A 144,179-nucleotide genomic window follows, 5' to 3' on the forward strand; every position below is an offset into this window, starting at 1 on the left:
TGATTTCATGGCTGACCATTTGGTGTTGGATAACTAAGTCGTGTGTTCTTCCCAGGGTTGTTGTGACACTGTGTATAAGACATCAATAGGTTTTCAGACACACTGCCTCTACTTTCAATCTTGCTGCAGAAGTTCTGGGATTAGGAGCACACACTGCTGTGTCCTCTCAGTGCTTTGACCCTGTCTGACTTGAACCTGTTCAAGAGCTGTGCATGCTGCCAAAGAATTTATGAGTTCTTATAAGGATTGAGTCTGCTCTGCCTGGAATACATTCTTTCCTTGATGTCATTCACTTCCAACAGCTTTTCAAATATTTCTCTTTCTTCTTCCACATGTTTTCTTGAGCTCTTACTGTGACAGTTTTGGATCGAATGCTTTAAGATCTCCCATGCATACTGTAGAGTTGAGTCTCTGTTAAGTTCCATGCTCTGCAAGAAGTTTCTCTGATGATGGCTCAGTAAGGCACTTATCCGTGGATATAGTAGAATGCTATTGTATTGCTATATTCCTTTAGTAGAACAGTAAATAGTACTTGGTTTTCACCTAGATTCATGATCCATCAGGTTTTGGGGCACCTTATCACTGTCAAGCATGGGTCAAATCTCATAATGTAGGTCTTAAATCCAGTCAAACAATTATTGGCTACCCCCACAACACTGTGTGTAGTTGAATATGTGGGAGGAGGGACTTATCTGCAACTGTAAGGTAGGAAAACAAGATGACAATATATTGCATAAAAATATTTTCATATTTGTTTAAAAAACAAAGAATGAAAAGAAACAAGAAACACCCCAGACAACCCAGCTTTGAATGGGTTCTCGGGGTTCAAACTCTGTCTTCATTCTGGCACAGCAATTCCATTTGTTCACTGAATCCTCTTCCAAGCCTGTCTTGAGGATTGTAAGCCTAGAATCCCCCCATAATTTTTCTCAGGGACAAAACTATTTTTGTCTATTATTATAATGGTTTTCACCTAAGTAGCATATTACAGACCTTCTTCTTCTGTGACCAGATGACGGGTCAGCACATGACACACATTTTCAAAAGAGTAGGTATGAGCAACAGAATCACTCATGCATGAAATAATCTTCCCAGAATGAAGCAGGGCTTTCTCTTTCTCCTTGTCTCCTCCATCTGTTTTTGCTATAAGTGAAACATAGCCCTTCACAAAGAGATCACTTTAATAACAAGGAAATCTATATGCATCATGTGAAACAGGAAAAGGAAACATCACAATTAATTCACACCTAGAATATTTGCATTTTATCTATGTAAAATTTCTTATAAGCCTAGGAATCTTTCAGCACGTAGATAGACTTTATACGCTACCAATAACTCTTGCTAAATTTTTAAATATTTCCAACTCAGAACAAAATTAATGATCAATTTACTGACTACCCTTTTCCTCGTATATATTAATAACTTGCACTATTTTATGTTCTACATTTTAAATTTAATATATTCTCAGGTTAAAAAGGGAATTTACTACATTGAAATGGAAGACCTGCACAATTTGAATAAAAAATGAATTCTGGGCATTCTATTTATGCCTTCAAAGAGGTATCAATCACATCATAAACTGCATAAAGATAGAAAAACATCAAAACACTGTTCTTCTGTCTTTGATAATGTCTCTGTGATGACAAATATATATTATGAGGTAATTAATATAAAAAAGTAGGATAGAGATGTCTAATTGAATGCTTATTTAGTCTTTAAGTTCATGTAAAGCTTCCAAATATTTCATTAATACAATTAGATAGTATTAATCCTTTCTTTGAAACATCATCAAAGATTTACTGGTTACACTAATAATACACTCAGTGTTTTGAAAATATTGACAATATAGAACACAAAATGTGAATGAGATTATGATGATTTATTTTTCTTAAAAAGGCATATAAGTATATATAGAAGTATATATATATATATATATATGTATACTTCTTACTGATATTAAGACATGATAAAAGTGAAAGGAAGAAAGAACATACAAAGCTCCAAGTTATTTGGAAAGATATGCGTGTAAAAAGATTTCAGCTATCAATGTCAATTCTTACTTGGCTATAAGGAACTAACACACACAACTCTTTATAATGGAAACTTTAAGGAGCTTAATTACTTGCACACAGCGTCATCATGTCAGTTGTTCTGTGAAAATTGGGTAAAGAACTCATTACATTTTCATAATTTACTCAAGTTGAAATGCTTAGACATGCTTTCATCATTTAGCAATACTCTTTGAATAAGTCAAGAGGTTAAAAATTAGCATATTTCTTCAATGAAGTCTAATTTAGTTATTATTTTACATAATTTACTTAGCATAAGACACTTTCTCAAATACTTACTTTTGCAAACTTAAATGAAAATCTAATTTTTTAAATGATAATACTGCACACTCTGCAACATGACAAATCTGACAAACTATTTAATGCTTATTTTTTTATTTTTTAATCTCATTTATGAGGAGATATTTCTGAAGAAATTTCCTACATCTATGAAATAATTTCACATATTTTGAAGTACTACTTTTCTCAGATTGGTTATATTCCCAAGAGTAAAATAATAATAAATAAATTATGAACTTTTTTATTTAGAATATATTTTTATAAAATGTATATGATCAGGTTTTACCCTCTCCCAACTCCTCCCTGATTTTCCTCCACAGCTCTAACAATTCATTTTCATTCTTTCTATCCTTCCTTTTCATTCTCTCAAACAAGAAAAAAACAACAAAAAAAAGAAATTAAAAGCCTATAAGACAAAAATATGCCAAAACAAAACAAAATGAAGCAAAAAAAACCTACAACAATCAAATTTGTTTTGTCTTGAGCAACTAATCCTGTTTATGGTGCCTGCCCTGGAGTATGGTTGATATTCTCAGGGATACCCTATTTGAAAAATAAAAATTTACCTTTACAAACAGGTACCGAAGGGACATATCTTCTTGGTTTAGAATTGGACTCCATATCCACTTACTGTTCACACTGCAATCTTGTCTGCCTTGGCCTCTGAAGGCCTTGAGTATGCTGCCACAGTCTCTATGAGTTCCCATGTACACCAGTTCTGTTGTATCTGCATGCCACTGTTCCCTTGGAATCATACATCAACTCTGGCTATTACAATTTTTTGGCTCCCATTCCACATAGATCTCTTAGGCTGTGGTGGAGGGGAAGATTATGAAGACATCCTATTGAAAACAAACTGCTTCCTATCTTCCTTCTCTGATCATTGTGTAGTTGTGAGTATCTGTTAATTCTCATTATCATGTAATGGAAAACTTCTGTGATGAACTATTTTAAAATAGCTTGAGTTTATTTAGTTCTTACATGCTTCTCAATCATTGCCTAGTCTAGTAATTTAGGTTGAAATGAGCAGTCCCAGAATTTGAATCTAGTTACCATAACCTGTGCTTGTGATCAGAACCTAATTCATTGGGATTATGATCAAGCCAAAATTAGGTCGATTTAAAAGACACTCCATCCCAGAGCAATATAAGAACCTAATGCCTATTGTAAGAAACCATAGTATTCTGGATGATAGAAAGCTTTTAGAAAATAAAACAAAAATTTAAGGAGAAACCATAAATCAAAATTGATAAAGATTATATTTGGAAACTCCTCAAAGTTAGGGTTAGGGCAGGGTTTTTTTTTTTGTTTTTTTTTTTTTTGCCTTTTAGGAGAATGAAGAATAAGGAATCTGAGGAACACTGGACAAATGAGACATCTGAAGAAAAAGGACAAATCATCTAGAAAAAAATGTCCCCCCCCACACAAAAAAATTTCTGCAGTGAACCATGACCATGCTTAACAGCAACTTTGAAGTCTCCAAAAAGATAATGGAATCTCATAACAACAATTCCATCAGGACAATGATAACACCATTAAGCTAACAAATACAACCTAAAGAACAGCTTAGGACTACAAACTGTTCAGGACAATATTGAGATGTCTGAGATGATACAGCCTCCCAGACCACTCCAATCAGGACTTAACTATAATCCTGAATTTTCTTTGTGTCCCCATAAGACTACCAGTGCCCCCAATCAGCAGGAAGTAGCCTAGAAAACTATGCCCACATATCCAAAATATGGATTATGGATGTTTGCCTTTGTTTAGGGGTTAGTTAAAAACTGTTATTGATTATAGTCAATCTCTTTCTAAAAGAAGAAAAGGGGATATAATTTAGAAATACATTGTATAGAAATGATAAGATATAAGGGTAGATTATTGAATGTACTCTGAAAAAAAAGATATAGAAATGATAGAATAAAAGGATAGATTACTGAATCTACTCTGAAAAGAAAAAAGAGAGAATATGGATAAAATAAAAAGATAGATTAATTAATCTACTTTTAAAAAGCAACTTCTAGTTTTATCTATTTTATGTTAACTTGGATTTTTGTGTATTGTATACAAATTTTGTATATTGATACAAATTTGAAATTAATTTTGATAGAACATATTGTACATCCATTTTTAATCTTGTTCAAGGTATTGTACCTATACATCTCATTTAACAATGTAATACAAATTTCTAGTCCTTGAAAGTTATTATGACAAATTAATTAGGATATAAAGAAATGCAAGTTGGTATTTACTCATTATAATCAAACTTATGGTCATGTTAGATATGTTTTCAAGGTGAAACAGATATATTTTAGATAGACAGGTCATCTTCAAATACTTCAGAGATCTACAGAATTTGGCATTTAAGATGTTTCAGTAATATAGATTCTTTTTTTCTTTTTTTTTTCTTATGACAATGAGATATGTTTACTTTTGGCAGCACCAATCTACTTCAGAGAAGATGATGGTCATAAAAGAAACTTCCTTTAGGGTTTACATTCTCTGTGGCAAAAGTTAGCCACTGGGCAACAAAGTGCCCTTGCCTTGACTCCTGACACTATGCAAGCAGGACACAAAACAAAGGACTGCCAGTCCTTGCCAAGACAAGGTAGGAAAGCCCTTCAGAAAATCCTGCCTCACAGATGAGTCTGTCATATATACTAGACCTGTAGGACAAAGATGGATGCCCCACTTGATTGTCCCATTCCAGTTCTCCTCTCCTCCATCCATACCTATCTATTCTATTCCCCTTTCCTGACAGTAGAATATCTTTCTATATGCTGTGAATATGTGTTGCTCTGATTGGTTGATAAATAAAGCCATTTGGCCTCTGGCAAGGCAGCTTAGAGGCAGGCAGGAAATTCAAAGAGAGAGACAGGAAGAAGGTGAGGGGAGATGCCAGTGAGCTGCCCAAGAAGCAACATGTAATGAGACACAGATAAAGGAACAGGAACGTGTGGTGATACACAGATTAACAGTAATGGACTAATTTAAGATATAAGAGCTAGCTAGTCAAAAGCTTAAACCATGGCCATGCAGTTATAATTAATGTAAGCCTCTGTCTGTTTACTTGGGGGATGCGAGTAGGAGAGATTTGTCCTCAGCATTGGAAGGCTGGGACACAGGAAACCTTTTGACTACACTTTCCAAATCTATTTTCAATGTTTTACAATTAAAAACCTGAATGGTTGTGTTCTGGTTTTAATGAGAATGACTGATTTTAAAATTGAGAAGAAAAAGAAAGAATGAAAGAAAAAAAGAGAAATGATTAGAAGATCCCAACATAAATTTCTAGTCTCCACATACACATGCTCATATACACATGTTTATATGCATACACATACACATGTGGACATAGCACATTTATGCACAAATAGGTAAACTGGCAAATATTTTGTTGGAATAACAGGAGATAAAACAGGAGACTTAATAAAATCCCACTCATGGTTTGTGTCATATGCCAAGGATAATAAATACCTAGTAGCACATAATACCTTTCTCTGTACCATAACTTCTCCACCAATACACTGTATTTAATCATGTAAAAAAATGTAAACACATTCATCTCTGTCCCTTTGTATTCTCATCAAGAGCTGTCTTATCAGTTAATGATATATTTTTTAACCTTTCCATCATTAGTGATATGGACTGTTCTTAGATTACACTGAAGAATTATAGGAACACAGTAACAATTTCTCTTAAACAGACAAATTTCTTTCACCACATCTTTTACAGAACTCAAATTCAATAAAACTTTACATGATGTTCAAAAACAAAAACAAAAGCAAAGCAAAACTCCAAGAACAATTAGAGTTAAACAGATGAGTTCACAACACATGGAAACCCTTGTATTTTCATTCATTGTTGGTGATGATATAAAATGTTTTGCCTTCTGTTGAAAATAGTGCATTTGCTTCAAATGGTCAAACATGCTATACTTTGTGACTCTGTAATTCTGCTTCAATGTTTATAACGAAAGTTTAGAAGTAGATACTAGCTGAGGAGCTGTAGGTGACGGATAGCTGCTTGGAAAGGGAGAGTCGATTTTCTTTAAGGGTGTGACTCCTGGGATGTCTATCACTCTCCAGTGAATGACCACATTACTAAACACATCAGTACTATATGGGTTAAAATAAAATGAACAAGGACATGAAGTTGAGTGAGTCATGGAATGGGGAAAGGGGGAATCTTGGAAGGTATGGGGGAGAGGGATAAATATAGTAAAAATACAATATAAGCAATTCTTAAAGAATTAAAATTTTTTTTCTTGTTTTTTGAGACAGGGTTTCTCTGTATACTTTTGCACCTTTCCTGGAACTTACTCTGTAGCCCAGGCAGGCCTCGAACTCACAGAGATCCGCCTGCCTCTGCCTCCTGAGTGTTGGGAATAAAGGTGTGTGCCACCACACCTCATGAATTAATTTTAACAAACATAAAACATGTACTCAAGTTAGTCCATATACATGTAGGTTGATCTCTATGTTATTTATAGTAGTCAAAATTGTGAACAGGCTAAATGTTTGTAACTTATTAAATCAATGAACAAGTTATAATATATTTAAATAATAAAATATTAGCTAACCATTGTAAGGGCTACAGTGTTGGTATGTGTTGCACTATGAATCAAACACCAGATCTCATTATTAAAGACAAAAATTGAAGATACAAATGTCTTTCAGGTTCTATAATTCAATTTATTTGGCAGATTATGCACAGATTAATTTATAAAAAAAATAAATAAGTGTACTTTCAAGTCCTGAAAGGTCCGTCACTAGTTGCTTAATTTGCTTAATGGGTATGGGACATTCTTTTTTATATTAATGAAAACATTTTATATTTGAGTACAGCTTGTCAAAAATATTGTTAATGACCTAAATGCAGCTGAATTATACATTAGTGATTTTATGATCTATGTATAACTATGTACATGTAGTTAATTTTATGGTCATTTTCTTTCACCTATGTAAGAAAAAGGGAAATAAAAATTCCTTTTTTAAAATGTGTAATTAAAAAATTCTTGTTTATTTAAAATTTAAATATGAATAAGCATCCACATTTTGCCTAGAGAAATTGAATGTTTGCATAATGTATTAGAATCTTAAATAATACTAGTCATTAATTATATTTGTAAATCCATTCCTTAATATTTTTAGTCAGTTTACTATTCCTTTGCATGATACAAATACAGTAATTTGCTGCATGACATATTTGTATATGCTTGATCATGTATACTTGTGATCACATAGAGTCATATGATTCTAATAGAGCTAAAATTTATTGCTAACTGATTTCACAGTTATTACTTCATCATAATACAGTCACTGAAATGTGTTCAGGAATGCTGGTGTTACCAAACCTAATGTACTGAAACATGCTCATATAAAAGTAGGGTGCAGTCCAGTATGGTTCCAGATCCTTAAAGATTTTTTTTTAAGTTTCCACATAAATTGAAGGGAATACTATAGGAAAGATTTGATCAAGGTCAAGTAGTTCTCAGGAATATTATCCTATATTACATGTTTTTGGACCTAAGAATGGATTAGCTGGTAAAGAGTCTGAGTAGTTACCTTTAAAAATATATATTATTTATTTATTTATTTTACAATAGATCGCAGTTACCACTCCCTACTTTCCTCTCTGTCTCTCTCCCCACCTCCCCTCTCCCCTCCTTGTCCTCTCCCCCTCCATTTCTATTCTAAAAAGATCAGGCATTCCATGAACATCAACAAAATGTGGCATACCAAGTTACAGTAAAACTAAGTACCTCCTCTTATTTTAGGGCTAGGCAAGGCAACACTGTAGGAGGAATAGAGCCCAAAAGTCAGCAAATGAGTCATAAACAGCCCCTGCTCCAAAAGTTAGGAGTCCTACAGGAAGACCAATCCGCACAATTTTAACATACATTCAGAGGGACTGAGCAGGCCTATGAAGGCTACCTAATTTTTGCTTCAGTCTCTGTGAGTTCCTTGAGCCTTGTTTAGTTCATCCTGTGGATTTTCTTGTGATAGACTTGACCCCTCTGTCTCCGAAAATCCTTCCTCCCTCTCTTCAGCAGGATTTCCCAAACTCTGACTAATGTTTGGCTTTGGGTCTCTATGTCCATTTTCATCAGTTGCTGGAAGAATCCTCTCTGAGAACAATTGGACTAGTCTCCAATTGATGAGAATAGCAGAATAATATTAGGCCACAATACATTGACTTTTTTCCCCATATATGTTTGGTTCTATCCTAGTTTTCTATGCCATCCAGCCTCTGTGTCATGGTGCTTCAGGCAATGTCAGGGATGAGCTTTCTCTTGTGGCACGGGTCTCAGGCTGGACAAGTCATTAGTTGACCATTCTCATAATCTCTGCACTACCCTTACCCCAGCATACCTCGTGGGCATGACAGACTGTATGTCAAAATTATGTGGCTGGAAGTCTTGCCTGATCACAGGAGATGGCCAGTTTAGGCTATGTATCCATTACTGTTAGGATTCTTATCTAGGGTCATTTTTCCAGATCCTTGATAGTTTCCCTTTGACAAGGTTTCTACCTGACCATCAAATGCACCCCCCTTGCAGTTGTTTCTTTCAGTACACACCCCTCCAAACTCTAACCTGTTCCTTCATGTTCCCACCTCCACCAACCTGCAGGCCATCCACCAAATCTCTTTTATTTCCCCTTACCAGGAAGATACAAATGCCCCCTTTGAACACTCCTTGTTACCTAGCCTCTCTGAGTTTGAGTTTTATAGCATGGTTATCCTTTATCATTAATGTTCACTTATAAGTGAGTATATGCCATGTTTGTCTTTCTGGGTCTGGGTTACCTCACTCAGGATGATTTTTTTTTCTAGTTCCATCCATTTGCCTGCAAATTTCACTTTATCATTATTGTTAACAGCTGAGTAATTATCTATTGTATAAATCTACCACATTTTCTTATTCCATTTTTTGGTTGAGGGACTTTATCAAGAATTGCTAAATGGTCTTATTAATAAAAAAATCCCTGGAGCCAGATATTGGGGTGAAACCTGAAAGATCAGAGAAGCAGAACAAGCCATAGCCTGCCTCACCTCACCAACTCTTCAGCCAATCCTGTTTCCACAAATTCTCAGACTGAAAGCCTCTGAGTTCTCACCCCGAGGGTCTCAGTTGAACTGCTGTTTAGTTCATGTCTTCTCATGCCTTATATACTGTTCTCCACCCAGCCAAGTCACTTCCTCAGATTAAAAATGTGTGTGCTTTCTAAGCAAAGGCATGAGATCTCAAGTTCTGGATTTAAAGGTGTGTGCCACCATTGCCTGATTCTGATCCCAGTGTGGCCTTGAACTCAAAGAGATCCAGACAAATCTCTGCCTCCCAGATGATAGGATTAAGGGTGTGTGCCACCACTGTCTGGCCTCTATGTCTAATCTAGTGGCTGGCTCTGTCTTCTAATTCTCAAATAAGTTTATTATGGTACACAATATATCACCACAAGGAACATCTACCCTATTTCCAGGTTGTGGCCATTATGAATAAAGCTGCTATAAACATAGTTGTGCAAGTGTCCTTGTGGTATGATAGGGCATCCTTTAGATATATGCACAAGAGTAGTATAGCTGGGTCTTGAGATAGAGTGATTCCCAATTTTCTGAGAAACTCTCATATTGATTTCCAAAGTGGTTGTGCAGTTTTGTATTTCCAGCAGCAATGGAGGAGTGTTCACCTTACTCCACCTCCTCTCCAATGTGAGTTGTCGCTTGTGTGCTTGATCTTAGCCATTGTGACAGGTGTAAGACGGAATCTCAGAGTTGTTTTGATTTGCAATTCTTTGATGGCTCAGAATGATGAAATTTAAGTATATCAGCCATTTGAGATTCTTCAGGAATACTTTAGATTTAATATTTTCTTTGAACAATGTACCTATTTTTTCAATTGGGTCTTTAATACCTAAGATTTCCCATTCCATCTGTTGTATTCTATTAGTGGGGCTTGCATCTTTAGTTCCTGTTTGCTTTACCTAGATTTTCCATTATTAGAATTCTCTCTGTTTTTGTTTTCTTTATTGCTTTTATTTCAATTTTTAGGTCTTGCACAGTTTTATTTATTTCTGCCAACTGCTTGTTTGTTTTTTTTTTTTTCTCTCTTGGTTTTCTTGATGTGCTTTAAGTGATTTGATTTATTGATTTCTGCCAATTTTTAATATCTCTCCTTTGATTTTTTAAATAGATTTATTCATTCTATAGTGATTTTATTGATTATTTGCCTAAGAACACTTTTCTCGAGAGACATTTCTGTCACTGAGTGGTGCACGTCTACAATCCACATTTTACATGTCTGCATCCATATAATGACCATTTGTGCTGTGCTGAGGCACACGGACAACTGTGTACAAAATAGTTTATGTTTCTTCATATTTATCCAAAGGTGATTATTAAAAATACTGCTTACAATTCACTGTCTTCATTTTGCTTTTTGTAATTTTAACAAATCATTACTGTAACTATATCCCCACTTTATTCTTTGTGGTTAAACAGAAATGAAAACACATAAACCCAAAGATGAAAAGAAATAAAACATCATTTGATAGTAAATTTGTTCTCTGTCTGAAATACACACACACACTAAAGTTACATATTCTTTGAAATAATCAGATTATAAAAAATAAACCAAAAGTACAAAGTTATTCTTACAATTCCAAAAGCATATTCTTGAGCATTTTAATCTAATTTTATAATTAATAAATGTAAATTAGGAAAATTGTTTTTGAGTCAAATTATACTGTGAATTTCATCTGCAAAATATAGCAAACAGAAGTTCAAAATTGTTTTAATTAATATATAAATATAACATTTTATTAAGAAAAAATATGTTATGGAAATGCAAAGTTCACCACATTTTCCTATAAAGAAGTAATATTCAGCCATGTTCACTCATTCATAGGAAAACCAGAAAGTAATAGAAGACAATTAAAGCCATGCTCAAAGAGTATTATTGCATGGCAGAGTAAAATGTGACTTTCAGTTTCAGGACTTACTGAATGTAAGACAGTATAAAGATGAAGGAGTGGTGTGTTATTCTATTGTACATTGAATGATAAGTTTTTGGTATTTTATCTTCTTCAGGCTATACAAGATAGATTAGTGATCATCTGAGTAGACCCTGAACTGTCAGGGGAAACTTAGTGTACGAAGTGCTTTCTTCTATTTTTTTAAACATTCAAAGGCACACAAATCTTTCAGTAAGGAGTATTATGTGACAATCAAATACAGAAAGAATCCTCAAGGAAACCAATTTATAAAACAAGTTCATAAAAGTCATCTAAAGTATGGTGAAATTTAAACTCTGACAATAAATTACAGTTACATATTGTTGTGCCATAAGTCAAGTGATATCAGGTAGATATCACATAACACTTAATTATTTACTTTCCTAGAAGCATTGATGTTTAACTTTAGAGAGAGAAGCAAACATTATTTAACTTCCATCTGGGATAATCACTGGTCAATCTATTCAGAATATGAGTGTTAATCTATCATCCATTTTCAGTAAATACATTCACTGTAGAACATATTTTGTATCTAATATTATTTACATAACAAATAAAGATTTACAGCATCATGTAGCTGGAGTTTTCCTGCCTGGCCCACAGTCAGGATAAATCTCTCTCACCTGCCAGTCCCACAGCCTCAGACCCAACCAAGTAAACACAGAGACTTATGTTGCTTTCAAACTGTATGGCCGTGGCAGGCTTCTTGCTAATTGTTCTTATAGCTTAAATTAATCCATTTCCATTAATCTATTCCTTGCCATATGACTCCTGGCTTACCAGCATCTTCACATGCTGTTTCTCATCCTGGCGGCTGGCAGTGTCTCTCTGACTCAGCCTTCCACTTCCCAGCTTTATTCTCCTCCTTGTCCCACCTACACTTCCTGCCTAGCCAATGGCCAATCAGTGTTTTATTTATTGACTAATTAGCAACACATTTGACATACAGAATATCCCACAGCATTTCCCCCCTTTTTTTTTTTCAAAAAGGAAGGTTTTAACCTTAACAAAGTAAAATTACATATAATTTGGGAATTTGGGCGTAGCTTCTCTTACTACTTCCTGCTGGAGGGGGGGCGCTGTATCTTATGGGGATACAAAGAAAATTTTAGAATTATGGAATAGTCCATGAGGCTGTATCGTCTGAGTCAGATGCCTTCAAACCGTTCTGGATGTTGGATCATCTGGGCCATGGTATCATTGGAGACCTTTCAGGGGCTCTTGCCTGGTCAAACCTGATGTATCTTAATCTTGAACAAATCCATAGCCTCTGGCTTTCTGTGGAAACAAAAGCAGAGTCTCTTTTCCAAAGTAACATATCCTTACATTCAAATTTTGAAGTCAAGGTATCTTTAAAATATACATTTTGTCATAACTCAACAGCTTTTACAATCAAATGTTTTTCTGCAGTTAAAAATCCCAAAGACAACACAATCCAGATTCTCTGTGTAATGTCCATTTTTACGTGGCTTATTTTTTATACTACCTTTACTGTCTCTTTAAAGACTTTATTTTTTAAAACTATGTATTTGTTTCTATAACTGTATATATCACCTTTTTTGTCTCTTTCAATCCTACGTATATTTTACACACATTGTAAACTATTACATCTGAATTTGTCTTATTGTGAATCTATTGCTTTAACCTGCAGCAGCTGTGGCTGCTGGCTCCGCCCACCTCAGCTTCCCAACATGGCTACGTTTACCACCAGCTCTGGGAGCTATCGTGGGTCTATGCTTTTATCCAAGCAGCACGTAGTCCAGAAACCTCTTTTTTTTGTTTTGTACTGTCAAAGTCTAAATCCACCATGCAGCTTAATATGCCACTTGCAGAGGCCTCATTCCCGCCAGTAGCTCAAACTGGCAGCTGCCGCTCATTTGAGAGAGACAATTAGGAAGCTGGTTTTAGCTCCGTTTTAGAATCTTTTTTCTCAGTTTTTAGGTGGAAACTCTTGCCACCACGTTGGACACCATTTGTAGCTGGAGTTTTCCTGCATGGCCCACAGTCAGGATAAATCTCTCTCACCTGCCAGTCCCACAGCCTCAGACCCAACCAAGTAAACACAGAGACTTATGTCGCTTTCAAACTGTATGGCCGTGGCAGGCTTCTTGCTAACTGTTCTTATAGCTTAAATTAATCCATTTCCATTAATCTATTCCTTGCCATATGGCTCCTGGCTTTCCAGCATCTTCACATGCTGTTTCTCATCCTGGCGGCTGGCAGTGTCTCTCTGACTCAGCCTTCCACTTCCCAGCTTTATTCTCCTCCTTGTCCTGCCTACACTCCTGCCTAGCCAATGGCCAATCAGTGTTTTATTTATTGACTAATTAGCAACACATTTGACATACAGAACATCCCACAGCAGCATCAGGCTAAACTTTTAATTTCAAAAGACACAATTACAGTTATTACAATGGAATAATAGCCAGTATATTTTCAGAGCACATGCAATATTAATAAAAAAAATCATATTTTTAGGCAAAGATACTTATTTCATAAATAGAAAATTGGTTCTTGATGGGAAAGAGGAGGGAAAAGGGAAATGAGGAATGTGTACAGGAAGGGACAGCTAAAATTAAAGGCCATTTGAGGGCTCACAAGAAAACCTTAACCAGTAGAAGCTTCTTAAACATATTCTGTGCTGGATAGTTTTAAGTCCACTTGACACAAGCTCATGATCTCTGAGAGGAAGAAACATCAATTAAAAAATGCCCCCATAAGATCAGGCTGTAGGGAAGCCTGTAGTATGTTTTCTAAGTTAGTGATTAATGGTTCCAAGCCCAGCTCCTTGTGGATGGTGTCCTCCCTGGTCTGGTGGTCCTGACTTCTATAAGAAAACTGGCTAACCAATCCCTAGAAGCAAGATACTAAGCAGCATACCTCCATGGCCTTTGTATCAGCTCCTGCCACCAGGTACTTTCAATGTTTGAGTTCCTGTCTTGATTTCTTTCAATGATGGACTACAGTGTAGAACTATAAGCTAAATAAACCATTTCCTCCTTAAGTTGATTTTTGGTCATGGTGTTCAATTGAGGCGCTAAAAATCCTAAGACATACGTCTAGATTGGAGATTGTAAATGTGAAGAAACAAAGCCCCAATTAGACATCTCTCACCACCAAATGAAACCTCCAGTACTAGAAATCTATTTCATATAATCAAGGTGTTGGAAAAGGGGCCCCATTGAAATTCATAGCTAGGATGACTAGTTTCATTGACATAACCATTGGATAAGGGCTAGATTATCACAGAGTGTACGGGACCTTGTGAAAAGTGCAGGGCAGGGAAGCGACAGGCTGAACGTGGGTTCACAGAACTTGCTTTCCACTCCTCCTCTTCCCTCATGCTCGTCACTGCTTCTTCCTCTTCTCTAATTTGAGTCACTTTCCATATGAGGAAAAGTATGGGCTTGCTGAGGTTCTCTGTGGCCAAGGACAACAATATATTCTATGTCTTCTTAATTTATATTTTAAAATATTCTTTGCCTGAATATCCATCTATTTCTTTTAGAAATATTAATATACTTCACCCCTCTTTAGGTCTACAATATTCTAATAATAGATTTGATCTAATACATTTGAAATTGCAATCATTTATAGAATTAACACTGCTTCCCACATAGACAGTGGGAATGAAAACTTTGTTTTCAATATTTCTCTGGTTATTTTTGTTCATTTCTTAAAAATTGTATATTTAATAGCACATTTTAAAACATGCATAAAGGGACATATTGACAATGCAATGATTATTATCAGTATTGTAACCAGCGCATAATATCTAATATGCATATTTCAAAATCTATCTGTTGATTCAAAACCCAACAAAATTAATGCAGCTCCTATGTATTGTGTCAAGTAAAATAACTCTGTTTTAATCATTCTAAACTTGACTTAGGATATTAAGCTACTATTTTATTTATAATTTTTGTGATTTATTGAAAAATTTAAAAATTTTATTTATTCATTTACCTTTTGTGTATTAGTATTTTGTCTGCATGGATGTCTATACCTCATGAGTGCTTACTTAGTGCATTCATTGACCAGAACACAGCACTGGATGTCCTGGTTCTGGAGTACAGATGATGCTCAGCTACCATATGGGTGCAGAGAATGAACCAGCATTGCTCTGGAAAAGGATCCAGTGCTCTTTCCATCTCAGTCATGGCTCCAGCACCAGTGTGCAATAAGAGACAGTAAAGTGGTATTTATATAAAACGGCTTCAGTATTATAGGATCAGGGTGTGATACCTGGATAGTTGTTGTACATGATCTGGAAATATTTTAAAAATATGAATATAAACTTTAAGTATAGCATCTAAATCTGAAACTTGTAATTTTTTTCTCTTTATCTCCCCAAAACTCCATAATAAATAAAAATTGCAAATCAAGCAATTTTCATTAAGAACAGTCCAGAAAGTATAAATATAATGACTTATATCCATTGGAAAAATATTCAAGGAAATATATAATAGTGATTTAAATTGAAAAAACATCTAGAATCATGTATTCATAAAATCTTTTTGCTGTACAATAAGCCATTAGTTTTAATTCCTTAATAAATTTAGATGACTTAATGAGTTGAAAAGGAAATACAGTGATAAGTACTTACATAAGTAAACTATTTTTGTTAATGTCTAATGACTATGTCATTTTCCTATATTTTCTAAATGGTGAAACAAACAAATTTAATAGATAGATATTATGCTCATAAAATTTTTCTTAAAACAGAATATAAATTGTATTTTATATGCTATAATTATTCTATTATGTGTTGCTGACATCTTGCTTATAGAGATGTTAAGTTTCATTAATAATCATTTTCAAGCTTAAGCTATGCATGCATGAGGTAATGGCAATATTCTTCAAAGTTCTGTCAGATGATGCACACAATGATAATGATTATAATGTTCCTTTGACAAGGAAATGTCATACCATAAATGTGTCATTTAAAATTCAACATTGAGTCAGGTCATCATGGAGGGGGCAGTTTTGTTTCCATTTTTAGAAAATGACCTCAAAAATGTCTTCAAGTTTCTATGTTCTGACATAAATGACACTTCTTTTTGAAACATGAACTTTTAGTAGGTCATGCATGCATAGTCTTACACTCTCAGGACTATAGACAGCACAACCGTAGAGGCCACTGCCATCCCATGGGAAAACAATTGTAACAAGGGAAAAATATCTTTCAAGAAAGGCCAACAGAGTGTCATATATCATAAAACTGACTATTATTCTAAAACTACTTATAGAGTCCTATTCTGTTCAAAACAACCTTTATACAGAAAACTCATATTTTAAACCAATCCAAAAAAATAAGACTATTTGTAAGGAGAAAATGAAATGCAAGAAAAGAGATGTGTTTTGTTTCCACAGTGATCACTGTAGAAGAAATGTGGTAAAGTTGTCAGGGAAACCATCCATTGGAAATCGTGAATTTAAGTTCTGATTAATGGTCATAAAATTCTGACACTAGGGCTGAGGAATGAAGTAATATCACAGGTAAAAATCATGAAAAACAACAAAAGAGGAAGAGGAAGATTTGTGGGAACAAGAGGGTCTAAGACACCAGGATAGCTGAGCCTAGATGGGTCTGTGCTAGGTTCTCTTTAAACATGTGATGATTGTTGTCTCGGTGTCTAGAGGGGAATCCTGAGAGTGGGAATGAAGGGTGTTTCTGTGCCTTTTGTCTGCTGTTAGGACTCTTTCCCTCCTATTGAGTTGCCACTCAACCTTGATGTGAGCGTTTATGCCTGGTCTTATTGTATCTTCCTGTGACCTATTCAGCTGATGTACCTAGGAGGCCTGCTTTCTTCTGGGGTATGCAGGAATGGGGATGAGCCTGGGGTAATGTAGAGACTGGGAGAGTGAAGAGAGGGGAAACTGCATTTAGGATGTATTATATGAGAGAATAAATAAAAAATTTAAAAAGTAATGAAAACAAATTACAGATTACAGAGGTCTTAGACTTCCAAGAAACTCTAGATTTAAATTCATATCACAACCTATTAGACATTCCCTACTTTGAGGATTCCCTATGAATCATTTTGAAAATAATTTATCAATAGTGTGTAAATTTGACAGAGCAACACTTAAATTCTGCTTATCTGAGTATTACCTATAAAAATACTTAAGATTATTTTAATGCATTTCTTAAGATCACCCACGTTTTGCATGGTTACATATAAATAATTATCTTGTAACAAAATAAATTAATATTTGGGGAAGGCTGTGGAAATAGGTAATAAAAAGTTTTCAAGGTCAATATTTAGACAGTGTAGATGTGGGATTTCAACAGCCTTGTCCCTATATTAATAGCTATTGGAAATCAATAATTATCAGGAAAGGAAGAATCCATTTTCTTCAGTTTCAAGCCCCCTAATAAGTTATCTAATCCCAAAGCTTAAACCCTAAACACATATACAAAGGAGCAACACAAAAATATAGCCAGTAGGCATACATGTATACATATATACATGAACACACATATTTATATATAGATAGACATATTAAACAAATTATTATTATTACAGAAGAAGTAATAGTGAATTAGATACATTATATGGACATGGACTCATGTATAAAAGCTTTGAAAATACATTTAAACACAGTTCTGTATTTATTTAAGCAATAAACTTGTTCTTAATTTATTTTATGTCTATTAAGATAATTAGAAGGTGGCTGCTAAAGAGCAGAAAAACATGCTCTCAACAACAGTGAAAATGGTTATGCTAACCATACTTAGAATTGAAAATTTTATTGGTTTGTTTTGTGGTCAATGTCCAGCCTTCTTTTAGCATATGGTGCTGGGAGATAAATTAAGTAGGAAGAAAAGAAGCTCACAATGTAGTCTCAGAAAAATATTATGGGCTAGAATTCTAGATGATTGGTTTGTAAAGTATGAGACATGCATAGAAAATTCCCAAATAGGAACTATCTCAGTGTGACTCATCTGCAGGCCTTCTAAAATGAACTCAAAATTTGCAGGTGAAAGGATGGAAATAGAAAAAAATCCTGACTGGGGTATCTCTGAATCAGAAAAACAATTATGGTGTATGAATTCACTTATATGTGAATATTACCTTTTAAGTCAATAATAACCAATATAATTCAGAGAAATAGAGTTAGTTATAGAGTTAGAGACTAGAAGAATAGACATGTCTTTTTAATAAAGGGAAATAGAATAGATAGTTATGGATGGATGGATGGATGGATGGATGGATGGATGGATGGATGGGGTAGTAGGAAGGAAGGGTCAAGTGGGGAGCAGAAAGAGAGATAGGATGAAGGAGGGACTATTGGAAGAGACAGCTAAATAAGGGGCCATGTGTTTGGTAATATTGAAACCAAATATAGCAAAAGCTTCCTAAGAGATATAATTATATGAAAGCAATCTAAGTGGAACTGCCAAATGATGGGGCAAAGAGCCCCAACTGGTTAACTCTTACCACCAATTGAAGTTTCTAGTCATGGGACTGGGTTACATCTCATTGATTTGTTAGTCAAAAACATCTTGCTGGGATATTCAGGTGACCCAAAATGTTGTTAAGTCTGTAGGATGCTCGCCACAAGCTGGTGGCAGGGACTCATTTCTGGAGAAAACACTTAAACTAGTCAATGAATATCTCAAAGTTGAGCTGATGTCTACATAGATCCTTCACCACTATATTCTATTATCTTTGGTACAGGAAGGTACTCTGAACACTACCAAAAGAGAAATATAGCCAACAACCCAGCCACAACCACTAATCTACAAAAGTGTCCAGCCTTCAAGGTATCCTAGGACAATGTTGGCACTAATCTTGTGTGAGTAACCAACCAATATCTGATTTAACTTAAGGCACACTCTATGATATGTTTCCCATATGACTTAGGTGACCAAAAACCTGAAGCTAGAAAGCCCAGAGTCCTAGAATACAACCAAGTACTATTGTTATAATAAATAAATAAATTAATTAATTAATTAATTAATGTAGCTACAATATGTTTCCTAATGAAATTATGCTATATTCATAGATCAATGCCTTGATCATCCACCATCAGTGAAACTTCCTCCTTTAGCAGATGGAAATAAACACCGATATTCACAGCAGACATTGTGCAGAGAGTCTAAGACCTTGGAAGGCTCAGCCCTAACAGGGATATCTCCTTCAAATCCTTCACATCATGGCTCAGAAAAGCCTGTGGAAGAGGAGGTGGAAATACTGAAAAGCTAGAGAGGATGGAGGACTCAAGAAAACCAGGCAGAGTAAGTCAACAAGATCGACGCCCATATGATATCACAGAGTTTGAGGCAGTATTCACTGGGGCTACATGGGTTCCACTAAGTCCTTTGCATACATATTTATAGCTTCCAATTGATGTTTTTATGATTGTGTGAAGGCATGTTGAATGCAACTCTGAATATATCTGTTTCATGTATCTTTTCTTTGGCTCTTTTCAGTTGTTAGTTTATTTGTTTTCTATTCAGATGTTTGAGTTTTTGTTTTATCTTTTTGTATTTTTTTCATTATAATATATTTTATTATTACCCCTAGAAGCCTGTTTGTTTTCTAAAGAGACAGAAAGTGAGTAAATCTGCATGAATCCTTGGAATGAACTGGTAGGTATCTATAATATAAGTTATAATAACTATAACTATAATGTAGAGATGGAGAGAGAGAGAGAGAGAGAGAGAGAGAGAGAGAGAGAGAGAGAGAGAAGTCTATTCTCAAAAAAAGGAAAAAGAAAACAATCCCCAAAAACATACACATTAACATAGAAAAAATTATACAACAGAAAATTTATTTGGTTTATCCACATCAAAAGTAAAATCGTGTTCATAGTTAGGTTGTTAGTGTATGGGTGCTTATTCAGAAAGTCATGTGACTTCCTGTGGCTATGGCTGACTTAGCACTCATCACAGGAACAAAAATAAATGCAGTTTGATCAATGTCCCAGGAAAAGGTTAAATTTCAAAACTTAAAGCCTTTTTTCTATTGAATGTCTATATATGCATAGACATGGCATTGTGAAATGTAAATCTCTTAATGAAACTGACACAAACATAACTATTTGTGGAGCTAGGCATTACTGAAGTACATAAATTTGTGTTCAATTTTCCTGCCAATCCTTTCTTTCTCCTTCCCTAATTTCAGCCACTCTAAGAATAAGCATAACTCTAAATACAGTCTAGATTCCCTGTATCTATGAAAACTAAAGATCATACACATCAGCCATATATGTAGAGTAAATTCAAAAAGTGTCAGACTGTAGCAAAAACCTACATTACATTGTATGTGAACACTCAAATCAGAATCATGAAAAGAAGAGATAGCTAACAAGCTCAAATACTTTGTGAAGACTTCAGGACATGTTTTGAATTTCAAGAACCTTTGAGATACAGACACTGGGTCAATTCTGTGACCCAATTTTAGCTATCAGCTTCTTAATATATAGTAGTATTTAAACTGAGAACTTCCCAATGTTGTTTTATAAAAATTAAATATCTTAATTTGTAAAGACACATGTAGACAAGTGCTAATAAATCATGATTGTACTCCAATTGTCTTCCTGTCCTCATTCGGGTGGTTCCATAAAAGTATCATAGAAACGATGAAGCATAAAGAATCCAGAGCTATATCTAAGATTTTAGCACAAGGAACTTCATAGAGAATTCTATCTGGTTATAAAGGCTACTAGAACCATGGGTCTCAGAAATTATCTCCTGTTTAAACAATGTGTTTTCTGTTCCTGATCACCAGAGCAAGCATAAGAGGAAAAGAGTTACACTGGCTGAAGGAACTTCCATTTTAGATACATTTTTTGGTCAAATGAGTTCAAACAGAAGATGAAGAAAATTTTGTATTTACCTGACAAAACTTATAACTTTAGCATCTATTAGTATCTGGTTTAGAGTTTGCCATAAGTGACTCTCAAAGCAATGTTGAACTGTCTTTAAATCAATATTTGTCTTCACATTTGAGAAAGGAGATTAATATGGAGTGTAAAGGAGATTCTCTTAGGTAATTGAATAGATTTTTTTTCTAGCACTTATGGTACTGAAATGTGATTTTATTTGTATGTTAATAAATAAAGTTGCCTGGGGGTCAGAGCTAACAGCAAGCCATCACAGAAGATGGGCGGTGGTGGTGCACGCCTTTAGTCCCAGCACTTGATAGGCAGAGCTAGGTAGATCTCTGTGTGTTCAAGGATACATCCAGCATTGGAGACACACGCCTTTAATCTTAATACCAACCATAGCAGACCTGGAGGTCTGTATAGACAGGCAGTGACGAGGTGATCATGTGATTGAATTTACAACCAATGAGAAGGCAGAACAGAAAGTCTTTACAAAGACAGAAACACAGGAAGTAGGTCTCTTTCAGAGAGGTAGGATGACTGAGATAGTGAAGAGTGAGGTTTTTAGCTCTTAGCTATTGCTCTGACCTCTTGGCTTTTATCTCTGTATTGGCTCTGTGTTTCTTATTTAATAAGACAATTGGTTACTTCTACAGGCTCTTCTACTCTGATTGTGTCCCAGAAGTGGCATTGTTCTCAAATCCACACTTATTCATACTTTGTGCCTGGAGATGGATCAAAAGGAAGAAGTCTTGGTATTATATCAAATATTGCACCATTATATTATTCTGCCCTTTATTTTTCCTTAAAATAATTAGCCTCAAAGTGTTGTCTTTGATCTAAGTTATTTATCTTACTTTTCTCATATTTTAGAAGGAAAAAGAAAATTAGATGTCCATAAAAAAACTCATTTATCACCCAGAGAGGAGACAGTGATATTGATAGCTTAATTTTTACATACCTTGAAATTAATTCCATTTGTTAACTTAGAGTTATAAAAAACAAATCTCAACGTACCTATCCAACCTAGTTGTCAGTTTCTCTGAAATATTTTTAAACACTAAGTTTATAATAGCAATAAAATTTATTTTCAAAGCATTTTTTCACCTCATATCTCCTTTTATCTGAGGATCTAAGATCTTTTCACAAATTGTCATGACTTCCCAGAGGCTAGATGAGTTGAAAGCTGTACTCACATCTATGACACAAGCTGCCCTTTCTCTAATGAATATATACAGCTTTAATACTATGGAGCAAAACTCTTGACCTGTTATTCTAAACACAAATAATTAACTTGGAGGAGTTACTGTATAACATATTTTTCCATCCCAGCTGGTTAGGAACATATGAAAAGGTGAAAAAAAGTAATTACCTATAAACCATAATTTCCTAAACCTTCCAACAATCACACACAGTTAAGTATAATCCTGTGATTAGATGATGCCATTTTAATAGACTACTTCTATTATATTCTAATGACCTTTTCTCATTATCATTATCATTTAAGTATATATCATATGCTCATCAAAAGACTTTAGTCATTTGGTTGCATTTTTTCCTGAGATATTAACAAGACTTTTTCATAGTTTCTTCATAAAAATGTTATGCACCTTGAAAGAAAAAATAATTTCTAATAAGTCTTTCTCTGAATTTCTCTGACACTAAGTCCTTGGCAGCCATTATGTGTGATTGTAGATGATATGATAAAGGGATGGCATACTGTAGAATATACATACATGAAGATTCACTCTATAATCAAAACATTTGATAGTGTGAGGTAGAAAGAAAATGAGTTTGCATTCTCCATTGACATATACAATTATTATATCCAAGAAAAAGTTTGGTGCTTTAGAAGAGTAACAAAAATAATATCTGCCATGGTGGTGAATACATAACAATAGCCATAAACATTTTATGTTTCAGGAACCAGGCCAATACTTATCATTTATTTGCTTACTCATTCTGTCTTTGATTAACTAATTTAAGTAGAATTTAGAACACTATATTCCTTTCATTTAATTACTTGAAAACTTGCAAAACATAGAAATATCCTAGTTGAAAACTGCTAATTATGTAAGATCAGATTTGATATTTCCTACTTTAAAAAAGTTGTATGGTGTTTCTTAGAAATGGAGTATATATATAATATATACCAAATGATTCACTAATAAGCTATGAATCATTATTTTAGAAATATGAAGAAAGATGTAACCAAAGGATAGATTACATATGAACATATTAATAACCTGGGCAATACAATGAAAAGTTTATGAAAATTGAAGTCTAATACATGCTCGTGCTAAATTCTACATAGAAAAACTGAAAGACCCCGCTTATAGCAGGCTTTTACTTAGCATAAGAAACACCATTCTGCGAGGCAAGTACCAGAAAAACAGGGCGTCCTTGGCCTAACTGCAAAATGTACGTTTAGATAAACCACTTGGCATAAACCGTAATCAGCCAGCTGCAAAAGCCTGGGACCAAGGAAACACCCACCCTGAACACCCGCCCTGGGAGAGAAACCGTTGAGTCAAAATAAGATATCTATGGTTGGCCACTTGGCCTTGGGGAATAAACAGTTGGGCTGGGAAAGCACCCCCAAGGCCAAGTCAGCCACACACATCAAATTTCCGAGAATTAAAAATATATCCCCAAGTTCACCCTGGCCTTCTTTGAATCAACCAATGGGAACCCTGTAACTATGCTTCTTGCTTCTGTAACCATGCCTCTGCCCCTGGGATCCTATAAAAAGTCCCCTTTACCCAAGGAGGGCGCGCAAGTCCTCCGAGAGACTTTGTCGCCCCGGGTACCTGTGTATCTGAATAAACCCTCTTGCTGTTTGCATCTGATCCGTGGTTTCGGTGTGTTCCTTGGACTTGGGGTCTCTCCTAAGGGAAGATCTCCTCCGGGGGTCTTTCATAACTATTCTTACTATGGTCACATGATGAAACAGACAAGAGAAAGGCCTGAGCAGAACAGAGTCTTTCTTGAGAACTGTGAGTAAAAACAAGAGCTACAACTAAGATAGCTAAAAATGTGAGATATACATAGGTCCAGACACACATAGCTGACAGTCCAGGTTCTCTAAGAAAGCTGTCCAGAAGCAAATGCGTACTTGGGAAAGTAGCAGGTATTAGGCAGGGATCAACTGTGACCAACCAATTGTCATGAAAAATTGTTAATTAGGGTATATGTTGGATAATAGGAAAATGATAGTTAAGTTTAAAATACTTAGGTTCCTTTTTAAAATAATGTATAAGAAATATGTGTGTATGTCTGTACAAAGGCTCATCTCTTCTGTTTCTTTTTTTTAAATTTTATTTTCTTCTTCTTTTTTATTGTTAAGAAATTTTCTATTCATTTTACATACCAACCACAGATCCCCCTCTTCTCCCACCTCCTGCTCCCAGCCTTTTCCCCAATACCCCATTCCCAACTCCTCCAAGGCAAGGCCTCCCATGGGGAGTCAGAATAGCCTGGTACATTCATTTGAGGCAGGTCCAAACCCCTCCCCCTGCACCAAGGCTGTGTAACGTGTCCCATCACAGTCACCGGACTCCAAAAAGTCTGATAATACACCAAGGATCCTGATCCCATTGCCAGGAGGCTCCTTAAACAGTTCAAGCTAAACAACTGTTTTGGCTATGCAGAGGGCCTAGTCCAGTACCGTTGGGGTTCCACAGCTATTGGTCCATAGTTCATGAGTTCCCACTAGTTTGATTTGGTTGTCTCTGTATGTTTCCCCATCATAATCTTGATGTCCCTTGCTCACAGGATCCCTCTTCTCTCTCAGAGAATGGACTCCTGGAGCTTGGCCTGGTGCATGGCTGTGGATCTCTGCATCTGCTTCCATCAGTTACTGGAGGAAGGCTTCCAAGTTTTCTCATGGAAATCTCATCTATTTTTCCTTCTCATGATGATCCATGCATCCCACGTAGAGTCCTCATTGTTAGCTAGCTTCTCTGGAGCTGTGGGTTGTAGTCTGGTTATCCTTTGCTTTATATCTAATTTCCACTTATGAGTGAGGACATGCCATGTTTGTCCTTCTGAGTCTGGGTTACCTCACTTTGGATAATTTCTAGTTCCATCCATTTGGCTGAAAATCTCATGATGTCATTGTTTTTTAATGTTAATCAATACTCAATTGTGTATATGGGCCCCATTTTCTTTATCTATTCTTCCATTGAGGGGCATTTAGGTTGTTTCCAGGTTCTGGCTACTACAAATAATGTTGCTATGAACATAGCTGAGCATGTGTCCTTGTGGTATGATTGAGTATTCCTTGGGTATATGCCCAAGAATGGTATAGCTGGGTCTTGAGGTAGATTGATTCTCAATTTTCTGAGAAACTACCATACTGATTTCCACAGTGGTTGTACAACTTTGCACTCCCACCAACAGTGGAGGAGTTTTCTACTTGCTCCATATCTTCTCCAACATAAGCTGTAATCAGTGTTTTTGATCTTAGCCATTCTGACTGGTGTAAGATGGTATCTTAGAGTTGTTTTGATTTGCATTTCCCTGATGACTAAGGATATTGAGCAATTCCTTAAATGTCTTTCAGCCATTTCTGTTTCTTCCATTGAGATATCTTTTTAGCTCTATAACCCAATTTTTAATTGGATTGTTCATTATTTTAATGTCTAGTTTCTTGAGTTCTTTATATATTGATTTTGGAGATCAACCCTCTGTCAGATGTGGGGTTGGTGAAGATCTCTTCCTGTTCTGTAGACTGCCCTTTTCTCTTCTTTCTCATGTGCTTTGCCTTACAGAACCTTCTCAGTTTCAGGAGGTCTCATTTGTTAATTTTTGCGCTCAGTGTCTGTGCTACTGGTGTTATATTTAGGAAGTGGTCTCCTGTGACAATGCATTCAAGACTACTTCCTATTTTCTCCTCTTTCATGTTCAGTATTACTGGATTTATGTTGAGGCCTTTGATCCGCTTGGACTTGAGTTTTGTGCATGGTGACAGATATGGGTCTATTTGTAATCTTCTGCATGTTGACATCTAATTATGCAAGCACAATTTTTTTATTTTTTTTATTTTTTCCATGGTACAGGTTTGGCTTCTTTGTTGAAAATCATATGTTCATATGTGTGTGGATTAATGTCAGGGTCTTCAAATCGATTCCATTGGTCCACATGTCAGTTTTTATGCCGGTACCAATCTCTTTTTATTACTAAAGCTCTATAGTAGAGCTTGAAGTCAGGGATCATGATGCCTCCAGAGGTTGCTTTATTATAAGGATTCTTTTAGCTATCCTAGGTTTTTTTTCCATATAAAGTTAAGTATTGTTCTTTCCAAGTCTGTGAAGAATTGTGCTGGGATTTTGATGGGGATTGCAATGAATCTGTAGATTGCTTTTGGTAAGATTGCCATTTTTAATATGTTAATCCTACCTATCCATGAGCATGTGAGGTCTTTCCATTTTCTGATATCTTCTTCAATTTCTTTCTTCAGAGACTTAAAGTTCTTGTCATACGGGTCTTTCACTTGCTTAGTTAGAGTTACCCCAAGGTATTTTATAGTATTTGTGACTGTTATAATGGGTGATGTTTCTCTGATTTCTTTGTCAGCCCATTTATCATTTGTATGTAGGAGGGCTACTGATTTTTTTTAGTTAATCTTGTATTGTGTGATATTACTGAAGGAGTTTGCCAGCTGTAGGAGTTCCCTGGTAGAATTTTTCAGATCACTTATGTATACTATCATATCATCTACAAATTGTGAAAGTTTGACTTCTCCCTTTCTAATCTGCATCCCCTTGATCTCCTTTTGTTGTCTTATTGCTCTATCTAGAACTTCAAGTACTATATTGAATAAATATGGGGAGAGTGGACAGCCTTGTCTTGTTCCTGATTTTTTTAGTGGAATCACATTGAGTTTCTCTCCATTTAATTTGATGTTGGCTGTCGGCTTGCTGTAAGTTGCTTTATTATGTTTAGGTATGTTCCTTGTACCTGATATCTCCAGGACCTTTACCATGAAGGAGTGTTGGATTTTGTCAAAGGCTTTTTCAGCATCTAATGAGATGATCATGTATTTTTTCTTTCTTTCAGCTTGTTTATATGGTGTATTACATTGACAGATTTTCATATGTTGAACAATCCTTGCATCCCTGGAATGAAGCCTACTTGGTCATGATTGGTAATTTTTTTATGTGTTCTTAGTTTCAGTTTGCCAATATTTTATTGAGTATTTTTGCATCAATGTTCATGAGGGAGATTGCTCCATAAGTCTCTTTGTTGGATCTCTGTGTGGTTTGGGTATCAGGGTAACTGTAGCCTCAGAAAAAGAGTTTAGTGATGTTCCTTCAATTTCTATTGTGTAGAACAATTTGAAGAATATTGGCATTAGCTCTTCTTTGAAAATTTGGTAGAATTCTGCACTGAATCTGTCTGGTCCTGGGTTTTTTTTTTTTTTTTTTTGGTTGGGAGACTTTTAATGACTGTTTCTATTTTCTTAAGGGTTATAGGTTTATTTAAATTGTTTACCTGGTCTTGGTTTGAATTTGGTATGTGGTACCTATCCAGAAAATTATCCATTTCTTTTTAGATTTTCCAGTTTTGTGGAGTACAGGTTTTTGAAGTATGGCCTAATGATTCTCTGGATTTCCTTGTTGTCTGTTCTTATGTCTCCTTTTTCAGTTCTGATTTTGTTAATTTTCATGCTCTGTCTGCCTTCTGGTTAGTTTGGATAAGGGCTTGTCTATCTTGTTGATTTTCTCAAAGAACCAACTCGTTGTTTCATTGATTCTTTTGTATTGTTCTCTTTATCAGCCCTCAATATGATTATTTCTCATGTCTAATCCTCCTGGGTGAGTTTGCTTCTTTTTGTTCTAGCACTTTCAGGTGTGCTGTTAAGTCACTAATGTGAGATTTCTCCATCTTCTTTACATGGGCATTAGTGCTATGAATTTTCTTCTTTGCACAGCTTTCATAGTATCCCATAAGTTTGGTTATGCTGTACATTTATTTTCATTGAATTATAGGAAATCTTTAATTTATTTCTTTATTTCTTCCTTGACCCATTAGTGATTCAGTTAGGCCTTGTTCAGTTTCCATGAAATTGTAGGCTTTCTGTAATTTGAGTTGTTGTTGAAATATGACTTTAAGCCATTGTGGTCTGATAAAATAAGAGAGGTTATTCCATTTTTTTGTATCTGTTGAGATTTGCTTTGTGACCAAGCATGTGGTCAATTTTAGAGAAGGTTCCATGGGGCACTGAGAAGAAGGTATATTCTTTTGTTTTAGGGTGGAATGTTCTATAGATATCTATTAAGTCCATTTGAGTCATAGTATTTGTTACTTCCCTTATTTCTCCATTATGTTTCTGTCTGGCAGATCTGTCCATTGGTGAGAGTGGTGTGTTGAATCTCCCACTACTAGAGTGTGGGTTTTGATGTACAATTTAAGCTTTAGTAATGTTTCTTTTACAAATATGGTTGCCCTTGTATTTGGGGCATAAATGTTCAGAATTGAGACTTCATCTTGGTGGACTTTTCCTGTGATAAATATGTAATGTCATTCCCAATCTCTTTCAGTTGATTTTAGTTTTAAGTCTATTTTATTAGAAATTAAGATAGCTACACCAGCTTGCTTCTTAAGTCCATTTGATTGGACAGACTTTTCCCAGCCTTTTACTCTGAGGTAGTGTCTGTCTTTGAAGTTGAAGTTTGTTTCTTATATGTAGCAGAAGGATGGATCCTGTTTTTGTATTCATTCTGTTAGCCTGTGTCTTTTTATAGGTGAATTGTGTCCATTGATGTTAAGGAATATTAATGACCAGTAATTGTTATTTCCTGTTGGTAGTGTTGAATGTTTCCTTTCTTTGGTATTTGTTGGTTTTGGATTGTGTTTTCTTTCCTTTTTTTGAGACAGGGTTTCACTGTGTAGTTTTGGTGTCCTGGATCTTGCTCTGTAGACTCACAGAGATCTGCCTGGGTCTGCCTCCTGATTTCCGGGGTTAAAGGTGTGCACTACCATTGTCCAGCTTTTACCTGTGTTTTTATGAGTGTATCTAACTTGATTTTTCCTTCTAGTGTTTTCTGTAGGGCTGGATTTGTGGATATGTATTGTTTAAATTTGGGTTTATCATGGAATATTTTTTTTCCTCTGTCTATGGCAATTGAGAGTTTTGGTGGATATAACAGCATGACCACAACTCATATAAAATAAAATATTTAATTAGGGCTAGATTACAGTTCAGAGGTTTAGTCCATATCATCATGGTGGGTGACATATAGTTAGACATGGTGTGGAAGAAAGAGCTGAGAGTTCTACATCTTGACCTCAGGCAACAATAGGTGAACTGTCTTCCACACTGGGCATAGCTTTTGGGCTGATGATCAGAAAGAAGAAAACAAACAAAATATAAAAGGTTATGAAAACATAAAAGAAAATATAGTACAGGAAAACAAATTAAACATTTAATGGAGTACAAACAAATAAATACACTGTCCAATTAATATATCACACCTAATTAAATTTTGGAATATTGTTTTGATGAAAATGGAATACTGTGTTGGCAATCTGAACTCATAATAAGTAAATGCTACATCTTTGCTTTACTAATTATTCTCATTTAAAATTAAGTATTATAAAAATAGATATGATAGTCTATTTTTAATGTAGCATATAGCCTGAATAAAGTAACCAAACAAATTCTAAAACAGAAAACTATGAAGTAATACATTTTGATTAATAACATTGCAAATGATGAAATTTTCTTGCCATTTCTACTATGAGAAGATATCACACACACTTTTCCATTTTTTGTAGCAAATTTTAATGTATCTGTGTGACCTAACAGGATTAATTTAATCTCGTAGAGTATTTTCTTCCAAAAGGATTCATGTATGTTAAGATAACACAATCAAACTTGTTTTATGGCTTCCTTGTATATAGCTTGGATGCCTCCTTGAAACATCATTTCTCTGTAAAATATTTGGTCTTGCTGTTCTACATCTTATTGTGAAACCTAATATAGTTCCTTCCTTCCTCTCTCTTCATGCCACTGATTGCTTCTTTTTTAAAAACAGCCATATCCATCCAAACAATCTTTAAGTATGAATTTCAGTAACTTGAAAGTAGAATTTTTACAAAGTTAGTGTTTAAACAACTTTAAACTTTGAATATTCCCATAGAATTTCTATCAGGATGATAACAATAATAAATAGAAATAGAGAAAGATAGGGGTAAAAGAATAAAAACCCAGAGAAATACAAATACTTGCTTTTTCTTGTTTTGCTATTTTTTCTTTGAGCAAAAGACGATCTAGGAAAGATATACAGTAAATGTGGCATGGCAACATGAGGTTTTAAATCTCTATGTTATCTTGTTTCAAGTTATTCTGAAAATGAGACATTTAAAATGTAAAAGAAAAAGAATAACTTATAACACGATTCCCCAATTACATTCTTTTCATTAGTTCTTTTATAATATCATATATTTTAAACTTATTCACTACCTGCCCCTACACCATTTTAGATCAAACGCTGCTTTCAGAAACACTCAAGTTTTGTATCTTTTATGTTTTTTTTAAAAATACATGAAGCAAAATTGGTGCTACCCATGTATGCTTGGATATATGGGCTTCCTCTGGAGCATGGTTATCTTAACCTGAGCTACATTCTTAGAGATATCTGCCTTTCTGTCTCCCGAGAGGTAACAATTACCAACAGCCACATTGTTGGGGAAGGAACTGCTTGCCAACATCGACTTCCCATGCTGTGACTTCATCTGGATTGGTCTTGTGTACATGTTTTGTGTAAGCTGTCACAATTCCTGTGATAATTGTCTTTGTGTTACTTGCCATCTACTGTAAAAAGATGCTTCTCTAATGAGGCTTGAGATATACACTAAGCTATGGTGTATGAACAATTCAATAATATCCACATTTAACTAAGAAATAGTATTGAGTCCTCCCTGTACTCTATGACCTGTGTAGTCATGGGTTCTTGGCCCAGACAATGGTGGGAGTATATAATGCTGCTGATATTACAGAAATTCATGTGAGTATTATTGAGAAGGCTATAAATGCATATACACCATTATCCAGCTATTATATATATATATATATATATATATATATATATATATATATACATATATACATATATACACACACACACACATATATATGTGTGTGTGTGTGTGTGTGTGTGTGTGTGTGTGTGTGTGTGTATCCCAATGACTCAGTATCCTACCATAGAAATATCTGTTCATCCATGTTTATTTGTGGTCTCCCATCAAACTCCAAGAAATGGATACAACCTAGGTTATCATTAGAGAATGAATTGATAATGAAAATAGTGTTCATTAATGCAATGGAGAATCATTTGTATACTAAGAACAATAAAATTATGAATATTACATGGGAATGGTGAATCTTTCTAAGCTAGATAACTCAGACGCATAAAGACAAGCATTGAATGTTTTGTTTTTTGTAATTTTTCAATGTAAATTCTCAGACATATGTTTCCTTTAATATATAGATAGAGTACAATAAGTTAGTAAGGGGCTGTCAGAAAATTTTCAAGAGAGAGGAGATAGAACACAGTGGTATAATGAATTATGTATGAATGATGAAATGTGAAATTTTAAATGGGGTAGATGAGAAGTAGAGTGTAGGAGAGAATATAGATAGAAATAAGTAATACTAAAGAAACTTTAAGAAAGTCACATGTAGACTTAATATTGTAGAAAATTCCTAAGACCAATACATATATACATATTAAAAGAGTGAAAACTCATTTAGTGATATTTCACAGGATGATAGCATAGATCTCTAAACATTAAGGTTTATGTCAATGTTCTTTGTTCTTACCCAAAATTTGACAAGACTTTATTCCTGAAGACAACACATATTTGAGTCATCAAACATAGAGAGAACAAACTGGTACTTACTTGGTAGCTTCATTTATACCACCAAGTTTCATACTGAAATAAAGTACTATTTCAGCTACAGAGGAGAAATGAAATCATCAGTCTTACTCCGTTGTGAAGGCATAAATTATAATAATGACTGGGTTGATAAGATATGCCCTCCAGTGTGATAGTAGCATGAACAATATCAAAGTAACTAATCACTCTCTGATTGGATATACAACCTAATTCAAATCTTTAAAGTCATTCCTGTAAAACTGGATTTTGCCAGATAGTCATGGTTTGTTTAGTCTCACTGGGAAGTAGATCTGTGAACAGTCAGTCTCTTTCATTGATGCAAAAAGAAATATAAAGCAACAACAATAAGAAAAATAAAGCTTTATTTGCAATGTCTTTAAGACAGCCTTGTATTTTAATTGGTATAATATTAGAAAAATATTCATATTATGCTATAAAATGAAACAAAATACCATTTTAATAGAACCAACAATATTTATATAAGATTATATTTAATAAATTTACTACTATGTCAATTATACTTAATAATCACAATCACTTAATATCTAAGAAAACAAAGTGAGGTTTATTTTTTCCTGAGATATTATAGGCTTCAGTCTATCATAATGAGGGTTTGAGAGTAAATTGTCATATACATGTGTTTTCACAAATTAGTTGACATCAATATTCTAGTGCCCTATCACCTGAGAGTCTAAGAAACAACAAGATGTAAGAGGTCAACAAAAAATGAAAGTAGGTAGTAACAAAATCTTATCCCTTTATAATAATCATCAATTATTAGGAAAATTAAAAGAAAAATAACTACATTAGGTCATGTGATTTAATATCACTTTTAATTAAATTAAATGCATAAATTTCCAAAAGTCAGACATGGAAGAATTCTTCATGAAACCCCTACCCTCAAAGTTCAGGGATCTATGGGGAAGAGGTGATAAAAGCCACAGATGATGGATGACTCTAAGGAGGCAGTGTCTTCCAGACACAATAGGATTGGTGAACATATCAACTCACAGAGACCATGGCAGCAAATACAAGGCCAGCATTTATTCAAGTCAGACTTGTCCTAGAACTAAGAGAAAGAAGAAGACAGATGTAGATGCAACCAACCTTCTTATTAAATAAGAAACACAGAACCAATGCAAAGAAGAAAGCCAAGAGGTCAGAGCTAAGAGCTAAAACCTTACCCTTCCTCCTGTGGTGGTCCTACCTCTCTGAACCAGAGCTACTTTCTGTGTTAAAGTCTTTATATAGAGTTTCTGTTCTGCCTTCTCATTGGTTGTAAACCCAACCACATGACCGCCTCCAGGTTTTCTATGATTGGTATTGAGATTAAAGGCATGTGTATCCGATACAGGCTGTATCCCTGAACACACAGAGACTTACCTAGCTCTGCCTACCAAGTGCTGGGATTACAAGCGTATGCCACCTCTGCCCTGCTTTCCTATGGCTTGCTAATAGCTCTGACCCTGGGCAACTTTATTTATTAACATGCAAATAACATTTTAATACAAATAAAATATCACCACAGACAGGTCTCACCTCTAACCATCAAACTATTTTACATTAATACTTACTGGAAAGGGGAAAATCAATTTTCCCAGTAGCATATCACTGGGCATATCTACCACATTCCAGAGTAGGGCAAATGCCTAAAATAATTGAGCAATATAAGATGATCTTAAATGTGGAGAGTGTAGTGAGAAGGTCATTGTTCCCACAGATCTCCAGACACACCAGGAATGTTAAGTATATAGGATTGTCTTTCCACTGGGAAAGTTGAAAAACCTGTCCTTCCATCCAGAAAGCTGAGAATTGGAAGAGATTAACAGCCTGGCTATCTTCATTATCCATTGGGCCAGAACATATCAAGCTCCTACAACCTGGAAAAGAGGTAGCTAGTAACTTAAATCAACATAATAGAGACTCCTCTAAGCTCCCACAACCAGTACCAGACTTAGCTAATAGCCTAACTGACCTCTACCCTATCTGTTTGACTGAGACCAGGCCAGACACTTACATCCTTAAACTGGCACAGGTAAACTGTCTCTAGAGTCCGTCTTCTTGGAAGGAATGGCTTGCACCTTGAGTTGAGTTACAATGTCACTATACTTCCTTGTGCAATGGTAATTGTATTACACCAGGAAACTTTTTTTTAAAATTGTACTAGACTTAAATACATTGGAAAAAAATCACCTGTTATTGGAATCCCTTCAGTCTGATTCAGGTTGATTAAGTCAATCTGCGACTGGTTTTCATTCTTATCTCTTGACAAAGGCTCACTCCCCTGTATCACATTTTCAGGGACCCCCTCACTTAATGGTATTTTTGTGCACTTTTTGTTACATTTTGTTTTATTTTGGTATATTTTATATTATTGGGCTTATACTTATTTGTTTTGATTTTTATTTTTGTGTTTTTATTGTTTTGTCTGTATTTCTCCTTTGCTTTGTTGTTTCTTTGTTTCTTCCTCTTTTTCTCTGTCTTTTAAAGGTAGGGAAAGAGAGAAAAAATAAAGATGTTAGGTAGGGTGGTGAGGAGGATTTGGGAGGAGCCGTGGTAGTAGAAACTTCCGTCAAATTACGTTGTATAAAAATTAGTAAAGCAAAATCAAAATTCTAAAATACTGGAATATATCCCAAAGTATGCAATAATAGCCATCATATCATGGATACTAAATTTCACCTTGTGCTATATTTAAATAGTTACATTTTTCTTTATTTCAGGTAATTGTGTTTTGGGTTAAACAAACAAAATTTTACATCATTAAAATCAACACTCATTGCATATGTGAACAGGAATATCAAGAATGGAAAACAAAAGAGCTTGCCAAAACAGACTCACATTTTCTGAGTAATTCAGAAGATATCTTTAAAATGTTCTTAATAAGTTTATGAAGTAAAATTTATTCTAGCTATTTCCTTCATATTATGTAGAGTGCACCTGTTGGAGTACAGGCCTCAAAACCCTCACATTATATTTATTGTTAATAAAATATGGTTCTGTTGTCATAAGCTGAGTGATATGAGTGAAACAATTATTACGACAGAATTTGTGCTGCACAACTAGACATGGAAGGTCTAATACAGGCAAATTCCTACTTCAACACAATTCTTTACTTTAGAACGTCTTTAATCTTCAATATAACATCTATTTAAATTCAGTTTTGTCTCAAAACTGGAATACTTATGCAGAAGGATTAAAATGTTGAAGAGAGAAGCCAGTCACAATGTATTATTCTTGAAGAAGAATTGGAAAATTGGTTTTTAGCCAAACTCTTTATTGCTCTATTTCTATTCAAGAACAACAAATATATCATACAGAAAATTGTAAGAAATTTTGAAAATATAGAACATTTGAGGTTCAGGCAACAGAATGTGACAAGGAGAATAAATTGTTTTCATGTCTGGGATTCAATGTCTCATGTATTGTCAAAGATTTACACAGAATAAAAAAACACTATGCAACCAAATTGATATCTATAAATATTTCAAAGGATAGAAACTCTTTTAACACAGACTATATCTCAATTCTCAATTCCAACAGAGTAAAAGTTTTGTTTCTCTTGGAATATGTAGTAAATTAGATAGTGTTCAATTTTGAAATTTACATTTATCTTTTCCAAGTTCAAATATAACAATAAAGGCAACTGAGCATGGTGAAAACAGACTAGAGAAAGAGAAACCATTCCAGGTTCAGTTTATAGATTTTTTTTTAACTTTCACAAAAATATATTTTTAACATTTCATTAAAGTTGGTACAAACTTACATTTCAAAACAAAGTAAATATGCAATAATATTTGAGGGTTTTTGACATTGGGTTTAAAAATTTGGCTCATTGTGGTTTTATTAATAGATGGTCATGTATTTTATTTCAGTTGTAGGTAAATAATAATATATTCAAACTTGTAAAGGAGTCTTCAACTCAATAATGTAAGGCTCATTATAAAATTATCAGAAAAATTGAAATAAATTTGTTTTACATTCCTGCTTTTATACTTTAATAGCTTATTATTTTAAACATATGCATATCCTTGTTATGTTAAATAAAAAAAACAAGATCAATTTATATGACATGCAAAACACAAAGTATCCTAGTTTACTCTTTTTTTTTTTTTTTTTTTTTTTTTTTTTTTTTTTTTTTTTTTTGCTGTGATAAAACACTGACCAAAACCAGCCTGTGCTTGAAAGAGTTTATTTAATTTCCAGGTTACAGCCCATCCGAACTGAAGTTATCCCAAGGTAAGTAAACCAAAGTAAGCCATGAGAGAAGGAGCTGAAGAAGAGAGAAGGAGGAATTCTGCTGAATGTACTGCTTCCCCATGCTTCCTCAGCTTCTGTCATTCAGTGAGGGCCACCTGAACAGGTGTGACACGGACCAGGGTGTATGTGTTGCTTCCAATATTAATCACTATTCAACAGATGCTTCACAGACGTGACCACAGACTACATTGATGAGGTTGAAGTTTCCTCTTCCTAGATGATTGTAAGTAGTGTAGAGTTAAAAACCACCAACACATCTGTGCAGACGAATAGGAGGACTCTTTTAACATGTGTATTTATATTGTAGAGAATTTTCAAGGTATTGTGGGAGAAGAGTAATAAGAAAGAGTGTTTAGCATCTCTCTGTGAATCTCTCTCTCCCTCTCCCCCTCTGTCCTTCTCTCTCTTCTTATATACTCTCTGTAGAAGTATATACAAAGAAGAAAAATATTTGCATTAATTGTTTGGAAGTTCAGATATGGTTCCTATGTGAGCTCACTTTACTATTAGAAAATACAAGAAAGTTAAGAAATCATAGAATATTAAATAAAACTAGTATTAAGGAATTACATAATTCATTAAAACCAGTATTTTCCCAATCAAACAGAGGTGTATCAAGGATAATACATTTCTTTAATGGAAACTATGAAGAAATGAATGCTAAAAGACAGTAAAATCATACCAGATAGATTCTGATTCACATATTTTATTTTAAAAGAAAAACAAAAAAAAAGCCTTGATATTTTATCTATAACAACAAATTTGCTTGTGTTTTTTTTGAAATTCAAATATTTAGTTGATAATTTCCCCTAAATTATTTTTTGAAAAATATATCATATTGTATTTTTGTCAATGCAATGAACTTACAGGAATTAAATGTTTGTGAAAGATAGGAAGGTTCATGTACACTTTATTTGAAATTACAAAGGAAAATTAATGTCATGACTCTATTGAGATTACTTGTATTAGCTGCAAAGGTTACATCAACATAAGGTTAAGGGTAAAAAAAAAATCAGTAGTAAGTTAAGGAAATAATAAGGGTGATAATGCCAAAGAATTGTAAAACTAGGTAATTGGAAAATGTGTACTTCCATAAACTCTTTTAATAGCATGTATTGATTATACAAAATACTGAGTATTGCATTATCATGTCTATCTATATATGTTAATATATATTTTCATAATAAGCCCTCGCTTTTGATACCTTTCTATAGCTGTGACAGCACAGCACAACCTCAGAAACTTACATCATTGAGCTATGGTATTAGAGGCTGAGAGGCCATGGAGGCAGAGAAAACCATGGCAACAGTAACATCTGACAGCTCACATCTTGATCCACTTGCAGGAGGCAGGGAAAACACTGGGAATGCCCTGAATCCTGAACTACCAAAGCCTACCCTCAGTAACAAACCTTCTCCAACAAGGTCAGATCTCTTAACCCTTTCCAAAGAGTTACACCAATTGTGCACAATTGCATGCATAAGAGTCTATGAGGCCATTCTCATTCAATTGAGTTCTACATTAATCTCTCCTATCCCCCTACCCTCTTATGCTGATTTCTTTCTTTTCTAATCTCTTCCACATGTTATTCACTTATTGTTTCACTCATTCATTTTGATGAACAAATGAATTTCATTATAAATGCTTACCGCAACATGCATATGCATTTTTTCAGAAGCAAAGATTCATTACCTACCCTGATAAAAAAATACTTCTTTTCTCCCTAGGCAGCTATTAAGTGCCTATGTGTATCCAGGAAGGTATGAGATTATGTGTTCCCCTCCCCTGGCTATGATCTGTGCACATGTCCTCCTGTGAGGTGCGGCTCAAAGATTCTTTCACACTGACCTATGATAGGATATTGACAGTCCCTATACTGGGTAAATTGTGTGCCTGTAATCTCTATTGGTGACCCTGAAATCCAGAAGGACATAAAAATCTCTATTATTGATCATGTTTGGTCAATTAGTTTTTCAAACTTAGGAGAGTAACAGCAACATACTGTTCTCCAAACAAACAAATCCACTTCTAGATAAGCTATAAACTCAAAGATGAAAAATAAAACACTTGCATGTCTGTGTTATGGCTGGAGAGATGATCCACAGCTGAGAACACTTTCTGTTCTTGAGTAGGACCTGAGTTTGCATGTCAGAATCAATACCAGGTGTTTCAACATCCTCTGTAACTACTGAGATCTGACAACCTCTCCTGACCACGTTAGGGAGCTTAACTCCTGTTACACAAATACAGGAAAATCAAATAAGATTTAAAAAAATCACCATTATTTCAACACTTCTATTTCATAAATAGATAATTTTACAAAGCAATGATTTTAAACTATAAACAAACTTCCTGCTCATAAACAGAAAGGAACATATAACGTGTAATGTGGTTAAAGATATTTCCAATATGTGTAGATGGATGTTTAGAGTAAAGGGAGAAAAAAAAGTTACTATAAAATTATCAAGCAGAAAGGAATGAAGCACTGAAAAAAATATATGTTCACAATTTATGTCTTTAATGACATAAAATTAGGTATGTCCCTGATCTCTCCAAGATTTCATCATGAAGAGTTATTGTATTTTTTCAAGGCTTCTTCAGCATGTAAGGAGATGATCATGTGGTTATTTTGTTTTTCTTTCAGTTTGTTTTAATCATGCTAGAGAGAATGTGGAGGAAGGGAAACACTCCTTCACTCCTGATGGGAGTGCAAACTTGTGCAGCCACCTTGGAAGTCAGTGTGGTGGTTTCTCAAAAAACTGAAATATCCCTTTGAGCATATACCCAGTGGATGCTCAATCACACTACAAGGACATTTGCTCAACTATGCTCATAGCAGCTTTATTTAAGTAATAGCCAGAACCTAGAAAAAAACTGCATATTCCTCAACTAAGAAATGGATACAGACAATATGGTACATTTACACAATGGAATATTACTCAGCTGTTAAAAATAGGAACACCAGGAAAATTTTAAGGAAAATGGATGGAACTAGAAAAAAAAGCATCCTGTGAGGTAACCCAGACTGAGAAAATCAAACATGGTATGTACTCATTCATAAGTAGATATTAGTTGAAAAATAAAAGATAACAATCCACAGACTCAGAGAGACTAGGAAACAGAAAGGGTTCATAGAGGAGTACCCATATCTCACAGAAGAGAATTTCACCTTGGAAGGCCAGGATGGGAACATGAAGGATCAAGTTGGTGGTGGTGGAGGATGGTGTGTGGGGGTGGGGGGGTATAGGTGGGGTTGGGGGGTGGGAGGGTGGGGGAGTGGGGGATGCAGGGGTGTAATGAAGGAGACTACTGGAAAGGGAGGGCATTTGGGGTCAAGTAAAAATCTGGTATAAGGGAATCTCCCAGGAATCTACAAGGATGACCACAGCTAAGACTCCTAGCAATAGTGGATACATAATCTGAACTCCAACTCTTGTTGCCAGATTGGTGCCTAAACCAATTGTCATGGGAGAGAATTCATCCAGTAAATGATGGAAACATATGCAGACCCATAACTGAACATTAGGCAGAGTTCTGTTGGAAATCAGGGAATCCTTGAGAAGAGAATGAGAAAGAATTGTAGGAGCCAAAAGGGTCAAGGACATCACAAGAAAACTCACAAAATCAACTGACTTGGGCTCATAGGAGCTCACAGAGACTGAACCAACAACCAGGGAACCTGCGTGAGACTGACCTAGGCACTCTGCATGTATGTTACAGTTGTGTAGCTTGGTCCTTTTGTGGGACTCCTAACTTCCCTTTTGTGGAAACAGGGCTTGTCTCTAACTCTTCTACTAGCTTTTGTGATCCTACTTCTCATACTGGGTCACATTGTCCAGCCTTAATTCAAGAGAAGGTGCTTTTGTCTTACTATAATTTGACATGCCATGTTTTATTGATATTCACTGGAGACCTGCCCTTTCCTAGACAGAAACAGAGGAGTGTTGTAGAATATTATTGTAAGACATGTAAATTTGTTTATGCTGTGGAACATTTGTTTAATGATGCAAAGACATGTTGCATTCTTTTATGTTGCACATGTTTAACTCTGTTACTTTGCTTATCTAAAATACCTGATGGTCTAATAAAGAGCTGAACGGCCAATAGCAAGGCAGGAGAAAGGATAGGTGGGCCTGGCAGGCAAAGAGAATCTACAGAAGGAGAAATCTGGGTGGAGGAGGGAAAGGAGCAAGAACAAGGAGGAGGATGACAGAGTCAGCCTCCCAGCCACAGAGCCAGCCATAGAGTATGAGTGAAAGTAAGATATAGAGAAGAGAAAAGTAAAAGCCAAGAGGCAAAATGTAGCTGTTAAAAAATTAAAGTTAATAGCTGGGCAGAGGTGGCACACGCCTTTAATCCCAGCACTTGGGAGGCAGAGGCAGGAGGATCTCTGTGAGTACGAGGCCAGCCTGGGCTACAGAGTGAGTTCCAGGAAAGGTGCAAAGCTACACAGAGAAACCCTGTCTCTAAAAACCAAAAAAAAAGAAAAGAAAAAAGAATTAAAGTTAAGAAAATCTGGCCGGGCGGTGGTGGCGCACGCCTTTAATCCCAGCACTTGGGAGGCAGAGGCAGGCAGATCTCTGTGAGTTCAAGGCCATTTTGGTCTCCAAAGTGAGTTCCAGGAAAGGCGCAAAGCTACACAGAGAAACCCTGTCTTGAAAAACAAAAACAAAAAAAAATCTGGCTAGCAACAAGCCAAGCTAAGGCTGGGCTTTCATAATTAAGAGTAAGTCTCCATGTGTGATTTATTTGACAGATTGTGGCCTGGGACCCCAAGAGAGCAAAAAAACAACAACAGAGGAAGACTGGATTTGGGGATGGGAAGAGAGTGGGATGGGGAGAGGGACTGGGAGGTGGGGAGGAAAGGGAAACTGTGGCCTGGATGTAAAATAAATATCTTTGGTTTTAAAAGATATAAAATTTAATTTAATTGAAAAATATTGGTGTTTATAATGATTAATATTTTGAATACATTTACCTGGGTTATGGAGCCTAGTCTTTTGGTCAAACATAATTAAATTAGAACTCAGTTTATTTGGGTTGAATTCAGAATAATGGTGAAGTAAGCTGATATTGAAGGAGAACAATAGGGGCCTCGGGATGTTCATTTTATTTCTGAATAACTTTCAGGTATGGGGCTACCGTAAACATCACTGAGACTTTATATTTGAATTTTGAGAACTATTGTGTTTATGTGTGAAACACTGATGTGAAAAGGGTTATAGGGCAGTCATTTTTGATGAATGAATAGGCAATCACAGAAAATTCATGCTGAGTATACAAGTAACTTTCAATGGAGTTGTATAAAGGTGTGTGTTAATTAATGTGCAGGAATTTTACATTGTATGACATTATGAATTCTTCAAGAGTATACCATACTGTTAGATTACAGAGGTATAACTATGAATAAATTTCTGGAACTCAAACTTGTCATGTCAATAAAGCATATTGCCTTTTCACAAAGATGCATAAACGTAACAATGAGGTTCAAAATCACATTACTTTATTGTGACAGATGTTGCTTTGCTCAATTAATCATATTTAGAAGGTATTTTTTATTGATAAATTTTAATGGCAAATTATCACACTAAAAATGTAATTTGACTTCATACATTTTTAAAATAATTTTACTTGATAACAACTGCTGTCAATTTTTTGATAATAATGACAAGATTTTGTAATTATGAAATTAAGACAATTCACCTTAATTTATGTGAACATAATCCATACTGTTTCCAAATATGAATTCTATATTACTGTAAAATTTTTTCACTCATTATCATTTGAAATATTATAAATATAAAAGAAATGAATAATAGATCTAAACTTGAATTTATTTGCCATTTAAAAACTTAACTCTTTGTTTTTTGTTTTTACCAAACTAAACCAAAAGGGAATTTGAACATGAGATTCACATGCAAACTCAGACAATTTAATAGGTTCTTTAATGGCAGCACCATCTTTGATAATTCTAAGCTGTATTTGCCAGCACAAGAAGAAGCCTGTCATCATTTCAGCTTGGAGAGCAGAGGAGCGCACAATGCCCAACACTTAGTTACGGTTATATGAGCGTGGACTGCTACTTGGCGCCAAAACCCAATTTTCTTCGGCAGTGTGGCCTAGGTTAATTTGACCATTTTCCCATGAATAGTGCCCAGCAATCACATGCACAAGGGAAGCACTAATTTGACTAAAGGTGGAAAACAGCATAAATTTGAAAGGAGGATCCAGGAGTAGTAGGGAATGGAGAATGGGGTTCATATGCCCCAGACATGTATTCATGCATACAATTAATAAACAAATTGGAAATAGTAATAATAATAATAATAATAATAATAATAATAATAATAATAATAATCTAAAACAATGAATTTAAAAATTCTGATTAAATAGTCTGTTCTATTAGGTAAGGTATCCCACCCTATCTGTCTTTGTCTTTAAAGACTCTTCCCAATGACTACACTCTTACACTTTCATAGGGTTTGTTTTTGTCTTATATGGAAAGTTGTATTGCTTTGAGAATAACAAAAATCCACTTTAAATGATTATAATTAAATGTAAATGTGTAATAATTGTGTATAAATATGCAATCACAGTTGTGCTATGATGTACATATATTAGTCTCCCAGTGTTGACCATTAAGAGCTAATTTAGTAATTTGTTATGAATTTTCCTTAACAATTCTCTTCTGAAATTAATAATTTTAACATAATTTTTGTTTCTTAGTTTTCTTTGCACACTATTTTTTTCTTTCTTTTTCTTTTTTTCTCTTTTTTATTGAGTCAGGGATGTGCTGAGGAGGAGGGAGGAAGGAAAGGAGGGAAGAGGAGGGGGAAGAGCGAGAGGAGAGAGATGAGGGAGAGGACCACTATTTTTATTATAGACTTTATTGAAACTTAGAATATGTAATTTCTAAGCAAACTATTAAAAGTATTTTTGGTTGTCTCGATACATTTCCCCATCATGATCTTGATGCCCCTTGCTCATAGAATTCCTCTTCCCTCAATTCGACTGGACTCCTGGAACTCAGCCTGGTGTTTGGCTGTGTATTTCTGCATCTGCTTCCATCAGTTACTGGATGAAGGCAGGGGAGGGGTTTGGTATGGTTCAACTGAATGAACCAACCAGGCTTTCCAGACTCCCCTTAGGAGGCCTTACCTTTTTGGAGGAGAGAATGGGGGGTAGACTGAGGGGGAAGGCTGGGGGGAGTAAGAGGAGGGATGAGAGGATTATCTGTGGTTGGTATGTAAAAAGAATAAAAAAAAATTCTTAATAAAGAAAGAAAAGAATTAAGAAAAAGTACTAGCATCATAACGTAACATTGAGTGCTGAGTCATTGTGTCTCCATGCTGGCTGAATCCTTGAACACACAGCGATCTGCCTGTCATGTAATCAGATTAAGGGTGTGTGCTACCACTGCCAGATTTCTGCTAAATGGCTTGCTATTAGCTCTGACCCCCAGGCAACTTTAGTTATTAACATACAAATAAAATCACACTTCAGTATAAATAAAATGTCACCATAGTATGTGATCCTGTAAAAATTTCTCCTTCCATGTTAATTGTAGACAAATTTCTATATGGTCTTATTAAATAAAAAACATGGAACCAAATATAGGGGTGAAAGCCTTAAAGAAAAATCAGGGAAATAGGGAAAACCACAGCTAACCTTACCTCACCAATTTGGCAGTCTCTAAATGTGAGTAACTTCCTGTCTACCCACGCCTTTATTGCCTTGCTATTCTGCCCTCTCATTGGCTCCCTTAGCCCAGCTACCTCACTTCCTCTTCCTACACAACTCTGTCTCTTTCTGTCTGTCTGTACAGACCTCCAAGCTTCTATGGTTGGTACTGGGATTAAAGGCGTGTGTCACCATGTTTGGCTCTGTTCCCTACTGTGGTCTTGAACACACAGAGATCCTGCCTGCTAAATTATAGGATTAAGGGTGTGTGCTACTGCTGCCTAACTTCTTTGTTTACTTAAAATGGCTTGTTATTTCCTCTGAGATCCAGGCAAACTTTATTAAAGCACAAATAAAATATCACCACAGGTTAAAAAAAAGTATTTTTTGAGCAAAATACTTTGTTAAAGACAAAATTATGATGAATATTTTGAATATGATGAGTATCCTTAAAATTTATAACTAAGAAAGAGGATGTCTGCTTCCAACATAGGCCTTCTATATGTGACAGGGAAATAGCACATACAAATATGTAACAGTATGGTTGTCTGTATAATACCTGAAAAATGACAATACTAGAGGACCTGGCAACATGGGTGGGAAAATCTCACAAGTCCCCATCACTAGGTGAGGAGCTACAGGTCAGTAATGATTGCCAAGAGGTTGAGAATCAGACTTCCTCAGAATGAGACCTCTGATTGATTATCCAATAACAACTTTTCAGCCCTGAAATTTTATATATATATATAAAGTTTGGAATATATAATATTTGCATATATATATATAATTTGAAAAAATAATGCAAACACACACATACATATATGCAAACAACTTTAGACAGAAGGTTATCTATAGCTACATAATAATAACAAAAAAGAGGCTTTTACAATGAGGGAGAGTATTGGTGGCCAACAGTTGTTAGAGAGAGAAAAGAAAAGGGTAAATGATGTAAACACAGCATATCTACAAGAAGTTAAAAATATATTTAAAAATTTAAAAAGAAAAAACCTTCAGATATGAAACAAACTAATATAAATGTATTTATGAAAAAGATGGCAAGGAAGAGAAATCAAAACATAAGACTTCTATCGAGAACATGTGGTGGTTTCAATAAACTGGTTATAAATTCTGCCTGTGTATTATCAGTTCCCACACAAATGCAAATCTGAACCACAGGGAAACACTGTCTGAGCCCTTCCAGTAACTACTATTGAGAAAGCAAAAGTAACAAATGCTGGAGATGATGACTTGAAAGCAGAACTCTTATATAACACTACCGGGAATACAAATTTAAATCAATAAATCCATTTCAGAGAAGATGAGATTACTTAAGTTAAAATATAACTCCTGTATGCCTCCGTGTGGTGGTCTGAATAAGAATATCTGCCATAGGCTCATATATTTAAATGCTTAGAAAGTAGTAACATTTGAAAGAGTTAGGGAGGTGTGGCCTTGTTGAAGGATGTGTGTCACTGGGGGTGGGCCTTGTGGTTTCAAACGCTCAAGACAGGCACAGTGGCTGTCCTTCTTTCTGCCACACTGATCCAGATGTAGAACTCTCAGCTCCTTCTCCAGGACTGTGCTGCCATGCTTCCCACTGTGCTAATAAGATACTAACATCTAAAACTTCCAGCAAGCCCCAATCAAATGCTTTTTATTCTAAGAGTTTCCATGGTCATGGTGTCTCTTTGCATCAATACAAAACTGACTAAGACACTCAGCTCTCCAAATTCTGGGTATATGTGTATATCAAAGAAAAGGAAATCAGCATGTCAAAAAGATGCCTCTACTCTCTTCTTTATTGTGTTACTAATCACAATAGTCAAGCCAGAGGGTAACCTAGGTGTTCATTTTTAGATGCATGCCTGAAGAAATGTGGTAGAAATATATAGGGGAATTTTTTTCCAGCCATATAAAGGCAAAAGATCTAGACATGTTCAGTGAAATAAGGGAAACATTGAATCTTCTCTTTTGTAAGTGGACACTGAATGCACAGTTCTCAGAACAGAAAACAAAATAATGACAATTTATTTTTGCTAGAAAAAAATTGAAAGTAAAAAAAAAGAGGCTAAATGAAGGACAAAAGAACAACGAGGGTCAATTTGCAGTGTTCTGCAGAATTCAAGGTGATGGTAGATCATGGTGAACTATTATTTATTTTATGGATGACTATAAATGAACAACAGAAGCTTAAACATAAACAATAAAGAGATTGAAAATTGTGTTTGGAGACCCTACTAATGTAGTTACTAAATGTTTCTACTTTTACTAGAACAAAACAGAAAGTTGGAAAACAAAGGACATATTCATATGTTAGATGTTGAGATGAACAGTCTAAAATGTGAGCTCCTGTCTCATTGTGTCTGGTTTTTACACTGATGTTTTGATTCACATTTACCTGTAAATCTTTGTTGTTTGTTTTTTTCAGACAGGGTTTCCCCGTGTAGTTTTGGTGCCTGTCCTGAATCTCGCTCTGTAGACCTGGCTGACCTTGAACTCATAGAGATCTGCCTTGTTCTGCCTCCCAAGTGCTGGAATTAAAGGCATGTGCCACCACCCTGCCCAGCTTACTAGTAAATCTTATAGATACTCATTAAAGAGAGAGAAGGGCAACATTTGGGAAGTTATACAGTGGAAAACTTCCCTAGATGTGTCTGAATCCTGAAAATCAGAATTGAATAAGATAAACTGGGCTGTGTGGAGAGAAGGACTAAATTGAGCCTAACTGTGGTTGGTGTCTCTGTCATTTACCATATTTTGTACTCCATTTCAGGATACCTCATTTCTGCCTTGAAAAATATGTACTACTAAAAATTCTGTGAGATGGAGAGCCTCCTCAGTCAGATATTTCTCAACTACAGTGAAAAATACTTTATGTTTGCATCTTGTGGACACCTTATGAAAGAGGGATAGAGTCATGGGCCCTTCAGAACAGCATTTCTGTAGGGTAACAGTCACATATATGGAACAGTATCCTGAACTTTACGGATATCACATGATATGCGTAGTAATGTCAGTGAGGAGCACTGGCTCCACTTATTATTGTCCACGTGTTCTCCATCTTCAAGTTAGTTTATAATTTATGTTGAGTATTTTAAACAATTTTGATCCAGAAAATTGTGTGCTCTTATTTCCTACATTTACTCACATTGTGGCCCTACCTTACATCACCTTATTGGGTGTTGTTTCCTATTTTATCCAAAGCAATTCAAGGCATCTTTGGGGATTGCTACACACAAAGTGCAGATTTCAATAAAAATAGATAGAGTTTGGGGTCAAGGAGGATCACTTTAAAGTTAATAAAGAGAATGTTTAAGAGACTTCTACAGAAGATGTCAAGAACAATGATTGGCAGTACCTTTGATAACTCATAGGTCCACTACAGATCAGATCAGCTGATACGACATTCCAAGCAAATATCTTTCCATATTGGAGCTAGTTCAGAGAAAGGCCATTGCAGCAGAGTGCTGTCAATTTCCTACTAAAAAGCAGTTCAATCTGCATTTGTATGTATGAAATCTAACATTGAATCACAAACGTACATCCTTTAATCAAAACATTTCAAAATGACAAGACAATAGTATAATTGAAACCCTGCCTTAATTAACATAAAATATTTAGAACACATTTAGAAACTGATTTTTTATCTCTACTAATATTGGTAGTTATGATTTTTCTTATACAATATTATTCATTTTTCAGTATTCACATAAACTCATTATATATAACATCAAATCCAAAATAAATCAGCATTTGTGAAACAATTCACTATTATATTTCAAAAAAATATTTTTCAGACATTTAGTTCTTTATTATTGACAATCATGTGTCTCATAAAGGCTACTGGTAATAATATAGATAGAATGAGTTCTATAATTTTAGTACAAAATGATTTAGAATTATGGTGGTGAGAATTGCTTTTAATCATTTCTCGCTACTGATGTTTATAGAGTTTTTATCTCTCTTATTGGCCTTTCCAGATAATAGAAGCCATATACTGAATTATTTTCCAAGTGGCTTATCCAGATTGCTAGCACTGTACAATAATTTACAGTGCTATTATAATGTAACACGTACCGGACACTTTATAAAATACAAAAGCATACTGATTTTCTTCCTTTCCAAACAGCCAGTGTAATGATCTGGTTTTCTATTCAGAATAAACTTCTGAAATATACAAAATTATCTATAACAAACATTTACTTAATGGTATTTTATGAAAATATAGTTTTCTTTGTCATTCGGATTTTTTGTTTGTTTACTTCTTGATCCTTAACTTACTATTATAGATGCATATTACTTGTAAAGATAGAATATCCCCTGCTAGAGAAATAGTTGACAGTGTCAGTATGAGTAATAACCTCTAAGACAAAAATACAAATTATTTTGTGCCATTACTCACTAAGATATAAGAACCCACAGTCGTTTATATATATATAAACAACTGAATTACATTAAGGGGTGTCATAGGGAAATAGACTCACTAATGCAAAGCAAGGTAGATGTGCTGCGGATCCGGTGTTGAACCACCTGCTGTTCTTCTCAAGGCCAATGAGGACCAACTGCAAGTTTCTTTCTGCCCCTGAACTGGTCTCTTCACCCCAAAAGGAAGCCTGACCCCTCCAACCACCCACTTATGCAGATAAAAAGCTATGCCCCAAAGCTTGTACTCCGAAGCTATTGGTGGAATGAATTCCCACATCATTCTATCATTTGTTTCCCATTATTCTATCAAGAATGGTGATCAAATAAAAGGACAATACACAAAACTACCTTGTTTTTCTCAACTTACACTGTAATAGATAGATGATAAATAGATAGATAGATAGATAGATAGATAGATAGATAGATAGATAGATAAAATATAACCATAGCAATCTAGGCAACTTTAAAGAATATTAATCATTCAATGGTAGTAAAACTGCTGAAACACAGGCTGAAATTTAATGGTGCCGATTACATTTAGGGTAGGTTTTCAACCTTAGTTAACCCAATCTACTAAATGACTAACATATTCCTAGCGGTTACTTTTCAAGGTTATTCTAAGTCCCATAAAGTCGACAATATTGAGCACAATATATGTTTTATATATTTATAAGATCACAATCTGTTTTCTAGATTAACACCAGCAACCTAGTAAAGGTTCAATAAGTATCAGTTTAATTGAACAGAGCTTTAGTTCAAATTGGAAATACAAGTGAACCCTATATTGTAATAGAAAACCATGTTTTCTAATTTTTTGTTCCCTCTTAATTTAGCTAAGATGGTTATAATGACCATTTGTATCACATTTTTTTTATTATGAAGATGATATTTTATGATATAATCTACGTACATCTCAGCAATTTTATAAATATTAACAATTTTGAAGTATTTTAAAACTATCTTAGGGAAATTTGTCATTTTTGAACTTATTTAACACACAATTTTCATATGCTTTGTTCTCAACAACCCATCTATATAATAAAACAAAAAAATTAAAATATAAACTTTCATTATGTTTGTTCTTTGACAATTTCGTACATGTATAGCCTGTTTTCTTATTGTTGTGTTTTCCCATCTAACTTCCCCCGACCTGTTTCTCTACACTACAGATACTTTTCCAAAATGTGTGAATTGTTGCTGTTGTCTGACACCCAATGATTTAACCGGAGACCATCTGTGGATAATGACTTTTCCATGTCCACTGGATCCCAGTGGGACACCTGACGAACACACACAACTCAAAACTATGACTGCCTCCAGTCCCAAGATATCAGTAGTCAATAGTTCAGCAAGGAAGGTTTATCGGGAAAGAAGTATAAAGTGATATAATTTTGATATTCACATTAATCATGCTTATTATAGAAAATATAATCAATTACATATTTATTAGCTTGAATTAGCAGCACAATCCCAAAAATATTTGAATAAATGCTAGAATAGATATATTTATATCAGCAAATTTTTAATTTATGTACTGATAATTGATTTCTATTTTATTTTACCTCTAGAAATTATTTTTTCAATTTTAACTTACTCAGACATAAGAAACATTGAATAACATAAGCCAATGTAATGGTTTAACAGTAGCAAATATTTAGTCATTTGAATTATTTTTTGCTACAAATCAAAAACTTATTCCATGATTGATGACCACAGGAAAAACATTAGGGCAGAATATCTTTTTTATAAATATTGCTCATATATATATATATATATGTATATATGTACATATATATAAAGTCTAAACATAAATTTTTCTATAACTTCCTTTTGGAAATTAATACTATCAGTATGTATGTATTCAAAGAAATTTATTTTTATATTGTAGTTTTGGGTATATAATTTGTTCCTTAAAAATTATTTGTGATAATTTTAATAAATGTTATTTTTCCATTATTGACATTAGTAGCTGATTATGATAGTGACAATATATTTTTGACGCATATTAATTTCTAATTTCTTCTCAGCTTTCTGGGCGAACACTCTTAGAGTTTGAGATCAAAATTATAAATGAAGATGGTAATAACAAAAAAGATAAAACTCTTGACTATATTACTTATGTTCTCATGTCACACAAAATAATTGCTCAGAATAAACAGAGAATTTTTTCTAACAGTTAGATAAAAAAAGTTTTATAAAATATCACTTTTTTTCTGAAAACTAAGAAAGTTATCATTTTGTGACTTTCTGTTCAGATCAAATTAATTCATTTCTAATCTAAATAAAATAGAACTCTTACAAAATATTATTAGGTAAGCATTATAAATGGTGGTTAATCCAGAAACTCACAACTGATCCAAGTTTAGATGACAAGTGTCCTTACTAACTTGACCTTATCAGATAAAATAAAGTATGATAAGTAAAACCCATCAAGTAAATATAGACACCTAAACAGGCAAGAAAATCATAGAAGAAATATAATGCTTTAGTGTAAAGGAAGTTGAACTTAAGGTTGCATGAGGATGAAATTTTACTGGGAGTTGGTATGTCAGTAGTGTCCAAGCAAGCTGAAAACATGTGCTATTTAAGTATCAGATACCATGCCCTAGGCACAGGGACCAAATAGCAAAGACACTGAGACATGTGACATAACCTGACATAGATAAGAGGTCAAATCCTACGTATGAAAAGAGCTGGGTGTTGTCTAAAGAAGGGAAGAGATATTAGTTCATAACAGGACTTTCAGTAAAATGCAAAAAATCAAGCTGTGATTGAACGGACTGAGAAGCCAATGAAAGACGTAGAGCACAGGTATGTTGTACATGTAGTTCTAGTATCCTTCTGATAATTTTGTCAAGAATGAATAGATAGCCAGGCAGTAATGGCGCATGCCTTTAATCTCAGCACTCGGGAGGCAGAGCCAGGTGGCTCTCTGTGGGTTTGAGGCCAGCCTGGTCTACAGAGCAAGATCAAAACTACAAAGAAACACCCTGTCTCAAAAAAAAATGAATAGATAGAACAAGGTAGATAAAAGCAAACAGTCATAATGCTATAAAATAAATAATTAAAGAATAATGTGAAATTTGAAGAAAAATTCAGTAAAGTCTGCATTTGTTAAGTAATATTTTTCTCAAGAATAATAATTTTCTTTTAGGATATATCTTTGTGCTGATCATGTCTTATGTCTTAGACATTCTTGTCCTTACTTTGAAACTCAAGGATAGAGTCTCCCTCCTTATCTTCTTTACTGTCCTTCACTCCCTCCCCCCACTTCATTCACTGGTGCAGTCTAATTCTAGTGTATAGAATGAGTACTATTCAATGATAATTTATTATATGTAAGAGATTTGCAAGAAAGAAAGTTTCACATGTTTTTAATATGACACACAAATGCACAGTTTCAAAAACATGTCTGTTAGATTATCAGTTCATTAATTTGTTTAACTCTAGCAATATATAAATATTATACATCTGTGTACCTTAATTATTTGAAATAAAATAAACTATGTGTCTGTAGCAATGTTTCCATTTTTTTCCATTCACACTGTAAAGAGGGTCAATTGAAACTGTCCATTACATTTCATGGACTGTTGAAAATATTAGGGCTAGTGTAGGCAGTCATATGTGTACTCTGCATACAGATTTGAATAAAAATTATTTTTAATTAGTTTTGTCATATAAATTTGTATGTATTTCTGTATTACATTTGGTTTCATTGCTGTGAATTGAACCTCAGGCCTTTAATATGTGTTGGAGCACCTGGTCTAACACTGAGCTACACCCAAATCCTATAATCATATATTTCTGAAAAATTTGACTAAATTATATACACTTTAAAACAGCTATTTTGCCTTTCATATACATTTAATTTGGAAAATTATATACACGGCTCTGAGCTATGGCTTTTGTATGAAGTATGCTACTGAGAAGTTCATGTGTTGAAATATTGATATGGAACTGTAGATTCTGCTATAGGAGGTTTGGGACAGTTCAGTAGGAAGACTATTTTAACTGAAGTGAATCGCAGGGTATGAGTCCTTGAGGGCAATATCTTGCACTAGTTAAATATTAATGAAAAAGTTGAATAATTTGCAGAATAGTATCTGATATCCTTAGAAAAATTTAGTGTTTCATACACTGTCAGGTACCAATTGCTCATCAATTCTTTTCAATTTCTCACAGTCCAATGATTAAGATTTTTTTTTAACTTTTACTTTATTTATTCCCAAGTTCTTATTAGTTTCACAGATCCTATTAAGAGTAAAAATATTTGTCAACTAAGGCAATTATCGTAGTATATTTTTCTTACATGAAATAGTTGTGGGGTATACCTAATATGCAGTCATCTATGCATATTGAATATTAATAAAAACATTGCAAGACCAATTTTCATTTTTTCCATTCACCTGTAAAATTCCAGATTAAAAACAGTCTAGCAGAAACAGAACCCTCTGCCCTACTGCAAGTACTTCAGTTCCAAGTGATTTTATTTTTTACCACTTTTAACACTGAAGATTTCTAACTGAGAAAACTATGATTAACTCTTATATATACTACAAAATAAAAAAGCTTTTATTAGTAGATTTAATTTGTTAGCAGTTTAATCTATATTTGCATATCATTATTGAAAATATTGTGATTTCTAAAACCATCAAAAACTTCCTAAGAAATGATATAATGATCATTGAGTATCAGCTACAGATTACCTCTGTGCATTGAATAAAAAATGAAAATATTTTTATAGAAGAAAAATCACACAATGTAAAGATGTTTAACTTATTGTTAAAGCCACAAAAAATCTTTGAAATGCCTGTTTTTTATACTGTACACATGGTTTTTACAGGAGTTTTTACAATGATTTTAAACCTTTTCTTCTCAAACTCATGAAAACAAATAATGAGACCCACATAATAATTATACATGAAGTTTGAAGGGATTCACACAAGTTTGCTGTCTGTTTTTAAATTTGACTCTAATGTATAATTAAGTGTTTTGAAAAAATACTTTGGTGAAAATTTTAAAGAGCATTGATTGATTAATAGTGAAGCATCCTTGTTCCACATCTAGTATCCTGTTATGAGTGAGTACATACCATGTTTGTCTTTCTGAGTCTGGGATACCTCACTCAGGATGATTTTTTCTAGATCCAACTCACATCACCAGGCAGGCTACCTGGAAAACAGGACCCCAAGAAAGACACAGGGATTGCCCAACGACAGAGAAATGGAATGAGATCTACATGAACAGCCTGGACAGGAGTGGGGGTAGTGAAGGGCGAGGGTCGAGGGAAAGAGAGCTTGGGTGAGTGGGAGATCCCAGCTGGATCAAAAACAGAGAGGGAGAACAAGGAATAGGAGACCATGGTAAATGAAGACCACATGAGAATAGGAAGAAACAAAGTGCTAGAGAGGCCCACAGAAATCCACAAAGATACCCCCACAACAGACTGCTGGCAATGGTCGAGAGACAATCCGAACTGACCTACTCTGGTGATGGGATGGCCAAACACCCTAATTGTCGTGCTAGAAACCTCATCCAACTACTGATGGATCTGGAGGCAGAGATCCATGACTAGGCCCCAGGTGGATCTCTGGGAGTCCAATTAGCGAGAATGAGGAGGGTTTATATGAGAGAGAACTGTTGAGACCAAGGTCGGATAAAGCACAGAGACAAATAGCCAAACAAACGGAAACACATGAAATATGAACCAATGGCTGAGGGGTCACCAACTGGATCAGGCCCTCTGAGTGGGTGAGACAGTTGATTGGCCTCATCTGTTTGGGAGGCATCCAGGCAGTGGGACTGGGTCCTGTGCTCATTGCATGAGTTGGCTGTTTGAAACCTGGGGCCTATGCAGGGTCCCTTGGCTCAGCATGGGAGGAGGGGACTGGACCTACCTGGACTGAGTCCACCAGGTTGATCTCAGTCTGTGGGGAAGGCTTTGCCCTGGAGGAGATTGGAATGGGGGGCGGGCTGGGGGGAAGGTGAGGGGGGCGGGAGGGGGGAGAACAAGGGAATCTGTGGCTGATATGTAGAACTGAATTGTATTGCAAAATAAAAATTAAAAAAAAAACGAAAAAAAAAAAACACTGAAGACAGCTTATGCTGGAGAGGATGTGGAGCTAGGGGAACTCTCCTCCACTGCTGGTGGGAATGCAAGCTTGTACAGCCACTTTGGAAATCAATATGGTGCTTTCTTAGAAAATTGGGAATCAATCTCTCTCAAGACCCAGCTGTGCCATATACTCAAGGAATGCTCAATCATACCACAAGGGCACTTGCTCAGCTATGTTCATATCAGCATTGTTTGTAATAGCCAGAACCTGGAAACAACCCAGATGCCCTTCAACTGAAGAATAGATAAATAAAATGTGGTACATAAAAAAAAAAAAAAATAGTGAAGCATGACAGGATTTACACTATCAGAACTTTGGTTCCTCATTCAAAGTCATCAGAAGGAATCTTGAAAGTGATTTTGAAGAACAGTTACTATACTCATAGAATTAAAAATTTCTTATTTAATTATTCTTATTAATTACTATATTTTATATGTATTAATAATTATTATGATATTTTTAGAGATAAGTCTGCTTTGTGTAGCCCTGGTGGTCCTGGAAATCTCTCTATAGACCATTCTGGCTTGAAATCAGAGATCTGCCTGCCACTACCTTCTTAGTACTGGGATTAAAGCCATGTACAACCACCACCTCGCAATTTTTAATTCTTATTAACAATTTTATATTCAGACCCGTGAAGGGGAGGTGGAGACGGAAAAACAGGAAAGTGGGAGGCAGAGGGAACAGTGGTTGGTATGTAAAATGAAAAAAAATAAATAAAAAGAAGTAGAAAATTTACACTACAGGGACTGGAGAGATGACCCAGTGGTTAAGAGAACTTAAGACTCGTAAAAGATTCAGGTTTGTTTCCTAGAGCTCACACCAAATGGCCCATAACCTTCTATTACTCCAGTTCTAGGGAATTTGACACCCCCCTTTCATCTCCATAGGCACCTGTACATACATATATGGTACACATAGAGATGAACACATATCCACACTCACTCATGCGTACGCACGTGTACAGGTGTATACACACACACACACACACACACACACACACACACACACACACACACTTGTTTGTAAAGTTCATATAGTAAAGGCACTGGAACTATAATGAAAAGTTGTACACAAAAACTGTCCTTAGAGAAAGTTTGAGTGTATGAATGATCAGTGGCATTCCGGTATTCTGACAGCAGGATGCAAAGATAACCATTTGGGAAATAAAAATTATCCCAAATACATTATTTTAAGCCACCAAAAATTCATCATTAAGTAATGAGCAGTATACATAAAAAGGGAAGCCCAAGGAGAAAGAAAGTATTTGCACAAAGAAAACTCTACTCATAATAAATAATTAACTCAGTGCCTGTGGTTCTCACCACAAAACCCACCTAGCTGAATTACAGTATTTATTTAAGATCAAAATTTGTAAAAACTGCATAATTTTTGTGCTGTTTATAATTTGTAATCTAACTCCAGAGATATCATTTTAGAATATACTAAATATCCGGTGTGGGTTTTTTAAAAATGAGGTTTTTTTTGATGAAATAGTGTCATATTGAATGGATTTTGTCAATTTAGTTAAGCAATGCATTCAGGTGAGTAAGGTTAAATACAATGGAGAGTATTTGTTACTGAATTTCATTTGTTGTATCTGTTCATTTTATGTACTTAGCATTCTAATAATATACAATATCATTTTTCCTATATTCTTTTCTGCTTGGGGAAGTAAATACCATTTTTATAGAAAGCCTTGGTAGTAGGTTTCAACCTCCTTCTTTTACAGGACAGTGAAAAAACACAAAGAAGAAATAATAAGTAATGCTATAAGGATATAATTGCTGTGTAGAAAAATGAAGCAGAAAAAGTAGATGAATTCTGTGGAGGCTTCAACAATTATTTTAGACAATATGGTTAGAGAAATCTCTGCCTGTTAAAGTAACTTTGGAGAGGAAGCCTTAATAAGGTGTGGGCGTGTACAGGAAGATCTCTGGTTTCCAGGGCAATAGTCACCTCAGCATCAGGAGTGCCAGTAGAAAGGCTCTAGGGCGTGGTTTCAGCATGTGAGGGTTTCCAAGACTGAAAGGAAAAACAATTTGAATGCAAAGCTCATTAAACTGCTATTCCTACTTGAGAAAAACTTGCCATCACTCAGAGTGGTTTTTTGTTTTTGTTTTTATTTTTTTTTTAGCTTGCTTATTTGTTTTCATCCCTATCTTTTGATTTTATCATGAAATCTGTCTTAACTCAAGACTTCTATGTAACAGTCTGAGTTAATATTATTGTTTGGCTGACGGTTGGGTGTTGTCCTCTGGCTTCCTAAACAGTTTTCTGGCTTCAAAGTATTCAAATACATCTTTAGATAATTATTAACATATATTGAGTGTTCAGGATATTTGATGATAAACTGCAAATATGTTTAACTATATATATATATATATATATATATATACATACATACATATGGCATATAATATACACTTTTATAGTATTTTTCTTATCATTGTACTGAAATACTGAGAAGTACCTTAAAAGAGAAAAGGATAACTGTGGCTCTCCATTTGAGAAAGGTATACTATTTTCCTTTCCTCAAATAGAATAAATTTTGCAGAGAGTTTTCAGATCACTAAGAATTACAATACTGTGTAATATTGAAGTGCACTAAATACTAAGTGGTGGTTTCATTTTAAAATTAGCCACACAGAGGCCAAATTATCATCTAAGTCACTGTGGGTAGAGTTACTGACTGAGAAGATGTGTAGTAGATGAGTGAAGTCATTGTTGCCATATACCTTCTTGGTTTATGGCATGTGGATTTTTATGTAGATCCATTTTAAACATTCATTTATTTATTTTATGTCCCTACTGCAGTGACCCCCTCCGTAGTCTCCTCTCAGTCCTTCTCCCAGCCCCCCTCTGTTCTCACCCCCCAGTCCACTCCTCTTCTATTTCTGTTTAGGAAAGGAAGGCCTCCTATGGATATCAACAAAACATGGCATATCAAGTTGCAATAAGCCCAAGAACCTCCCTTATTAAGATTGGGCAAGGCAACCCAGTATGAGGAATAGGTTCCCAAGTGCCAGCAAAAGAGTTAAAGACAGCCCCTGTTCCCACTACTAGGAGTTCCACAAGAAGACCAAGTTATACAACTGTCACATATATGCAGAGGGCTTATGAAAGTTCCATGCAGTTTCCCTAGTTGTTGATTCCATCTCTGTGAGCTCCACTAAGCACAGATTAGGTGAGCTTGGCATTTTCTTGTAATGTGCTTGATGCCTCTGGCTCATACAGTCCTTCCTCCCACTCTTTAGCAGGTTTTCCAGAGCTCAGCCCAATGTTTGACTGTCAATCTCTGCATCTCTTTCACTCAATTGCTGAATGAAGACTCTCTTATGACAATTGGGCTAGGCACCAATCTATGAGTATAGCATAGATGATAAGCACCTTGAGTGAAGTGGATGGATATACGATTAACTAAAAAAAAAAAAAAAAATCAGTAGCTCTCCTATATACAAATAATAAAGGGGCCATGAAAAAAATCAGAGAGCCAATACCCTTCACAATAGCAGCAAATAATATAAAACATTTTGGTATAACTCTCCCCAAGCAAGTGAAATGGCCATTTTACCAAAAGCAATAAACAGATTCAACACAATCCCCATCAAAATTCCAACAGCATTCTATACAGAACTTGAAAGAATAACACTCAACTTCATACAGAAATACAAAAACCTCAAGATAGTTGCAACAACCCTACACAATAAAAGAACTACTATAGGTATCACCATCCTTAATCTCAAGCGCTAATACAGAGCTATGGTAATTAAAAACTTCATAGTATTGACACAAATACAGACTGGAGGAATTGAACTGAAGATCCTGATGTAAATTCTCTTACTAATGGACACCTGGTTTTTGACAAAGCAGCCAAAATTATACAATGGACAAAGAAAGCATCTTCAATAAATTGTACTGACATAACTGCATGTCAGCATGTAGAAGAATGCAGATAGTTTTATATCTATCACCCCAACAAAACTCAAGTCCAAGTGAATCAAAGTCCTCAGCATAAGTCCAGATGCACTGAACCTGACAGAAGTAAAAGTAGGAAATAGCCTGGAAGACATTGACACAGGAGACAACTTTCTGAATTGAACACCAATAGTGCAGATTCTAAGATGGACAATTAATAAATGGGGACTCATGAAACTGAAAATTTCTGTTAGGCAAAAGAAACTGTCCATGGGACAAAACGACAGCATATAAAAAGAAAATACCTTCACCAACCCACATCTGACAGAGGGTTGATTTCCAAAGTATAGAAAGAACTCAAGAAACTAGACATCAAAAAAGCAAATAATCTAATTAAAAATGGGGTACAGATCTAAACAGAATTCTAAAGAGAAGAACCTCTGTTGACCAAGAAACACTTAATGAAATTCAATATCCTTAGCCATCAAGGGAATGCAAATCAAAGCAAATCTGAGATTCCATCACCTGTCAGAAGGGCTAAAAACAGAAAGAGAAGTGACAGCTCATGCTGGAGAGGCTATGGAGCAAGGGGAACATTCCTCCATTACTGGTGAGAGTGCAAACTTGTATAGCCACTTTGGAAATCAACATCTAGTTACATTTTAATTATAGTATTAAAACCACATAAACTGTAGTAATATCTAATTAGTTTTTAAATGCTCTTAGGGGTTTTGTGAGGTGGATCAGTGGGTAAAACTTCTGGCTGCACAAGGGGGAGGATCATTTTCATCCCTGAAACCCACAGAGGAATCCTATTCCCTTCTACATAAGCAAGAAAAAAAGAATGGAAGGAAAAGGGGAAGGGGAGGACAAGAACAGGAAGGAATAGAAAGTGAAAGAAAAGAAGAAAAAGGATGAAGAAGATGTAATAAAGATTAAGAAATCTTACATTCCCTTTAAATAATCTTTCATCATATTGTTACTTTTATCATCTTACTAAGCTGTGTTTTATGGCAGAATTTTTCCTAAGGTGATAGGACACACACATTTCTAGTTACCCTGGAAAGGAGCAGATGACAAAACAAAGTAATGATTTCACCAAATTTCATATTGGTGAGTAAATGAGATTTTTTGATGTCACTTGCAGGAATATGCATGAAAGATTAATTACAGGAAGGGTGAGTCAAAAACACCCACATCACAGAAAAGACTACCCCAGTTGCAACGCTAGATTTCTGGGCATAATTTCCAGATATCTCCACATGTCCATAAGGTCTCTTCTTTCAGCATGTGGCTGCTCACAATCTCCTCCTTCAGCATGTTCTATTGTTTCTATAAAGCTGGAGAGGGGGATTTTGATCGTCTTCCAAATTCTTACTCTCCCACATGTATGATGCTTTGCTTCCTTAGGGAGTCTTACAAGTCTCACCCTTCTTTTTTGATGGAATGTGTGGTTGTTTGAGTGAAAATGTCCCCCATAGACTCATAGGGAGTGGCACTATTGGGAAGTGTATTGTTGTTTTAGGTGTGGCCTTATTGGAGAAAATGGGCCACTGGGAGTACGCTTTGGTATTTCAGAAGCTCAAGCCAGGCCCACTGGCACTCTGTCTTCCTGCTGTCTGCCTATCTGGATGGAGAACTCTCGACTATCTCTCCAACACCATGTCTGTCTGCATGCCCTCTTGCTTCCATGTTTCCTACTATGACATTAACAGACTAAACCTCTGAACTGTAAGCCAGTCCCAATTAAATGTTTTCACTTAAAAGAGTTTCTGTGTTCTTGATGTCTCTTCACACCAATAGAACTCTAAGGCAGCATGTATAGGTTTTGGAGAAGCTACTGCACAAACTGGGACTTAAAATTTGATTTACCTGACAGCTTTCCTTTCATTACATTTATTCAAAAATTACTTTCCAGCCAGTCTTTATGGCCATTAAGTGGATCTAGGAATCAGAAAAAAAAAAAAAAAAAACATTTGGAATCCACTTTAAGAAGATTATTTTCAGCAGTTGGATATCTACATGATGTTTACACACACTGATCTCTCTACTCTTGTCTTTTACTCCATCCTTTGTTTTTCCTTCACTTAACTCCATTGACATATAGCAAGACCTAATCTTATTTATATGGGGAAGGAAAGGAAAGTACATGTGGTCAGAAGAGACAGAGGAATCCATTGGTATAGAAATAGAAGTAAGATGAAGTGGCCCCCTTACTCCATGTTGAGTTGAAAATAAAAATTCCAAAACCCTAAAATCTCAGTAGTAAACGTAGAGTCAGAGTTTTTATAGAAATATGAATCACTCAGAAGGTTTAGTGCATGCATAATATAATATACACATGTAATAATACAGATTATTTTCATAATATAAAATTGATTCTTGGGCATATTGTTTGTAGAAAAATATTGAGTTTTCCTCAACAATGATTTTATACCCCTTATGTCCCTATATTTCTTTAAAATTTCTAGAACATTCATAGGAAATCACTGTAGAATGTTATACTTACACATTTTTAAAATCCAAATAATTTTCTTCAGTACACTATAATTTTGAATTTGTTATTATTGTGTATACATATAGTGAGTCATGATGTGTGTGCATGTGTGCATGGGCGTTTGGAGGCCAGAATTAGACACAGGATGTTAACAGAGGAAGCTCTCCTGTTCTCTGACTTAGTCCCTTGAGGCAATCTCTTATGGAAAACAAAGCTCTTTGTTTCAGCTATAACAGCTGACCACCCAGCTTCTGGGATTTGCCTATCTCTTTCAGTCAATGGAGATATTAGGACAACACAAAATCCTCAGTAGGTTTTTGTGTTGCCACTGTGAATTTGAACTCAGGCCCCCTTTTCTTACAGCTAATCTTAGCCATGGAGCTATTCCTCCAACATCTACATTGTATTTGTGAACACCAGATACATTGTATGTGATATTTAAATCATAATGTATGATATTTATTTTCAAGGTGTTTATATCCTTGTTTTACTGAAGAATTAATATGTTGAGAGTAGAATGTTATCATTTGAAATATAAATTTTAAGAATAACATTGTCAAATTTATCTGTGTGTGTGTTTGTTCACATTTTAAAATCCAAGAAATTTGCTATTATTACATATTTGCTTTTGAACAACTTAGGCTTTTCTTTCTAATATCTTTTTGTCTGTATTTATAAACCCAAGAAAGGGCCTTTATTCTTCCTTTATTTGTTACGTGTGTTCATGTATATGTGTGGATGAGCACAGTGAAAGTGAGCATGTGAGTGTGAGTACACATACTCACCAAACACATGAAGAGGCCAGAGTAGGAGAGAATGCATCCGACTTCATTGATCTTGTCATTACAACATTGAGTAGCTCACATATTGAACTTGAAGCAAAGTTGGAGGCCAGTAACCACAGTGATCCTTCTGTCTCTGAACCACACAGGTTCCAGGTGTACACATAGACAAACTTGGTCTTTTATGCATACTAGATGCCAGAAAGTCATGCTTGTAAAGAAAATAACCTTACCTATGTAGATATCTCCCCAAGTACAACTTTTTCTATTTAATAGAAGATAATGATATAAATTTTCTTTAAATCACTGCAATTAAACTCTCAAAATTTCTTTGTTAGACTCTATAGTGATCTTTTATGTTAGTATGCTATAAGGGTGTTTGATACCTTATAAAATAATGAATATTATTTTTGTGGATGTTGGAATTGTCTTCACTAGTGTCCTAGAGAATTAACTACATACACAGTATTGAAAATGATTCCTAAGCAACTTATAACATCTTCTCCTAAACTTGTTCTCCTTTTTAAAACCAATGTTTATACAATTACCAATGACACCTACAATATGTATTTAAGAAAGTTTACAGTTCTAACAGGAGAATGGAGCAGAATTAAACTTGGAAAAAGGTAGGAAAATCAAGACATGTGCACAGAGACCATTGTAACTGGCATGAAAATTAATACCTATTGATGTACTGGAGAACAGTGACAGAATTGCTGAACTAGATATTAGACACTTCCAGATCCTTTTGAGAGAATCTTGATCGAGTATACATAAGTTTGACATATGGAATATGTTCCTTTTATCCAACATATTTGAAGCTATCCAAACTTCACTAGTTACTTGTCTTCCTTCTTGTTAGGAAATAGTCATTGCCTGTTAAGTCTTCAATAAGTAGGCTACAATCCAAATAATGACATATGGTAGGTATAGGGAAAGGGGATTAGGAAATGGAGGGATATTCCTAGAAAGCAAAAATAGAAAAATAGTCATGGAAGGACAAGATGTGGAGCAGAACAGGGAAATCAAAAAGGAAAAGGAAAGGAAGAGGTGGTAAGGAAAGAATACTGATAGGGTCAGATAAAACTAAGGTTCATTTGAGGAGTTGTATCAAAATCTAATACACTGGATGCTTCTTAGAATATACACATATACGAAAGATATCTAAATTGGAATCACCAAATAACAGGGGAGACTAAGGCCAAACTAAACGTTTCTCACCACCAAATGAAAATTCCAGCTCCAGGAATGAGTTGCATCTAATTAGTTGTTGATCAAAGGGGACCAATGGAAATTTCCAAACAACTAAGCCTACTGCCAAGGCTTTTGATTGCTCTCCACAAACTGATGGTAAGGCCCTATGCTGAAGACATCTGCACAAGGCAATGGATAAAGAGAAGCCATGCTTGTTCCCACCTAGATCATTCATCCCTACGGATTAGTGTTTATGATACCGGAATGTACTCATTATACTACCAGAGGAGAAAAGTAAACACCAACAGTTGCAAACTCTGTGATCTACAATGGTAGCTTGACATAAGTTATGCTGCTACAATAGTGGCATATAAGTTGTTTGAATAACCAGTCACTGTCTTATTGTAATTAAAATCCAGTCGATGAGATGGAACCTCTGCCCCAAATTGTCCAGTGGGCCAAGAACCTGAGACTGGATAGACTATGAACCTAAGGGGAAAACAAATATTATTGTTCTGCTAAATGAAATTAGAAATAAAGTGATTCCTAATGACATTCTGCTATGCCCATAGATCAGTTTCCTGCTCAGCCATCATCATAGAAGCTTCCTCTTATACTAAATGGAAACAAATACAGACACCACAGCTGGACCCTATGCGCAGAGTGGATAGAAACATTTAGGAATATGCAAAGATGCATGTTGCCAGAAGGAGGATATTTTATATCTCTCCTCTGTCCTCTCTCCTCTCTCCTCTCTCCTCTCTCCTCTCTCCACTCTCCTCTCTCCTCTCTCCTCTCTCCACTCTCCTCTCTCCTCTCCCCTCTCCCCTCTCCCCTCTCCCCTCTCCCCTCTCCCCTCTCCCCTCTCCCCTCTCCCTCTCCCCTCTCCCCTCTCCCCTCTCCCCTCTCCCCTCTCCCCTCTCCCCTCTCCCCTTTCTGAGTGCTGCCAGCTGTCCTCTGACCTCCGCAGGAGTGCTGCAGTACCCCAGCCCTCCAGATGAAAGTAATTTAGAAAAATTAAAGTGTTTCTCTTCCCACATTCTGGCTCCACAGCCTGGAGTTGTGCTCAGGGAGGCCATATCTTCAGCTAGCTGTCCATGCCTAAGGCTGGGGTTATCTAAATCATACTTTGAGAAAACCTGAAATAAAGAAATGACTCATGAAGTGATTTTTTTTTTTAATTTGGAGACCTTGAACTAGCTCTACAGCTGAGAATGACCTTGAACTTCCAATCCTCTTGACTCTTGTGAATGCTAGGATTATAAGCTTTTGCCACCATGCCTAGAAAATGCAGTGCTGGGGGTAGAACCCAGGGCCTCATTCATGTTGGACAAGTATTCTGCCAACTGAACTACATGCCCAGTTCAACAATGTTTCTCTCTCTCTCTCTCTCTCTCTCTCTCTCTCTTTTTGGTTTTTCGAGACAAGGTTTCTCTGTGTAGCTTTGGTGCCTATCCTGGATCTTACTCTGTAGACCAGGCTGGCCTTGAACTCATAGAGATCCGCCTGCCTCTGCTTCCCAAGTGCTGTGATTAAAAGTGGGTGCCACCCGGCTCAACAACGTTTCTTAACATGGTTAATAAATATAATAATAAACCACGTCTGGTGGCCCAAGCCTTTAATCTCATCATTTGGGAAGCAGAGGTGGGTAGATGTCTGTATGTTTAAGGCCAGCCTGGTCTACATAGCAAATTCCAAGTTGGTAAGACCCTGGAAAAAAAATCACAATATATATACAATTTATATTTATAATAAAGTAATATATTACATATAGTAGATAATAGACTGATAGGTGTTAATAAATATAAATGTACATCAGACTTATGGCAGATATTAAAATGTCAGTGTAGATATTTTTTGGAATGCTTAAGATATTCTACTTCCAATTTATGTTCTAGCTAATGCCTACTCTCCCCTTTCCAGGAGGCAGAACCTGGGGTTGATTTCAGGGCCTCAGCATTGTGAACTTAGCTAAACTGCATCCAGAGTGGACCCAAAAGAGCAAGCTCTTTACTGGTCCTTGGTACCACACACTCAGGCATTCTGGACAAAAGTTTACTGTTTCCGAGAGTAATTGGGGCCTCTGACACCCACCCTGAAGGTCTTCCATTTCCAAACCAGGATGAATCTGCACAGCTTTGAAACTGCACAATGCTTGCTCTGTACACTCTCCACACCCAGGAGGCTGGTGGGAATGTACAGGACCCACTGAAGGCCCAAACCCTAAGCCAAGTGAAACCAGATTGCCAGCCTTTGAACTGGAGCACCAGCCACTGGGCTGAGTCCTCCATGTAGGGCCCAGGCCTGGAGCAATTAGTGCAAAGTTCAAATCTGTGGCTACTCACAAGTGAATTTGGCAACCATTGCATGGCCCCTGACCTCCCCAGCCCTTTAACCTGTGACCCCAGGCCACCCTTCCTGCCAGTGAGACACACACACACACACACACACACACACACACACACACACAAACACACACACACTCACATCCCCTGTCCTCCAAGAGAAATGAAAAACAAAACACTGCAGTTATGTATTAGGATTTAACAAGCAGGATCATTGAAAGAAAATGTCTCAAAATTATCCTCAGATGAGCTATATTAGTAGAGCTAGCAGCACCACCACAGGCAGCCATGATTAGGAATTAACTTCTGAAAGTGTTAGAAGAGATAAAGCATCACAGCCATAGGCATGCATAATTGGCCCTTCCTGGAAGTAGAGAAACTTTCCTTCAAATTCAAGGAGAATTAGGACATTTCACTATTGGCAGAACAGAGGACTTCTGAAGGGCAAGTCAGACCTTTCACTTCAGAGAACAAAAAAGGTTCTGTACCATATAGGTTTCTATTGTAAATATAGGGGTTGCAATTTTTGTACTACAAGATATGGCCTTACCTGACCTACATGTCAGAAGTCAAGAAATCACTATGAAGAACCAGGTTTCATTATAGCTTGTGCTTGGTCTAGGGATTAGAAGAGGGGAAGTCTAGGCCTGTACACAGTTGCAAGTGGAGGGAAAGTAATATATGACACTTCCTTATCAACTTGCAGTCACTAACACAAAGCTAAAGGATGCCTGGTCTTATGGTGATATTTTATTTGTGCTGAAATGTAATTTTATTTGCATGTTAATAAATAAAGTTACTTGGGGGTCAGAGCTAATAGCAAGCCATAGCAGAAGTCTGGCAGTGGTAGCACATGCCCTTAATCCCGATCACACGACAGGCAGATCTCTGTGTGTTCAAGGACACCACCATCATGGAGACACACGCCTTTCATCTCAATATCAACCATAGAAGACCTGGAGGTCTGTATAGATAGGCAGTGACAAGGAGGTCATGTAGTTGGGTTTACAACCAATGAGAAGGCTGAACAGAAAGTCAATAAAATGACAGACACACAGGAAGTAGGTCTCTTTGGGAAGGGGAGGACAGCAGCGGGTGGTAAGAAGGCGGTTTTAGTCTCAGCTCTCAGCTACTGCTCTGACCCCTTGGGCTTTTAACTCTGCATTTGGCTCTGTGTTTCTTAGTTAATAAGACTGTTACATCTACATGGCCTAATTTCTGGGAGAGGGAAGAAAACATTGATAGGGTCTGTGATATAGCATGCAATGGTGTCATCAATGTTTTTAGGGATATCAGCATTAATTAATCATGTGTTCATTTGGGGATTAAGCTAATTATTCAGAAGACCAAAAAGGCAGATAATAAGAAATCATCTACATTGTTACCATATAATATCTTAATTTTCGTTCTCGAGTGAGGTATATAGGAAGATTTACCTGGTCGAGCAGGAAAACAATTACCTTCTGACACACTGAAGTAAACTTGCCATGAGCATGTCATCATTGTCTCATTTTAGAAAACTATCACTTAGCTTGCCTTTCTTGCTTTCTTTTTCATTCCCTTTGTTTGAGACAAGGTCTCACTATGTAATTCTTAGGTAGATAAATAAATGAGACAGACAGACAGATAGATAGATAGATAGATAGATACATATATACATACATACATACATACTTACATATATACATACATACTTACATATATACATACATACATACATAAAAAGAGGTAAAGGCATAGGTAGACAATAGGTAGACAGATAAGAGAGATCAGACATTCTGCATATAAGATCACACTTGGAATATTTTCCTTCTCCTCTGTCCTTAACCTTCCTTTTTCCCTTACTCCATTGTTTAGACATTTTTCTTCCTTCATTGGAATCTGTTTTGTTACCATGTCATATGTATTTTTTAAATTCTAGATTCCACATATGAGAGAAACCATGTCATATTTGTCTTTCTGAGCCCAGTTTAGTTTTTAGATAATATCATGACCTTACTTCCATCTCTTTTCATTATAATGCCTATCTTATGGGTCTGGAAGCCATCTATTTTAAACAAAGGCACTCAGGGACACATCACTCTGAGTCTCAGTTTCAATGGGAGAGCTAAGCTAAAGTTTGGCCAGTATTATGCTCCAACTTAAAAAAAAAATTAAGTTCTCTCCTGAGGATATGGTATAAATGATAAACACTACACCAACCAAAACAAAACAAACAAACAAACAAAACATGGGGCATGGAACTAAACAGATCCTTTTCAAATGATGAAATCCAAATGATTGAGATATATTTAAAAAATAATCAACATCCTAAGTCAGAATGACTAAGATCATGAAGCTAAATGATAATATATGCTTGCATAGATATGAGGAAAGTGGAAGACAAATTCAATGCTGTGGGAGTGCAAACAAATGCAGCAACTATGGAAATCAGTGTGAAGTTTCCTGAACCATGCACGTCTGTGTGTGTGCGTGTGTGTGTGTGTGCCAATCATGTGATCCATCTAGATTACTCTTGGGGACATACCAAAAAATCTCCACATGCTACTATAGAGTTAACTGCTCATACACATTAATTTGTGCTTTATTCATAATAGCCAGGAGATGGACCAGACTATCAACTAATAAATTGAACATGAAAATTTGGTAAATTTACAAAACAGAGTACTATTCAGCCATTTAACAATGAAATTCTGGGGAGTGCAAATTTGTACAGCCACTTTAGAAATCAGTATGGAGACTTCTCAGAAAATTGGGAATCAATCAACCTCAAGACCCAAGGATACCACTCTTGGGCATATACCCAAGGAATGCTCAATCATATCACAAGGACACATGCTCAGCTATGTGCATAGCATTATACATAATAGACAGAACCTGAAAACAACCTGGATGCCCCTCAACTGAAGAATGGATAAAGAGAATGTGGTCCATATGCACAAAGGAGTATTACTCAGCTGTAAAAAACAATGACACCATGAAATTTGTAGGCAAATGGATGGAACTAGAAAATATCATTCTGAGTGAGGTAACTCAAACTCAGAAAGACAAACATAGTATGTGCTCACTCATAAGTGGATGCTAGAGGTAAAGCTAATGATAACCAGACCATAACCCACAGCTCCAGAGAAGCTAGGAAACAAGGAGGACCCTAAGAGGGATGCTTAGATTACCTTAGGAAGGGGACACAGAGGATACGTCCTTGAGTTAACTGGGGATGAGGGGGGCAATAGAGGGGAGGGAATGGGGAATGGTCAAGCTGGGGGAAGGATGGAGTGGGAGAACAGTGGAAAAGATATCGTGATAGAGGGAGACATTGGGGCATAAGGGAGAAACTGGTGCTAGGGAAATCCCCAGGAATCCACAAGGATGACCCCAGATTAGATTTCTAGGAATAGTAGAGAGGGTGCCTGAACTGGCCTATTTTGTTAATCAGAGATCTACAACCAAGCACCAAGCTGAGCTCCAGGAGTGCAGTTGAAGAGAAGGAAGAGGGATTATATGAACAAGGGAAGTCAAGATCATGATGGGGAAATCTACAGAGACAACTGAACCAAACTTCTAGGAACTCATGAACTTTAGACCAACATAACATGCATGGGACTGGACTTGATTCTCCGCATACTAGAGAGACAGTTGTGTATCTGAGTATGTTTGAGGGGCCCCTGGCAGTGTGATCAGGATCTATGCCTGATGCATGAGCTGGTATTCTATGGTTAGACATCTTGCTTACCCTTAATCCAGGGGGGAAGGCCTTGGTCCTGCCTCAGCTGAATGTACCAGGCTTTGCTGTTCCAGCATGGAAGGACAGGATGGGGGGGGTGTTAGAGGGGAAGGTGGGGGAGGGGGGAGCAGGAGGTAGGATGGGAGGGGGATCTGTGGTTGGTATGTAAAATGAATACATTTTTAAAATAAAAATGGAATTATAAAAGCTGGGAGGTGGTGGTTCATGCCTTTAATCCCAGCTCTCTGTATGCACAGGTGAGTGTATCTCTGAATTTGATGCCAGTCTGTTCTACAGAGTGAGTTCCAGGACAGTCTGGGCTAAACAAACATTGTATCAAAAATTTTAAAAAATGAATTCATGAAAATTTCAAGTCTATATGGATAGACTTCAAAAAAAATACAAAGGAAACACAGATTTAGAACAAATGTTGCATGTTGTCTCTCATATGTGGATGTTGATTTTGAATCTTTAGATATATGTGCTTCATCTGGAGGTCACAAAATTACTAATGTATGATGGAAAGGGGCTGTCTAGAGAGCAGAGGGAGAATGGAGTGGCCTGTGATTTTAAATGAATGATTTCAATGCTGTTCTTATGACATGACATTTGCAGATTTTCAAGGTTGCAGATTGATGGTCAGTTTCTTCAAATTGTTGGATTAGCATTTGTGATGCTTTGAATGAGAATGAGCCCAAAAGGCTAAAATGTTTGAATGTTTGGTCCTTAGTCCACAGTACTGTTGGATAAGGATTAGGAGATGTAGCATTTTTGGAGTAGGTGTGGCCTTGTTGGATAAAGTATATCACTGGAGATGGATGGACTTTGATGTTTCAAAAGCCTATGCCAAGCACAGTCTCTCTCTCTCTCTCTCTCTCTCTCTCTCTCTCTCTCTCTCTCTCTCTCTCTCTCCCATACTATCTGCAGATCAGGATATAAAGCTCTGTTTGCCTATCTATCACTATGGTTTTCACCACAATGATAATGGATGATGGACTAACCCTCTGAAATTGTAAGCAAGCCAACAATTAATTGCTTTATTCTCTAAGTTTCCTTGGTCATCGAGTCTCCTCACAGCAGGAGAACAGTAAGACAGAATTCATTTATTTTACTTTCTTTTTAATCATCAGACTAATATATAGAAATTATTTAATTCAATCAAATAAAATCATATGACATGGTAATATTAACAAGTTGAAGTAATATTTGTCAGTAGCAACACAAATCTTTTTAGCCTGTCTCTTATAGTCACTAGTACTTCTAAAGCTATGTAGTTGACTGAATGTTTATGCCCACATAATAAATAAATATGTCAAAATCCTATACACTGATAATATAAAACCATGAGATGAGATGGGATTTCTGTGAAGTGTTTAGGTCATGAGGGTAGGGTAGATTAGTGTCTTTTAAAAAGAGACTCCATAGAGTTCCCTTGTCTTTCCATAATGTGAAGATATAACATAAAAATAAACTTGAAAGTTAGCTTTCACTAGGTAACAAATCTCCTGAACCTTTCCTGCAACTTTTAAACATTCATCATTGTGAGAAATAGGCTTCTGCTGCACATAAACCATTCTGGGTGTGGTCTTCTGCTGTAGGAACCTGAATGGATTAATGCAGGCAAAGAGAACCTACCACAGCGGTCAAGTGTACCTTCATCACTTTCAGAGTTTGTTTCAGAGTTAGGAAGCAGCAAAGGCCTGTTGGGTGTTCATGGAGACAGCAGAGGTTCATTATCTTTACATCATCCCCATTTGAATATTTCCTAACATTATTTACATTGAAACTTGCATTTTATTTAAATATTTAAATTTGTATAAAATCCAATGAAATTGTTTTCGTCTAACCAATTTTCTGTGATTGAACTTTATTCATAGGAATAGTCAAATGTCACACATTTGTTGATTCAGAGGAAAGAACATGATGATATTAAAAACAGTGTAGATGTATACAAGTAAGATAAACTGCAAAGAAAATATGATGTCTAGTTAGAATACATGAGATGTACCTTTTTACTTGTTGCCTCATCCTGACTGAACTCCTACAAGGTAGTGTCATGCTTCTATCAAGAGGACATGTGCATCCTCCTTGCCCCAGGTTGAATTACAAATCTTCTCATGTGGATGCCTATACTGTAGTATGCTTTTATGTGATCTACACAATTCCTTTACCATTGAAGAGTATGAGAGAGGATAGATTTGCATCTAGATTTTAACATTTATTGTTGAGCCTGTTAACTGGAGTTTCAGGATTTGACAGGATGACAATAGTAGTTGGACTTTGGAAGTTTTAATTACAATGAAAGAAGAAAATTAGGTAGTAAGTAGATGAGCCTGTCTGTAAGATTGTATCTGTATTTTATTTCAATGGATATCAGTAAACAGAATACATTTGTATAAACTATACAGTGTTTTCATATACATTTATATGAAGAGGGTTTTTCACTTCTCTGAGAATGTTGAGTCCTATCATAGTCACTATTAATTTGTAATTGAGAACTGAGAAAGGGAGACTACCAGCGATCATCTTTGTATATTGGCGAAATTATTAAGGCCACTCCACATAGTTAAAAAGAAGATTTATTTAGTGGGTAACTTACAAATGAAGGGATAGGTAGGTCGTGGGGTCTGGGAAAGGTGTATTGCACTCCAGCGGTGTTCACTGGAGCTCTGCTCGATCTACCTCCACCATCCAGGGTCCAGGAACAGAGAGAGAGCACTGGCCCATCCAGATCTTGGGTCTCCAGGTGCCTCCCTTGGCCCCACCTTGTAGGTGTGACAGTTGCCGAAGCCTCAATGGGGGTTGGAACTTCCAGATCAAAGCTGGAATGGCTACCCACTACATCTCCCCCTTTTTGTCTAAATAAGAAGATTTTAACCTAATACAAGACTATATACAAAGGAATGGTTATCAAATATTGTCCAGGAATAATGAGGGATAATAACCTAGATAAGATGGAACTACAACCAATGCGAACAATATCAAGCAAGAAACACATACTAAAATCCAGAGAAGTATAGAGCATAGGTAAATGGCGTGTTACAAAGATCATTCCAAATGGTGTCCTATCTTAAAGAACCTGAATCAAATACTTAATATGTTTCATCTTCTAAGTTGTAACTATAATTGCTAGTCTTCAATCCCATCAAAGACCTAAGAAGGAATATAATGGTATCTGAAAAATGGATCTTTCAGGAATCTTGCAAGAGTAGACTGAGACAGCTGGCATCCTGGACAGTCACCTAATGTTTCTCAGCATTGTTGGTGCATTCAAATTGGCTACAGGCCTAAATATCTGACAGACCATTTTCAGAAGCAGGAATTCTGAAAGACCATCTTACCCTGTCTTGGCAGAATACAGTGGTCGCTTTCCTTGTGTCCCACTTGTCCAGAAAGGACAGCATTGCATTCGTACTGTCAGCCGTCGAGGCAAGGGCAGTTCTTTGCCCAGTAGGCCATTTTGTGCCAAGAAGACAAACTTCCAAATGGAAATGTCTTAGAAGCCCAACATTCTCTCGGGATCAAATTGGTGCAGCCAGGAGCAATTGTGTTTCACGTCAACAGAATTCTAAGTTATTTAAATGCCATATTCTCTAGGTCTATGAAGTGTTTGAAGATTACCTGTACATCTGACTATGTATCTGTAAATCTGGATTACCTAACTAACGTAACTATAGAGATGACAAGCATAGGTAACTATAAATCTATAAGTCTTATCTACTGAATTAACCTAAGGATTAAGGCTTCACATAAACAAGGTAAACAGTCTATAAGCAAATGTATGGTAAAGTACAATGACTTCAAAATTGTGACAATACACAAGATATTTATAACAGAGGTAGGAGTATATAGTGCAATATGCAATATGACAATAATCTTAAATATATATCAATATACCGAATGTCCTAAACAGAAGTAGAACATACATAAAGTATGACAGATATAAATTTACATTTGTATCAATATACAAATATTTCAAATAAGAGTAGAAATATATGTACATTGTAACAAATATAGTTCTGTATTTGTATCAATATACAAATTATCTTAAACAGGAATATAAAAATAGTTTACATTTGTATCAACATATAAGAATCCATAACAGTGCAAATTACAGTGCAAATTATCTAAGGCTTCTATTTTACTAAATTTGTTTACTAGCATATACAATAATCTACCATAATATCTTATACCTATCCATTCCATTTCTTCTTTGCCCTTTTTTCTCTCTCTCTTTTTTTTAGAATACTGAGTTTAACATTTTCTTCCATCCCCAACCCTATAACCATCATCCATAACCCTGAGAATTATGAAACCTAAGGGAGAAGGGGTGTCATATTCTTAGAATTTGTTCCTGCTGTTTAGAGGGTGATGGCATCTCTGTTGGGTACTGTAAGAAAGCTCAGATAGTTAAATCTCAGTTAGACTAACTGAAGGTTCTGAAGTAAGTCTTAGAGTAATGGGTAAGATTGTCTGAAATTCTGGTAAGAAGTGTAGTATGATGATGATTACCATGGCATCATTCTGGATTGGGTAGAGTTGTTGTTGTTGGGGCCCCATCTTCCTTCTGGAGACTTCCGAGATTGCTATTGGAAAAACTTATTTGTTATCAAAATGGAAGGTTTGGATTTAAAGAGGACATAGCATGTAAGAAAGGATTCTGAGAAATCAAGAGTAAGCATGGAGAGAATTAGAGTCTAGAAGACAATGGTCCCTTTTTATTGGTTTCCTTCTGTCCCACACCAGAGGGCTCTTCTGATATGGGACTGAAGAATCTCTCAAACTTTTGCTTTAGCAATATGCTTGGGTTTAGAGAAGGAGTGAGCCAATTCCATCTCCAAAGCCAGCTTGGCTTATAACTGAATTGGAACCACAACTTTTCTAGATTGATAGAGAGATAGATGTTAGACAGTGAGATTTTACTGTGTGTAGATTGGTACCAAAAGATTCTTTCTTTCTGCTGTAAACATCCAGATATCCAAGGCCTTATGATTTTTGGAAGATGGGTATTTCCATTATCCTGGAAAGACAAAAACAGAACCCTACCCCAACCTTTGATTGTTAAATTTTTCTTACAACTTGTAGAGATGTCACATTGGTGGATGATCTTTTACTTCTCCTCATCAAGGGGTTTTTTCTGTTTGAATCAAATTTTTAATAATTTTGTTGATATCCATAGCTTTTCTTCTCCTGCAGAAACAAAGGCAAAACCTCTTCCCCAACGTAGAACATATCCAGGTTTCCATTCTGAGGTCAGCACATCCTTGAAATAAACCGGTTGGTTTAGCTCAGGAGTTTTGTCTGTCGTCTAATGTCTCTCCGCAGCTGTTGTTCCTTTCTCATCAGCACTGAGAAAATTCAAGGTTATTGAAGCACTATGCAATCTATTTCTAGGAGTCATTGTTACCTGTTGCTGTTTATTTAGCATATCCTTTAAAGTTCGATTGGATCTTTCTATGACTGCTTGGCCTGTGGGATTGTGTGGTATACCTATAACATGCTTTATATTGTAATAAGCAAAGAATTGTCTCATTTTATTGGAGACATATGCTGGGGCATTGTCTGTCTTAATTTGTACAGGTATTCCCATGATGGCCATAACTTCTAATAGGTATGTAATCACAGAATCAGCCTTTTCAGAACTCATAGGAGTTGCCCATTGAAATCCTGAATAGGTGTCAATGGTATGATGTACATATTTTAATTTTCCAAATTCTGCAAAATGTAACACATCCATCTGCCAAATTTCATTTCTTTGTATACCTTTAGGATTGCTCCCTGCAGGTAATGGAATTTGGTTATAGATGGAACAGTAGGACATTTTTTTCACAATATCCTTAGCCTGTTGCCAAGTGATGGAGAAATCCTTCTTCAAACCTTTGCTATTTGCATGGTTTTCTTATGAAATTCTGAAGCTTCTAGCACATTACCTATTAGTAACTGGTCAATCTCATCATTACCTTGTGCCAAAGGTCCTGGCAGACCTGTATGGGATCTGATATGTGTTATATATATGTAGGATGTTCCCTTTTTCTGATGATTTCCTGCAATTGTATGAATAATGAAGTTAATTCTGTATTATCAGGAATAAATTCAGCAGTTTCAATATATAAAACAACTCTCTCTGCATATTGAGAATCAGTGACTATATTGAGGGGTTCTGTGAAGTCCATCAGTACCATAAGAATGGCATATAGTTCTGCCTTTTGTACAGAGCTGTATGGACATTGTACCCCTTTACTTAAGTCTCCTGATTTATATCCTGCTTTCCCTGATTTATTTGCATCAGTATAGAATGTGAGGACTCCAGAAATTGGCTTTTGTCATACAATGTGAGGAAGGACCCGTTCAGTCTTCTTTATGAATTCTATTCAATTGCTTTTGGGATAGTGGTTGTTAATCTCTCCCAAAAAGTTACGGCAGGCTCTCTGCCATTATTCATTATCTTTTCATAGTGATAAAATTTCCTCATTAGTAAAAGGTACTACAATTTCTGCTGGGTCCATTCCTTTCATTCCTTTCAACTGGCAAAGTCTTTGTTTACCTTTTTGAATCAAATCAGAGATCTTTTCTATATAAATCTTTAATTTCTTATTTGGTTTACATGGTAGGAATATCCATTCCAATATAATATCTTCCCTCTGCATCAAAATACCTGTTGGGGAATGTCTGGAGGGGAATATGACAAGAATGCATTTAAGTTCTGGATCCACACGATCCACATGTGCTTCTCGAATTGTCTTTTCTACTAGAGCCAATTCCCTCTCAGCTTCGCTGATAATTCTCTTGGACTATTTAATTCTTTGTCCCCTTCTAGAGTATTAGCCAAATTTTGTAGTCCATCTTTGGATATTCCCATGATACCCAGTAATTTCAAAATGCTTCCTAATAACTTTTGAAAATAATTAAGAGTCTTCAGTCAATCTCTTCTTACTTGTACCTTTTGGGGTCTAATTTTTTGCAGCTCTATCTTATATCCTAAGTAATTAATAGAATCTCCTCTTTGTATTTTTTCAGGAGCAATTTGCAGTCCCCAGTGAGGCAAAACTTTTTTTTTCTTCTTAAAACATGCTTTCTAATGTATCTAATTTTGGATCAGCTAATAGGATATCATCCATGTAGTCATAAATTATGGATTGTGGAAACTATACATGAATTATCTCCAATGGTTTCTGCACAAAGTATTGGCACAAAGTAGGGCTGTTTAACATTCCCTGTGGGAGGACCTTCCATTGATATCTCTTGACTGGCTGAGAATTGTTATAATTAGGTTCTGTGAAGGAAAATTTTTCTCTATCATTTTCTTGTAAGGGTATGGTAAAGAAACAGTCTTTTAAGACAATAACTATTATAGGCCATTCTTTAGGTAGCAGAGAGGGCAAGGGCATCCTAGTCTGTGGGGAGCCCATTGGCTGAATTATTTTATTAATAGCTCTCAGATCTGTCAGCATTCTCCATTTACCAGACTTTTTTTTAATAACAAATACAGGAGAATTCCAAGGGCTGGTAGATTCTTCAATGTGTTGAGCATTTTACTGCTCTTGAAGCAGCTGTTCTAAAGCTTGTAGCTTCTCTTTTGTCAAAGGCCATTGTCCAACCCAGACAGGTTTATTAGTTAGCCATTTTAAAGGTAAGGCAGTTGCTACTTTTGAGAGTTCAAAAGCAGTCGTGCTCTGTTTGTGAACAGCCTGAATGGTTGGTGACTGATTTTTATAGCATGTCATGATATTATTCCTAGAAACATGCATTGGTCTGTATTCCTTTTCTGAAAGTGTAGGAATTTTAATCTGGGTATTCCACTGCTGTAACAGATCTCGGCCCCAAAGATTTACTGCTACATTTGCTACATATGGCTTCAGCCTTCCTCTCTGTCCTTCTGGCCCTATGCATTCAACCCATCCCGAACTCTGTTTTATCTGAGATAGGGTGCCAATCCCTAAAATTTGGACGTCTACCTCTTGAAGAGGCCAATTTGGATGCCATGATTTTGGTGTAATTAAAGTCACATCTGCACCTGTGTCTACCAGGCCCTCCATAACCAGGCCATTAATTCGAATTCTAAGCTTCGGTCTTTGTTCATTTACGGAAGTCTGCCAAAATATTTGTTTTATAGTGTTCTTAGTAAACTGTGATCCACCTATCAGAGCTGTTTTATCATCCATTGCAGTATCGGTTTTTACATTAGGCATTGGTTTATTCAGTTGTCCTGGAGAGGAATTTCTTCCACAGTGGCTGGGAATGTTCATACTACATTAGATTTGGGGGCCTGCAAGAGGCCCCCTGAGGCGTTTCCCACCAGTAAAGGGTTGACTCGTATATCTATTTTTGATCTGCACTCACTGGTCCAATGTTGGCCTTTGCCACACCTTCTACATAATCCGGGAGGTGTTTGGGGTCTCCTGTTTAGGCTATTCCTAAAAGGAGTATTACTTCTAGGAGTACCCCACGTACAGTTTTTACTTATATGAACTGGTGTACCACATTTAAAACATTTGGTAACACGGGGCCTTCTTTCAACGCTGGGATTTGTCTCTCCTATCCAAGCCTCATTACTGTAGTTACGAGACTCAACACCATTAGTATACTGAATCCATTCTTCCAAAGGAGCTGATCTGATCTTTAATGGTGTAAGTATTCTTCTGCATTCTGCATTAGCATTGTCTAATGCCAAGGACTCAATTAATACTTTTCTTAATTCTTTATCTGATACAGCTTTTGTAATAGCTGTGTTCAGCCTTTGTAAAAAATCGGTGAAGGGTTTGTGAGGTCCCTGAAATATCTTTGTGTATACCTCAGTTGGTTTTTCAGGTTCTGGAATTTTTTCCCAAGCATTTAGAGCTGCTGTATGGCATAGGGATATTGTATGCTCATCATAAGTGGCTTGTACATTCCTGTCAGCAAAACATCCCTCACCAAGTATTTGATCTTGGGAGATCACAAAATCTCTGATTTTACCTTGTTGTTCTAAATTTTTTGCCTTTTCTCTCAACCAGCTTTTCCACTGTAGCTGCTGGTTATATTCTAGAACAGCTGAAATTAACTGATGCCAGTCATCTGGGATGATTCTATGTGAGGTAGACCACGAATTTAACATCTGTCTTACATATGTGGAGTGTATCCCATACGTAACTACTGCTTCCTTTATAGTTTTAAAGTCCCTTGTTGAAATTGGTTGTAATGTATATGTATTATATGGCTTGGGGTGTGTGTCATCCGCTGGCTTCTCATGGATGATAACAGGATAAGCCATTGTGTGAGAGCCATTTGCAGATTTTACCACCTCTATGGTCTTGCCCTTCTGCTTATTACGTCCCTTGCCATGTTTACTGAGAGTTTCATCTAAGTCTGGCAAACGAGCACCTAGGGCCTGTTCTAGGGAGGGAACCTCCTCTCTGCCAAGGGACTCTAGATTTATCATGGAATCACAGAAGTTTTTATATTCCTCAGAAACACAAGATTCCATGGACCTTATCTTATCAATTAATGATAATCCTTATATAGTGTCTGGAGAGTTAGTGTTCTGTCCATTAAATATTCACATTTATTATCAATAAGATCAATTTTTGGTACAAGCCTATTTTGTAACTCCTGATCAGCAAATTCCAGAAAAAGACTCTTTTTCTGTAAGCCTTCATTGCTATTTTTTAAAGCAGATTCCCTAGAGAGAATCTTTTTCTGTAAGCTTTCATTGCTATCTTTTAAAGCCTGTAAATCCTGGTTAGCAGATTCCAGAGACAGAATCTTTCTTTGTAAGCTTTCATTGCTATTTTTTTAAAGCCTGTAAATCCTGGTTAGCAGATTCCAGAGACAGAATCTTTCTTTGTAAGCTTTCATTGCTATTTTTTTAAAGCCTGTAAATCCTGGTTAGCAGATTCCAGAGAAAGAATCTTTTTCTGTAAGCCTTCATTGCTAACTTTTAAAGTCTGTATCTGTCCCAATAATGACTCATCTTTGTTCTTGTTATTAAACCATTGTTTGAACAGTGTGTGAATTATTACGATGAATGCCAAAATGGTACAGGCCAGATATGCCTTAGGAAGGTCGTACATTTCCAGGAAGATGTCATTCATCATACAGGCAAAAAGGTTTTCAAATTCTTGTAAGGTAATGTTGTCGGCCATATTACAAGAATTACTCAAAATTTGTTAGTCATTTTAAGATGTAAAATCATCAAGTACTTTTACTTGAAACAATATGCTTACCTTTCGTGGTTTTGGGGGGTGTAGTAGCACTTTTCAGCCAGCAGGTGGCATTGGTACAGCTCCAAAGCAGGGCCTGCAGGTGATCTTGGCTGACTGCAGCTTGCTGGAGTCAAGATGGCGGGAGCCGGAGCCGGCGCCAGCACTCAGGAAGCAGGGGAGTGCCTCTTTCGCTGGTCTCGGGGCTAAGCTAGGGAGCTGAGACCGGACTAGCTGCTCCCTTTTTCGGGAATGGAACCGTGTAGGTGTTCCCTGGTTATATGGAACTTTGCAGGCAGGTTTAGGTACCTGCTAGCCGGGGAGGAGGCTGAGGGCAGGAGCCACCCAGGCCTTTAGAATTTGTCGCACATGAGTGCCAGATATTGGTGAAATTATTAAGGCCACTCCACGTAGTTAAAAGGAGATTTATTTAATGGCGTAACTTACAAATTTAAGGATAGGTAGGTCGTGGGGTCTGGGGAAGGTGTATCGCAGTCCAGCGGTGTTCTCTGGAGCTCTGCTTGGTCCACCTTCTCCGTCCAGGGTCCCAGAACAGAATGAGAGCACTGCCCAGCCCGATCTCAGGTCTCCAGGCACCTCCCTTGGCCCCACCTTGTAGATGTGACAGTTGCTGAAGTCTCAATGGGGGTTGGAACTTCCAGATCAAAGCTGGAATGGCTACCCACTACATTGTGCCCTTCAGAAACATAAACCATATCCAAAAGATAATACTATTGCTTATTAACATCATACTACACAGGATAACAATAATTCAAGTATAACATACTAGGATAATCATTCTGTTCTTGCCTAGATATGGAAAGGAATAATCCAGAAATAAATAAAAAGGAAAAACTATACCAAAATAACAGCAAAAGATAATGTAACAACCAACTGTTGTTGAAAAACAACTCTAAACAATATTTTGTTTGCATTTTTTCACTAATTAGACCTGGAAAATAAAAAAGTAAGTAGATGAGAAAATATAATTATCATGTGCATTATGCAAAAGTCCATTTAGTCATGTACTTGAGGCACAATTGCATTATGAAGAATAGATAAAATATGGACATCTGTTTTATAGCAACTGTTTCAATTATCAGAGAACTATATTTTCAAATCACCTCACCATTACCAAAGGCGATTTGCACCCTGGGAGAGTTAAAAAACTCTCTATCTAGCCTGCTGGGTAACCTTTTGTTTGAAGCGGCGGAGCCTGAGTTGAATGCTTTGAGAAATGTTACTGAATTAATTGAAGTATGAGGGAGGTAGAGACAGCATAAAACTGTTTTCTCTTTTCTAATTTTCGTAAAGTTACACTCTCAATTTCCTCTACTAATTCAGTAAAAAACGGGCTTTCTAGTCCATAGAGTACAATAATTTCTTTTTCTAGTAACAAAACAAAACATAGATATTGTTGAATTTTTGTAGACTCCAAGGCTATCTTTAGCCATAAAAATTACACTAGAGGAATGTCATGGTCTTTTGGTTTCCTACTTATTTTCATTGTTTCTATGGATGATAGGTGTGTCTTGGCACATTTAGATGGGGATGATATACTGAGTGGATTCACAATGGGATGCTATATTGTTGTCTACTAGCAGAAATTTACAGTCATTTAAGGTCAACTCTGTTGCCTTTGTGGAGCAGCTTTTGAAGGATGGTCACCATTGTGACCTCTGGCAGCTGGTGAGATGCAACATGAACCTCAAGAAAATATAATGAATCTCTTTAATCTGATACTGTTTTAGTTTCAATTATTAAACTTACCATAATCAACACAAATCATCATTAATAAATGAAGTGGCAACCGCCATTCCACTCCCTGTGTAACTGCCTGTTCTTTTAGGCTCATTTTATCTGAATGCTGCTTTAACTGAGTCTTCCAAAGGGCAGTATCTGTTTTAGCTGCCATAAAATGAAATGAATATAGCAAGGATAATGCATTCCTCTAGATGAACACACTACTTGGCTTTTTGTTTCTTCTTGTTCTGTTATCCATTTTCAAAATTAGTCTTTTCAAACACCTAACCAGCAAATGAAACTATTAATTGCAGTTCATGATTCACTATAAACCGAATCAGTATAAATCTAGCTATTTCCTTTTTCAAAGAGACTGTACAACCAAATGTACTATTCAAAGTTTTATCCACTGGGAGTTCCTTTCTCATTGTCTTTCGAAGATGTTTCAAATAATGGACTATGTTGCTGCATCTGTCTGTTTGAAGTCTAACGTAATTAATGAGAGCCACTGTTTTGAAAGTCAAAAAACTGGGCAGGCATTGCTTGGAAATTGAAAGAATGTTCACATCCTCCAAGCTGAAAGCATATTAAATAAATACTTTGGACTGAAGATTATTCATTTATTTAAGATAGGTAACTATATTTGTATCAGTCAAAATAGATGATAGTCTTTAATTACATTTTAAAATATGATTTTATGAGCATTATTCCTCCTCCCATCCTGAACTCAAAAGCAAGTGTTTATGGTATCTACCAATTTCAGCTCCCCATTGCTGTCTTGTTATAATTTAATATTACATAGATTTGTAACATTGCCTCTGCATTCAGAAAATGCATATAATCACAACTTCCAACAAAATCTTTCCAAACCATAAAATATATGTAAAATATTTCTCTTACATTTGAAAATATCCTAGGAAATGCAGACTGGTTACTCTCCTTACACAATGGTCCACTGGTGTTTATTTTTCTCCATTGGCAAGTTTTTCAGGGCAAACAACCTACATTTTCTGTACTGAAGGATAACTAATGACCCATCTACCCTGGAAATAAGAGACAGTACTTTTCTCTTGAGAGGCAGGAGGGTTTATCTATATAGAGCCATTTATTTCACTTTGAGTATGGAGAATAGCCAAAGATTCTGTGCTCTCATCAGAGGACAAATTTGCATTCTAGAGTAAATTTAAGCTGTCTTCAAACTGTGGAAGAGACGGTATGAAAACTGTCCCTAATAAGTTCTGAGTTTCATTGTTCTCTGATTTTTCCTCTACAGTATAAAAAGTGCTATGTGCATATGTTACAATTGGCTTTCCTCAGACTATGCAGTAAGGCATTAAGATAAAGGAAGTTGACCAAAGATGGTATTAATCTGATAACCCTCAAATGTTTCCAGTGTTTATGCATTCATATACCACTAAATAACTGTATATTTGTGTTTCATCTATCATCTAGGTATATCTGTCTATAGCTCTATGTATCTATCTATCTATCTACCTGTCTACTTATCTACCTACCTATCTATCCATCCATCCATCCATCTATCTATCTAAGTAGGTATAGACAGATATACCTAGATGACAGATGAAACACAAATACACAGTTATTTAGTGATATAAGAACACAAAACATCGGGAACCTTTGAGGGTTATCAGATGGTTTTATCAGCTTAATACCATCTTTGGGCCAACTTCCTGTACCTTAATTCCTTACTGCATGAAGTGGGGAAAGTCAGTTGTCAAATGCACACATAACACTAATTATACTACAAAAGAAAAAATAGAGAGCAATGAAACTCAGGTCTTATTAGAGACAACTTGCTTATAATCTCTTCCACAGTTTGAAAAGAGATTATGCTTACTCTGGAATGCAAATTCACTCTCTAGTGAGAGCATAGAATCTCTTGGAGGCTTACTCTTTTCAGATAGGAAATGGAAGGGAAGTAGTTCCCAGGAGAGAGAGGAGGTGATGGGGAGCTGGGAGGACTGGAGGGAGGGGAAATTATAGTCAGGATGAATCGAATGAAAAAGAATCTATTTTCAATAAAAACAAGAAGAGAAGAAAAAAGAAACTTTGCATGAAAAAAAGATTCAATAAAATAATGAAACTAAAATTAAATAAATAAATGATTCAATTCAACACACACACACACAAAAGTATGTAGGCCTACAAGAGACAACAACCAAAAACAACATAAAAAAATACAGTAAGACAAAGGTAAAAGCCCTTACACCAAAGCTAGCCAAGGTAATCTAATATAAGCAAAAGAGTTCCAAGAGGAGGCAAAAGAGTCACAGAAACACCTGCTCCCACTCCTAACTGCTCACCCCCCCAAAAAAAAAGCTAATAGTCATAACATATACACAGAGGACATGGGTAAGACACATGCAGGCCCCCTGCCTGCTGCTTCCGTCTTGATGAGCCCATATGAGCCCTGATGTCTCCCCTCCCTCAGTTTCTCACAGAATGGATAATGGAAATATGGTACATTTACAAAATGCACTTTGATTTTTAAGTTTTACTTTCAATTTTTATAAGTAACACATGGTAAGCACATTTCATTTTTGAAAATCATCCATATATAATTCATGAAATATACTATTAGAATATCAATTCATAAGAATAATTTAAAAATTAAAAATCAATGTCTTATTGGTAATGTGCTGATTGACAAGATACCATGCTGTTTATTCCTTATCATTATATTCTCTAAGATATAAGCAATTATGTACATTACATGTGCCAAGACTGGCAGGTATTTCTCATATATCTCTAAAATTTGCTACTAAACTAGGTACTTGGTTTGGAAATGTCACAGTGTTAAACCAAATTGCAACTGAAATTTCACAGATTGTATTTTGGCAACATCTAAGTGAGATTTTGCAAACTAGGTAATAATTTTGTGGTACATATCATATAAGAAAGGGAAATATAAAATGAAATAAGTTGCTTTCAATAACTTTAAATTCAAGAAATTATAGGAACATCTCTTTCAAATAGCTTATTTTTCTAAAAGATAAAATCCATTACTACAATTACTTTAAAAGCATTTTAGTACTTATCTTGATTAAAAAGTGAATACATTTATTATGAAGTGATTTATATTACCTTGGTGCCAACTTTAATGAGAAAATTTCCTTGAAAATTAAGTGGTGTCAATTTGTAGGTACAATACAATTTCATTTTAAGGTAAAAAAAAATAAAATACCTTGTTATGAGTTAGTCTTAATTTTCCACTTGACACAATACAGAAAAAAACTGGAAATGGATATTCAATGGAAAACTGACTACATTATGTTGACTTGGGTTATGGTTGAGAGGGATTTTTTTAACTGAAATAACCAAAATAGAAATGTCCCCATGGAGTTTGGGCCTATCTAGTCTCCTGAATGAATAAAGGCAGGGAGGTAAGAGATCTCTAGTATGCACATAGAAATTCTCTGCTGTTGACTGTGAATGTAATTTGCCTAGCTGGATCAAATTCATGGTGCCTTGATTTGCCAGCAAAATAATAACAATAACCAAAAATAATGACCCAAATAAATCTGTCTAGTTTAAATTGTTTTTGTCAAGGAATTTGTCATAGAAATTAGAGAAGAAGTAAGACACAGGTCTTCTAATCAAGCTTTACGCCGGGCAGTGGTGGCGCACGCCTTTAATCCCAGCAATCGGGAGGCAGAGCCAGGCGGATCTCTGTGAGTTCGAGGCCAGCCTGGGCTACCAAGTGAGTTCCAGGAAAGGCGCAAAGCTACACAGAGAAACCCTGTCTCGAAAAACCAAAAATAAATAAATAAATAAATAAATAATAAAATAAATGGGGACGCTATTGGCAGCAGTACATAGACTTCATTCAATAGTACATTACAAAATGATCTTAGAAAATATTTAATTGTATGATATTAAAAACAGACTGAAATATAGAATTAAATATTCAGATCTTATAGACAACTAGCTATGTTTTTAAGGAATAAATAATCATTGTACTGGGGATAGGGAAGAGCAGAATACTATTGGATGGGTACAAAATGAGGTTTAGTAAATTAAAGAATTTTTGAAAATCTAGGTAAATGATATGGAAGTGAATGAAAAAAAAAATATATATATATATATATATATATATATATATATATATATATATATATATATATATATAAAATTAGGGTGTATAGAAGTCCAAAGTTCTTTACTAAGATTTGTAAATGTAATCAATTTATCTGAAACATATTTTCATCATTGATACATTTTTTAAACATTATAACATCTGGTGACATTTATAACATATTAAAATCAAGATCTAAAATGTAGTTCTACCTCCACATTCAAATCAGTAGCAAAAAAATGCAAGCAAAAAACTGAGTCCAGAAAGATGAGAAATAATATGAAAAAGCAGTACATGTGCATAACAAATTTTTAGTCACCTTAGAAAGGATGGCAATTCCAAAACATATATCAGCAATAGTTAGCTATGATCACACTACAATAAATGAAATAAACCAACCACAAAAAGACAAAAACAGTGGTTTCTATTACCCAGACTGCTCTAATGAAACACTTTTATAGAATTGGTGATTGCTATTTAAGTGGATACGCTTCAGTTTAGTAAAATGAAAATTGTACGTTGGATATTGGTTATATGGTAATGTGAATTTTCATAATAGAATTGAATTGAGGTGTTAAATACAATTATAATAGAAAATTTTCACCACAATCTAGTTTATTTTGGAAAAAAACAAAAGTATTCTGATTATATTCCCCATTATTTTCAAATTTAAAGAATTTATCACATGAAAATTATATTATCTTTAATACTGTATAAAATTTATTAAATAAGTCCGAGTCACACTTATACTTAAATCAATGATGACATGACAGAGAAGCCAAGTGTATTGTAGGGATATTGACACATACCAATGTATGGAAAACAGTGGAATTTCCCTCAAAATTTTGAATCATAAAGAGAAATCAATCAGGTGTTAGCTGCTATAAAAAAAAAAAAAAAAAAAAACCCTCTAATTATAACAAACGTGGACAATTAACTTTACAACTGATTTCTATTTGACAACCAGTTAATTACGGTGAGAAAATTAATGAGTATATTGTATAGTTTTATATGTCAGTATATAATCTCCTCACTTTAGTTTATCATGTCACCTAAAAATATATCTGAATCTTCAATCAGTGACTATGTAGTGGAATGTATTCAGCTTTGTAGTATAGTTTACATATGGCTCCTAATTGCTTTAAACAACTATAATTATTCCTGATTTCACTCCTGAAGTTTGTCATGAATATAATACTGAGTTACTTTAATATGTTTCAACTTTCATTATTAGAAGATTTAAAATTAACATTTCTATCTTATGCTTTCAATTGTTTTTCTTTTTGAAACTACTTAACACTAAGTTGTATGCTGTTGTGAACAGCAGCATCTCATCCTTCTTCAACTTTAACAATCATTTAATTGCTATGACAAAAAAAATTGACTTACAATGTTATTTCACGTATTGTATAAATATCAAATATGTCCTCTTATCACCTTAACTGTAATACTTCTAGTTAAATGTGATATAGACTATAATTAATTTCTTGGGGCAAACTGACATTTTATTCAAATAAATTAGAATGTAATAAGTTTTTCATGAATCTTTCTTTTTATTTCTTAGTTATTAGAAATTTTCATACATATTTTGGTCATACTCATTCCCAGTCAACTTTTTCCAGATAAACTCCCCTTCCTACATTTTGTTCTTTATTAATTAACTGATTAAGACTATTTTATTCTGCATCAATATTTGTTTTTATTATTTATATATCATTTTCTTTCTTTTTATTATTAAGAAATTTCCTATTCATTTTACATACCAACCACAGATTACCCCTTTCCTTCCTCCTCCTGCCCCCCAATCTTCCCTCCAATCTATCCCCCATTCCCACCTTCTCCAAGGCAAGGCCTCCCATGGGGAGTCAGGAGAGCCTGGTACATTCAGTTGAGGCAGGTCCAGGCACCCCACGCCCCTGCATCAAGGCTGTATATGGTATCCCAAAACAGGCACTGGGCTCCAAAAAGCTAGATCATGCATGGACAATGGATCACGATCCCAGTTCCTGAGGGCCCCTTAATCAGGTCAAGCTACACAAATGTCTGACCTATACAGGAAGCCTAGTCCAGTCCATGGAGGCTCCACAGTTATTGGTTTACAGTTCATGAGTTCCCACTAGTTTTGGTTGTCGCTGTACATTTTCCCATCATGATCTTGATGCCCCTTGCTCATAAAATCCCTCTTCTCTCTTCAACTGGACTCCTGGAGCTTGGCCTGGTGTTTGGCTGTGGATCTCTGCATCTGCTTCCATCACTTACTGAATGAAGGCTCTGTAAAAACAGTTAGGGTATTCACCAATCTGATTACTAGTGTAGGCCAATTCAGGCACCCTCTCCACTATTGCTAGTAGTCTAAGATGGAGTCATCCTTGTGGATTCCTGAGAACTTCCCTAGTACCCTGTTTCTCCCTGTCCCCATGATGTCTCCCTCTATCATGGTTATGGTGATATTTTATTTGTATTAAAATGTTATTTGTATGTTAATAAATAAAGTTGCCCGGGGGTCAGAGCTATTAGCAAGCCATAGGAAAGCAGGGTAGTGGTGGCGTATACTTGTAATCCCAGCACTTGGTATGCAGAGCTGGGTAAGTCTCTGTGTGTTCAGGGATACAGCCATTATTGGACACACATGCCTTTAATCTCAATACCAAGCAAGGAAAACCTGGAGGCCTATACAGACAGGCCGTGACGAGGCAGTCATGTGGTTGGGTTTACAACCAATGAGAAGGCAGAACAGGAACACTATATAATGACATTAACACAGGGGTAGTGAGTTCTGAGAGGTAGGACCACTGCAGGAGGAAGGGTAAGGTTTTAGCTCTTAGCTCTGACCTCTTGGCTTTCTTCTTTGCATTGGTTCTGTGTTTCTTATTTAATAAGAAGGTTGGTTACATCTACACATGGTATTTCTTTCTTTGCTCTCCTACTCTGGCACTGTTCCAGGATCACTTCTAGGCCTTCTGGGTAAGATCAGGTGTGTAAATATTCTTGAATGTGTGGTCTTTCAATGGAATGTGGTCATCTACCAGAGACCACACACTTAGAGAAAACTGTCTGTCTTCCCAGAAGCTAACAATTGCCAATAGTTCCATTGTTCTGGGTGGGATTGTATGCACAACTGCCATCTCTCTGCTGTGAATTAATTTGCCTTGGGCTTGCAAAGGTAATGTATAGCTGTCCTATGTGTCCAAAAGACTTTACTTCCCTGTATTCATGTAGAGCCTCTGACTCTTACATTATTTCCAAACCCTTTCTGCAATTATTTGTGAGCCTCTAGAGAAAGGATGTTCAACCTTAAATACTTAGAAGTTTTCTTATGAGCTGACTTGTTACAAAGACTAGTTCTGTGAGGAGTTTAGGATATGGCATTTTATTGCTCCCAGAATGCTGTTCAAAGATCTTGTTGGAATTGTCCTGGCACCTGTGTTTTGGATAAAATGTGAAACAGCATGAGCATTCTAAACATGTGTGTTTCTGTGAATTTGAAATGAGGCCTCAGTGTTCTTAATTCTTTGTCTTCTATGTAACCTTCTGTCATTCTCTTGCTTCTTTCACATCTCTTTCTTGTTTTAAATTTATTTTCCATCATTTCCCCCTTCTTTCCCCTACAACTTTGACATGTACTCTCAACCTTCTTACTATATCTTTAATTATTATTGTACACATTAAAAACACATATAAAACATAATTGTGTGTGTGTGTGTGTGTGTGTGTGTGTGTGTGTATACACAAGAGTGATAACAAATCAGGGAGCTCATCTCTGGAGAAAGCTGGTTATTCATCTCTCAGAAGCCGTTGACTGCCTGTAGTTCCTCATCTAGGAGTGAGACCTTGTGACTTTTTCCCAGTTCGTATTGATAAGTCAAGGATTTTTGGCATTTTGCGTGTCTTCTTTAGGGCACAACATTGTTGATGTTTCATGAGAGTGCTTTTTATCTATTCAAATACATGATATCAATAAGAGTCTTCTGGTTTTATACCAAATTGAATCCCATTTCACCCTATGTTTTCTCAGTTTATTTTTCTATGCAAAGAACTGTTTACATAGAGAATGGAGGTAAAAGGAGAAGTTGAGTTTATGTTATTTACACATCATTATCAAATAACTCAATCATATAAAAATTCCAAATATTTATGCTGTAATCGACCTCTTCATGTCTAATATCTATTTCAGTCTTATATTATTTCTTATAGAACTGCTAATTTAATTTCCTGATAAATTCATCACTAAGGAGAATACACCTATAGCCATACAAAAATCTCTTGGGCAAGATATAAAAAGATTCATAAGATAGGTATATTAAGGCTCATTCAATCAATCCTGGTCTGGGATCTGAGGAAAATATTAGTTACTCTGTAATCTTTCTCTACTTGGCCATTCAAGGTTGTCCTTGTATTATGCACAAAATATCAAAAATGGTACATTTCCTAAACACATAGTTATACAAAATGACATTGGGTTACACATGATTTAATTGCTGGCTAAATGAGTTCATGGGAACCCACAAACACTCTAGGCAATGTCCAAGACCATAGATTACTATGGTGATATTGTGTTCTTAAAAATATTGTGCACCCTAATAAAATTATCTAGGGTCAGAGAACAGAACAGCCACAATATTAAACATAGAGGACAGGCAGTGCTAGCACACGCCTTTAATACTAGCATTCCAGAGGCAGAGATCGAATTTCCGTGAGTTCAAAGCCACACTGGAAACAGCCAGGCATTGTGACACACGTCTTTAATCCCAGGAATTGATGGCAGAAAGCAGAAAGGTATTTAAAGCTTTTGAGTAGCAGTTCAGCTGAGCATCATTCTGGATGAGGACTCAGAGGCTTCCAGTCTGAGGAAACAGGATCAGCTGAGGAATTGGCGAGGTGAGGCTGTGGCTTGTTCTGCTTCTCTGATCTTCCATCATTCACCCCGATAACTGTCCTTGGGTTTGTTTTATTAATAAGACCTTTTAAAATTCTTGCTATAGATTACTATTCACAAACTGAGGGCAAAGTCCCAACCATATTGCTTAAGACTATATATGCACAACACATTGAACATCAAGATGTGAAACTGGTGCATACACAGAGCATTATCTCCTATGTGCTGGCATTATTGGTATAGGAAGGTACACTGCATGCTACCAAATTAGAAATATAAACACCACCTCAACCACAATCCTCTTGATATACAATGGTGTCCTGCCTGCAAGATATTCTATGGTAATGATTCCATAAACTTATGGGAGTAACCAACCAGTATGTGATTTGACTTAAGGCCCATACCACAGGATGGAACCCACACCCAATACTGCTTGAGTAGCAGAGAACCTGAGCATAGATAGCCCAGGGACCTAGCATAAAACCAAATAAAAATGTTCTGTTTTTTAAGTAGCAGTAAAATGACACTAATTACATCTGTTACACTCATGAATCAGTCTCTGGTTCAGCCATTTGCAGAGAAGCATTATCCTACAGCAGATGAGAACAAATGCTGAGAGCCAGATCCAGATCAACATTACTCATCTGATATCAAAGTGAGAGAATTTGGAACATGCAGTTTAAAAGGAAGTCTCTGATATTTTTGGTTGTGAGCCTAGCTCTTTATGGCCAAGCCATCTCTCCAGCCCTCTGCATAGCAAGACAGTTGTGTAGCTTGATCTGCTTAAGGGACCCCTGGCAGTAGGATCAGAATCCATCTCTGGTGCATGAGCAGGCTTTTTGGAGCCCACTTCTATGATGGAACACCTCACACAGCCTTGAGGCAGGGGGAGTGGCTTGAACCTGCCTCTACTAAATGTACCTCCCTATGGAAGACCTTAATTTCTTATAGGAGGGAATAGGGGGTGGGTTGGGAGGGGAAGACTAGAGGAGCAGGAGAAGGCAAGAGGGGGATCTTTGGTATGTAAAATGAATAATTTTTTTTCTTAATTAGAAAAATAGTTCAAACACACACACACACACACACACACACACACACACACACACACACACACACATACAAAGAAGTCTCCATCAAATCCCTCCTTTTAGGGCTCAGGGAATGCTTCAGAAGAGGAGGTAGAAAGAGGGTCAGAGACCCTCTTGGTAATGGAGGATACCAAGAAAACAAAACCCTTTATAGCAATAGGATTGGTTCACATATGAACTCACAGAAACTGAGGCAGCATACACTGGTCCTTTAGGGGTCTGCACCAAATGAGATCCTAAAGCCAAAAGGAGAAGTAGACAGTAATCCAGAAGCTATTGCTAATTGAAGACCACTTGAAAATGAAAGCTTAGTTGTCTCCAGAGGTCTATCCCTGGTAAATAAATTACTATTGTGGGTAGGCTGCATGCCCAGCAGTAGATGGTTAAGAAAAATTGAACTCAATGGTATCTTTGGAGGTTCCTTGTCTCTAAATTATGTCAGTGACTTTCCTTTTTGAATATTTTTTAAAATCTTATCATTTATTTATTTTTCATTTCTGTATTTTATATAATATATGCTGTATATACTATATAATATAATACTGCAGTTCCTTTGTGTATGTATTATGACTTCCTGTGTTTTATGGGGTTCCTGAATCTGTGAAGAAATGGGTCTGTGCATTTACATTTCTTTCCTGTGCATTTTCTCGGGCTCTTTTCCCTTTATTTGTTCCTTTTGTCCTATTTCAATGTGTTAGTTTTTGTTTTATTATGTTTTATTTCACTTTATTTTAGAAGCTTATTTGTTTTCTAAAAGAAGACAGAAAAGTGTGGATTTTGTGGTGATATACTATGTCTCCACATATATTGTGTACCCTAATAAAAATTATCTGGGGTCAGAGAACAGAACAGCCACTAGGTTAGACATAGAGGCCAGACAGTGGTAACACATGCCTTTAATCCTAGCATTCCACAGGTGGATCTCTGTGAGTTCAAGGCCACACTAGGAACAGAGCCAGGTGTGGTGGCACACATCTTTAATTCCAGCACTTGAGATCTCATGTCTTTGCTTGGGAAAGGCACTTGCCTTTATCTCAGGACTTGAGATCTCATGTCTTCCTTGGGAAAGACACACACCTTTAATCCCAGGAAGTGATGGCAGGAAGCAGAAAGGTAAAAGGCATGAGGACCAGGAACTAGAGGCTTTTAAGCTTTTAGGCTTTTAGCAGCAGTTCAGCTGAGATCCATCTGGGTGAAGACTCAGAAGCATTCAGTCTGAGGATTAGTGAAAACAGGATCAGCTGAGGAATTTGCGAGGTAAGGCTGGCTGTGGCTTGCTCTGTCTCTCTGATCTTTCAGCAATCACTCTAATAACTGGCCCTTTTTTTTTATTAATAAGACCATTTAGCAATTCATGTTACAGGATTTGGATGGGAGAATAGGTGGGGAGCAAGTGGGAGGGATAGAGAGAGGAACTATAATTAGTATATATTATGTCAAATATGCATATCAAATCATTTTCTGTTAACTAAGAAAAAATAGTCATACAAAATAGGAAAACTAGTTAATGTCTTTATGCAGGAAGACATTCTAGGTTCACAGTTTCATATAAAGTGTTATGATGTGTCTAGAAATCCAATGCAGTAGGAATTATGGTTATCTTCCTATAACTATAAAAAGCAAAAAAAAACATGAGATTAGTTCCAAAATCAGTGCCAATCTGAAACACAAATCACAAAATTTCAATCTTTAAAAAATAAGTGAATAAATAATTTCTATTAAAATGGAAGTCAGAGGTAAACTCAATGTAAAATTTTTGCTTTATATATAATAATGTAAATGTCAACATTCTAGAATTCTTTGTGCATATATATTACAATTAATATGAAGGAATTTGTGAGCCTCTAAACAGTCAGTCACTACCAACAAGAAGTTTCGAGGAAGAGAGAATGGGAGAAACCAGGAGAGACGATGAGAGGAGAAGGAAGAGAGGAGGGAGGAAGAGGGGAGGATAGGAGAGAAGAGAAACAGAGAAGTGGAAAGAAATACTGAAAATCGTAGAATGTCAGTTCAATGCATGAAATTCCTAAGTTCATATAGAATGCATGTAATGATATGAATTTGTATCAATCTATCCAGTAAAAAGACTAAAAGTATAATTGTTTTCTTTTAAATAAACTCCTACAAAATTTATGAGAAATATTGTGCTTGCTGTTTTAAAGTTGTGTTATATGAATTAAACTAAGATTCCTTGGTTTATTTATACTTGATTTTTATTAATTTGATGGGTTTTTAATCATTGATATTCTTGAGTGTTAGTAGCTATTGAAAATGTAAACTATTCTCAAATGTTTGCTCTTGATGAAAGGATGCTCTGTTGCTTAGGAAACAGGTTCAGTTCTCAGGTCCATTTATTCAGAACATTATTCTTTTCTTAATTATACAGGTCATAACTTTTATATTTCTCCTAAGGTTCCATTTTACCTGAGTGAATAAACAATTAGAATTGTACTCTGTAATAAATGTTAAAGCTATGAAAAAATATGACAGGGCAAGACTTTTGAAACTATTGAGGCATAGAAAATTGACTCACTGAGTTTTGGGTTTCTAACTCAAGACAATTCCAGTTGAATAATGTGTCAAAAATTATGATGATGACTAGTTATGTGTTTAACGCATAGAAATACACAATTGACTTTCTAATGTGCAGATTTATTTTGCTTGTCTTATTAGATTGTCCAAATAACTTTACATTTTTGGAGGTTGTAGCTCCTCTATTATTTTCAATATAGTTGAATTAAAAACAAATATTCTGATAATGTCAACAGAAAATAACAATAAAATGTCTAGTCAATATTTGATTGTTGGCACCTGACATTGAATTTTGGAGATATATAAAGTCATTGGAAGTTATAGTTTTGAAATACCAGTATAGATACATGTGTTTAACATATTTCTTGTATTTTTTTATTTTCTTATAATAGATTAAATATCTTTCAAATGCAAGTTCATTATATGTTTTTGTTACTGAAGAATGAATATAGCCTATGAAATTGTGATTTACAACCTGATATTCCTTCAGTCTTTATAATATATAAGATCTAGTGATTCTATTTTGAATAAATTATTGTTTAGAATTTTATATTTAGTTAATTTGTGAAATATATGTCCTATATGTATTTATGATGATCAATATTTAGAATTTCAATTTTAAAATTTTACTAGCATTAATGTATGGATGTTTACAATCACCTTTTCCTGATCACAGGGTTTTCTTCCTTTTTCATCTTCTTCTCTTTTCTCTTGCTTTTTACTTTCTTTACACTTCCTCCTTTTCTCTCCTCCCTCCTTATTTTCTTTCCCTCTCTCCCTTTTATAATGATAACACTTTGCATGTACTAAGTAAGCCTGTATTATTGAGGGACATCTCACCCCACAAGATCCATGTTTTATTTCAATAATTCTTCTCAAACATCATAATATTATCAAAGGAAAATAGTAAATTGTACTTAGCAAGATAATTAGTTAAGAAATATTTCCTGCAGGACTAACTTTTGCAATTAGTATCAAGAATGTTGCATTAAGTAGTCACATTGGACTTGACTGAAACACCAGTGGAGATTTTAAATATTGAACTGAACTCTGAAAATTGCCAGAGTCCACCAGGGACTGCTCTGCTCAATGTGGCTAAGCCTTATTTTTTGAGAATTGAATTAATTAGTTTAACCCCTAATTCTCATAGACACTAGTGAACAGGGTTGTTTTATTCTCAGGGCAATCTTTTAGGGAGAAAGTACTCATTGAGACACATATTTCTGGTTTATAAAACTGGTAGGATTCTGGGAACAGATTGATGTTTCAAAGAAACAGACATAAAATTGACAGTTCGAATTTCTAGAAATAAATACTCTAAATAAAGGAAGGAAAGGGAACTATATCTGAAGAGAAACCTGCACAAAAACAGTTCACATAGAGAGATATCAAGGCTGTCACAATGTTTACAAACTATGTATTAAAGTAATTCCAAAAATATGGATAATTCCTAATTACTTTAATGTAAATATTAGCTTCCATATATATATATATATATGCATATACATGTGTGCACACACACATACACACAGCTTATAGATATGTCAGACTAAAAAGCTAGGATGGGGAAATGTAAATAAATTATATCCTCCAGGATTTCTTTTAAAAATAAAACTTAACAAATAAAAATAGCTGTCTACACATGGAAAAAATGAGTATAGATAAAGAGTAGAAAGAACAAAAATATAAAAGAAAATTGTTGAAATAGAAGAAGAAAAAACAAGGTTTTCTAACGTTTTCTAAGAGTTTTCTTTACCATGCCAGGCAATGGTGGCATATGCCTTTAATCCCATTAGTGGGGAAGCAGAGGCAAGTGATATCTCTGAGTTTGAAGCCATCCTGGTTTACAAAGTGAGTTCCAGGACAGCCAGTGCTACATAGAGAAACCCTGTTTAGAAAAACAAACAAACAAAAACGTAAGAAACAGAGAAAAAAAAGAACTTTATCATTTTAACTATGAAAATAAAGTAATGGGTCTTTGAATAAAAGTATTGAATGCATGGACAGTTAAGTATTCCAAAACACAGAAACATATCTAACTAATTATAACATTTTTAAAGGTTTTATTCTTTAATTTCAAGAATATCAAATGTTGTAATGACCAGGTTATTCACTGGAAATGGCAGTTGACTTTAAGCCCAGTGACCTGAGATTGATTCCAGATGATTCCATCATCATTCCAGATGATGACAGAGAACAGAGTCCTCTGATCTCCATGCTGCTCATTTTCCACATGCAGACAACTAGATAAATTCAAAGAAATTAAGGAAAATTGATTCTCAATTATATTTAATGAATATTCATTTTGAGAATTTACTAATTTTCTTTTTTACTTAGAGTTAAAATTTTAGGATCAAAAAATTTGATCTTGAATGTTATACTAAGGATATAATTGTGGATAGTAAAATTATTAAGAACATTTTGAAAAAGTCTGTTTCAGCAGCCAATATAGAATTTTCTAAATTCTCTGGAAAGAAGCCTTTTCTGCCTGTTAGACTGTCAGCCATAGAGTTGAATAACTAGAGAGAAAGACAAATAGTAGGTCCATCAGATGGTATTCTCAGGCTCTGTCATATAGTACAGATAGTCATGTTTCTTCTATGACTAGAGACCAAAATCAAATGCCAAACTTTTGACAGCAACTCATTTTACTGGCCAAAATACATGTTATGAAATAAAGAGAAAATACATAATTTGTAAAAACAGCAATGCTTTAGCAGGACCAAATCATGTTCCCAAATGATGCTTCAAAAAAACCACTGATACACCTCTCTCCCTTTTAATTTTTTGTTAGTTTATATAACAAAAAAATTATATATTGATTTATTTATTTTCTGTATTAATATATGTGGATCCCGATTTCACCTACCCCAACTGCTCCTAGATTCCCCTTACTTCCCTACCCATTCAAATCAGCATCCTTTCTTTCTGTTTCCCATTAAAGAAGAAAGAGGCATGAAATAATATAAGTTTAAATAAACCAAGTAGATAAAAAGGGCCAAAGAGAAACACAAGAAACACATGCTGATGTGGAGATACACACAAACAGAAATCCCACAAAACACAAAACTGGATACCATAATATTCAAGCAAAGGACCTGTCATGAAAAAACTGCTCAAATCACTATTAAAGAAAAAGTGCCATTGAGTTTCTTTTGTGTTGTCCATCTGTTACTGGGCATGGTACCTGTGTGGTTAGAATATACAGTGAGTTTGTTGGAGAAAACCATTATTTCTTTGGCCAGCAGTTATCAAATGGGGATAGCTCCTGTCTCGTAGGTTTCAGTGATTGTCAAGAGATTTCCAGCTGGGACTTTATATTAGTTTATTTGGTGATGCAATTTAGGTTTCTTTCATATATGTATACTTTTTTATCAGTACCCTACTGTGTTCCTTCCTTTATTCCTTTCCTCCCTCACCTTACCAATTTGATCCTCCCATTAAATGACCCCCTCCCAATTTATCTATAACTATTCAATTTCCCCTTCCTTGGGTTACTTTCCTCACACAAGTTCCTTCTCTATACCTAACCTCTATGGTTGTATGTATTGTAGTCTGCTTATCAAAGACCTCACAGCTAAAATGCCATGTAAATCAATATATACCATATTTGTATTTGTGAATCTGGCATACTACACTCTGGATTATTTTTACTAGTTTCATCCACTTACAAACAAATTCCACGTTTTCATTTCTGAGTTTTATTTTTTAAATTAAAATATAATTACATAACTTTCTTCATCTTCTTTCATACCTCCATCTTTTCCCAAATTCTCTCCCCCACAATTCTTTCCATATTCCTATCCCTTACACTTATATTAGTGGGCCTTCAAATTATTGTCTATATGCATAAAAGTATATAAATAAAGCCTGCTTATATTTATGAAAAATCAAATATCAAAAGGTGATAGTACAATAAAATTTTTATCCTTTTCAAAGTTTCAACATAGATAACAATAAACATTATTTAACAAGGACTATATAGACATACATTTTATAGTTATAATTATAACCTGATTTATTTATTATTACAAATGTTAGAAAATTTTCTTTTATTGAAAGATTTTGTTATTTGTACTATAGTTACTTTCTCACCTACATCCTTTATTTTCTTCCTCCAATTCTTAGCAACCTCTCCATACTCTTCATCATGACCTTCAAGGTTCAGCAGTAATGGTGTGGAGTCCCCAGAGTCCCCTCTCTATTCATGCTGTCTTCTTGATAAGTCCATTCTTTTTCAAACTTAGTAGAAACATTTCCAGACAAATGTAAAAGAACCCTATTTCCAAGAATAGTACAGACATATATTTATGACTATATGATTCTGAGAAATCAATGAGAGTTTAAAAAATTAATTTATACCTATTTCAAATACCCAGAGAATGAACGCTATACTGCTTCCTGTCCCCGAGGAAACAGTTTGCACCAGTAGTGGCTGGTTTCTGTGCTGTCTAGTCTCCGTTTCTTGGTTATCCAAGCAGTGTCAAGTATGTGTTCCTCCTAGTGGAGTGGACTTTAAGTCAAATCAGATAGTTATTGGCTTCTCACAAGTTCTATAGTACCAGTGCCCTAGTATATTTTGCAGGCAGGACAGATTGTAGGTAGGTAAAAAGTTTTGTGACTGGGTTTGTGTCCAGTTTCTCTTTCTGTAGTCTGGAGAGTACCTTCCAGCACTAAAGAGACTAGAACATAGTAGTGAAGACTCCCTGTTGGCACAAGCTCAACTTCTTTTTCAATGAGTTTTGTGGATTCATTCCTTGGCAAGGGTCCCTGCTGTTATTTTGTGTAGAACAACCCTTTGTCTTAGCAACATCCTGGTTTGTTAAGGATTGCTGTGAGAGACCCCTTTGAAAAAAACCTTAATCAGATGCAACCCAGTCCTGCCACTGGAAGCCTTGCCTGGGCCAGGAGATGGCCAATTGAGACTCTATCTTCCCAATTACTAGGAATCTTCATTATTATCACCTTCATATATTCAAAGAAGTTTCCAGTGCACTAGATTTCCATACCTCCCTCCAAATGCCATCTAATTCCAGTCTTCTCTCCCTGTACTCTCTCCTTCTACTTCATCTCCCCAAATGATTTCCCACCTACCCCTAGTCTATCTATAAAAATCTATTCTATTCCCCACTCCAAGGGAGACTCATGGGTCTCCCCAGAATACTATTCTTTACCTAACATATATAGGTATACAGATTATAGCATAGTTATTATTTACTTAATGGCTAATATTCACTTATAAATGAAAGCATGCTATGCTTGTCTTACTGGTTCTAGCTTGTGCTGGGGATCAGCCTCAGCAGTTTTGGGGGTCCGAAGGTCAGGATACCTGGTCGGCACAGTAACGACTCAGAGACAGTGCTCCTGCAAGCTGACAGGTCACTTCTGGCTTCTGCAGTTGCTAAGTAGCTTCTTTGCTACAGCTTCCTTAAAGAAGCTTCCCTAGCTTCTTCTAGCTTCTGCTTTTGCCCTGGTAACCTCAGTCTTTTATTATCATAAGCAAAGGGGAAGAGAAAGAAAAGGGGAAATCACTCAATACAAAATGTTCTCATGATTCCAAAGGATATTCTTAAAAAATCACCAATATATTCCTCATCATCTTTTACTAAACACAGGAACTATCCCAGACTTAACACCAAAGCAAGCATAATCTATTTTTAATATTAATGATTATACAATCTTCTGAGCACTTGACCCAGAGACTAGCAACATGTCATTTCGCAAAAAAAGATAAAAATAAGAACAGTGGTCAATGTACCAGATAATCATTTCCTTCTCACACAACCTGCTCCGACCTCAAGACCCCTGCAGCCACCTAAGTTCCTCCTCAGCCCTCTGCAAACATCAAGCCCTGTGACTGGTGGGCCACAATGACCTCAGACAAGAAATATGTCCCTGCAAGTCAACAACTTGTATCCTATATCCCAACAATTCCAAGGAAGACCTGATCCAGTTTTTAGAGTTTCCATGAAAGGAAGCTCACCTTTCCTGGCAGCTCTTTTTAAACTAGGAACCCAATAAAACTTGCAGCAATCACTTCAACCATTGCCACATTGTCTCCATACTCCTTCAGGAGGAACAAAAGTATCTGAATTAAAGTTGCCATCTCCCTTTCTTGGTGGAGGCCACTGTTTTCTTCCTCTTCTAAGTCCCCACTTCTCATTTGTCATCCCATCTATATGTTACTTCATCCACAGTCTTCAGACAATATCCCTTAGAGTCTCTAGTTTTACACAGTGCCCTTGGAATATCCTCAGAAACTGAATTATTCATCATGGCCAATTTGAGTCCAGTGTGTTAATACACATCATACCATGTGCTATAGTTTACCACACATTTGGTACAGTTTTCCAAGCCTGGAAAGCTTCCCCAGGCTGCAGGGTTTTCCCCATGAACTGCGTAATTGGCTTAACCCTAGCCTGGGTGTTCATCTCTGTGTAATGTCCCGTGAAATTTACTTCACTCCTTTCCTGTATCACAGAAATTACCATTGATCTAGGAACATAGAACGTAAGGATCAGATAAAAGAAAAAGACTAGTATTACAAGAAGTGTTTATATGGAGGAAGACATGACATGTGCATGTCATAAAGCATGACCTTGGGACACATAGGCATTTCTGCTTTGGCCCTCTAGAGGCATGCTAAGCAGAAGATCCGGAGGGGAACACACGGAGGGTTGATGGTCCACAGTCTTGGGTCCCCTTTTCTCCAATCTCTGCTTACAGGACATCAGCCATCTTATATACTGTCTCTGATAGGCTTGGCTCACTGAGTACAATTATTTTTCTCGTTTTGAGGTGGATAAGGCCCACCCACCACGTGAACGGACTAAGCCTCAAGTAAAAAAGCTGTAACGGGCTCAGTAGCACCTTGTCCCAGAGGAGCTTGAAACTGGACCTCCAAGATGACAACTGCCAATGTAAGAACCAGGGCCAAATCAAGAAATGCGACAACAGTCATAGAAGCTAAGCCCTCCAAACAGCCCACACATAAATACCTCAGCCCTTTGTTTAAATGAGCTTGCTTGCAACCTCCAGGAGTCTGTGTTGTTGACTTGGCCTCTCCTCACCCCCTGTCACCAAGGGTACCCGGGTCAGTAGAGCCAGAACAACAACATAGTTCCAGACATTTGCCTGAAAAATTTGCGGTGTCTTTTTTTAACTGCTAAATAATACTCCCATTGTATAAATATACCACATTTTCTTTATTCACTTTTGAATTTTGAATCTGTTGAAGGGCATCTAGGTTATTTCCAGTTTCTGGCGTTTATGAATAAAGCCACAATGTACATGTTTGAGCAAGTGCCTCTGTGGTAGGATGGAGAGTCCTTTGGATATATGTGCAAGAGTGGTATAGCATATCTTTAGGCAGAATGAAACTTAAGTACATTAGCAACATTGAAATGTCTTTTTGAAGTGGTTTTTTTTTCCCAGTAAACATTTTTGTGTGTGTGTGACTTAAATGCAGAGTGCATCTTGCTTTCTTTTTTTTTTTTTTTTTTTCCTTGTCTCTGGCAGCTGATAGAAAGCATGACAGCATGTCTGATATTAATTATTAATAACAGCTGCCTATCCTCAGGCATGCCTTCCCAGATTGTTTTCCACGCCTAATACCATGTAACAAATTGTCACAGAACATAGTCACTTAACTGGTTTTCTACTCACAGCTGCACGGTTTTCTCTTAGAATATTGAAACATTAGCAATTAACTATCAGCTGAAGCTTAAATACCCTGGAGGAAGAATTGAGCCCAAGAGTAGGATTTGAACTGTTTTATTTTCACATGGCAGATACATGTGTGGCTAGGTGGAAAAAGTAAACAATGCAACTAACCAGACTCTCTCTACTTACATTTCTTCGACTTTCAATTCTATTCACTTTCCCTTCCCCTCACCTCTCCTTTTCTTCCTCCTTCACTTTGTATGCTGTTTATACATACAGATTTATCACTATGCTGATATCCCTGTTGAGAATAAAGACTTGAGTAGATAATAGAGAGGAATAGAGGTGTCATATACCCTCAGGTCCTGACCCACAGTTTTGTTGGCACCTTAAATAAATATATAACAGTTATAATTACCTAACAAACTTTAACACATTTGTAACTGAAGTCTGTAATTTAGAGTGAGATTCATTACTTTTGCTGTATACTTCTATGAATATGGAGGGAAGAATGGAATGTCAATCATCAATCACTTCTGATGTTAAACTATCACAGAATAGTTTACCATCATAAGATTATCTTAGGGCAATCTTTTTTTCTAACTTTCCCAGAATATTATAATGTTCTAAACTTTTTTTGTTTGTTTGTTTGTTTTGTTTTTTTGAGACAGGGTTTCTCTGTGTAGCTTTGCGCCTTTCCTGGAACTCGCTTTGGAGACCAGGCTGGCTTCGAACTCATAGAGATACGCCTGGCTCTGCCTCCCAAGTGCTGGGATTAAAGGCGTGCGCCACCACCGCCCAGCCCATGCTCTAAACTTCTTAAAGGACACCAATCAATTATGAATTTACTTGAAGCATTTACACAGATTAATGTGATATTATTGATAAATAGTTATAATATGGAGTGATTAAATGCATGTAGTTAACAAATATAAATATTGATGTAATTATTTTTGTAATGAAGAAAATTAAAATTTAATGCTTAAATTTTGAAATATAGAATGTACTATCATTAAAATTATTCTTTGTAATACTGTTTTTATAATTATTTTTTGAAATTCACTTTAATGACATCATTTTCCCCCTCCTCTTCCTCCCTCCAACCTCTCCCAGGTACTATCCCTTGTTCTGTCTCTCAATTTCATGGCCTCATTTTAATTGTTTTTACACATATCTGTAAGATGTTTTATAAAAAATGTAAAAATATACACCCACACATTCAAGTATCAAAATGCAACCTGCTCAGTTCTCATAATGTTACTTTCATTTCATGTGTGTATAAGATTTGATGGCTGACTATTTGGTACTGGATAACTGATTGGTGTGCTCCACCTTACTGAAGACTCTTTCTCCTGCTCTCAGCCCTATAGTTCTTTGTGTAGGATTCAGGCCTCATGGGATTTTCTTTGTCCATTTTGACATGTCTACAGTTGACACCCCAAATTCATGATTAAATCTTATTTCTCTTATGTAGTTTCAAGAACTGGGAGCATTAGGGATTTCCTGGATTTGAACTGTTGATTTCATTAGCCTAAAGAGAATCCCTGAATGATAAGATATTTCACCTCCCTTTACAGTTTTCCCACAAGATATAAAATTTTACCTCCCATCAATCCGCTACACAACTCTGGTATTATTTTTTTGCCTGTTTAGTTTGGTCTGGTATTTCCTTAGTGAATTTTCTGTCAATGGACTACTGATTACTAAAACTTGTTGTGTTTTGTTACTGTTTAGTGAAGTTTATCAAAACATCAGATGTATGAATATACAATTTATTAAGTCACTCAGATGTATGAATATTCAATTTAGTTATTTAGTCACTCTGATATTAGGTGCATATATATTTAACATTTTCTGAGTTCCTAATTTTCTTACAATTTCAATGCTTTTAAAAGCATTTAAACAACTATAAAATTTCTATTTTCTTTATGATTTTTACTTTTTGTCTATTTGTGTTTCCTATGCTAAAATTGAGTTTCCAATAGTAAATGTATAAATTAGTCTATTTTCAATATTGATTGTGTTGAATTAAAATATGTAATAACAGAAAAGAACTTAACATTGGCATTCTTTCAAACTTTAAACTTTTGTCATGGCACAAAGAAACAACAGAAAATATTTCATATCAATCTCTTGAAAGGCAGAAACGTATATATGAATATATATATATATATATATATATATATATATATATATATATATATATACACACACACACACACACACAAATAGATATATTGGTAATATACTTATGTAGCATACATGTCTTTAGCATATCTTATTTTTCTGATAAGAATAAAATAATGCCACCAATAGTGATATTTACAAGAAAAATTGATCACTATTGTAAATACCTTAAGTTGGAAAATAAAAACTAAAACTTAATTTAGAAACTTACAGATCTACAAAATAGTTACAGTTATTTGACAAGTAAAAAAAAAATCTGCTCTTTGGTGGTGGTGCAAGCCTTTAATTCCAGCACTTTGGAGGTAGAGACAGGGGATGTCTGGAGTTTGAGACCAGTCCGGTCTACAGAGCACATTCAAGACAGCCAGAGATGTTACAAAGAGAAAACCTGTCTCAAAAAAGCCAAAAAGAAAAACAGATATGTATCTATGTGTTTGTGTGTGTGTATTTCTTATGCATACAGAAAATATGTATGATATATATTTTAGAGATTAAATTATTTATCTGAAGAATATTATACTATATGGAAAGTTAAATGCTGAAAATTTTTCAGGATTTTAAATTATGAAATCCAACGCAGATATGAAACTGGATTTTCTTATAATTTAATAAAGTCTAATTTAAATGGAGATAATCCAGTTGCAGTATTATCATGGTGAGAATTACACTATGTTGAAACAAATTTATAATGGTATGAATTAACAGATGGAAGAAAAATTGTAAATTATGTGTCCAGAAAGCTAATAACAAATTTATAAATTATGGATCCAGAGAACTGGTACAAAACTGTACGGCACAATGAACGAATAGGTAGAAAAATAGTTGGACTGGAAGAACTAAACAAAATACAAAGAAAACTTACACACTTAGATAATGCATATTATTTTCCTATTTTATGTAAAACAATAAAATTCAAGTAGCTTTGAGATATTAAGAGCAGGTCAACATAAATGAAAGCACAGCCTGACTCTGTTCCTTTTTGTATTCTATGCTGTAGGTTACAAAAGAGAAATCTGTCTGTAGAAGATCACAAAGATGCTCTATTCAATAAATAACTATTTCTAACACACACACACACACATACACACACACACACACACACACACACACACACACACACACAAAGCATGTCAGCCCAAACACTTGTTTACAAAATGAAAACTTGTCAATTCCAGAAAATTCCAAAATATCAGTTTTTTGATATTTCCTAATTAGTAGATAAGATCTGTGAAAAACAGCAGTACTCATTAATAATTATTCAATTATTATGTATTAGTTTCATTTTTGTTACTGTGGTAAAGTACTCTGACAAATGTAACTTAAGGGGGAAAGGCTTTATTTGAAGCACAGTTTCTGGTTACATTATTCTGGAAAGTCAAGATGTAGGAACTTAAAACTCATAGTTACATTACATCCATAGTCTAAAAACAGAGAGCAATGACTTAATGCATGCACATACATTTCCAGCTTGCTTTATCCACTCTCCTACAGTTCAGAATACTCTGCTTGGGAATGGTACCACCAGCGCTGTGCAAACCTACTTACTTTGGGAAGTATAAAAAGATAATCTTCCCACAAGTATGCCTAGTGGGTGAACATATACACAAATTCATACTGAACTTCTCTCTCTTCTACACTATGTTAAGTCCATAATGAAAAGAAAGCAATATTGCATGTTGATTCACTGTATAGTTCACCTAATACATGTCAGAATTTCTAATTAGTTATGTCTTCAAAAAACTGGAGTTATAGTTTATTAAATGAACACAGCAAAGCAGAAAAAAATGGTTTCCTCCAACTCAAAAACATGTAATTTAAGAGAAAAAATCTAGTACTTGAACAATATATTCTGACTGAAAACAAAGGACAAAAAGAAGACAAGTTAAATAGTTAAATACAGTCATGTCAATAATTAGAATGGCCTAAGTACAGAATGAAATGATTGCTTAGAGGAAAGGAAGATTAAATGAGTGCTGTCATAGTGTCACCACTATCCAATTACTTTTTGAAAAAGCACATTGGGTAAAAGGGGTGGTGCAAAAATACAGTATGCTAACTTCTATTGTTAAAGTGTTAAGATAATTATTTTATGAAGAGACAAATGGACATACTTATAAAGATATCAAAAAATAGTGAACAACAAGACAAATTGTTCAAATAATGCTATCAATGTTAGACAATGCTAGCAATTTTGCAAGGCCGGAAACAGTAAGAGTGATAATATATTACACTTGCAGTTTCGGATTTTAATTCTTACATTTAGAAACAAAATAATTTATTAGTCATGTACTTATTTATTGGTGCTATGAAGTAAATCCCTGGCCGTATGCTTAATACGTGTGTTCTCCATTCCTGAGCAGTACCCCTAGACCATAATAGAATTGTTAAGAAAAGTATGTGTAGCAATATTCAGAAAACATGAGCAATACGGGCAGAACTACAAGACTGAGTGAAAAACAAGAGAATCAGACTAATAAAACACTGAGGCACCAAGTTTACTCAAGCTGGAGCAACCTTTATACAGTGTCTGAAGCTATAAAACGTTAGCAGAATATAGAGGGATAGTTAATATCCATGAATTATTCAGTTTTTTTAAAATTATAAAATAGAAGTCTGAAAAACAAAAGAAAACATCAAAATTATGACTTAAAGATTATTACATAGAAGGTAAACACGTAATCAGCATTGTGGAAATATAGCATTGATACACATATGTGACAATTTCTCTTTTAGACAAATAAACAATAGAAGTCTGTAACTTAAAGACAAATATCCACTTATAATACACATATAGAGCTTTGATTCATTTTCAATAAAATATACAAATGGATAACAAACTCAGTAAATAAGAAAGTGTTAGTGTTGGTGAGGATTCAGAGAAATAAAAAGTACAATCCATTATATATGGGCATGTAAAATGGTGTGGCCACTGTGGATTGTATTTGGTGATTTTTAATCATAAGGATAATTACCATATGACAAAACAAATAATGGAAATCAGATAGTTATGTATCTATGATAAATTTTCATGGTAACAATATTTTAAAACCATGTTCCTAAGGAAAATCCCCAATTAATTAATACTCTGGTAAAAAGCAAAGCCATGTTACATAAAGATTTACAGAGAAACCACTCCCAAACAAGTGAAATTAAAGATGGAGAGTATCTTGTATCTATTTTTCATCATTTTAATTCTCTAAATCAACATCTACACAAAGCAAGAGACTTCTGACTATCATTCACTATAAATATTAACACACTATGACAGATGCTCTTTTTTTTCTAGAATGGATCAATATGAAACAATTTATATTCAGCTCATAGTTGGTGAATGCTTATTTGCTTAATAACTTCAGCAAGGAGAATTCAAAGCATTTGATCTTTACAGGCAAATCTGTTACTACATACTCACTGACTTTCTGCACAATGTACTTACTCTTCTGCTTGTCTGAAGTCTGTAGACTTCTTAATTGTGCCAGTTTTCTAAATGTTTTTGTTTTCTCTTGTGTTGACAATACTGTGCTACATTTAGATTTATTGAGCAATAAGTAGGAACAAGATTTTAAATAATCAGTGAGTTCCTTCCAATGCAAAACCACTACTCACAAGAAAGTGATTCCTATAAGATGTTGTCATTATATGTTTGTTTGGCTTTTAGTGGTTAAAGACTTGTCATTACAGAATTATAAATCTGAACTAGTTAACAATAATAGAAATTCTAATTTATAATACAGACCAGAATAGAGATTTGTTTTGCTTGCAGTTGGTTGAGACTGCAAAAGGAGGTTTTGCCCATGGACCCAGGGAATGAAGGTGACATCAACATATGTTGTTGATATGCTAGCTTGCTGTGGAACACTTCTTCCATACACTGTGTGAATATATGTTGCTATGATTGGTTTAATAAACAACCTGAATGGCCAATAGCTGAACTTTACAATTTTACATGGGAAAGCCAAACTGAGGAGGTTAGGAGGAGGAAGGCAGAGTCAAGGAGACACCAGGCAGGCATCAAGCAAACAGGATATGTAGAAAATGAGGTATCAAGCCATGAGCCATGTGGCAAAAGCATAAATAGAAATATTTTAAATGTAAGAGTTACCTTGTAAAAACAAGCCTGAGCTATTGGCCGAGCATTTGTAATTAACATAAGCCTCAGTGTGATTATTTGAGAGTGGCTGTGGGACAGGAAAACTCCAAATACACTAGCTCACGCATATTATATATTTAAGTACCTTTAGAAGAGTTGAGTCTCAGATTTCCAGGACACTGCAACAAGCTCATGCCATCTCTAAGTACACATAGGATATATGTCTCATTTTAAGACCCAGATTTAAAATATCACATAAGCTCCTATTTCTGACCTAACTGAAATGGATTCATTTATTCATAAGTTTTGGCTGAAAATAAGACACTGTAAGTATGGAACATCCAAGATTGCTTCAGGCAAGTTGTCAAAAAGGAGACAATGGTTCCCCAGGTCACTTATTTCTTTTGTGAGAAGATCTGTCACTCAACCCTGACAGTAATGACCCACTGACTGAGAAGGAAATTTTGGCCAACCCCACACACATGTAATAAGAATTAAGGATGATGGCACACACGCACTTCAATTGTATAGAATACTATGCCTCCAAGGTAAGTCCAAAAGAATTTTTGTAATGCAAATATTAAAAGATCCTACTGATAAAAAATTGAATAATTTTCTTTATTGCTATTTACAATTGGAAAAAGAAGTAATTCCATGTTTGATTTTTCAATGATGTCTGAATATGGAAACATAATGGCATAGCCCAGATTGCTTGATACTTGCATAGCCTATTTATAGAAAATTTGAGTAATAATAGTCTAAGAAAAGAATTATCAATGAGAAATGAAAGACAACTACAATCAATCTCTGTATCCCCATTTAATTTCAAACTTAGAAAAGTGTAGAAAGAATGATATTAAGTGGATGTGATGACCATCCCAGTGGTGGTAGCTGGCCTTACTTACAGGAAAATAAAGACACTTAATATTAAATATAATTGCAACACACTGTAACTGCAAACATCATTTAAACAATCTTCTTAAATAAGCCAAGTAGTAAAGACCCATCTATAATGCATTGGTATTCTTGAAAATCACTAATCATGGTTTATTTTAATAGAGATATCATTTGCAATGTTCTGCAAAACAAGCAACTTGCTCTCACAACTTACAGTACAACATCTTCAAATAGAAAAGCACCTTACCATTAGATGAGAAATAATGGGATCAAAATTATAGTGTTAAATTATCATTTCATGTCCCATATTGCCAAATACTATATACTACAATCCTAAGACTCAGCAATCCTATAAAATACAGAATTAAAGGGAAGGTGTCTTGCCAGTTCAGAGAGTGCTGAGTCCTCACACCTGAAATTTGGAGACCCGGAGTCAAAGGACTGAAAAAAAAAAAAAGATATTCCTTTACATTTATAATGAGAGATCTATTTGTAGAACATTTTTAAAGTACTGTTTGAAAGATCCATCCTTGCATACGTCTTTTGATCAAACCAACTCCACTCCCTCTCCCTCAACTCCTCCCATATCACCTTCAAAACTTTTCCCTCCCAATTTTATGTACTTCAAAAGAACCATCAAACCCATTTTGTACTGGGGTCTTGAAATTTTGTGTCTCATCCTAACAAGCTCAAATTTTGGCAAGATATATTTCTTGTTCCATTAAGTAGTAAGTGGCATTTATTTCCATGGAAAATTTTAGTTTTTTAATATAAAAATTCATGCCATGTTAGTATATACACCTATGCCACTGATTTGAGATTTTCCATTTTAATATGTTTATAGACATATATTCCTACCACACATATATATATACACACATATATTTCTATCACTTTAGTCATACACCAAGTAGTTTGATATGCTTTAATTGTCATTTATCTTTAACCATACATTCTAATATATTTTAATGTTTTTTGATCTATAAATTTTGATTGTAAAGTTCATAAATTTTTCAATTTTATGTTTGTCATTTATTTTAATCCATTTTGGACATAGAAGACAGTTTGCATAAGATATACATATATTCTTAAAAATTTTAAGTCCTAATTTTTGTCCTAACAGTGAGCTAGCCCAGGAATCACTTCATATTAACTAGATAATGCTCTTAGGTGGGGATCACTTCAATGGTACTGCTTTACAGGTTCTGGGCATTTGGCTTTGTTTCTCTACTACTTTTCTTTCCATATCTATTCATTATCAGCTGGATATTCACTTCTCCCCTAAATATTCTAGAACTACGCCTATCACTTTTCAATGGTGTATGTCTTGGCTTCCTATATTTTGATATGCTGCTGATAGGTGAGTAAATGTTTGTAAATGTGCAGCTTCTAGCAATAGTGAACCTCAAATTAACATGTGATAATTTTTGGTCCTTGGTAACCTCAATATAATATCCACTTTGTAATTTTCAGCTTCCTGCTATAGATTTTTGTTCCTCACTTTCTGCTGAGATTCTTATGAATACCATATAGTTGGATCATTACACTTCACTCATTCCTGGAACTTATTGAAGCCTAAACCATTTATAGTTGTAGACAATAACTGACATGAAGAAAATGACTTCTGCCGGTTTCTTGTTGCCTATATGTCATATAGCATTTCTGCTTATAATTTTCTAAAATTCTGTCATCTGTTTTAGTTTCTATTTGACATGTAAACATATTTTCTCTTAAATATATCATATATAAATTATCATCATGACTAATACAAGGATTGAAATTAGCACTCTATATTCATATCAGCTTAACTTCAACAGTGTTTACAAGTGTTCTTTTTTTTTAGACCATTCTTTGACAATTTTACATCATTGATGTCACAAAACCATATTTGTATGGTATATGACTATAAAAATAATGTCATTATTAAAATTTATCACTATTTTGTTTCTAAAAATAGATTTATTTAAGTTATAAGAACTATAGCTGTTAAGTTAATAATTTCAATGTTTCATTTTTATAAACAGAAAATGGAAGTCGCAATGGAGCATAACACTATTTTTCTAACAGTACAAGTATTAGTTTTGTAATTAACTATATTTACGTCCTTCAGCTTTTTATTTCTGCATGAGGCTTGCAGTGACTACTGTGATTTCACTTCTGCCTAAGCATGATTTGTTTTTCCTACTCAGTTACTTTACTCCATTGCTTTTTGTCAATGGAATTTCAAATGAGAAACGTCTGCCCTATTGACTCTTTATTATTCAGTATTTCTTTTGTACAGACAATACAATGGGTAGTTCCTTGAATTTCTTTGAATTATTGATTGTTTGAAATTCAATTAAAGAAACATGAAAAAAATGAAAATGTTATGTTTTATATTAAATTGTACATTTAATATAAAAATAACAAATATAAAATCACAATTTTTTTAATTTTAAAGTATTTTACTTTTTATTATAGTAAGAGTGCCATAAAATGGACCTAGAATGATCAGTTATATAACATTTCCACATAGGCCTGTTGATTCAGTATTTTTCAACACTAAAACACTCTAAGGTTAATATAACTTTGTATTGTAAATCTGACTTTTGTATTTTGATTTTATGGTAAATATCATGCACACTTACTTCTAAGTTCACTGTCGAAGTTGCATGTAGACATTAAAACTCAATGTAGCTATTGTAATTTCCATGAAGAAAATCCTTAGAGATTGACATATTGGTTACCAGCAATTTTTCCTCTTCCAGAGGACCCAGACTTGATTCCAGAACTCAAAGTGGCTCACAAAACTACCTCTTGTCCCAGTTGATCTGACACTCTCTTCTAGCTTTCACTGGGATCAGGCACATATGCACAGGTGCACAGATACACATGCCGGCAAAACTTATACAGATAAAATAAAATTTAAAATGTATCTTATTCTTTTTACCAGTTTCTCCTCCCTCTACTCCTCCTAGCTCCTCCCCCCACCACCCCACTCCACCAGACCCACTCACTCTCAGTAAAGAACAGACTTTCAGGAGGCAACAACCACATGGGACAAAATAAGATACAATAAGACAAGGCAAAAGCCCTCATCTTGAGGCCAGACAAGGCCATCAAAAAGGAGGAAAACGTACCAAGAGCAGGCAAAGAAATCACGGACACACCTATTCCCAATATTGGATGACCCAGAAAAGCACCAAAGAAGAACCACAACATATACTTAGAGAATGTGATGAGGACCCAAGCAGGCCCAGTGCTTGCCTCTTCATTCTCTGTGAGCCCATGGGAGCCTGTTTAGTTGATTCAGTGGGACATGTTCTCCTGGTGTCCTCCATCCCCTCTGATTCCTACCATCTTTCCTCCCTCTCTTATATGGGTTCCACCTTAACTAGAGGAGGGATGTGATAGAGATCTCCAATTTAGACTCTCTCTACATAATGTGTGGCTATGGATCTTTGTACCTATTCCCATCTACTCCCAGAGGATGCCTCTCTAATGATAACCGGGAAGACACCTAAGTAGGAGCACAGTATTACTCATAAGTAATTAGGAATCATTAAATTTATTTTGATTTTGGTTTTTTTTTTTGTTTTTTTTTCAAGACAAGGTTTCATGGTGTAGTTCTGGAAGACCTGAAACTCCTTCTGAAGTACAGGCTGGCCTTGAACTCAGAGATTCACTTGCCTCAGCCTCCTAAGTGCTGGCTTTAAAGGCATGTGCCACTACTGCCTGGCTATTACATTGATTTTTTTTTTTTTTTTTTTTTTTTTTGGCCAGCCATGTATGATTCTACCCTAGGTCTATGGTATATCCAGTCTCTGGTTTCTGGTCCTCCAGGCAGTGTAGGCATGGTCTCTCTCTTTTCGAACAGGCCTCAAGAGATTGGCCACTCCACAATTCTGATCCATCATTGCCCCAAAGCATCTTGCAGGTGTGACAGATTATAGGTGCGGAGTTTAATGGTTAGATTGGTGTCCAGGCTCCTCATTTGGTAGCTTGCAGAGTAATACCCCATGCTAAAGAGTAGTGATAGCTAAGAAGTAGTGATAAAGATTCATGCACAAACTTGCTGTCTCTATGTCCAATGAGCTGTGTGAATGCTGTCCTTGAATATGGGGGCGCACTGTAGTTTTTGGACAGAGATTTTCTGTCCTAGCATCAGCCTGGGTTGTTTTAGGGATCTCCATGGGACCCCCTCAGCCAACAACTGAACCAAATACAACCCAATTCCACCATTGGAAGCCTTGCCTGGCTATAAAAGATGATGCATTTCAGACTTCGTATCCGCCATTACTACAAGTCCTCTTTAGGGTCACCCTCATAGATTCCAGGAAGTTTCAACTGTACTAAGTTTTCACAACACTCCCCAAAAGTCTCCCACACCCAATTCTAGCTGTCTCTCCTCTCATTCTCTCCCCTTCACCTCTTCCCCTCCACCTGATCTGTCTTTTTCCCCTCCCCACCCTACTCTAGCCTACCCCCAAAATCTATTTTGTTATCCTTCACTGGGAGATATCACCCCCTACACAGCCCTCCTTTTTACCAAACCTCTCTGAGTCTGTGGATTATATCATGATTATCATTTACTTAACAGCTAATTATTTCAGTCTTCTCACTTTAAATTTTCTAAAATTTACTCACTATACTAGATCTCCTTGTTATTGAAACAAAACTAAAATATATCAATCTATGATATTATTTAGACTTAGTCCTGAAAGGGTTAACATTTACATGGTATCCTTTTTATTAACATAGGTCCTAATGTAAAAGTGACTTATGAGAGAATGTACTATTTTCAGTCTTTCCTCTTGATCACTTGTACCTTTCCTTACATCTTTTCTTTTGGCTTCTCATGTTTTTGTCTATTCAACTGTAGTAGATACTAATAAAGAACTCCATTGATGGCTTTTTTAACTACTGTGGGATATTCCTTTACATTGTGTGAATATATGTTGCTGTGATTGGTTTAATAAAGAAGCTGACTGGCCAGTAGAAGAACAGGATAAGGTTAAGGGGAGAGCCAAACTGAGAAGGGCAGAGTCTGGAGTCACCAGCAGACACAGAGAGAAGTAAGGTAAGTATACTGAGAAAAGTTATCAAGCTATGTAGAAAAGCATAGATAATAAATATGGGTTAATTTAAATGTATGAGTCATGTAGTAAAAAGCCCAAACTATTGGCCGAGCATTTATATTTAATATTAAGCCTCTGTGTGGTTATTTGGCAACAGCTTGTGGGACAGAAACTTCAGCCTACAAACTGGATGAGAAAAGCAAATTAAACTGATTTATTAGGAACACATATGGTAATACTAAGTTATATGTGAAGCAATGGCACCAATATCGAGTTGTTGTGTATTTGTTTATTTTTTAACTTTCTGTAAAATGACAAGTGTTATTGTATGTAAAAATATTTCTTAATGAATAAAAACTTACAGAAATTTTATTTTACTTTCTATAAACCGTGTATATGTTCAGTGTTTACATGTCATATTTAGTTTTTCATATACTGAATGTTTAAAAAAGGATGCATACAAAAGTCTTTGTACATTTAAGGAATTAGAAAGGTTTACCTAGTTTGTTATTTTCTTTTTCAAGTAGTTTATTATATTTTTCTTTTGTGTGCAGTGGATAGGTATATGCATGTGAATGGATGAAGATGTGGTGGCCAGAAAATGGCATCATACCTCCTTGTGATGTAGTTACAGCAGCTTTAAGTCACCTGATCAATATGGGTGCTAGGGGCAGAACTCAGATCATACAGAACAGTGAATGTTCTTAACAGCTGAGCCATCCCTTCATGTTCGATTTATAGTCTTCATTAAATAGTGCAGGATACATAATTTCTTCAGTGGTATCAAGTTCCCAAATCTCGAAATTCTAACAATATTGCAGTTGTGTACTACCAGCCTCAGCATTAATGACTGGATGCAGCTTGTACAATTTTTTATTGATGTTTCTTCTTCCTTGTGCCTCCTGGAACTACGCTGTTCAAACAGCAGCAAAATTTCAGGGATTGCTGCACAGATGTATATGTCTAGATGTTGCTGATACTGACAACTTGGTCATATTGATTCAAATTTCACTTCAACATGTTTCAAGGATTTTCTCTGCCCCTGCATTGTACAAATACTGTCTTTTAAAAGATCTTCATGCATGTGCATTGTTTTGTGATTTAATTAGCACCAGCTTTCCACAGGTGACTATGTATGCAGAAAAATAAAATAATAAGAAAATAAAAAGAGCTTAGATATTAAGAATTTGTGAGTAAACCAGTGGAGATGTCATTTGATCCTTAGAAAAAAGAAACATTTATTTGATCAAGGACAATTTTCAGATTTGGTGATATGTTATTTTGAGACAAGAATCACCATACCCAGGTGAGGCAGATATTTAAAAATTCACTGTATTAGCATTGCTCTGCTATCACCTACATCATGAACTTATTATCAATAAGGAACAAAATAAGGGAATAAATTTGGATTTTACTCCAGAATTTTAGTGTGAACTTTATAACTGTATGGCATGTAAATTACCATTATAATATGCTACCAAAATTATCTTGAATAATTGTGAAAGGAATAAAATAATATTAGGGGGTTCATTAATATGACTTAGCAGGCCACTATCATGTGAATAAACAATGAAAGACTATGTAAAGAATGATGAACACACTGTACTTATTAGAAAATATGATCAGCATAAAGAAATTATATTAATTTTTTTTCAAACAGCCTCAGAATGCTTAGTGAACACTAGCAATTGTGAAACATTTTATGTGAAAGAAAAACTTGGTGTATTAAAGCATGATATAACTCTAAGTGGTGTGCAAAAGCCTTTAGGTCCCAGTGATATTGAGAGGTGCTTATATTCTGAAGGTACTTATTTCATCACTGACACCTGGTTAGATTACTTTCATTGGGTGTATGTAATTGGAGGGTATATATTGGCTAGGCCCCTTAAAGTTTGTCTTCCTCTCTCTCCCCAAGGTGACAAGTAAGCAACCTCTTCTATGAGTTAGGTCACTATAACATGTGCTTTTACCTCAGGCCTCCGAAATGAATCTAGCTAATGTTTGATTGAAATCTCAGAAGTCAAGGTTCAGCAAAAAGTAGAGATCCTAACCATTGATGTTATCCTCTGACCTCTACACCTTTACTATGTATGTATGTATAAAAAGTAGTAAATAAATAAACAGGTAGGAAATTAGGTAGATAGGTAGATAGACAACAGACAGATAGATAGATGATTTATAGTTTGATAATATGCAATATTTTTTCAATTTAAACAATTGAGATTTTACTATATTTAAACTATTTACCCATCCCTTTTCTTCCTCAAATCCCTCCCATGTACTCATTTCCTTTACCATCTTTCTTTTTTTTTCTTTTTTTTGTTTTTTTGAGACAGGGTTTCTCTGTGTAGCTTTGCGCCTTTTCCTGGATCTTGCTCTGTAGACCAGGCTGGCCTCGAACTCACAAAGATCCACCTGCCTCTGCCTCCTGAGTGCTGGGATTAAAGGTGTGTGCCACCACTGCCCGGCAACCTTTACCATCTTTCAAGGTCATTTTTTCTTTAATTGTGGTGTGTGTGTATATGTGTGTGTGTGTGATGTGTATGTATGTTCCACAATTACAGGAATAAGGCATTCTTGGTCTGGATAATGTTACTTATATGTATACGTTTTCAGGGCTGAGCATTTAGAATTATAGTACTAATTGGTATTCTTTGTGGTATACCCACAATGAAGGTAACCAATAGTTCTCTAGTTGGACTTAACAGCTACTCAACAAGAGGGAAATCATGCCTTGTGCTTTAAAGTTAACTATCTGCTCATTTTGGTGAAACCATGGACCTTGAGGAGAATCTATAACAACCACTTTATAAAAATAAGTGATCTCTAACTACACTGAAAGAACTTTTTTTTCAAGTTTCTTTTGAAGGTAAAGATAGTCCCTAGTAGACAGAAATAAAAATACAATGACCTTAGTCCTATAGTTCAATGATTAAAAGTTGATCAAAAACTTGTATATCCTTGGAACTTAAGTTTTTTTCAGAGTCCTACATTAAAGCTCATTCTGTATGATTTATTGCTTTGGCCTTATGAAACCCTTAAAGAGAAAATATTTCAGTCCATCTGGACTATTGTGTTATGGAATGTGACAAGAAATAGATAGACGTTGCTTTACTAAGCTTATAGTATAATATGTTACACAGAATCTGGAAAATTACATCTGATATGTGACCTTCATTATTAAACTCTGATCTTTATGGTGAAATGTCAGTTCATACTGACTTATATTTGGATTATATTAATATATTTCTTATAAATGTCAATATATGTAATTTCTAGCTTTCTTTTGCTTTTTGATTAATATTTCTTAATAGTAAGAAGCCATAGAAAAATTTAATGAAGAGTAAATTTATGTGAGCTAGTGGTTTAACTGCTCTATAATTTTTTCTAAGCTGGAGTTGAGGTCTGAAATACAGGTTTCTGATATACCATTAAGAACACATGTTTTTCCCAACTCTACACCAAGTATAGAAGTGAGAATTTACTAAACCAATAGTATTTATATAATATATGTTTCTGTTCAAGATTATTAACATCATCAGGGTTTTGAATCACCTATTTTTCATGTTAGTATAGATATCTCATCCAAGGATTCTGGAAAAAAAAAAACTCTACATTCTATCCAGTATGTAATTTACAGTTTGATTTAATTTGATTCCAAAAAAAAACCATCCTGAGGCAAGCATTTATGCACAGTATGTGTTCCAGTATTCCAAAAATGTATGAGGATAAGAATCTCACTGGACAAAGAAATCAGTGGAAGCAAGATTCAAATACAAAGCCTGACCTGGCCCTAAAATAGTGATAAGCAGGTCAGCATCATATAAAAGAAAAGAGTAAATACTACATTGACAGGCTGTTTGGTGTGGGTTACATCTGGAGACCGTATAAGTTCAACTCACCTCTCCTGAACAAAGACAAATGAGAGTTATTTTTAAGGAGTTAATTCTCTATAAGTCATGAGAATATTATACTTTTCTGGGGAAATGAAGATGTAGATTCTGAAATAATTTCCATTATTCAAGGAAATGTTGGTATAGCAACATTTGGTGTACAGATTGAAAATATTACATAACCTTTTAGTATAAGAAAAAATGATTCCCTCAAATACATATTCACTTACATTAATCATTGGCTACTTGAATTAGGAACTGAATTTAGTGTAAAAAAATGTGCTATACAACATTTAAAATACCTATTCCTCCCCTTTAAAGGTCCTGCCTAGTACTCAGGGCATACTAAAATGATGTAAAGTTGCTCCCTTTTTTATTTTGTCTTCTATAGTAGAAGAGATTTTCCATTAGAATAATTATATAGGAGGGTTTTGTATGGTCAAATCACCTCCTAAACTCAGAGCACATTCACTAACTGTTGCCAGATAGGAGGATCCATAAAAATGAAAGGGAGAGAAGAGCTTAGTTAACTCTTTCTCGCTGTGCCATGAAATAGTCAATATGAGAGAGGCTCTGTGCTGTGGGATGTTCTGTATGTCACATGTGTTGCTAATTAGTCAATAAATAAAACACTGATTGGCCATTGGCTAGGCAGGAAGTGTAGGCAGGACAAAGAGGAGAATAAAGCTGGGAAGTGGAAGGCTGAGTCAGAGAGACACTGCCAGCTGCCAAGATGACAAACAGCATGTGAAGGTGCGGGTAAGCCACGAGCCATGTGGCAAGGCATAGATTAATGGAAATGAATTAATTTAAGCTGTAAGAACAGTTAGCAAGAAGCCTGCCACAGCCATACAGTTTGTAACCAATATAAGTCTCTGTGTTTATTTGGTCGGGTCTGAGAGGCTGTGGGACTGGCAGGTGAGAGAGATTTGCCTTGACCTTGGGCCAGGCAGGAAAACTCAAGCTACAAATGGCGCCCAACGTGGGGCAAGAGTTTCCATCTAAAAACTGAGAAAAAAGATTCTAAAACGGAGCTAAAAACAGTTCCTAATTGTCTCTCTCAAATGAGCGGCAGCTGCTCCTTTGAGCTACTGGTGGGTTCCTGGCGTTCGTGCTGGACCTGCCATATGGTGGGAATGAGGCCTCTGCAAGTGGCACATTAAGCTGCATGGTGGATTTAGCCTTTGCTAGTACAAAGCAAAAAAAAAAAGAGGTTTCTGGGCTACATGCTGCTTGGATAAAAGCATAGACCCACGATAGCTCCCAGAGCTGGCGGTAAACATACCATCATGTTGGGAAGCTGAAGTGGGCAGAGTCAGCAGCCACAGCTGCTGCAGTTTAAAGCAATAGATTCACAATAAGACAGATTCAGATGTAATAGTTTACAATGTGTGTAAAAGATACATAGGCTTGAAAGAGACAAAAAAGGTGATATATAGAGTTATAGAAACAAATACGTAGTTTTAAAAAATAAAGTCTTTAAAAAGACAGTAAAATTAATATATAAAATAAGCCAAGTAAAGATGAATATTACACAGATAATCTGGATTGTGTTGTCCTTGGGATTTTTAACTGCAGAAAAACATCTGATTGTAAAAGCTGTTGAGTTATGCCAAAATGTATATTTTAAAGATACCTTGACTTCAAAATTTGGATATAAGGATATGTTGCTTTGGAAAGGAGACTCTGATTTTGTTCCCACAGAAAGCCAGAGGCTATGGATTTGTTCCAGATTAAGATACATCAGGTTTGACCAGCCAAGACCCCCTGAAAGGTCTCCGATGACACCATGGCCCAGATGATCCAACATCCAGAATGGTTTCAAGGCAACTGGCTCAGACGATACAGCCTCACAGACTACTCCATGATCCTAAATTTTCTTTGTTTCCCTATAAGATACAGCGTCCCCCTCCAGCAGGAAGTAGTAAGAGAAGCTACGCCCAAATTCCCAAATTATATATAATTTTACTTTGTTAAGGTTAAAACCTTCCTTTTTGAAAAAAAAAAAAAGGGGGGAAGTGCTGTGGGATGTTCTGTATGTCACATGTGTTGCTAATTAGTCAATAAATAAAACACTGATTGGCCATTGGCTAGGCAGGAAGTGTAGGCGGGACAAAGAGGAGAATAAAGCTGGGAAGTGGAAGGCTGAGTCAGAGAGACACTGCCAGCCGCCAAGATGACAAACAGCATGTGAAGGTGCTGGTAAGCCACGAGCCATGTGGCAAGGAATAGATTAATGGAAATGAATTAATTTAAGCTGTAAGAACAGTTAGCAAGAAGCCTGCCACGGCCATACAGTTTGTAACCAATATAAGTCTCTGTGTTTATTTGGTCGGGTCTGAGTGGTTGTGGGACTGGCAGGTGAGAGAGATTTGCCTTGACCTTGGGCCAGGCAGGAAAACTCAAGCTACAGCTCTGGCCAGTCTTTAGTTAAAAATAACTTATCAGACACAGGAAATAGATAAAAGAAAACCACAGATACTTCTACTATAATGTGGAAACAGGCTTTCCAATGGTTGAAATAATTTTGAAGAATATCTATCCCCAGATCTTTAACATGGGATCTACCATAGTCACCATCTTGATTTTGATTATTTGATGATCTGGATCAATCAACTTGGATATCTGATCAAAACAGTTAATCTAATAAACATATGTTGGATTTTAATTATTTTCACAATGGTGGCAAGGAAAACAATAAATTAATTGCAATGAGTAAAATGCCATTTTTCCAAAGTGGATATTGATGAAAATTTTTGCTTAAATCTTTTGAACCTTTGTTTATTCTTTTAAGATATTAAAAGTAACAATGCTGACAGCATTTAATTTGCTTTAGGTATATAAAAATAACATGACATGTACAAAAAGAACCTGTAAGTAAAAATAGAGAAGAAAAATATAAGTAAATTAAAACTAAAACTAAAAAATAAAACATCATTTTAAAAAGGAGTCCTAGAATGACATTATGAAATAAAGAACCTCAAAAAATGACTGAGTTCTTTCTCTGTTAACCATCTGTTGCTAGGCATGCAGCACACACTTGAGAGTACTTTGTTCCTCCACTGAAACTTGCTGGGTGGAAACTAAGTTTTAATTTACAAGTGATTATTAATTGGAAGTTGCTTCTGGCTTAAGCAAAGTTGCATGTGTAGACATCTTTCAGCTTTAGGTCCTGATAGAGGTATAGATCCATCCAGGTCTTCCGAATGCTGTCTCAGTTTATGTGAATATATTTGCGCAACCATCATGCTAATTGCTTGTCTTCTTGATGTCCACAATCCCCTCTGACTCTTACACTCTGCCTCCTCTTCCATGGGGTCCTTTAAGCCCTGGGGGGAGGGATTTTATGGGGACAACTCATTTAGGACTGAGGGTTCCAAGGTCTCTCACACTCTGCTTGATGTCTGACTGTCAATGTCTATGTTTGTTCCTATTTGCTTCAGAAGGAAGGCTCTCAGATGATGGCAGAACATGGCACAGATCTTTCAGTACAGTACAATATCATTAGAAGTCAACTTAATGTTAAAATAATTTTTTAAACAATAGTATTTGTTCTTAGCATAGGTCCTTGGGCTATCTAGTCTCAGGTTCTAATCTTGGTAACCTAAGTAGATTTGGATATGGGTTCCAGCTTGTGCAGTGAACATTAAGTCAAATCAGCAATTGACTGATTGCTCCCACAAGGTTTGTAACACAATTAATTGCTCTACCATATCTGGCAGATAGGACATCATAGTAGATCAAAAGATCTATTGCTGTGGGATGGTCTTTCTGTATGCAGAAAGACCAGTGTGTTATTACTATTGGTTGATAAAGAAGCTGTTTAGGTCTATGGTAATGCAGGATAAAAGCCAGGCAGGAAATCTAAGAGAAATACAGAAAGAAGATGGCAGAGTCAGGGCAGGGGCCAGCCCACCATCCAAGGAGCAACATGCCAACAGACAGGTAATGCCACAGCCACATGACAAACCATAGATTAGTAGAAATGGATTAATTTAAGATGAGCTAGCTAGCAAGAAGCCTGAGCCATAGATCAAACAGTTTGTAATTAATTTTAAGCCTCTAAGTGATTATTTTATAAACTGCTGCAGGCAGGGCAGGACATAGGAAAACTTCTGGCTACAGTCTTTGTCTGGGTTGGTGTTCACATTTATCTTTATAATGTGTAGGGAATCATCCAGAATGAAGAACATTAGAACATTGGGATGAAGACTCTATGTAGGGACCCAAAAAACCTTTTCATATTCTGTGCATTGTGTAGCTATTATCTTCAGTCATGGGGCCTTGCCAACAGGTTTTACAGATAAAAATAGCCTTTGCAACAGCCTTGGTTGTTAGGGGACCCTTTTGTCCAATGACTCAAATAAATGTAACCCAATCTCAGTTCTTGAAGCTTCATTTGGTGACAAGAGACCATGTCTCCCTTATTAACTGATACATATTTATATAATTTTGGAAGGTTCTACTGTATTAATTTTTTATAGTATCCCTCAAATGACCCTCAATTTCAGTTGTATTACCTTATATTTCTTCCTTGGTTACCTTCTGCTTGTTCCCTGCCCACATGACCATCCCATTCAAGCCCCTTTTTTTGTATCTAATTTTCTATTCTATTTATCTTTCCTAATGAGATCTATTTGTCCCCTGACTTCCATGCACTATACCTAACATCTCTGAGTCTATGGACTGTAGCTTTATTATCATCAATTTAACATATAATATTCACATATAAGAAAATACATATCATATTTGTCCCTCTGAGAATGGGACAACTCCCTCAAGATGATTTTTTTCTCTTTCTATCCATTTACCTGTGAATTCCATAACAACTTTTTGTAACTGATGAGTAATGTGCCACTCTGCAATTCTGAAACATTTTCATTATCTGTTCTCACCAGAAATGGATGTTTGTTTCCCTTACTCCATATCTTCCATGGAATGAGTTGTCATGGTTCTGTTGATCTTAGCCATTTCTCAAAGTTACAATTTTGATATACATTTTCCTGATGGCTAAAGATGTAGAACTATCAGTGTTTCTCAGTCATATATATATATATATATATATATATATATATATATATATATATATATATATATATATATATATATGTATATACTCTGCTTAGATCTATAACCATTGATAATTGGTTTATTTGTTTTCTTGATATCCAGTTTTATGTTCTGTACATATTTTTGATATTATACCTCTATCACATATATAGTTGATTAAAAAATCTGTAACCTGCTGCTTTGATGATGATCTTTGCTATGCAGAAGGTTCTCAGTGTCACTAGGTCCCATTTATTAATTGTCAATCTTAGTTCCTGTCCTAATGCTGTTATGTTTAGAAAGTCATTTCCCGTATCAATGAGTTCAAAGCTATTCTCCAATTTATATTCTACTTGGTTTTGTGTTTTGGATTCACGTGGAAGTCTTTGATCTAGTTTTTGTTGAGTTACCCCAAGATATTCTATATTATGGGACACTATTGTAAAAGGTGTTGTTTCCATGATTTCTTTCTCTGGAACCATGATCTGTACAATCAAATAACCTTCATGGTAAAGGATTACATGTAACATCTTCAATGCATCAAATCAAAATCTGAAACATAATTTTGATGTGCTTCTGCTTCTCTGAGATAATAAACAATTATATGCCATTTATAACTAATATAAACATAGGATAGTCATACATAACTCTACAGCCATTCTAACAGTTTCATAGTAAACAAGTGAAGTCTATGTATATTAAGAAAGTGGGCTCATACTTACAGGAAGTATTTCAACATAAAAGTCATCCAGCCTACTTCTTTTGTGACTGTAACTGAAACCATTTCAAGGTGAGGTGAGTACATTCTTCTGTCTAGTTATTTGCAGTACGTCCTTTAAGATATAAAGTCCTTCAAGATGTAATGTAGCTTGACTTGAAATAGCTTTCCCAGAGATATTTAAACAAAGATTTTTCTTCTACTCTGTAAATGAAAACAAGTTATATAAATTAACATCATCGTTCTAGAGACAGCAACTTACAGTATTTTGCAATACTGTTTATTTTATTTTAATGTACTTTCTTAACAAAGTATTATTTCTTAAATATTTGAGAATAATGGGAAAAACAGTGAGCAAAATTAACTTTCCATGTATCCTGTGAGGAATCAAACAACTGACCTACCATTAGAGCTCTCAGTGTCCACATGTGATGAGGCTAACATTACTGCTTATATCTTGAAAGTCAGATTGTAGTTATATAACTGTATATACTTTGATTATTTTAGTTTTTTGAAAATACTCCATATACTTTTGTTAAATAGTCATCTTGTTTTTTATCATTAAATTTAGGATTCCTTGAATCAGATAATCACATCTTTTAAAATAAGATAGAAGTTAAGAATAAGAAACTTCTGGCTGAATTATTCCAAAGCTTATAAAGCCAGAACCCAGAGTGCTTACTACATAACTACAACTAATTCATGCTGGTATAAGTTGGAATATAGTTTTTGGCAATTTAATTGAAGCAATAGGAAAGTTTAGAGTCTGGACATCCTTTGTTTTCTTGTGTATGGAGGGTTTGGTGTGCAAAAGTGGGAATGTTTTGACTTCATGAAGGTGTGTACATTTTCGATAACAATAAGACATTATAGGTCTTCATAGTATTTTTAAAGTTAAGTTTTGGATTTTTGTATTTTTCATGTGTAGAATGAAGAATTTTTAAAGTCATATAATTGCTACTTATTTTTGTGGTTTTATAAAAAGCATGGTTTCTGCTTGCCATCAAATAGAGTGTGTGTTACTTTTAGCTACGTCTTTATTGGAATTTATTGGATAGTACTTAATGATAAAGTACACTTAATAAGTTGAGGAATGATTGTGTATGTATGTGTGTATTCATTTCTTTGGTGTATATGTGTGGTGTATATTTTCAGTAAATGGAAGGATGCAAAATATTTTCCTCATCAAATCCCATTTGATACCCTTAAATTTGCTGATAAAATAGGTCTCATTTGCAGATTTACTGATGAATTTTGAAAAGCGTTAGAAGACTTTCTGTGTTGAAGCTGGCTCCTCTATGTTGGATATGGCAAATAGAATCTCAAAACACTACTACTGTGATCAAAAACAGGAAATCATACAGAATATCTTGGTTATTAATATTCATTTATTTAATTACATGGGGGGCTCACAAAACACTTCCTGATCAAAAGGATGTTACAAGAACCCCAGAAGAACATAATTTCTCCAAACTTATCTGAGACATACACAATTACTAGGATAGATTTCTCTGTGGTTCAGATGCTTGGAAAAAATTCCAGAGCACATCACAGGCTTTCTATGAAAATCAACTAAAAATTGTGCTTTCAGGTCATTTATCATGATGATCAGACTGAAATATATCTTGTATTTAAGAGTATTTTGTCTTAATATTATTTTAATGTCTAGTTTATGAATGGCAATAATAATTTCTCCATACTTCATGTAAAACTATAGTAAATATGTTAAAATAGCATTCATTATATTAAACATGGTATGTGTTACTTTAGGATGATTGTAGTTGAATAAATGATAGTGTCTCTCAATAACAACACAAGACTGATCTTTCAGTGTTTTAAAGTATATTTCATGTGAAGTTTTATGCCCCAACACAGATTTTAAGGGAACGAATAAGCTATTATCATTAAGGAGAATCACTATGTAGATTTGGAGTAATGATTCATTCTTACTTTGCTGCTTATTTGCATTTTTTAGATGTTTATACCTCATGCAAAGTTTGCCTTGAAAAACTTAGAAGCCATTGCAGATAAGCCCAGGACTATCTGCAAGTTTCATAGAACACCAGGCTGTGTATAAATAGCTGTATTTTGTTTATCTATTTAATTATACAGTCTTCTTTGAGTTCATATTGTTGCTTTGAAACCATCCAGATATTTTAGAGTCATTAACATCCTCCTAACAGGGTGCACCTCAAAATCGAGGCAAATGCAACCGAATTGCATCACATTCATAAATAGATGTCTCGAATGTAAATAAGTTAAGAATTTTGAGATGGTCTTAAAATACTATTGTGGTCATATTGTCTAAATGCTTTCACAAGGGTCCTTATGACAGGGAGGAATGTTCGAGTGAGAAAGAATGTTTCTGAGAACTGAAGCAGAGCTCAAATGGGGAAACTAGATACTGTAACAGCTGGATATAAAAGTGAGCAGTGGATTAGATACCATAGGTAAATAAGGACAAGCAGGACACACTTAAACACACAGATTCTCCTGTTGTCTCCAGGAACCCTAGATGGTTCTTTGAGGTGTGGAGAGTAACCAGTATAAGATAGATCAAACTTTCAGCTCTGCAGAACAGAGAGATAACGTATTGTTTTTACACACTAAATTTTGATTCTTTTCATCAGCACATTAAAAAAATCATCTGACTATAATTTTAAATATAATTACTGAACTAGAAAAGATAGTCATTAACATTTAAATCCTTTATTTTGTAACAATTTTACACGATGTGCTACAACTATTTTTATAATTAATTTATTTCTTAAATGTAAAAAATGAAACACAGGCCGGGCGGTGGTGAGGCACGCCTTTAATCCCAGCACCCGGGAGGCAGAGGCAGGAGGATCTTTGTGAGTTCCAGGTGAGCCTAGTCTATAGAGCGAGATCCAGGAAAGGCGCAAAGCTACACAGAGAAACCCTGTCTCAAAAAATAAACAAAACAAAACAAACAAAAAGAAACACAGAACCTCTGTACATGTCATAACACAGTGTTACCACTGAATGCCTTTCCCATTCCCTTATTCTTCCACTTTTCCACAGGATGCTCTAGTTTTCTGTGTTCTCACATTGGCCTAACTTCAATTATTTTCTGTTTGTAGATATGACAGGGACTTTTAATGGCTATATTAAATATACCTACTCCAAAATCAACTTCAGCCCCAGCTGTTAACAAATGTGATGCATATTAAAACTCACTTTGTATTTCCATTAATCTGCTCCCATGGAGTGTCTTTCACCATATCTCTATTGCTCTTTTTTTTTTCTTATCTGCAGAATATATACACTGTATTCTCAAGGGTGGCTAAATTTTTTTCTTTAAAATTAAAGTTTATAGCTTATGAGTAATTTTCTTTTTCTATACATTTTTTATTAATTTTTTTCTTTCCTTTTACATACCAACCTCTGTCACTCCCTCCTCCTCTTCTCCTGCTGCCCCCCCCCCCACCTTCCCGCTTCCCGCCTGCATCCCCTCTTCATAGAGGGCAAGGCCTCCCTTGGGTAGTCAACATAGGCTGTCATACCATGTTGGAGCCGGGCCTAGCCCCTCCCCCCTGCATCAAGGCTGAGTAAGGCATCGCACCACAGGGAATGGGGTGTAGGAAGCCAATAGTCCTGGTGGCATTGCCAGGGGACGCACAAACACATCAAGCTTTCACTCACATTCTGGACTGACAACTGGGGAGCCTGCATGAGTTGCGAAATTTTATCTGCCTAAAGAAGATGCCACTACTAGTGGGGAATTCTCAATAGACCTGGAGGATCACATGAATATACAGCCCAGCCATTATTACAGATCCAAGAGAACTCACACAACCCACAACCACAAACTGCACAGGACACCCTGGCAGTGGCATTCAGTCATGTCCATTCTTATTCTTAGCGCATGCATACTTCTGTTCTTGGCATCATTTCCAAGCAACTATATCCACTAAGTCTTAATCCCTGGCTTTTCTTTCAGAAGTAGTGAGTAAGAATAATATTAAGAGTTTTGAACACAGCAGTTAGTCAAACATTGCTTAGAAGATTTACATCTGAAAAACAAGTGATTAATGAGAAAGATTTAAAAGACATTTAAAGAATGGCCTTGATTTTGTTTAGTACTTTTAATTATCCTGCATGATGGTGCTTATTTCCTTCTGCATTTACGGGTATTTAAAAATAACTGAAAGTATCATTAGCATGCAGTTAAATTTTCTGAAATCTTCACACAATAGAAGATATTGCAGAAATCTGTTGATGAAACAACTACTCAAACTTAAGAAATAATTTTCTGTATAAACATGACAGTAACATTTTATGTGGTTTGCAAAAGACAAATTCATGTTTCACTGAAGCATGGCATTTGCTTGAAAGTCAGCTTTGGTTAAACTTCCCTTTGACCTAGAGGGAAAAAAAACCACATAACATTAAAAAGTAAATTCAGACCTCAGATTTAAGGTATACATCTCATAGTTCAAATTATCAATGCTAAATGTGCACTCTTATAGTAAGACTAAATGCAGAAAAAAAAATCTTTGCTTCCTCTCTCCTCATGAGCTCTAAAACCAGCCTTTTATTTTTCGTTTATGAGTTCATAATTTTAGATTCTTTATGAAAATGAGGTTATAGCATAACTGATGTTTGCTGAGTATTTGGATCATTTTTCTTACAAGTTCCTTCAGGTTCAACCATACTGAAAGTAAAGCCCTATCTTGCAGTTGAATGTATTAAAGGTAACTTGTGTTTAGCTTTGTTCTATCCAATCCTTAAAAGAATTGTTCCTTAGATCTTGTTAATTGGTATAACAAAACTTCAAAAACAGATGGCATGTAAACATCAGAATTTGTTCAGCTCAGAAGCCAAAAAGCCAAAGATTCTGTACTCAGTAGATCTTATGTCGGCTAACTGCTCACTGGAGTCAATTTACAAATGTTTATCTTATGGCAAGAAAGTCAAAGGACTCACTGTGGTGTCTCCTGTAAAAGGAAATATTGTGTTCATTTGCATTCAGTATATTTTCCAAAACCATCACCTTGATGTTTAGAATTTAAATTATGAGTTGAGGGGTTGCACAGACAGTCAGATGACAGGAATTGCTTGCATTATTGTCCATGTTCCCAGTAGAAAAATACCACTCTCTTACACATCTTATGATTTGTCGCTGTTTTCTTTTTCTCCTCTATTGATATTCAACATACTACTTGAATAATTATCAGTATCCTTTCTTGTCTCAACATTTATTCTTGATGTTTACAGTGTTAAATTTCTGCTTATAGAGACATGCAATTATTCATAAATTTAACTTCAAAATTTATATATTTTGGTTTAATTTTTCATTTTAATTTCGTCTCTTTGCTCATGTTCTTAGTGCATCTCAGTAGATTTCAATATGGAATATTTTACTATATTTTATTATTGACTACATAACATTTATTATGAGTTAAATATTTACATAAATATAGAAAATATGATAGGAATTATTTTGAGGATTCAAGTTATTTTAATTTTCTAAAATAATTCTAAATAACATTTCATGGAGACCATGCTATGCAAGTTCATCTTATCTAATGTTTCAAAAATTTCATTTTGAGAGTAAAGTATAATGTATTATAAGTACACAATAAGAAGTTATTTATGTACTTGAAAATTACTATGGTGAGGACAGACTCCAGTGATTCTGAATGCTAGGCAACACTCAGCTATATAGAGAAAGTCAGCCCTTTTTTATGCCTTTGAATTTCCGTGTTTTTTGTTTCGATTTTTATGCTGCCAGGGATTGAACTCTGGACAACAAGTATACTGGGAAAAGTCTATATTTGCAATATTTTTCTTATTCTTTTTACTTATTTAAAGATGGAATGACCAGGCTAGTCTCCATCTCACTCTGTCCCTGGAAGTCATTTATTTTAAATCCCGCTGGTTCATGCTATCAAGGATTGCAGGCATGTCCTACTGAAAGCTCTATTTGCTTTTCCTAAATGATAAGAACATTTCCCTGAAATTCATTAATATCCACTGTGCTGTGTCCTATATATCACCAGGAAAGACAGTTACTTATTAGAATACTTTTTTTTTCCTTTTATTTGCTATTTCTTTGGATTTGGGGAAATTTGATCTATGTTTTTGGTGCACAAGGAAATTTGGATGACAGTGGAAATTTTAGGAGGCACAATTTTCCATAAAGACATTGAACATTAACGGAAGATTTTAAAATTATAGCCACTGGTCGCTGCCTCCTGCCTCTTGAAGCATTGTGAACAGCCACACTGGGGCCCCTGCTCTGTGTCCTTCCTGTTTTGATTGCCTACATATCCTTGAAACCATGAAACCAAATCTGTTCTTCCTTCCTTAAGTCGCTTTTTGTCAGATTGGTGACAGCAATAAGAAAAGCAAGTCAAACATTTCCATGCTATATTTATGTCTAATAATGATTCGTTTCCTTGTCTGTAAATTGACAATATCACTGATTATTGTCATATCTAAGGTATCTATAAATTAATATTGAGAGCTTCTGATTAATGCAAATTATTTTAATAGAAAATGTTACCATTTAAGACTTCCTCAGGATGCTTTCTCCAAGTTAAATGTTTCCTAAGGGGCCCAGGGATCAAAAGTGTTTTAACCCAAAAATATACTATTGATGTTTATTTGGCTCAACTTTCACTTGAGGTAACTTTGATTAGTTGACATCCAAAACAATGTATTGTACTGATAAAATAAAGTATTTATACATTTGTAAGTATTCATTGACATCGTTATTTTACGAGTGAGTAGCATCTCACTTTTCTCATTGATTTACCTTATATTTATATAGAAAAGTCTCTTTATATAGATGTTCTATATATTTCTCATAGTTTCTCACAAGTACTTTAAAAATCAATACTATTTTATAATATACTTGACTATGAAAATATTATTTGTTGTGTCACTAATCTGTATAACTATTAAATTTTTATTGGAACACTTTAAATATTTCACTTATCCAAGAATTTAAAACATATGAAAATCTTTTAAGAGCCCATACTCATTATAAATGACCTAATGGGGGTAAGGAGAATGTTTTGTGGTCAAAATCACTTCTTCTCTTGTGGAGGGCTCGGTGTCCCACAGCCACCTTTAATTCCAGGCTCGGGAAATGTTATGCCTTCTCTATTTTCTGAATGTATTTCACACATATGCACAACACCCCTACCCAACATCTACACATAATTAAATAAGTTTTTAAAAAGCAGAATGATAAATAAAACATGTTACATTTCATATTAACAAAATACTTTAATTTCAATTCAGCACAGTTTTGTTAGTATACATTTCTTTCTGCCACAGAAATCTAAGCCAACAAAAGGATGCAAACAGTGATTAAAAATGTATAAAATATTAAAATATGTAAAAATTCTGCTTGAAATTTTTGAATAGAGGGACTCCAATGTCCTTGTTCAAATTTAAAATCATTTTAAGAAACATATGTCATGCTGGGCGGTGGTAGCGCACGCCTTTAATCCCAGCACTCGGGAGGCAGAGTCAGGCAGATCTCTGTGAGTTCGAGGCCAGCCGGCCTGGGCTACCAAGTGAGTTCCACGAAAAGGCGCAAAGCTACGCAGAGAAACCCTGTCTCGGAAAAAAAAAAAAAAAAGAAACATTTGTCAAGTAAACAATTAAGCAGGCAAATTCTAGGATAACTTCTGGCAGACAGTTAATAATGTCATATATAGTTTTCACATAACAAAGACCAATGTTCTCCATTGATTTTTGTAAAAATGTTTTCTTATAAATTTATGTAAAATTTACCATAGTTGTTCCTTACTGCCTATGGTTTCTCCTGTCTCATTTTCCAGAAAATGTGTGCATACACATTTATATCAATATATTCAGAAAGAGATAGAAGAGGGTTTAGTTATTTAGATTTACTTGATAACAAGTTTATTTGATAATTATTCTCTTGTGCATTGTTTTTTATTTTAAATTATTTACTTATTTTTTGTTTTATTAACATTTTAACTGTACAAACTGAGTTTTCCTATGATTTTTTCTATTTGTTTATAATATACTCTGATCTTTCCCAATCCCCTAATACCGTATCCTGCTCCCGCTCCCACTCTTCTCCTTACTCTACCACACAACCTCCTTGTACTTTTATATATTATCTCTATATTTTAATTTTTTTTTCCTTTTTTAAATTATTTCATGGTGCCTATTCAATAATACATAAAAACAATCTGAATCAATTAGTGTTTCTTATGTGCATAAGTTTTGGGATGGCCCTTTTGTATTAGATACAATTAAGGGGCCCATACCTTCATCTTAAAGCAAATATAAATTCTCCTTTTTGGCAATCACTCATTGACTGTCCTCCATGTAAGGATAGGACCCTAGAGATAAGACTTTCTCCATCCTTTGTGACATGTCAGATGGTATTTTCATGATTTAGTCCTCGACTAGGCTACCCTATGTTTAAGATTCTGTGGGTGCAGCTTCCCTGTTCAATGTGGAGGATACAAACTCAAAGGAAACTTCCCAGTTTTCTTGCTCTGAAGATCTTTCTTTCTGCTCAGTTTTTTGTCTTCCCCAAGCTTTATGAGTATGTCTTGTGTTGTAGATAAATCAATAAGGACTGTGCACCCACAGTCAGTTATTTTATATATTGAGGCAATCTGTGATTTGTTTAATGGTACTGTCTGCTACAAAAGGAAACCTTTTTGATATGGTGGGGGACCTACAATTATTTGTGTGTTTAATAATAACTATTTAGAATGCAGGTAAAATTTGTTCTGGTTTAGGAAAGTAGCAATGGTAGGCTCTCCTCTGGGTTCGATGGCTTCACAAATCATGGTTTGGTGGATAGTTTTATAGGACCAGACATTAATTCTCTCCACTATTCGACCTGATTACTAATTAGACAACAGTTGGTTACCAGATATGTGTCATTATTATACCTTTGGAGATATATTTCCACATTGGTGACCTTTGTGTTCTGTAGGTGTCAAAGCTGGCTACAAGGAAATCAAGTGCATTTCTTCCTTATCAGCTTGCATAGTACCTTCCAGCATGAGACAGCTAATCCCCCAGGATGATTTCAGGTAAGTTCCTGTTCGGTTCCTCCAAGGTCTATGTCTATAGTATTTGTGTCCACTGCAATGGGGACTTGCTTTCAAATTCTGGGAGGCAACCAAGGACAACGGCAATAGGCTATAGAGTTCGGGGTCTCTTAGATTCTCCTGATCTACAGATAGAATGGAAGTTTGTCATGCCTGATACTGGGGATTTTGTCTGGTTGACTACAGCTTTAGGGGGAAGTATTAGCTCCTCTAATGGAATACTGTAATAACTTCAATATATGTAGTACTTTGAGATTATATATATATATATATATATATATATATATATATATATATATAGTAATTTGAGAGAAAGGTAAATGAGTATGACTCTCTATAATTTTTCACAATACTTACTATTGTTTATCCCTCCTCCTCTTACTGTTTTCCCCTTCCCCTCCTTGGAATAGAACCCTCTCCATGTTTCTCATTTTCCCATTTACAATGCTGACTACCTGCTCATCCCTCTCTAGTGTTCCTTCTAGTAACTGGTGGAAGCAGATGCAGAAACCCACAGCCAAACATTAGGGAAAGCTCAGGGAATCCTGCAGAAGATGGGGAGAAAGGATTGTCAGGAGCCAGAGGGGAGTGAGTGGTCAAGAACAACATAAGAAAACTCACAGAATCAACTAACCTGGACTCATAGGGGCTCACAGAGGCTGAAAAGACAACCAGGGAGCCTGCATGAGACTGGTCTGGGCACTCTACATATATGTGACAGTTGTGTGGCTTTGTCTTCTCATAGGTTTCCTAACAGTGGGAGCAGGACCTGTCTGAGTGTAGCACAGACAGCTATATGTTGTTTAAACATGAAGTTTTATTGAGTTGAGGACAGAGGAAAGTTTTAAGGGAGTTTATTAGTGACAAGGTCCTAAAGATTTAAAAGAAAAAGATTGACATAGCACCACAAAAAAAAATGTTATACTTCAGATCTGAATTTAGCAAGAGTTATTCCATGTCCCCAGTGTGTGAAATTCATTACTTAGCCTGGAAAGACCTTCTGTTTTAGTGAACTTGGAAGTCATAAGTTTAGATGAAATTTTTAAGACAATGACTTCTATAATTAGTTTCATGACCATTTAAAGTCAGATTTTAAGATGTCTATTCCATTATTGATTTCTATCTTTAATAGTTCAACTATATTTACTTCTTAATAGATATATAAACATTTAATTTCACCAGAATCCCAAGAACCATTTTTTTTTCTGGAGTTTGCTCTAAGTGAAGGCTTTCAGACTTTACAAATTAAAGTATCAGACATTTGCTAGCAATGGACTTTGTAAGTCGTTGAATAAAATATGGTAAATAACTCTTTCACAATAGCAACATTCAACTTCTGTTTTCTGTGTGGTATCATTGTATTAGATGCAGAGAGAAGAGACTATTTTGTTTCCTACTTACTTTTAGGAAGGCTTTCAAAATTAATTTAGTTGTGGAATTCAATACATAGTAATAATATTAATGAAGCCTCTACATTTAGTACATGTGTGAGTAATTACTATCTGTGTCTCTGCGTATCATTTTCTGTAGCTTTAACATCTGTATATTGGCTTGCTTCATTCCAAAGGAAAATAAAAAACACTGTAGCTAGACATAACATACAACCTATGAACTGACTTATAAAACTGCTAGAAATGTTTATATTTCTCTAGAATCTAAAAATATCTACCATCACCAAACTAAAATGAATAGCCTAGAGACTGTTTTTCACAGCACACATTTCTTATATCATGCATAATACTGAGTCATAATTTACATCAGCTTTTTTATTAAATTGAAATCTATCAACAATTCTTTTTTTTTTTTTGTCTTGGCCAAGTCACTAAGCTCAAATTTGAAGCATATTCATATGTACATATTATAAACAGCAGCTTTTTACTTCAAGTCCTGCATGGTAATTTATGGTATAGTGTTAGTACACAAACTGGATAAACACAATGGAGAACTTGATTTTAAAATCTAGCTACTGCAGTGCCATCCAAAATTTCATGTCCTTTCCTGGTAGATGCTTTAGGTTTATATTGATTTAGACAGACATCATGAGCAATGCATAATGAGTTCTGGAAATTGAAATCAGTAAAACATGTAAAATTCTATTAATTATTATGCGATTGTCCATGGTTTGTTACCTGTAATGCATTATTAAATTACACCATTTAGATATTCTGAATAATACTATTTGGATAATCTAACTTTTAGGAATGATTCCCCGTTTATAGCATCAGTGATTTGTGTTTAGTTTTTTGTCAACACACTGAATATTTCAAAATATCATAAATGCATAGTTCTAATTACTCATGTTTAAACTAATAATTTTTAAGATTTCATCAAAAATCAAAAATGAATCTAGTATTGAAAATCATGGTTAAATATTGAGTGATAATCAATAATAAATTATGTTAACAATTTTGGAAGCATAGTAAGTGGTTGAAGAATTAATCATCAAAGGAAAGCAAAAGCTTAGCTATTTTTACACCTAACCTCAAAAAAGTGTGGTTTAGAGATACTGCAGGACAAGGAATGGGTTTAGAGTGAAAACACACACTTGGAGAATTCCTCTCATCTTTGACAGGCAGAGCTACATGATTGTGTATTTGCCTCTATTCCAAACAAACACCAGCGTCATCATCTACCATGAGGAATATGAATAAGACCTCTCTGAGATTTTTCAAGGCGACAAAGAGTGTGAGGAAATGAGTATTGAGTATTGACACTATGGAGCCCTAACTGCTTCATCAACTATGGTACTAACTTACTAATATGATTATAATCATATAGGTCATGAAATTCTTATTTGGTCATCTGATATGCACAGTGACTTATCCACATTGCATTCAGAATTCTGCTTCACAGGTAATCTCATACTTACATGAACATTCACTCAAATATTTTAAAATGAATATAAATATAAAGGAAAAATTGAATATTTTTGGGAGTCAGAGTAATTGAAGAGGCAATCACTCCAAGTAAAATAAAAAGGTAAAAAAATCCCACATATTGTTCAGAAATCCACTATAATAAACTTTCAAATAAAGACTAGTGCTAACGTTTTTCTTGGAAATAATTTCTGGTGACTTTTTTTCTAATAAATTTTTAATTATCTTAGTTAGCAGTCTAATTAAAATTTGATAAAATTTAACTTTTGCATATCCTCCATGGCAATCCAATTCTATACTTTCATCTATCCCATTAATTAACTTATGATTTACATTCTTGTCTCTGCAGCCTTACTGTCTACTTTCACAAACATTGTGCAATCCATCTCAAATTATTTCATATGATCCAAAATATAAGAAGCAATAGTTGCCCAACAGTCTTATCATTAGGGCACTCTACCAGTGGTTCTCAACCTTCCTAATGATGCAACCTTCTAATACATTTCCTCTTTTAATACAGTGACCCCCCAACCATAAATTTATTTTTATTGCTATTTCATAACTGCAATTTTGCTACTCTTATGAATGAATCATAATGTAAATATTTTTGGAGATAAAGCCTTGCCAAAGTGGCTGCTACCCACAGAGAACCATTGAACTATATCATGATTTGATAAATTAATCAACTTTTACAATATGGAACAAAGTTAGCATAATTTAAATGAAACAAACAAATGAATGCTTGTAAGTTATTTTAGTGTATCATTTTTCTCTAAAATTACTCCTGTGGTTTACAATAATTCCCATCAATCTGTAAATTACTTGGTCACACTCAAAGGTAAATTGGCATCACTAGTTTAAATCATATTTGCCAACATGAATGACAAGGATGTTTAAGCAAAACTTGGATAAAGATCCCCTCAAGATCCTTGGCAAATTTGCAGCTGATCTTTTTCTTGTTATAATATTTGTGACTTAATCTGAGTTTTATGCATTTTGTTTTCTAAGAAAGTATAAACGAACAAAAATAATTTGGAGTTCTCAAGAAAATATGCTTTTTATCAAAATTGCCTTTTAATGATAATTAAATTCCACCCAAACAGCTATGCATTTCATAAAAGTAGACATTAAATTACTCATTCTTGTCTTTGTAATATGTTTTGGTTATTTCTTCTAGTTTGATCTTGTCATCATAATGAGCATTTAAAGAGGCTGATCAGTAGCATCTCTGGTTATTACTCATTAGGCAAGTATTTACCAGACTATTCAATGATTAATGACACAGTGCTTCCTGCAGCGTCATGAAGGCCATGTTTGGAAAGTCACAGTACTTTTATTTATTCTATCTCCCTCTTGTGTCAATATTTATCTCATAATGTGCATTAGTCATTAAATATATAAATTATATAAAAATGATTTCCTTTTCTCAGGACAAGCTTAAATTGTCTTTTATAATGTATCAGTTTTCAGTGATTAAAGCAGAAGGAAAGACCACTGAGTGCTTTATTGGGAGAAAGCCATACTGAGAATCTGAGTATGAGCCAATGACTTAATTATTTTTTGTTAAAGATGAAAACATTGTTGAGATAAAGAAACATATCCTAAAGGAATGTTGTTTCAAAATGTGCAAATAAGCATACTAAATTTACAGTCTTTAAGTTTTATTTTTAATTTCTTTATGTTTAATTAATAATGATTACTTTAGTATAAATCAAAATATAAAACTGAAACACTTGTTTTATTCACGTTATGTAACACATAATTTTCTTTAGCACTTACATATAAAATATATGTGTGTAGACAAACTGTGTGTGTGTGTCCTTGATCTAGGGTTTTACTGTCATCTTCTTAAATGGTAGAAATTATAGGTGGACTGTAACTACCTTACATTTAAATGGGATTTAGAGATCTAAACTCTAACCCTCTTGCTTGCTCATACATCTCTTTGACCATCTCCCTAGCCTTGGGGATATTTTCATATATGGAATCAATATATTTATAACTAGAGGGTATTATTTTTTATTTTTTATTTATATTTATTATTTATTTATTTATTTATTTATTTATTTATTTATTTATTTTTTGGTTTTTCAAGACAGGGTTTCTCTGTGTAGCTTTGCGCCTTTCCTGGAACTTGCTTTGGAGACCAGGCTGGCCTCGAACTCACAGAGATCTGCCTGCCTCTGCCTCCCAAGTGCTGGGACTAAAGGCGTGCGCCACCACCGCCCGCCTATTTTTTATTTTTAAATATGGTCCAGCTCATCTTCTTTCCAGGCTGTTTTGACTAGGCATTCAGTGATATGATAAATGGAATTAATGAAAGTAGTTATTCCTACAATGTTCATGATTTTAGAAGAAATCTTGACATTTTTATGAATATGATATTACCCATATGCTTGTGTGAATCCTACCAGGCGATTGTGTACATTCTTTTTAGTGTGTCATTGGTTTAGTTTACTAGGTTTCCTGTCTTCATTTATTGGCGCAGCTATCACAGGATACTACCGATTTATTAAAATATGTTTTTGATATTTATGGATCATATGCATTACATGGAAAGATGAAACTACCCAGGACGGTGAAGGAGAGAACAAAGATGAGGAACTTAAAAAAACACAGGCAGCTGTGGGAAAATAAACCCTGCTGGAATAATTACCACACAAGGTACAGAAAAATATGACAGGCTGTAATATCACCCAAATAGCAGAAATTAGAAAAGATTTCTGCCAATAGCCTTGAATATTAATGATCTCATAATATCATGGATAAGTAAATTAGATTTAAAAAGGATCAACTGATTTGTACTTTAAATTTAAGACAAATGCACACATCAAAGGCTAGAAAACATAAAATTATGTAATTTGTAGGAAAACGTACGCTAACATAGTTGATGTTATTAAGTCAATTAAGTCATAGAGATACAAACATCAACTTTCATTTGTCTCTTCTAGAATATATACTTTATATATACATATATATATATATACATATGTTTTTATATGTACACTTAAAATCATGCATGTTTATATGACTTTAAAATATGAAAGAAATATTAAGAAAAACCCATTTTGTAAATGTGAAGAATTGAAAAAGAGAACATGCAACTATATTTACCAAGTACACAATACACTATAAGAAAATATCCATAGGAAGCATAAAAATATCAATCTACCAAGAATGTAGGCCAATAAAAATTACCATTATTAAATTGACATTTTTGTACTCTAAAAGAAAAGCACACAAATCAATGATATAACTAACAATGTCCTACTTAGGAAAATAAAACAATTAAAAATTGATAGGCAACTAACAGAATGGGAAAATCAGCTTTCAAACCATGTATATGAGGACTAGTAGAATTTCAATCTATTTAAGGAATTCCTACAATTATGTAGTAAATAATGCTAAATATATTTCTGTTAAAATGAACCAAGTACTGTGAGAGATATTGTTCTAAGGAATAAAACAAATAGTTCATAAGTACAGAAAACAGGCTTATTGTCATGAACTATCAGAAAATTAGAACTGTTAAGAAAATTGTAGTGAAATCTTTGTGATTATTCATTTATGATGAGCTTAGGTATCATCTCATACACTATAGGAGGGGTTACAGAACAAAAGTAACACCATGAAGAACAGTGTTGGTGAACATATAGAAATACTTGAATTTTGTATTCTCTTTGCAGTTGTGTAAAATTTTACAAACCGTGTTGGCACAGTGACTTATGTCAAGTAGAATTTCCATTTGATACATGAAACATACTCCTGTTTTCATAGTTCTTTGACAGTTTAACTTTTGTCTATGTTTTGATTCTATTCTTCTTCTCCATATTTTTCCAAATCCACCACCCATTCATTATCAACTCAACTTTGTATCTTTTTGCTAGATTCTTCAAGACAAATTTGTGCTGCCCCAAATGTTTTTGGATGTGTGCTCTTCCACTGGAAAGTGGTCACCTCAGCAGGAGAAATTCTCTCAGAGAAACTGATCCTTCTTTTCTCAATAGATAACAACTGCAGGTCACTGCAAAGCTAGGGTTGGTATTATATGTCAGACTCATCTCTTTGTATTTGGATTTTTTTTCTGATTTCAGAGGTTTGTATTCTGAAGTCCTTACTGTCTGCACAATGGCCATTTGTGGGTCTATTCATCATCTACTGCAAATAGAACCTTATCACATGAGGACTGAGTGATACAATAGTCTATAGATATGATGAGTTATTAGAAATAGATTTAATACAATTCCCATTTGGCAGTATTATTATAGTTCTCCACTAAATCATGTTATCTTAACCATAATTTCTGGCCCAAATAATAGTACCTTGTAAACCTTTCATCTGGTGGAGTAATACTTAAATCCAATCAGAAAGCTGTGAGTTACTCTAGTTATGATCAATCCTCTATTGTACCAGTGGATATATATTGACAAGCCAGTCATTGTATCTCTCAGAGTTATGGCTGGTTATAATTGATGATTACCTTTATCCTATGATAACTTACAGAATAACTTTCATCTTGTGGAAGCTAAGGGGTCTATGTGACCTCATGTCAAACAACTCCAAAAAAAGTAATCCATTTCTGGCATTGGGCTTTTTATATGTTAGCTTCTGGTTTCTTGTAGGAGTAGTATTGAAATGTTATGGAGTAACTTCATTTTAACATACATCTTAATTGTTATTTATAATATGTGGATGTATATGTATACATACATTTATGGGTATATGTATATACACATGTGTAAATATATATACATACATATATATGTAAATTTCTTTAGTAGTAGATTTTCTTTTTATATATATATTACAGAAGGGAGTTGTTTTTTTTCGAGGCAGGGTTTCTCTGTGTAGCTTTGAAGCCTATCCTGAAACTTGCTCTTTAGACCTGGCTGGCCTTGAAGTCACAGAGATCCATCTGCCTCTGCCTCCTGAATGCTGGGATTAAAGGCATGTGCCACCACATCCCGACTTCTATGCGTTTTATAATTTATTCTACCCATACCCCATCCTATGCCTTGTATTCCACTCTCCACCAAAGTTTAAGCATCCCTTTTCCATTATTTCCTTTTAACTATTTATACTAGTATATTCTACTTCCCCTCAGCTGGATTTCCTTCCACATGGCCTCTTCATAATTCCCTGATGCGTATAAGTATTCCAAATGCAGCATACATATCTGAAGATTCAAAGTTAACTTACACAGACTAAAGAATATGTTGGATTTCTGTTTGGTGGCTCATGCCTTTAATCCCAGCACTCAGGAGGCACAGGCAGGCAGATCTTTGTGAGTCTAAGGCCAGCCTGGGCTAGAGAGTGAGTACTAGGACAGACTTCAAAGCTACACAGAGAAATCCTGTCTCAAAAAAACAAAAAAAAAAAAGCAACAACAACAACAACAAAAAAAACCACCCCCCCAAAAAAAAGAAAATAGTCCACTGAGTAAAACTATCACATTTCCTTAACCTACCCATCCATCAGTTGATATATATATCTACTATGTTTCCATATTGTGGGTATTCTGAGTAGAGCATCAGTGAACATATTTAAGTAGATATCTTTCCTGTGAGTTATGAAGAGCTTTGTGTATACAACGAAGAGTGGTACTGCTGAGTCATAGGGTAGACCTATAATGTAAGATGAATTGCTAAATGGTCCTATTAATAAAAAAAAAAAAACAAAGCAAGGTATTGGGGTGAAAACTGAGAGATCAAAGGAATAGGAAAAGCCACAGATAATCTCACCTTACCCACTCTTCAGCCTCCAGAGAGAGCTACTTCCTGTATACTCATGACTATATCTTTTCTGTGCCCTGCCATCTCACTTCCTCGCTCCTCCCAGCTCTATCACTTTCCGTCTGTCTGTGCAGACCTCCACACCTCTATGGTTAACTAGTGCTAGGAATTAAAGGTGTATGCCACCACACCTTGCTCTGTTCCCAGTATGGCCTTGAACTCACAGAGATCCAGATGAATCTCTGCCTCCTGAATGCTTGGATTAAGGGCATGTGCTACCACTGCCTGAACTATATGTTTAATATAGTGGCTGGCTTTTTCCTCTGATCCTCAGATAAGTTTTATTGGGGTGCACAAATAAAATATCACCACTCTGTATTTAGCTTTTTGGGGAATCTTTTTCACTGATTTGTGTAGTGGGAAGGTTTCTCCGGTCCTGCCTGGCCCCTGAGGTCCAGACAAATCTCTCTCACCTGATGTCCTGCAATTGCTCAGACCCAAGTATGGCCTATGGCACAGACTTCAAACTAGCTAGCTCTTATATCTTAAATTAACCCATTTCTATTAACCTATGTATTACCATGTGGCCATGGCTTTACCTGCATCCCATTACATGTTGCTCCTTGGGCAGCCAGCTCACATCTCCTCCACTTCTGCCTTTCTTCTTCCTGTCTCTTGGATTTCCTGCCTGGCTATAACCTGACTCACCATAGGTCAGAGCAGCTTCTTTATTAACCATTCATAGCAACACATATTCACAGCACACAGAAAACAACCCACAGCATTTCCCCTTTTCTGACTAATGAAAAAGAAAGGTTTTAACTTTAACATAGTAAAATTACATATAATAAAACAGTAATCAAGCAAAAATTACACTTACAATATCTAGTCTATTTGTATTTGGCAAAATTAAGGAAAATATTCTATCATCTATACTATATTTGTGAGTCTAAAGTTTTATATCTAATTTATCTTTCATCAAAACTAAGGAAAACTATATAACTATCTAGTCTTCAACTACAGCAAAGACCCCAGAAGGATATAATATTACCTAAGTAAACAGGAAGAGCGGTGTAAGAAACTTCCAAAAATCTAGACTGACAGAGACAGCTGGCTGCCTGGACAGTCATCCAAAGTTCTTCTGCAATGTTGGGGCATTATCTTTAGCCTATAGGCCTAGAATTTTTTAGTTGCTTCTTCCTGTGTCCTGTAGAATATCTGGCAGTCTCCTCTGAAAAGCAGGAACCTGAAAGACCATCTTGCTTTGTTTTGGCAAAATTTAGTGGTCATTTTTCCATGGGTCTTGTATGTCCAGTTGATACAACATTTTGTCAAGCAGTTCAGGCATGAACAGTTTCTTGGCCAAATGGCTAACTTTTGCCATAAGGAAAGCAAACTCTATATGGAGGTTCTTTGATGTCCATCATCTTCTTTGAAGTAAATTGGTGTTGCCAGGAGTAGACATATCTCATTGTCCAGAAAGTCTAAGTTTTTAAAACATTTTAAATGCCATATTCTTTAGGTATTTGAAGTGTTTAGAGATTATATATCTAATTGAAATATAACTTTATATACCTAAAAATCTTAACTAATATAAGTTTGATTATCCTAGATGACTATTAATCTGCATTTCTTAATTAAATCACAATTTTAAATGGGCTGCATAAACATAATACCTTAAACAAGAGTAGAAATATACATACAGTATAACAAAATTAACTTTTAATTTCTATCAATAAACTAAAATCCACAGCAATGTAAAACATTTTAAACAATTTGTTTTACTTTAAAGGTAGATTCAATAATCTATTATTTTATCCTATCATATCTATACTATCCCCTGTTGTTTTATAGAAAGAGACTGCATTTGTTATTTATTTATTTATTTATTTATTTATTTATTTATTTATTTGAGACAGGGTTTCTCTGTGTAGCTTTGTGCCTTTCCTGGAACTCACTCTGTAGCCCAGGCTGGCCTCGAACTCAGAGAGATCCACCTGCCTCTACCTCCCGAGTGCTAGGATTAAAGGCGTGTGCCACCACCACCTGGCTAAGAGACTGCATTTGTAATCAACCCCCTTTAAATAAAAATAAACATTTATAAACAATATTTTGGGAATCTGTGCATTGCTTCTCATACTATTTCCTGTTGGTTGGGGGGACTGGTAATCTTATGGGGATTCTGAGAAAATTAATAATTATAGTTAAATCTCGGCTGTAGTCTGTGAGGATGGATGTCTCAGCCAGTTGCTTTGAAGCTGATTATGGATGTTGGATCACCTGGGTCATGGTGTCACTGGAGACCTCCCAGGGGGTCTTGGCTGTCAAACCACATTAGCCTGGAAGCAACCCACAGGTTCTCATCTTCTGTGGAAACAAAAGCAGAACCTCTTTCCCAAAGCAATATGTCCTTAGACATAAATTTTTGAAATCAAGATATCTTTAATTTATATATATATATTTAACTCTGCAGTCTTTATAATCAAATATCTTCCTGCTGTTAAAAATCCCAAAGACAATATAATCCAGACTCTCTGGGTGATTTCCATCTTTACTTGGCTTATTTTTTTATATCATTTTTACTGTCTCTTTAAAGGCTTTATTTTTTAAAACTATCTATTTATATAACTCTTTGTACTCCTTTTTCTCTCTCTTCCAAGCGTATGTACATTTTTACATATTGTAAACCATTTAGATGTTTATCCCATCTGAATCTGACTTTTGTGTATCTGTAATCTTTTCTGATCATTGCAAACTTCAGCTTGTTAGGACCAACATAGCAGCCTTGGCTCCTGACTCTGCCCACCTCAGCTTCCTAACATGGTGGAAGTTCCCGGGAGAGTCATGCTTACCCCACCAACTCTGGGGTCCATGCTGCCTTCAGGTAGCATGCTACTGGCTCATAAATCCATTTTTTTCTATATGAGTAAAAGCTAAATCTACCATACAGTGTGCTGAGCAGCTTGGAGATAGCTCTGTGTATTGTAGATGTAACCAACCATCTTATTAAATAAGAAACACAGAACCAATGCAAAGAAGAAAGCCAAGAGGTCAGAGCTAAGAGCTAAAACCTTACCCTTCCTCCTGCGGTGGTCCTACCTCTCCGAAAGAGAGCTACTTCCTATGTTAAAGTCTTTATAAAGACTTTCAGTTCTGCCTTCTCATTGGTTGTAAACCCAAACACATGACCGCCTCGTCACTGCCTGTCTGTACAGACCTCCAGGTCTTCTATGGTTGGTATTGGTATTAAAGGCGTGTGTCTCCAATGCTGGCTGTATCCCTGAACACACAGAGATCTACCTAGCTCTGCCTACCATGTGCTGGGATTAAAGGTGTGCACCACCACTGCCCGGCTTTCCTATGGCTTGCTAATAGCTCTC

The sequence above is a fragment of the Peromyscus eremicus genome, chromosome 9, assembly GCF_949786415.1.
Source record: "Peromyscus eremicus chromosome 9, PerEre_H2_v1, whole genome shotgun sequence".
Lineage (NCBI taxonomy): Eukaryota > Metazoa > Chordata > Mammalia > Rodentia > Cricetidae > Peromyscus > Peromyscus eremicus.